This window comes from Cucumis melo, chromosome 10, assembly GCF_025177605.1.
Source record: "Cucumis melo cultivar AY chromosome 10, USDA_Cmelo_AY_1.0, whole genome shotgun sequence".
Lineage (NCBI taxonomy): Eukaryota > Viridiplantae > Streptophyta > Magnoliopsida > Cucurbitales > Cucurbitaceae > Cucumis > Cucumis melo.
This window is the reverse complement of record NC_066866.1, coordinates 1,947,611-2,060,207: the sequence shown is the minus strand read 5'-3', so window position 1 is coordinate 2,060,207 and position 112,597 is coordinate 1,947,611. Positions and strand designations below refer to the sequence as shown.

General features: G+C 32.4%; 15 protein-coding genes across 18 annotated transcripts; 10 read left to right on the top strand and 5 right to left on the bottom strand.

Annotated features, from left to right (window-relative positions):
- Positions 1-9,823: 9,823 nt before the first annotated feature.
- On the top strand, positions 9,824-14,016 carry LOC103489235 (isoprenylcysteine alpha-carbonyl methylesterase ICME). Of its 2 annotated transcripts, XM_008448311.3 has the most exons (11): positions 9,834-10,429; positions 10,704-10,780; positions 10,894-10,963; positions 11,072-11,152; positions 11,242-11,316; positions 11,426-11,527; positions 12,442-12,582; positions 12,727-12,792; positions 12,886-13,032; positions 13,454-13,544; positions 13,677-14,016. In XM_008448311.3, exons 1-11 carry the CDS (start codon positions 10,002-10,004, stop codon positions 13,836-13,838), a joined length of 1,440 nt encoding a protein of 479 aa, XP_008446533.3. In that variant the 5' UTR covers positions 9,834-10,001; the 3' UTR covers positions 13,839-14,016. The 2 variants fall into 2 exon arrangements, with proteins under 2 accessions (XP_016900314.2, XP_008446533.3); XM_017044825.2 differs by lacking the exon at positions 12,886-13,032 and having other exon boundaries at positions 9,824-10,429.
- Positions 14,017-17,209: 3,193 nt separating this feature from the next.
- LOC103489236 (geranyl diphosphate phosphohydrolase-like) lies at positions 17,210-18,341 on the top strand. The gene is made up of 2 exons (XM_008448312.3): positions 17,210-17,589; positions 17,682-18,341. Exons 1-2 carry the CDS (start codon positions 17,253-17,255, stop codon positions 17,975-17,977), a joined length of 633 nt encoding a protein of 210 aa, XP_008446534.2. The 5' UTR covers positions 17,210-17,252; the 3' UTR covers positions 17,978-18,341.
- A 2,898-nt stretch (positions 18,342-21,239) lies between these two features.
- LOC103489237 (protein MIZU-KUSSEI 1) lies at positions 21,240-22,308 on the top strand. The gene has a single exon (XM_008448313.3). The coding sequence runs from the start codon at positions 21,400-21,402 to the stop codon at positions 22,180-22,182; it is 783 nt and encodes a 260-aa protein (XP_008446535.2). The 5' UTR covers positions 21,240-21,399; the 3' UTR covers positions 22,183-22,308.
- Positions 22,309-31,818: 9,510 nt separating this feature from the next.
- Positions 31,819-34,282, bottom strand: LOC103489239 (piriformospora indica-insensitive protein 2). The gene is made up of 2 exons (XM_008448316.3): positions 33,400-34,282; positions 31,819-33,219 (listed from the first exon to the last, which is right to left on the bottom strand). The coding sequence occupies exons 1-2, from the start codon at positions 33,589-33,591 to the stop codon at positions 31,990-31,992; spliced, it is 1,422 nt and encodes a 473-aa protein (XP_008446538.2). The 5' UTR covers positions 33,592-34,282; the 3' UTR covers positions 31,819-31,989.
- Positions 34,283-39,511: 5,229 nt separating this feature from the next.
- LOC103489240 (protein decapping 5) lies at positions 39,512-45,395 on the top strand. The gene is made up of 8 exons (XM_008448317.3): positions 39,512-39,930; positions 42,200-42,300; positions 42,669-42,740; positions 42,844-43,806; positions 44,025-44,090; positions 44,400-44,600; positions 44,687-44,800; positions 44,875-45,395. Exons 1-8 carry the CDS (start codon positions 39,783-39,785, stop codon positions 45,016-45,018), a joined length of 1,809 nt encoding a protein of 602 aa, XP_008446539.2. The 5' UTR covers positions 39,512-39,782; the 3' UTR covers positions 45,019-45,395.
- Positions 45,396-46,281: 886 nt separating this feature from the next.
- On the top strand, positions 46,282-48,338 carry LOC103489241 (probable transmembrane ascorbate ferrireductase 4). Its single transcript, XM_008448318.3, has 4 exons — positions 46,282-46,743; positions 46,851-46,902; positions 46,986-47,182; positions 47,888-48,338. The coding sequence occupies exons 1-4, from the start codon at positions 46,597-46,599 to the stop codon at positions 48,227-48,229; spliced, it is 738 nt and encodes a 245-aa protein (XP_008446540.3). The 5' UTR covers positions 46,282-46,596; the 3' UTR covers positions 48,230-48,338.
- Positions 48,339-49,138: 800 nt separating this feature from the next.
- LOC103489242 (uncharacterized) lies at positions 49,139-54,362 on the top strand. Its single transcript, XM_008448319.3, has 11 exons — positions 49,139-49,555; positions 49,634-49,720; positions 49,853-50,029; positions 51,161-51,249; positions 51,664-51,752; positions 51,827-51,930; positions 52,020-52,116; positions 52,185-52,260; positions 52,381-52,495; positions 52,687-53,218; positions 53,994-54,362. Exons 1-11 carry the CDS (start codon positions 49,279-49,281, stop codon positions 54,085-54,087), a joined length of 1,737 nt encoding a protein of 578 aa, XP_008446541.2. The 5' UTR covers positions 49,139-49,278; the 3' UTR covers positions 54,088-54,362.
- Positions 54,363-54,894: 532 nt separating this feature from the next.
- On the top strand, positions 54,895-61,504 carry LOC103489243 (protein CHUP1, chloroplastic). The gene is made up of 10 exons (XM_008448325.3): positions 54,895-55,034; positions 55,797-56,183; positions 56,390-56,448; positions 56,546-57,289; positions 58,127-59,506; positions 59,623-59,754; positions 59,962-60,143; positions 60,300-60,411; positions 60,808-60,951; positions 61,130-61,504. Exons 2-10 carry the CDS (start codon positions 56,075-56,077, stop codon positions 61,229-61,231), a joined length of 2,964 nt encoding a protein of 987 aa, XP_008446547.2. The 5' UTR covers positions 54,895-55,034; positions 55,797-56,074; the 3' UTR covers positions 61,232-61,504.
- A 139-nt stretch (positions 61,505-61,643) lies between these two features.
- LOC103489245 (uncharacterized protein At1g26090, chloroplastic) lies at positions 61,644-64,442 on the bottom strand. Of its 3 annotated transcripts, XM_008448328.3 has the most exons (7): positions 63,884-64,438; positions 63,506-63,649; positions 63,352-63,426; positions 63,061-63,251; positions 62,775-62,946; positions 62,279-62,698; positions 61,644-61,957 (listed from the first exon to the last, which is right to left on the bottom strand). In XM_008448328.3, exons 1-7 carry the CDS (start codon positions 64,094-64,096, stop codon positions 61,826-61,828), a joined length of 1,347 nt encoding a protein of 448 aa, XP_008446550.2. In that variant the 5' UTR covers positions 64,097-64,438; the 3' UTR covers positions 61,644-61,825. The 3 variants fall into 3 exon arrangements, with proteins under 3 accessions (XP_008446550.2, XP_050947046.1, XP_050947047.1); XM_051091089.1 differs by having other exon boundaries at positions 62,775-63,251; positions 63,884-64,442; XM_051091090.1 differs by lacking the exon at positions 63,884-64,438 and having other exon boundaries at positions 62,775-63,251; positions 63,522-63,649.
- An 880-nt stretch (positions 64,443-65,322) lies between these two features.
- Positions 65,323-68,904, top strand: LOC103489246 (uncharacterized). Its single transcript, XM_008448329.3, has 7 exons — positions 65,323-65,482; positions 66,411-66,473; positions 66,588-66,667; positions 66,843-66,951; positions 67,701-67,860; positions 68,070-68,233; positions 68,335-68,904. Exons 1-7 carry the CDS (start codon positions 65,480-65,482, stop codon positions 68,695-68,697), a joined length of 942 nt encoding a protein of 313 aa, XP_008446551.2. The 5' UTR covers positions 65,323-65,479; the 3' UTR covers positions 68,698-68,904.
- Positions 68,905-72,166: 3,262 nt separating this feature from the next.
- On the bottom strand, positions 72,167-75,006 carry LOC103489247 (uncharacterized). Its single transcript, XM_008448330.3, has 2 exons — positions 73,541-75,006; positions 72,167-72,567 (listed from the first exon to the last, which is right to left on the bottom strand). Exons 1-2 carry the CDS (start codon positions 74,919-74,921, stop codon positions 72,509-72,511), a joined length of 1,440 nt encoding a protein of 479 aa, XP_008446552.2. The 5' UTR covers positions 74,922-75,006; the 3' UTR covers positions 72,167-72,508.
- A 9,733-nt stretch (positions 75,007-84,739) lies between these two features.
- On the top strand, positions 84,740-87,551 carry LOC103489248 (transcription factor bHLH30). Its single transcript, XM_008448331.3, has 2 exons — positions 84,740-85,708; positions 87,047-87,551. Exons 1-2 carry the CDS (start codon positions 85,088-85,090, stop codon positions 87,545-87,547), a joined length of 1,122 nt encoding a protein of 373 aa, XP_008446553.3. The 5' UTR covers positions 84,740-85,087; the 3' UTR covers positions 87,548-87,551.
- A 2,500-nt stretch (positions 87,552-90,051) lies between these two features.
- Positions 90,052-95,515, bottom strand: LOC103489249 (transcriptional repressor ILP1). Its single transcript, XM_008448332.3, has 6 exons — positions 94,069-95,515; positions 93,613-93,780; positions 91,926-92,602; positions 91,497-91,779; positions 90,998-91,287; positions 90,052-90,797 (listed from the first exon to the last, which is right to left on the bottom strand). Exons 1-6 carry the CDS (start codon positions 95,299-95,301, stop codon positions 90,605-90,607), a joined length of 2,844 nt encoding a protein of 947 aa, XP_008446554.2. The 5' UTR covers positions 95,302-95,515; the 3' UTR covers positions 90,052-90,604.
- Positions 95,516-96,108: 593 nt separating this feature from the next.
- On the top strand, positions 96,109-100,707 carry LOC103489250 (SUPPRESSOR OF GAMMA RESPONSE 1). The gene is made up of 6 exons (XM_008448333.3): positions 96,109-96,600; positions 97,886-98,027; positions 98,857-99,043; positions 99,132-99,625; positions 99,886-100,260; positions 100,383-100,707. Exons 1-6 carry the CDS (start codon positions 96,593-96,595, stop codon positions 100,434-100,436), a joined length of 1,260 nt encoding a protein of 419 aa, XP_008446555.2. The 5' UTR covers positions 96,109-96,592; the 3' UTR covers positions 100,437-100,707.
- A 5,988-nt stretch (positions 100,708-106,695) lies between these two features.
- Positions 106,696-107,081, bottom strand: LOC103489253 (small polypeptide DEVIL 4). The gene has a single exon (XM_008448335.3). It carries the CDS (start codon positions 106,960-106,962, stop codon positions 106,813-106,815), a length of 150 nt encoding a protein of 49 aa, XP_008446557.1. The 5' UTR covers positions 106,963-107,081; the 3' UTR covers positions 106,696-106,812.
- Between the last annotated feature and the right edge of the window lie 5,516 nt (positions 107,082-112,597).

Below are 112,597 nucleotides of genomic sequence, written 5' to 3'. Positions count from 1 at the left end.
GTGAATTAATGATGAGAAGGTGTTTGGAGACGAGAATAGGGTAAAAATTATTCGAGAATATAAGAATTTCACATTATATCCCAATGTTTGTTTGTATTATAATGTTTGGTTTGACTCAGGTTTGACCAGCCTTCAATTTGGAAGATTCAAAAATTCAATTCATACATTAAGGATAAATATTAGGGTACGTGGGGGAGAATGATGGATAAACTAAATTCTTCCTTGGCATATCCTCATAAATGCTCTTGTACTGCCACACACAAGTTAAGAAATAATTATACTAATAATAATTATAATAATGTTAAAAGGAGATTCCTAGGGAATTGGATTCCTATGATGGATTGGAATTATGTATAATTTTGAACCAAGGAAATCCAATTCCAATAAGTGGGGTTCAATTAGGCAACCCACTTCATTATGTAATATAATTTGAAAAATTCCCTTTTGGATTTTTCATCATCTCTTCAAATCTTACATTTTAAGCTTTTTTTCTTTTTCTTTTTTTTTTATGAGACTTCAAATGCTTTCTCTCTTAATTGCGAAAATATTAGAATATCCTATGAGATAAACAAAGGATGGTGTATTTCTTTCTTATTATCCTCCGAATTGAATCTAAAATCATATATGTTTCATTGAATACTAAAAATTGGTGTGTTTCATAAACAATTAAAAGACTCACGAATAGTATATAAAAGTTATTCGAGATACGTTTCTTTATCATAGAACTCTCTCGACCAAAGATTTTTAATCCATGACTTCATTTCATGCTTTAAATACAAAGGATCAACAAAGTTTTAAGATTCTTGAAGGGAAAATTACTTTAGGATTTATTAAAAAAGTATACATATTTTTATTGTAACGACCCAACTCTTTATACTAAGCTGAGGTCGTTACTAAAAAGAAACAATGACAAGAGACACTTTTTGAAACGAGGGAAGAATAAATTTTCATTAAAAACGGAATATTAAAACACTGAAACATAAACGCGGAAGCAAAACTGAGTATAAACTGATGAGGCGCTCGCCAGCTTTCCTCTACCTTTACCTTCGCCTGAAATGTTAAACATAGAAAGAGTGAGTATATGTTTATACTCAGTAAGGGACCTACTACTAGTCCCGCTAGGTGTCTGTTAACTTCCCCTAAAAATGGTACCCAATCTCTAGCACGTTCCCGAACACGTGCAACATGCGCTCCCGTAGGAACGAAAATCTGGTCTTCGATGTCCCGGAGGAGCACCTAGGACATGCTGGTCTGTAGTGAATCTGGGGGTAACACTAAGACAATCGGGATGCGAGGACCCCGTCGAATCACTCGAATCATATCAATATCCATGCTAGACTGGCGGTCCCGTCGGACTACGCAATCCTAAATAGGTGGTGATCCCAAAGGACACCCATGCAGGTACGACTCTAATAGACAAAGTTAACAGAACACCCTATTCATAGCATGTAGCACAACATAACATCATAACATGGCATGAATATTAATCTTAACGTCTTTGATCATGTGATTAATATATCATACATTAACAATCATCAACATCAATCTACCAGTCATTAACATAACATCAGTCATCAACAATCATCAACATAAAATGACAATCATTATCAATAGCATCAAATTATGCATTTTAGCTACCATCAATGCATAATCATAATTACATGCGGTCTCTTGAATTCAGTTCGAAGGTCTAGTAGAAGAATCTCTTACCTGGAGATTTTAGCCAAACAAGGTACTCCCTAGTTGACAGTAAAAATTCTCCAATTAACTTGATCCTAATCATAAAAGGAAAACTTAGTATCTTAATTAATGAAATTAGCAATTGGCTAACATCAAAAAATTCTCCCAAATTAATTAACTTTCTAAAAAAAGGGTTGAAACCAATTCAACCTTGATTGGGAAAAATCCAAGATTTAAATCTTAAAAAGTTTAGCCAATTGAACCTTTACAGAAACCCCAAATAGATCCAAAATTAAATTAATAAAATATTAATTTAATTTTATTGACTTACCAAGGTTACTCAGATGGAGGTTGAAAAATCCTCTTATCCTTGATGAAAAATTCATCACTTTAAATCTTCAAGCTTCCAAAGAGACCAATTCATCACTTTAAATCCTCAAGCTTCCAAAGAGACCAATCTTAACTTCAACTGATGAGGCGGCGACAACATAGGGTTATCTTAGATAAGAAGATAAAAAACCTTTTTTTTTTCTTTTACTTTCTAATTTAAGCATTCCAATGCTATTTATAGACCCAAATAATAACAATAATATTTATTATTATTATTTCCTTTTCCTTTTTCTTTTAGGATATATATATATATATATATATATAATACCAAAAAAAATATACATATATCTTTATTCCCATTATCTTTCCTAAATAAATGCCTTAATCTTAGGCATTTATAACCATTAGTAATAATAATAATACTTCTTTATTATTATTATTATTCTCTCACCAAAAGCTACAATAAATATATATTTATTTAAACCATTATTCTCTCTTATAAATAAATATATATCTTTTCCGTCCAATCAAATCAACCATCTCTCTCTTATGAATTATCTTCTTTTCCAAACAAATATAATTATATTCCATCATATAATTAACTTCACTTTTCCATATCATTAATTAAATATATATATCTATATATATATACTCAATTAATTACAATTCCACCAAAACCAACTTTTCCCTCCAAAATCTCAAATTAACTTAAATCCTCAATTATTTTAATCAATCAAATCTTTTCCAATAAATCACTTATAACTTAACATGAATTATGATTATCTTTCTACAGAATAATTAATTATTTCCCACAATAATTAATTATTATTTATCTTTCTCCAAAATAATTAATTATCTTCTACAATAATTAATTATTATTTATCTTTCTCTAAAATAATTAATTATCTTCCACAATAATTAATTATTATTTATCTTCTCCAAAGTAATTAATTATCCTTTTACAAATAATTATATTTTCCCAAAATATAATTATTTTACTTTTTCTCCTTTAATAAATATCCTTTCTCCAAAATACAACTATCTTTTCCTTAAATAATTATATTTCAACAAATATAAATATCTTTTCCTTTAACATAATAATTATATATATATTTCCACGTATACATATAATTATCAAATCTCCAACAAACTTTTCACCCTACGGTTTAATTAAATAACGTCCATAATTATTTAATTAAATTCAACTTCAACAACACTAAAAATCCACAACTTTACTTAATCCTCTTAACCTACCATTTAATAAAAACTCAACAAACACCACGTGTCAAAACCTCTAATTAATTAAATATTCATCCAAGAAATATTTAATTAATTTTAATTCCCACATAAATCAAATAATTCTCATTAAATGGATTCAAAATAACGCCCAAAAATTAAATCTAATTAAACAAAATTAAGATAATTAACTCCAAAATTATCTAAATTTTTGGTGCGTTACATTTATTGAAGAATTCTTTTAGATAGAAAAAAAAACTTAAAACTATTTATAAAATATAGAAAAAACATAATTCGAAATATAATATTATTGGATATTTAAATTTTCACCTAACATATTTGTTGTTGATTTTCTTAACAAAACAAAAAAAAAATTGTTTTAATAGAAGAAAAAGAATAATACTTACATAGTAGAAATTTTCTATTAGTCTCAATGAAACTTACAAAATATAGTTTATTTAAAAGAAATATAAGATCAATGATGCTCAATAAATATAGCAACTATATTCAAATTATTACTAAACGAAATTTATCGTCGATGGTCTTTAATATATTTTTATTTTTCTAAATGTTGTTATATACATCCTTATTATTATCTTTTTTAACATTGTTATGTATTATAATTTCTAGTAAAGTTAAGTCCAAATAAACATAGTTCTAACTTATATTCTACTGCTTGTATTTAAAAGCTAACGATTCAATATTTCCACTAATATATTATTCTAATATCTTTAATATATATATATATATATATATATATATATATATATATATAATTAATGTAAGGGTAGTTGGGGACTTCATTAGGCAGCGACAAAAAGAGGTCATTATCAAGGATTATTTATGCGATTTGAAAAGTTTGATGTAATGAAAAGTAGAAAAAGAATTAGTGAAGGAGATGAGAGAAAAATGGGTTATTTGAGAATGAGATAATATGCTTTGGTACGAAAACAGATTATTCAAAGGACTAAGCATATGCTTTTCCTCTTTATATATTACTCCCTCCTAATATATTTGGTTCTAACACATGGTTTTTTAACTCATTTTTTATATATTTTTTTAGAAAAAATTATATCCCAAAATTTTTAAAAAATATTTATAAACATATAACAAAATATCATCATATACTTGTAATATACAACGATACACTATTATCTATATCTATAGATATAATAGTATATCTTGGTCCGTCAATATTTTGTTTTATTTTAATATATTTGAAAATTAACCTTTTTATTAATATTATATGGTTTCTTTTCCAAGGGATTTTCTGAGAGTATATGCTTTCACCTTTGTATCTTCCATGAAATCAATCCTTCACATATATTGTTTTTAATTTTTTTATTTTAAAAAAAAAAATATAGGTTCTAAATTCTCTTTATTTTACTTTCTTTTTCTTTAATGTGAGAGTAGTACTCTAGGGAATTCTTGCAATGAGCACTAAATTTGGAATAGATTGATCACACATTTATTTTTCTTTTTCTAATATGTCTTGTTCTATACTCTCGAATTACGTATTGATTCAATAAATTCAATATCTAATTTATCTTTGAAGTATGGTTATGGGTCGTCAACGAATTATACTCAATGGGTTTCTTTTTTCTTTTTAAATAAGATGAATGAATTATTTTATTAATTATTGATTGATTTTAAGATGAAAAATCTACTTGGAAATGGAAGAATAATAATGAGAAAGGAATTTTTTTGGTACGTACATTTTGAAAATTGGTATTGGGAATTAGACAAGGATGAACATGCATGCATTTTTTATACACGTTCTACTTTGGTTGGACGTACAATTGCTAAGTATACATCATGCAATTTAAGATATATTCTTGATTTTTGTGTCCACTTTTTTATTCAAGGAATTTCTCTTTTAACCTAACTATAATTCTCCATATGGTTAGATTTTTCACGCACTAAAATTAAAATATAAATATAACACTTGAAACTTTAAGTGTGTAAAAGTAATTAATTATATTACTTAACTTGAACTCCATCATAGGTTTTGAATAACATTCATACCATATTACATCCTTTTCTTTATTGTATTAAAATTAGGAGAGGAAAAGAAGAAAAAGGTTTGCAATGTTTTTGTTTATTATAAACTAATGAATGGATAAATATATGAAGGGATTTGGATTCTTGAAATTGGCATACACGTGTAAAGAAGGTTTTATAGGAATCACAATCTTTCTTCCATAGTTGATTGAAGAAGAAGATATCAAAAGCTAACACAATTCCATAATTCTACCCTTCCTAACCACAAGATTTAGTACCCCATTTGGTCCCCCAGTTTTATATGTAAATTTCATTTTCCATTTTTCAGATTTTCATTATTTCTTCTCTTCTTTTTTTTTTCTTTCAATTTGTATACAAATTAATTATTCACCACTTTTTTTTATAATTTTTTCTGGCTTGTATATTTAGGTCAATATATAATTCTACAAAGGTTTATATTGTATAATAATTATTGTATAATCAATTTCATATTAAGTTTAATCCCCAAATTTTAAAAAATTTAACTAAAAAATTAATTTTGACTCTAGTATAAAATAGTCTATTTTTTTCGTATCCAAAGATCTAACTTACCTTACGTTAAAAACAATTTAGGCTTTTGAAGTTTTGAAGAGCCATTTTTATATCTCAATTAATTCCTTCAATTTGAGTAAAAATGCAAAGGAAATTAAATCGATTGAAATCACCATATTTGTTCTGTGTGAAGTAATTAATGACATTAATTAGTCAAACATTCAAGTTTCTAATGAAACACAAAACATAAGTCAAACTTATTGTCCTAGGAAGTCAACTCATGTAAGCTTATGGAATATATTTGCACAACTTACCTATTTTAAACTTTACAATAATAACATTAATAATTAGAAGAAAGATTATTATTTATATTTATTCAATTCCATTGTGTTTTATTGTTGATTGATATTTTAGTATATTTTGTTAAAGAAATATATATATATATATATATATATATTTACTATATTTGAAAATTGTAGTGATAATGATAATAATATAATATAAAGGAAGGAGGGGTGGGTTTGACGTTTTAGTTTCGTGTACGATTCCACGGAGTCAATCATGATCATGACTCCTCTCATACGATGCTTTTCACCCTCCACCAAAATCTATCGTCAAAATTATTATGTTTTATAATACCTCCAATATCATTTTCATATATTTATTTTTAAGAAAACAAATTATAGCATGAAAATATATTTCATTAATTTATAGTAAAAAAGTTATTCAGTAATATAAAGTTTTTGAAAAAAAAAATAAATTAAAGTCTAAGCGTACAAAATTAATAGCCTTTATAAAAAGCGTTATATATTATTAATTTAAAAATCAAATTTCTTCGAATTATTATTAACTCATACATAGTTTATAATTCCTTTCGTTGAAATACGTACTTTTACAAATGCATAATTATTTGTACAATAAATTATTTGATTGATTATTTCAAATTTAGAAAACCAGAATAATTTAAGAAAATGGAATTAATTCTTTAATTATGTCAAATAAAAATTTATGTAAATTATGAGAATAATGTCCATTTCTAGAGATCATAATAGATGACTTCAAAATGGTAGTCTTTCAATTACTTATGTCTACTTTTCTATATATATATATATATATATATATATATATATATATATATATATATATATATATATATATATATATATATATTAAAATTTAATTAGGTATTAAAGCATATATATATATATGTTTCGTATTTATAATATAATTAAAATGTTTAACTTTATTGGGATGTGGATATTTTTATATAAAACTTGTTTGTAATTTAAAATGGGGACGTGATATGATTTGAATTTGTGAAATTAAAGTGAAAACTATTGAGAAAAATAATTAACCCAACCAAAGAAAGACATAAACACAAAGGCCTTTATAATTAACAAACCCTCCTTTTTTTTATTAATAAAGGAATTATTATTTCATATCTGTTTTCTTTTTCCTTACTCCAAAATTTTCATTTTCATACACTAACACACAAACTTTCAAAACTTCCCACAAACTTTTCCACTTAGTCAATAGAAAAATACCCCTAATTAATTACAAACATTAATGTGTGTATATATATATATATATAGCCTATACATTCTAAAGACTTAGTTACAATTTTAACTTTTTCTTTTTGTCCTTGGATATTAAAATGTTATCACTTAGCTTGATGAGTTATGAATTTTGTTACTATGAAATTGGAAGATTATGAGTCAAAAAATGAGTAGAGATACTAAAGCTCTCATACGTGTTATAAAAAACCTAATTTCATAAACTTTCTTATCAAGATTAGAGACTTTTTCACCATATGGGTGTATCAAAGTCATTGAATGTAAGTTAAAACTTGCATTCAACTTCTCACAACCTAATTTCATAACTAATGTTTATGTTTGGATATGCAAAATAATCAACGTCTGAAAGTTAAGAGAATGTATTTGATTTACCAATTTGTATATAGAATTCAAAACTAGAAAACTAAAATACAAAACTTAGCATGAAAGTTAAAAAGAGGGGGTTTTTTTTAAAAAAAAATAAAAAGAAAAAGAAAATGAGGAAAGGACATATTTGTATGAGTAAAAATAAACAGAAAGAAAAAGAGAAAAAAGGGAAAGGAGTCAAAAGGGGGAAGCAATTTTATAATAATAAAACCAAACACATTTGTGTAATGCAATTGAAGAAAAGTGGAAGATACCAATAATTGAGTTTGAGGCTATTTTGGTTTTATTTACCCATTTTTGTGTTCATTGGATTGGACGGTGAATCAAACACCCCTTTACTTTCTCTTTCCTTCTTCTACCAATCAAACACATACTTTTCCTTTACTTTCTTTTCTTTTCTTTTCTTTTCTTTTCTTTTCTTTTCTTTTCTTTTCTTTTCTTTTCTTTTCTTATATATACATATATATATATATATAAATCATAATCAAAAAAAAAAAAAAAAAAGAGGAAAATAATAATAATAATAATAAGTAAAGAAAGGGGGGAAAAAAGAGGGGTTAAAAAGAAGAAGATCAAAAAAGGAGAGAAGTAAAGAGGAGTTGTATTCCATATGATTTGTGTTTCCCATGCATCATGGCTTTGCATTTGAGTAATGTGTTTTACAACTAATCTTTTTTGTATTCGCCCATTCACTTTCCTTCTTTTCTTAATGTGAAACTGCTCTTTCCATTGAGTTGCCCGATCAAAAAGGTGTCGATAACCAAAGTTTGAGTTTATAATGTCGGTTTTTTGTTTCTCATTACTTGCTCTTTAAAATATATCTATGGTTTGCTTTTAGAGTGATTTGAAATTGAACGAGAAATCTCTTTGTTCTTAATAAATACTAATTTGTGACCTTTAGATCCTTCACATTGATCAAGGTGAATTTTTGAGGCCATTAGATTGACCACGTAAAAACCCAAATTATCAAAAAAAAAAAAAAAAAATCTTAAATCAAGTGAGTTGTGAGATAAAATAGAAAGAGCTTTTTCTTACGGGAGAGTTTGCTATTCTTAAGAAAAAAAAAAGTTTATAGCTTTTTCTATCTTTGTTTGTAGTATTTACCCTAATTTATTTAAGGGGTTTTCACGTAAAACTGTTATGTGTTATTCTCTCTCGTCTTCTTCTTCATCTATTTTAGTTGCAATATTTGTCTATTTAGTTATAATTCTTTCGTGATAATGATCAACAATAGTAAGATTCATACGAGTATGATGTTAAATTATTCTTATTTATTTATTAAGAGAGAGGAGAATGTTAAATTGGACCATTAGGGGCTTTGTATGTGTTATTTGGGCCTAAAGCCCCAATAAGGTTTGATTAAAAAGCAGGATTATATTTCAAATTTGGAACGAATTGCTATATCCCATCTTCTAACTTCTTCTCTATGAAATCACCACATAGAAGAAGTTAGGTATTCATGTGATTGTTTCATGCAAATAATTTAAATACTATAAAGTTTATTTTTATTTCAATCATTTAGATATTCATGCATGTTATTTTATTTATATTCACTTGATTATCATTATTATTTGTTGTATTAGTTTATAGATCTTAATTCTTTCTTTTGCTTCTTGATTTATTTAATAAGATAGATAATAAAGTTATTATGTATTAATTTCAAAAAATGAAATCACGTAAAGAACAATTATGATATACAAAAGTTTAATTTATTGTACTTTTAAAACTATTCACTTATAAATTATTTTTATTGAATTATAAAATCCCCTATCAACAAAATTTTTGGATCCATCACTCAATTAAATTAACCGTTTAAGAAAACAATTGTTAAAGGTCGAAAGGTTTTACTATTATATAATCATACCTTGTTTGTAAGTGATTTTAAAATGATTAAAATGTTTTTAAAAATAAAAAAGAAATTAAAATAATTTAGTCACTCAAGATATCATCAAAAATGATTTTGAAATTAGAATGAGTAATAAAAACAAAAACAACCAAAGAAAAGATGAGAAATGCCAACTGTTCCAAAGTCAAAGCCGTCAACGAAATGTAAGATGAAACGTGGCAAAATCCTGATGGTTCCTTCACAAGCCACGATACCAACCCCCTTCCGATCTTCTCTGTTACTCTCTCTCATTCCCCGATCTTAAAACTTTTCGGGCGGCCTCTACCAATTTGACCGCCCGGATCTCCGCTCCGACGGCCAACAAACAACGGAAAGAGATTTTTTTTTTCCCGCAGCCCTTCCTTGTCTCCGGCGTTTCACTTTCCTCGCCTGCAAGGATGCCGTCGCCTCCGATCCTACCTATCACCCAGCCTCCTTCTCCGTCTCCATTTTCCTCTGGAGGCTCCGTCGCCAATTCGATTATGGCAACTACATCTACTGCCGTAGACATTATGGTGCTTAAAGAAGACGATGAACATAGGACTGGAGTTCTTGTTTCTCCATTGTTCGATGACGATAGGTCAATAGCTCATAAGCCCCTTCTTCCTAGGACTTCAAGCTATGCCTCCTCCACATCAACTTCCTCCTCCGGCAGCACTATGTACAAGCAGAAGCGGAGGCGAGTCAAGAGTGAAGAATTTTTATCCTTTCTCTCAGGTGACGGCCGCCACCAGACTGTTGATCATGATGTGGAGAATGCCGATGTTGAGAGAGCTGAAAGATTTCTACTGACCCGTTTCGGTTTGAAACTCTCGAAATACATTCGGTAAAATTCCTAATTTATTGTCCTTTGTCTCCTTGGTTTGTTCTCTACTATTGTTTTAGTTGGTGGGATGGCGTTAAGAGATCAGTTTCTTGATCCAATCCTCTTCTTGATTCTGATTCGCGTAGAAAAATCAAGATTCATGGATATAAATTGATAGACCAAAATCTACAATCTCAGCTTTGGTAGATATTTAAGTTATATATCATCATCATCAGATTCTCTTATTGATTGGCTTATGAAGTTCGAGATTATACAACTTATTTTGATTATTCAGGGTAGCATTTAGATGGATTGCAAGATTTCTGGCACTTGGTTGCTATTCATTTTTTCTTCTTCCAGGTTTTCTTCAAGGTGAATTAAGATTCTTGTAGATTGTTATATTTATTTATGCAATGTCAGTTAAAGTTAACTGATATTTTCCACCCATTTGCTGGTTTGATCATGGTGAACTTTGTTACTTGCAGTTGGTTATTATTATTTCTCTTCCAGTCAGATACGCAGAAGTATACCCTATGGTGATAAACCAAGGAATAAGTGAGGAACCAATAAAGGATATATATATTTCTCTTATGTGAATTTAAGATGAAAGTGCTGGTTGGAACTTCATTTTTATATGTTGAGGCATTAAATTTTCTGGTACAGGTTGGATCTTTATCTTCCAAGACATATTGACGGCCCAAAGCCAGTTGTTGCATTTATCACTGGTGGGGCTTGGATTATTGGGTAAGCAGTGGAAATTATTATGAATATGACGATAGAGTGGAGAAAGGGTTGTAGTAAAACAACTTATACTATTGTGTTTGTTCTTGCAGCTACAAAGCTTGGGGTTGTCTTTTAGGACAACAATTATCAGAAAGAGATGTCATTGTAGCATGCATCGATTACAGGTAATTTGGTATTAATATTGATATAACCATCATTGTCAAATGTTCATCTCACCAAATGAAATTGTTTTTCAGTGTAGTTAATGATAAATTATACATACTTTTGATGTAGAAATTTTCCTCAGGGAACTATGAGTGATATGATTGATGATGCTTCCCAAGGTATCTCGTTCTTGTGTAATAACATTAGAGAATTTGGAGGCGATCCAAACAGGTAATGTCTTAACTTTTTAACTTAAAAGTTTTGATTAAGTTGAGTCGTAGGTGCATTTAATCATTTTGTTGCAAAGGTGGTTAATCATGAGAGTGTGGAGAGTTCGTGTCCTTGAGAGTTAGTCGGTATCTTGTTTTAAAATCATAGAAGAGTGGAGAGAGATGTCTTTATGTCTTTGTATAGACTGCTGCTCCACCAGAAAGAAGAAATGGGGAAATTCCTGAAGAAAGCGAGATAACAGTGAACGGGAACGATCAATCAAATTAAGGCTCTCTTTTCCCAACCCCCATCAAATATTTAGGGTATTTCGGCATCGATGAATTTGATGAGGGGAGAAAGCTTTGGAGACGAGTTCAAACAATTTGGAAGAAGGCGTTTCCTGTTATCACATAAACTTGAAGAATAGGAAAAAGTAACAAATCAAAAACAGGATTTCGAGCTGGGAAAATGAGGTGTTTGTCTTCGTTTCAGATGTTCATGGGTTGGGTCGAACAATAAAAAAACAATTGTCAAAATTTAACATGCAGTTACCGAAAATGGAGCAGGAAGGCAGATCGATGATGAAAACGATGAACATGAGAAAGTGTAAGGTCATAGAGCGAGTTTATTTGATAGTCGATTAAGGAGAAATAAACATGTAGTTGGTAAAATATTTTAATGTAGCATTGGGACGAGGAAAATGGTCAAGAAGATTATAATAATCTCCATTGATCGAAGCATTGGTGGGGCTAGCCCTGTTGTCGATAGTGTGTGAGAAAGCTGGATGAAAGTCCAAACTTTTTAGAAGAGATTAAAGAGAAAACTAAGCCCCTTAACGTATATTGCTGTAATTTTCTACTTCAAATTCTTAGCCTTATCTATCACCATTCAGTTGTACTGATTGTGAAACCCTGTTCTTGTTTCTTTTCTTCAAGAATTTATCTAATGGGTCAGTCAGCTGGAGCACATATAGCTGCCTGCACGCTTTTGGAGCATGCAATGAAAGAGGTTCGCAAAGTAGAAAGTATCTCTTGGAGTGTGTCCCAGATCAAAGCTTATTTTGGTTTGTCAGGAGGGTGAGTATTTCTACCACTATGGATTCAAGAGTTTGGAGTAAAAAGGGTATGCTTTGGCATTCTCTTCTATAATAATGTTCTATCTGTTCTCATCATTTGACGTGCTGTGATTTTGTAATCATTTTCTTCTTTGCATGTAAGCAGGTATAATTTGCTCAATCTGGTAGATTACTTTCACTCTCGAGGTCTATCTCGTTCTCTGTTTCTAAGGTATTACTATTAGAGGTTCATCCACAAAATTATATTACCATCCATGCATAATTTTGAATTTTTTTACAACGTAAATCACATACTTCATTGCAGCATAATGGAAGGAGAACAATCCTTGAAACGATTTTCACCTGAGTTAATGATCTTGGAAGAACCCAACATAGGAGCAGCAGTCTCGATTCTTCCTCCCATCATTTTATTCCATGGAACAGCAGACTATTCTATACCATCAGATGCTAGGTACATAATGTTAGAATACCACCAGACAAGAACACTCAAAAACAACAAAGAACATATGAAAACACTAAAGAGAGTATTAGCAATAAGAATAATGAAACTACAGTTATACCTTAGCCTTTCTAGAAGGTTACTCTTGCAAAATTTTCACGATGGAAAGAACTACCAAATTTTTCACACCTTAGTCCCAACCCAATCCCTTTGTTCATAACTAAAAGGCCTAACAAACTGACTATGTAATAACTAATATGTCCTTCTAATAACCATACTAATAATCCTGATATTTCTCTAATTAAGGGTGGAGTTTTTTAGCTAAGCCAAACCATATACCTAACACTGATATAAATAATTGCTTAAACTCCAAAAAGTTCTCTCCTAAATTTAAAGCATTTCTTGTATTTCAAGTAGTTTTGTTGCAATGCAGTAAAACTTTTGCTGAGACGCTTCAAAGCGTTGGAGTGAAAGCCGAAACATTTTTCTACGAAGGAAAGACACATACAGATGTATTTGTTCAGGTAAAAGAACATCTTAGATTCATTGACAGCCTTGTTTACAACAATCGCATGAAGTAGTAATATAATGTTTGCCTGTTCGAACAGTTCCTTTTCTTGGTTTTTCCAATAACCTTAATCTTTGTGTTTATCCAGGATCCATTGAGGGGTGGGAGAGATCAAATGTTTGAAGATCTTGTTGCTATCATCCATGCCAATGACGCGGAAGCGCTGGCAAAAGATGCGGTAGCACCTCCAAGAAGACGATTTGTACCCGAGATTATGTTGACGTTGGCTCGTACTGTTAGCCCCTTCTAACAACATCATTATCATCGATAAAACTACATCCCCATGTGAAATTTAGTCTCCCTCTCGTCTTATTTGCGGTTCATTTCTCGTAGCTGACCAATGGAGGAAAGACAAATTTAGCATTCAAATATTTTTTTATAAACTTATTTACATAAATATTCTGGAAATCATGGAAAGTATTTACAAATATAGCAAAATTTCATAATTCTATGATACACATCACTAACAAACCACAAACTACAAACCACAGTAGAAGTTTTATAAGACCAATAGAATTTGAAATTTTATTATAATTATAAATATTTCCATATATTATACTATATTTAAAAACAACACTAAATATTTATCGAATGAACACTCCAAAACTAAAATCAAACGTAGAAAAAAAGCTAAATTCATTTCATTCTTCTCATAAACATATCATTATATCTGAATTTTTTGAACTTGAACTTCTTCAACCCTTCTTTTCCATTCTAAAATTCTTTCATCCTTAATTTTTGATATCATATAAAAAAGGTGTTTTGATATTTTTCTAAGATTAGAGGCTACAAAATCGTGAAATTTTTATTTGCCCACAAATTAAATTATGACTTCTCCGTCAACTTGAATAGTTGGGGCACCACCATGCTAAGACCATTAAACAAAATATGTTCTAAAGATAGATTTAGATTGAGTGATACTTTCACAAAACCTTTTAAATTTGATATTGTACTTTGTAGAATATATTTTTGTTTAATTAGTCAAATTTGATCACACCACAATTAATTAAACATAGTTTTTGTTTAGAATAATCTCGTACTAAGATATGTCTTATTATAAAAGTTCAGATTTCATTTATCCATCAACATGGTTTGACCCTTCCCAATAAATTTTAGTTAATTAATTAACTTTATTTGATTTCAAATCAATACTAATTTGTTGTTTTAGTTCCTACGACTCTTTTTAAGATTACAAGTATGATTGAGGACAATGAATGAGATCAACAAAAGTGAGAATAAATATATATATATATATATATATATATATATATATATTTCTGTTGAAAGAGATGTGGCCAAAGGAGAAATAGAGCACTCAACTCAAACGTTAACCAGAAGCCGTCGTTATTGACAAGAGATTAAAAGATAAAATTATGGTTATTTGCGTTACCGTTATTAAGTTCGTGCAAATATAACAATTAAATTCAAAACATTATCAAACATAACAACATGGTAAAGTAATTACAAATATAGTAAAATCTGTCAAAATCTATTATTGATAAATCGTGTTACAATTATTGGAATACCATCATCCATTGATGCACTGTTACGATAGCCAGTGATTTAGGCTTACAATTTTGAAAAATGCTTTTTGAACATGCAGTTGTGGAATGTTTGATTCTGTCATTAGATTGAGTGTCAAATTGGACCAAAGAGAAAATATGGAGATGTAATTTACGTGTATATATATATATGAAAATTGATTGAAAGAGTCAAATATTATACACTTTTGTTGAGTATAATCCAAATGGTTAGTCATTTCATTTCATTTGTGATTCCTAACTTTGATTTTTCTGACGTCTCATTGCTGTCAGCATTAGGTCTATAAAGTCCAAACCCCATTGTGATTTTGATTTATGCTTCAAATTTGACCCAAAAATTATATATAATAACATGACCAAATTTTATATTAATGTCGAAAGCTATTTTTAAAAATTTATGAAATGCAACCTATACAAATTAAGTATTCAATATTTATAATATATTAAGGTTAGTATGTTAGTATGACATTCTTTTTGTTGTTGAAATCTTGAAAAATATCGAATAAATTTGTAGAACGTCAATTACAAAAAAAAAAAAGTAGAATAATCGATGACAAAATTGAAATTAGCAATGTCATCATTAGTAATAGCACAATGCAATGGTTTAAATTGTATAATTTTTAAGAAGTGTTTAGGGAGTTGGAATGTTATTGGAATTACTGAAAGTTACAAGGACGTTGAATATATGTCTATAAAACAAAAAAGATCGTAAAAAGTAAAAACAATAATAAATAAAATTTAATTAAAAATTATCGAGGCAAACTAAATTTAATATTACAAATTCTTAAAAGTCAAATATTGAATCACAACTAAATTAGAAAAGAGTCAACTACCATTTAATTCTTTTTCTATTTTTTATATATTTCAAAAAGAATTTATTTTTCCACCTTGCCATTATCATAAATTCATTTATTTCATCTTTTAAAAAAATATTTTTATTTTTTATTTAAGAAGTATGTAAATTTTCTAAAGGAATTAAGAAAAATAAAATTAGTTTTTCAAACTATTTATCTCATTTGAAATAATCAAACCTATGTACTAAGATAAGAGATAGAATTTCACTACTTTAGAAGAATAAATGTGATGACTTTGCACTTGTGTGGGTCAATATTGGAACAATAGGGTTGTCGCATGTTTAATGTGTCAAGTTGTCTCGTAACTAAAATATTTGGTCCGTAAACATTAAATTACTTTTGGACTTAGGTGGAGGGTTTGAGGGTCGCACCCCATTTATTCAAAAGTATAATCATTTAATTTTCGTACCTTTTAAATTAAGTTTATAAACATGATCTTGAACTATCTCATTATTTGATTAATTTGTTTTTTACTTTTTATGAATGATTTCAAATTTATACGAAATCTTTTAAATTCAAAAAAGAAAAAGGTTTTTAACGTATTTTGTTTTTAGAATTTGGTTGAGAGGATTCGAATATTTCTTTTTGCATAAACAAAAAAAGTTGTTGCAATGAAAATCGAAGAAAATAAAAAACTAAAGCTTTGATTAGTAGCATTTTAGCTTTTTGTCTTTTTTTTCATATTTACGTTTGTGTTTCTAATAATTTCTTACTCGTCATGTTTATATTAGCAAATTTTCGACACATCACAAAGCTTTTGGAGATAAGTTTTTTCATTTTCTTAAAATTAAGTTTATCTTTCATAATCATTCTCACTTTTTTTAGTACATCAGTTAAGTTCTTAGTAAAGTTTCAAAAACAAAAATAACTAGTTTGAAAAACTACTTATTTAAAATTTAAAAACTTGACTTTCATTTCTAAAATATTTAGAGAAAGTAAATAACAAAACAAGAACTTTGATTTCTAGTCCATTCCTCAGCCGACACACAAAGACCACGCGCTCACGCCGTGACAGTTCGAGCAATCCACCACTTTAATTTTCAAAAGACTACGAGTAAAAAATCAAATGATTTATCAAACACAACTTTTTTTTTCCTAGAGTTAAATTTCAATAAATAAATAAATAAATAAAAGTAATAAGTGAATATGTTATTTTTTTTAAAAAAAAATAATATATGAAATTGGTGTCCTATCCAAATGAGTATCTTAAAAATTAAACTTATCCCATTTCGGGAAAAGAAAGAATTTTCCTTAGCACCTTCGTCGGCAATGGCTGCCATTGTGTGGCCTATAAATAACACCACCATCATCCACAAACTTTTACCTTCAAAACTCCATACCATATCATACCCCTCTTCTCTTATCTCTTACACTCTAAGTTTCTTCTCCCATCTTCTAACATCTTCAAACATGGTGTCTGCCGCCGAACAGATTAACTCTCCAACATTAGCCAAAGCAAATGAAGATGATCATGTGGCCGCCCCGCCGTCTCCACAAGTTGCCGTTGCGATCTGCTTGTTGCGTGATAAAAGGATTCTCATGGGACGTCGACTTGTGTCCATTGGAAACTCCAAATATTCTCTCCCAAGCGGACATCTCGAATTTGGTCAGTAGTACTCCATATTCACCTTAAGATCAAGATCATGAGCATATCAAGTATTTATGATTATTAACTTTAAATTTTTAAATGTATAACAGGAGAGAATTTTGAAGAATGTGCCATAAGAGAAATAAAAGAAGAGACAGGTTTAGACATCGGGAAGATCGAGTTTTTAAAAGTGACGAATAATTTGTTCATGGATCAACCAAAACCGGCTGATTACGTGGTAGTGTTCGTACGAGCAGTACTGACGGATCCCACACAAACACCACTCAATCTCGAGCCTGAAAAATGTGATGGATGGGATTGGTATGAATGGGACAATCTTCCTCAGCCCTTGTTTGGTCCTATCAAGAAAATGGTCATGGATGGCTTTAATCCTTTCCCACAATAAGCTAAGCTGCCCATGATTAGGTTCGGTCTAGCTCGCTGAGTTCCGGTCAGGTTAAAATCATAAATATATCTTCGTACTTTATTTCAGGAAATGTATTATAGGGTAATCTTGTTGCTCTTTAAATCACTAATGTTAGTATTAAAATGGATGGAAGAAGGAAAAGGTATCATACTTACTATGACAGTTTTTTCTTCCTTCCTTTCAATTTGAAATGTATACACAACGGTCAAAATATGTCATTTTTCTTGTAATATGTTCCCACTTTTAGATTTTATGTAATATCGAAGTGTTGCAAATTTGAAGAAATTGGTTCTCTTGTGTGATTTTTGTTAGTATAAAAGTTGGGGACAGCTATTTTTTTTATCAAATAAGATTTCTTTTTGTGAAACAGAAAACGGATAAACTTTTTTAGAATCATTTTTAAAGTAGACAATAATATCATATCATTGTAAAGATATTTTAAAAAAATTTCTTATTAACTATATTTATTTATGAATCGTTTAATAATCATTTAGTTTTTTAAATTTAACCCTCGTTTCATCTCTAGAATTTGTGTTTTGTAATATAATTTTTACCTTTTTAAATAAAAAAAAAAAAAAAAACAAATCAAAACTTTAAAACCAAAGAAAAAAAAAAGGGATTTGTAACCACTTTTTAGTTTTTACCAAAATACTTAAAAGAAGAGGTAATTCTGTTGGGTCGGCCCATTGTGCTTATGTGGGCTGGGCTCGGCCCATGAATTAGAGTTCAAAACGAACGGAAGATGAGCTTGAGATGGGCCTGTGAAATTGAACAAATTGAAATTAGTTGGGTTCCATTAGACCAAGTTCTAGTCAGTATTAGAAAATTGGAGTTGACTAATCTGTGTTATTTATTGACTATTTATACATTAAATTTTAAAAAAATTATTAACTGATTAACTATATGTTTGTTGGTGAAGTTTAATTTAATTAGTTCATCTAAATTCTGTTTCAACCTAAAAACTACAAAACTGTGTGACAGTTGTTTGTCAATGGATTTGGTTAGTTCATCTGTGACATCTTTGGTTGCCTCCCATATCAAAAATAAGTGGCCCCATATATGTATATATGTATATGTATATGTATATGTATGTATATATCTTTTTTTCTTTCCTAACACCGTTGACATGAAATTTCATTACTTTTCTCAATGCAATAACGGTTAAAGTTAAAGATTAAAACTCTCGTCTTTAAGATAAAATGCATGGTCAACTACCATTGAGTTAATTTCACAAATCTTCATTTCTTAGATTTTGCTCAAATATCATCTAATTTAACTTTAATATTTTCATCCCAGAAATACCAAAGATACAAATTTGCTTTAAATCTTACTTTTCGGTCAAACATGTATTTTAATTTAATAATTTATTACTAAACAATTGAAGGAGGATTTGATTAATTTTCTAAGTAAACAAAAATGTTTATATACTTATCAAGTCAATTCAACTATTTAATCACACACGTACGATTGATAATTATATCTATCGTAAAAATAAATAAAATATATCATTTATTCTGGTGACTAGTGATATTGTTTATCTCATAATAGTCCATTTCAATTATACAACACAAATTTTGAAAAGATTAATTTCAACATGGTTTACATATGCATAAAGCATATTTTATCTTTTTCAAGTATGCAAATAACATTTCTTGTAACTCAACCAATAAATAATAATAATAATAATAATATAGACTTTCTTCCCCCACTTTGTTGAAACTTGGCTTTGTTTGTAAATAAAATAACATAAAGATAGTACAATGGATACAAAATTATTCAAATGATTTGATATTGAGGTATCTATGATTTGATTTTTATATATATATATATATATATATAAAGAAAATAGTTGAAAACCTAGGGATCAACAAACAAAATCCTATAAATTCCAAAGTTTATTTTATTTAAAAAAAAAAAAAAAAAGAAGAAGAAGAAAAAGAAAAAGAGAGAAAGAGAGTGGTAGGTGATAGGGTTATGCCAATTTCTCAGCCTTTTTTAAGCTTTTGTTTAATGTGTGTTTATTGGCTCAATGCTTTACCAAATTTCCATTTGTTTTCTCTCTTCTTTCTCTTGACATTCAGGACAGTGCTTCTGAGCTGTTTGTCTCATGCAGTCTCAACATTTTTCTTTCTCACCTCTTATTTCATTTTGTCCTTTCATATATATATATATATATATATATATATATATATATATATATATATACATGTTTGAAAATAACGTTGTCTAATCTTAACCTTTGACCATGTCTATGACTTTTGAGATGGGTTTAACCAACAAACTTACACTAAGGTGAAAATTTGAACCTGAAGTTATGTAAAGTAGCTGAGTTGACCATCAATATCAATAATTTAATTAATATTTTCCATGCATTGTTTAAAAAAGAGAGAAGAAAAGAAAAGAAATTGGGTTTGGATAAAGAGAGAGAGAGGGGGGGGGGGGGGGGGGGGGGCATGGCAGAAAGGGGCAGTTGTGTAAGAATTGGTGTGTCAGTGTGGCTTGTTATGAAAGATGCCTAAACCCTATTACCCTAAGCATTGTGAATATGCCAAAATGACATTTGGTTATTATTATTACTATTATAAAATATGCTTTGGTTTGGTTGGGACTTGTGGCAATGCAACCCCCCATTTGACATTTTCACATTGTGGGCCGCCGCATCATCCATACCCAAATCACCTTTTTCCATTCTCTTTCTCCATATAATTTCTTTTTCATAATGCCTTTAACTTGATTTTTTTTTCCTCAAACATTGACTAATATAACATATTCGCTAACGCTGTCTCCTTCCTGCTCTCTCATATGATCGCTGTCCAACCATTTGTCATACACTTTCACAACTCTCCTAGCTCACACTCATCGGAATCTAAGAGAGGAACCTAAAGACTTGGCTTTGTTTGAAAAGAAGAAAGACAAACAATGTTGTTAGTGACCCAAAATGTTGTCGTAATATAATCTCAAACTTTCCATTATATAGATCTTTATCACGCCATTTACTCCAATCAAAATGTACAAAGGCTCATTCTTGAAAGAGAATTTAAAAAATAACATGTATAAATTGAAAAGGATAAGAAAAAGAAAAAAACAAAAGAGTGTATTTGTAGAAGTATTTTGGAAAAGAAAAAGAAAAACAAAAGAACAAAAGTGATGGGTGTGTATTTATTTGTCAGTTTTTATGTTTTTTTGGGATATTGTAATTAGGTAGGTCTGCTCACCTTCCTTTTTCCTCAGTATTCTCCCATGGCTACCTCCATCTCCTACAATCTCTGACATTTTTTCTTCAAATTCCCACTTCCCCACTTGCCCCCATAATATATATCTCTCTTCTCTTTTGATATCACTTCCTTTATACTTTCTCTCTCACTCATTTCTCCTTCTTCAAATTTACAGAGCACACTACCATGTCCAAATCCCTCCATGACTCTTCCTTCTCTTTCTCAAGGCGTTTCTTCAACTGGAAAAACAAATTTCACGAAGAAGATGAACAACAACAACAACAACAACAACAACACGATCAACAAATCTCATCTTTCAGTTTATCCTCTCGTTTCACTCAAGAAGACAGAGAACACGACCTCAATACCAAAACGCACATCAAACCTTCTTCCTCTTCCTCATCCATTCGTCCTGTTTCCAAGCTCCGAACCGCTTTAACAGTCTTCTCCCGGATCCGACCGACCTACCACCGCTCCCGCCTCGGCGGTCGGGTCATTGGTACACTCTTCGGCTACCGACGAGGCCACGTTTATTTCGCATTACAAGAAGACCCAAAACAGAGTCCCACGTTTTTAATCGAGCTCTCGACTCCAACCAGCGTTCTGGTTCGAGAAATGGCATCTGGGTTAGTACGGATCGCGTTGGAATGTGAGAAGAAAACAGAGAGGAAGAAGAATTGCAAGTTAGTGGAAGAAGCACTTTGGAGAACGTATTGTAATGGGAAGAAATGTGGGTATGGGAGTAGAAGAGAATATGGAACAGAGGAGCAAAAGATTTTGAAGGCGGTGGAGCCGATCACGATGGGGGCTGGGGTCTTGCCGCCGGGAAATGGTTCTGATGAGGAATTAATGTATATGAGAGCTAGATTTGAAAGGGTAATAGGGTCGAAGGATTCTGAAGCTTATTACATGATGAGCCCAGATTGTAATGGAGGGCCTGAACTCAGCATTTACTTGCTTAGGGTTTGAACTTTTCATCTCCCCATCCCTTTTTTTCTTCTCTTTTTTGTGATCGATCAAATTCTGGGGATGAAATGCATTTTTCTTCCTTTCATGTAATGATGCATTGATTTTGATGTATAGCTTTTTTGTTAAGATTTGTTTGTTTCTCAGTTCATTCTCTATTTTTCATTCCTTGTTTTAAGTGGGGCATCTGAAAAGCTATATATCAAGCTTTGTTTGGTTTTTCAAAATTTGGAGTTCTTGGCAACAATGAATTAAAAGAAGTTGACATTTTTGTTAGTATGACAAAAGTGGATATCAAACCCTCAGCCAAAATGATAACAACTGTCTTGTTCATCAAGTTATATTTGTATTGACAAAGAAATTAGTGTTTGATGTTGAAATATGTGTGAGTATGAATTTCTCTTCTTGACAACCTCCACCATTGTTAATATCCAAATCAGTTGAATTCATTTTGATTTTTTTGTTATTATTATTATTAGCAATAATGAAAGAATAGATGGGTGTTATTGAGAACATTGGCACAATGATAAGGGAAAAAAAAACACAATGAATTGGGAGGTGGGGATGTGTGTCAAAAATTGATGATATTTGGTTTTGTCTTCTTTTATCCTATAATTTTGGTAACACACTCACTCGTGGCCCTTCGCCGTTAAAACTTACCTTTTTATCATTAACAATTGTTCTTTGTTTCAACCCTTTTGGGCCCCTAAACCATTATGTTTTCCCCTCAACAAAACCATTTCTTTTAATCATTTTATCTCACCATTTTTTTAACAGTAATACAGAGAGCACAGCAGTAAAAATGTCTCTTAACAAAGACTACAAATAAACTTCTCGCTAAGAATGAAATACTATCCCGAAGCTCATAAATTCAACTTAAGACAGGAATTGGCCGGACTACACTAACTAGCTTGTTCTAAGGTTTAAGCGAATCTCTTTTTATAGACTAATAATTTTGATTTTAAGTTGCCACTATTGACTAATATCAGATGCTCTCTTCTTGACTTTGTTATTCATATTTGTACTAAATGTTAGTTGTATTCTTTAGTCCAAATTCACCCACTTAAAAATGCTTAAATTACAACAACCAAAAAAAAAAAAAAAGACTAAAATTTTATTATTATTTTAAACAATATTTTTACTATCTCACTTATAATTATATAGCACGATTGTCACTTGAAATAATCAAAATTGAGATTTCAATATTCACATCGTTCCACTAGAACGAACACATGTTCTAATATTTTCATAAATTTCTATGCCAATGATCACATCGATCATGTGACGTCAAAAATAGTATCGGGAGAATTGAGGTCTTTTGTGGGGGGTAATTTAGTCTTTCTATTGATAATATCTTTAATTGGTAAAGTTGTCCGTGAAAGAGTGTGATTAGAAAGGTACGTAAGTTAGTGTTGTGGTGGTGACGAAGAAGAAGAAGAAGAAGAAGAAGAAGTAGTAGTGGAGTAGAACGTGTAAGAATAATTAAAGAAAATGAAGCATCCTAAATTGATATAATGGTAAAAATTAGTCATGAGGAAAAAAAGATTCAATCTATAGAGGTGAGTTACGTATCAGATGCAAGTTATCCCAAACATGGACAAATAGTAATAAAGAGAAAAATAAAGCCAAAGAGGAGGAGTGAGGGAGGGAAGGTTAATTATATGGTGAAAAGGAAAACAGCTTTTTGTACTTTAGAAAATGAAAAGACGGTTTAAGATGAAAGAAGAAAAGAGGGCTTAAATGAGAAGAGAGGATGTTGGGTACAGCTGGGGGCAAACACTCTTCCATCTCCTTCCCCTACTGCTTTCTTTGTCTCCCCCTTCTTTTATCTCTCTCTCTCTCTCAAACCAAACTCTCTTTTCTTTCTCTTCTTTGGATCTTAGCTATTTGCTTTGGTTCTCTCAAAATTCTTACACACATTCAATATTATTTGTCTCATTCATTACATTAAGTATTTGGTTAGGCTAAACAGGTTAAGCCCAATGGCCTCAGAAGCTCATTCAATGTGATGGCCCAATCTAATTGTTGTCTATCAGTCCTTTGTTAAACACTTGGATAATATTTCTCCTAAAACCCAAGATGATCAAACAATATTAAATGGGGAATTTATAAAGCCAGACCTCCTACAAAAGTCTGAAGGCAAGAAATTAAATAGAAATTCAAGATGTGTTAGATTTATTATTTTCTTTCCAAATCTATCACACTTCCTTACCACCCACCAAAACTTAAATTAAATGTTACACTTTTAAATAATTATAAAATATAGAATCAAATATAAAATGTTGTTATATGGTGCAAATACTTAGACACAAAAAAGAATTAAGGGTTAATGGTTGATAAGTTAATGTTAAATGGGCGTTGTTAATGGAATGGAGGAACGTGGATGTCTTTTTCCTCTCACTAAATAATCCGCCACTGCTTTTAATGAAGTTGAATTTTAGACGGTTCATTCTACTTTCTTTACTTTCTTTTTTTTTTTTTTTCCCCACTTTCTACCGAATTTTTCTTCTTTCTTTCTACATTTTTCTGAATTTCCTAACATTACCAAATCAACATCTGTTTCCTTTCTTTAACCCCACAATTCAATTCAATTCAACACAAACACACACTTAACAAACTAAGCAAGAATTAATTTCATTGGGGTATATTGGAAAATAAAATGATCAATACATTACAATACGTGTCAGAAAATTGACTGATTGTTGTTGTTGTTGTTGTTTTTGTTTTTTTCTTTCTTTCTATACAGAGTGTATAAATCAGAAGAAGAAAATAAAAATGATACCATCGTGTATACGAAAATTTAATTTAATTGGGAGGAAGAGAGTCGACTACGGAGTTGTGGCGGTCGGAAGGGCCGGAAGGAGGAATGGGAACGCCTTTGGGGAGGAAGCCGAAGGTCTGACCCGCGTATCGGAAGGCAGTAGTCTTGTAATTAGAATTCGACATGTCGGGAAATTCCATGGTTCCACCCGGTCGAGTTGCGGAGGAAAACCCGGAAAGAAGGAGGAGGAGGATGAAAATGGGTATGGAGTTTTGTTTGAATTGGAAGGAAGAGGAAGAGGAAGAGGAAGAGGAAGAGGAGGAGGAAGAGGAAGAGGAAGAGGAAGGCATTGTGTTTATGACGAAGGAATTATTTGCATGGGGGAATTATGAATTATGTAAATGGGTGTATTTATAATAAAAAGGTCAACTGGGATTGATTTTATATAATATAGTGTTAAAGAAGGACGTTAATTTCGGAGGATTTGCTTACAAAATTTCTAAATTGTTGTGTGTTTTGGTTTATATTTTAATTTGGGGAATTGGATTTTTCGTGGAAAGTTTTTCTTTTTTTTTTTAAAAAAAAAAAAGGAGGGGGGGGGGGGGGGGGGGGGTGATATGGGCAACTTGTGTGGATGGAAAAATTTGGAATGTTTTTTGTTTTTGGTTTTAGTTTTGGTTTTGTGTGGGGAACACTTACTTTTTCCCCTTTCAATTACATCTATTCTCTTCTTATTTGATTCATCTTTCCCTTTTTTTTAAACTACCTTTCAATTCTCTTTCCATTTTGTTTGAGATTTTGGTCGAAATCCGTGCTCCGGTAGCAACATTTTAAAAAAACGATTAGTAGAAAAAATTTTATTGTTGATAGACAAACTTTTACTTTGGTAACAATAGTATCTATTGCATATAAACTTCTACCATCGATGAATTCTTCACTTAAAAGAGACTATATATTTTTCTTTTTCTATTTACTCCCTCGATTTAAAAAAAAACGTTTAATATGCCTCAAATTTTAACTATGCATCTAACATATTTTTTAATATATATTTTACCCATTATTTAAAATTTACATATCGAGTAGACACAAAGTTAAAAATTTAGTTTTTTTAATATGTCAAAATTGGAAATTTAGAATCTGTGTATTCTGTGATAATCTTAGTTCATTAATCCTCGACATCTAAATAACTTTTTTTATTTTTTGGATTGAGGTAATTTAAGAAAGTCTTACGTTCAAAAATATCTGACATTTTAAAATTTCATTTCATTTCCAGTGGAAAGATGAGCGTACAAGATTTCGTAGGTTTATTAATCGAGAAAACTTTTAACGTGCAATACAACAAATTTAGGGTATGTGAATGTTTAAAATGCTGTAAAAGAATTATAAGTAATTGAAAGTAGTAAATTTTGTTTTTTTTTTTTTTTTACAAGATGATTTGATTAGAATAATTAATGTAATTTAAAGGGAAAATGATTGTATTGAGGATTGGGAAAATATAAAAACAAAATCAATATCTTTTGCGTAGGAAAGTGAAATAAGAAAAGGTTAGTACAATGCCACCCAACCACATTGCACTTCACACAATTACTTATAATGCCTTTTTAACTAATTACTAATTAACTTTTATGTCTCTAATCAACTATGAAAATGATGTTTATACTAATTTAATTATAAATTAGAACTTTGTCAATGTCATCCATACATTTTCAACAGTAACTCAACCACATGCATTTTAGAAGACAAAATTGAATATTTGAAATCCTACACGACATAAGTTGATACTTTATGTCTATTAACCGAAATAATTCTAAAGTTTTTGAATCTATCACAAATGCTATTTGATGATAAAGTTGAAAAATTTATGGATGTTCTTAGAAATTTATAAATGGAGAAAAACTATAAAAATTGGTAAATTAAATTTATAGTTTAGCCTTAGGATGAAAATTTTATAATTTTAAATGTTATTGACTAATAATTCTTTTGATTTTCTTTTTAAATTCGTTGCGAATTCATCGCCAATTAGAAAAAGTTTTAAGGTAAACACACCTTCTTTTTCAAGAATCTATTAAAATTTCACAACTTAATCTTATAAAAATCATTAAAAAAATAAATTTTAAATTTTTTAATATAAAAATAGTAAAGTTACCCGTAAACTTTACATTTATTTAATCTCTAAACTTCTTAAAAAAAATGTTATATTTAATAGATCGTTGAACTTATAAACTTTTTTTAAAAATTTAATATATGTAGAAGAATAAGTAGAAAGAGTAGAAATAGGGGGCATGCAAATGAGATAGAGAGTGGAGAATGGGTTGAATAGATCAAAAGGAATTGGACATAGAGAGGATGCCCTCTTTGGTATGCAATCACCATTAATGTATTATCAAGGGCTGCTTTTTTCTGATATCGACTTCCCTTTTATCCATAACATTAGAAATTCTAATTCTAATTACACGTTTAATCATTCACTTTTACGATGAAAGATTATGTCAACTATGTTGGTTTTGACGATTTGTTTAAAGTTGAAGAAGGGATGGAATGAAATTAATTGGTATTTGTATAACAAAATTTCTTGACCCTTTTCCGAAGCAGTGTTTGAATTATGTTTGATTTTATGGCTATGGACATTGGCGGCCTCTTGGCGGAATTTCCTTTCATTTCTATAACCAAAATTTTCTTTGACTTTTATTCTATATGTTTATTTCTTTTGGAAGTTGTTAGGAAGCATCAAGTCATGTATGATATTCAAAAATTTTGTTCTATATGTTTATTTCTCTTGGAAGTTGTTAGGAAGCATCAAGCCATGTATACACACACACACACCTCAATTTTATTTTATTTTATTTTTTTTGTTGATTTGACTATTCATTTAGGAAAGCATGAATTTTTCTTTTCCTTTTTTGCTATTAACTTTGGTGAGATTGGAGGTTTGATCTATGAGTATCCAATTTGTGATGGCTTTAAGAAAAAAAATTTTGATTTGTGATTTAAACATTCTTTGTATACAGACCAACACATTTTTTTTCTATAGGTTTTGTACTTTGTTGTATAGTAGAGTCAAAATTTTCCTTAATGTCTATTAAGAATATAGTATTTTACAATTACGAGGTGACAATTTAAATCCTCACATGCGAATTCAAAATAAAAAGAGAAAGGAAAACTACTTATTAACTATGTTTTCCTGTTAAAAAGTTGGATTCGTTTTGCATTATAAAACTCATTCCATTTCGAAAGTTTTTAATTTGACCTTTTTTTTTACTGTTTTTCGTTTCATCTTTAATTATTTACACGTTTCCAAACAAATACAAAACTCCCTAATCCATTAAAATTCACAACCTATAGATATCTAGGTAAAATTGTATTGAACGTAAATTTAAAATTTATATTTGTTAGTTCTATTAATTTTTTAGAAAAAATGAAATTATCGTCTAAACAAATTCAAAGTAGATTTAAAGTTAGAAAATCGAAATATAATGCGTTTTAAAAATTAAAATCCGAAATGACGGCTAAAAAAACCCTCAAAATATTGGAAAAAAAGAATATATAAAAGAGTTTAGAAAAGAAAAAAGAATTTGGAGTAATGAAAATAAAATTGGATTTGAAAGTTGGAAGATTTTGAAAATGATAAAGGATGAGTATGAATGACATCAGAACATAAGATTTATGGGGGTAATACAAAATAAGATATAGTGCGGGAAAGTAGATGGAGGAAATAGGTTAGGTAGGGTTCAATGGGTTGGTGTGACACCAAAGCCTATCACTATACTATATATTATATACTCTTAATAAAAACAACACTATACCTTAATTCATATATTAAATGCTATTGCACCTCTTCCTCTCTATTTTCTTTTTTTTTTTTTTCCCTTTTCAAATCTGGAAGATGTTGTAGGAAAAATAAATTAGATGAATTGTTTGAATTCCATTAACTTATTCCAAGGATGAAATTTGGAGGATTCAAATTCATACTTTATTGACATGAGTTGAAAAATATGGTTTAATTTTGAAAAAAAAAAAAAGAAAAATCTATTTTGAAAAAAATGGTAGTATTTGATAAATTTAAATAATATATATTTCTAGAAATTGATCTATAAAATAATCCATTTTAAAGAAATTCTTGAAAATCATATTTTTACAAATTTAATTTTAGAGTGATTTTTTGAGAAAATTTACTATTATTACGTTTAGTTGTTGGAGATCAATTATAGTTTTTATGATTATGAATTTAAATACTTCTAAAATAAAATTATTTAAAAAAATTTATACGAAAAAAAAATAATACTTAGCTTTAATTTTACTAATTTCAAATTTTTATAATAGTTAATTTCAAGATATCTTGTAATTAATTTTAAATTATATTTCTTTTGAAAGAATCTTTTTTATAAAATTATTTAATAATGTTTAATAGTTTTTCATGGTAAATTGAATTAAGTATAAACATTTTTTATATGACATATCAAACAAAATTTACATATAAACATTTATAACAAAAAATAATTAAACTGTTTAAATTCTAAACTCATTTTTAAGAAAACGTATAATAGGAAATAAATTTTAAAAAACATTTTTTTATCATAACCTTCCTTAAATGTTGATTTTAAAAAATCTTATTAAGATTTAACAGGTTACTTAGCTAGCTATATATAGAGATTAATCAATTGATTAAGTTTGGTTCATAGTAAAAAAAACTTAAATACTTAAATTATTATAAATTTAAAATTATAATTAACTATAAATCTACGTACTAAATTTAAAGATTAAATCATTGCTTCTGAGAAGTGTTTTCTTAAACCCTTGTTAATATCATGGTTAGAACAATTTTAACTAAATCTATCAATTTTCAATTTAATCTGTGATCTATTGCTAAAAAAACATGGAATTAGCTAATAATTAATAAACAAATAATAGGTGAAAATGAGCATTACCCAAATTTGCCATAGCAACTAAAGAAATTTGTTGTTTGAATTCTTAATACACAATATTATTGTAAATTATATTTTATAGCATTTCAAATGGTTTAGTTTTGTAAAATATAAAGTCAAGTTTTTGACGTGTATACAAATCAGTAAACTTCCAAGTCTTTGGGCTGTCGTTTTAATGATGATCTTGACTTTTTCTCGTTGAAATTTGGTAGCTCTTGGGATTTTAATCATGAAATTCCAATTTAATTTCTTATACACGTTATGCAATATCTAAAGTAATCAAATATTAACAAAATCTTAAAACTTTTGTATAATTTTAAATAAAGTATAGGTTTAATTGATATGAAGATTTGTTTAATCGAGCATTTGACCTATTCAAACCTTTTTTTTTTCTTATTTATTTCATGAATTCAATTATGCAGTAATAAGATTGAATATGTCAAGGGCCCTAATTTTCAAGGATATAACTGTTTCTTTTTCTAAAGAAAACTGGAATGATCAATTAGACTTGAAATAATTGATCAGTTTGTTTGAGGGAGAAAATTTGATTTCATAGCCCTAAATTGAAGGAAAGGTATTAAGAATAGGCGTCAATGAAATGTCGTTTTATTTCCAAAGATGTAGGAAATAAAATATTCTTAAGGTTGACTTCAAATTTTAAAATATAAATTTCTCTATTCAAATTCCAAGTCTTTCTCTATTCCCTTTGCGGCTATTTTTTTTTAATGATTATTATTATTATTATAAATATCAAGTCTTTGCTGCTTTGACTAATACACATTTTAGTACCTATTTTGTTTTACTCATCTTAACCTTTGTAACCTTTGTTAATTGTTTTTTTTTTTTAAAGATAATAACACCTTTTCATTTATCTTGGGTGCAATTGTATTTTTTTTAAAACTAATTTCATTTAGTTTTTTAGTTACAAATTGAGTGATAACAAATTTGAACCATGAACTTGAGTTAAACTCTCGTTAGAAGCTAAATAAATTGAGATAGAGAGTTAAATATATAGCATTTAAATGAGAATGATGTTATCAAAAGAAAAATTATCAAAATTTTAAAAGTTTTTCAATACTTGAAAAAACGGTTTTAAATAACCTAATCTCAACTCAAACCAAATTCTCACCTCCATTTTCCATCTCTTTCTCAACTCCCTTTACTTAACGGATCCGACAATCCAGTTCCATGTCCAAAGGATAGCGGGTTAACTCTAGTGGTTGTCCCAAGATCGTGTTTGTAAGAAAATTTCAAGGATCGGAAAACTTTGAAAATAAGTATTTTATCTAACCCTTATTTAATTTAATTAGGATAGAATTATGTTAGATGCAATTAGAATAATTTTAGATCTTATTCCGCTGTGCATGTATCGCTTGGTTGAGTTGTTTTTACTACACAAAAAAAGGTGTATGTTTTAATATATATATATATATATATATATATATATATATATATATATATATATATATATGTTAATATTATTGTTGTACAAAGGGCTCAAAAGGATTTAAAATGGGCCTCTGTAGCATAGGCCCATCTTGAAGTTCAATCCAGCCCAAACGCTTTACGACCCGGGCCTGCGTATTATATAGGGACTTTGTTGGAAAATATAAGAAAAATAGTGTATATGTATTTGTAAATATTTTAAAATTATATTATATCATATATATTTTTTTTTTATAAAAAAAATAAAATAAAATATAGCTACATAGATTTATTTAAAAAGAAAAATGGTGGGTAAGATGAAAGGCCTAAAATGACCCTAAGATAAAAGGGGATAGTGAAAGAGTTGGGGTATGCAGAAAGGGGAAAGTGGGTATAAAAGAGCGTTACCTTCCCCACCTTGGGATTGCTTCCTCCCTGACACCCCCCCGCCCTTCCCCCCTATACTTCTTTCTCACTTTTCCTCTTTCTTTTTCTTTCTGATACTATGTTAGAATATTAACGCAAATTATATAAGTATAAGATAAGTATTACTCAAATAAAAGCTAATACTAATACTTACACAACCAAATTTAGTGGTTGAAATTCAAACAAACTAAACTCCATTACAAATTACGTTTAAGAAATAAAGAAGTAAGTAACCTTTTTTTTTTAGGACGTTAGCTTCAAATTCACACCAAACACTTATAAAAACATATTCATCAATAGAACCATCGTTAATGTGTTCCCCACAAATTTCCACCAAAATTCTTCAATTCCAATTAGAGAACAGCCCTTTGAAACATCCAAATTCCAATTGTTCGTATCAAAATTCCCCTTGGAGATGGGTTTCTTCATCAATTTCACCACTTCTTCTTTTTCTTCCTCACATGGCTTCACACCAAATGGAGCATTTTTTGCCGCCAAGGTTCCAATGGGGTAACACAGATTAGGATTACCCCATGCCCCAAATCTCCTTCCCATTTTCCCGTAGAACTGTTCGGAGAATTTAAGGTCACCAGACAAATTGTTTCCAAACAAGTAAATTGCACTAACAAATGGCAGATTTGCAAGTTTTGGAGAGGGTGTTCCTGTTAGATTGTTGTGGCTAAGTCCCAAAAACCTTAGACTTTTCAATTCAGATAATGAATCTGGAATTTCCCCATACAGACCCATGTCGGAAAGATCCAAAATCGCTAAATTTTGTAGATTTTTCCAGTTTATGGTATTGAGTTCTCCCCCAATTGGATTGCTGGATAAGATAATTTCTTCTAAGGAATTCATCTTCTCAAACGACTGTCTCAATCCACCGTAGAAACTATTGTTGCTCAAGTCCAAAAGCGTCAAATTTCCCATATTGCCTAGTTCACTCGGCAAAATTCCACTCAATTTGTTCTCACTTAGATCAAGCTTCAAAAGGGCAGTCAAATTTCCCAAACTTGATGGTAAAGAACCCGACAATGAATTTCTACTCAAATCTAAGATCAGTAGTTCGCTCAACTTGCCTAGATTTTGAGTGATTGGCCCAGTGAGTGAGTTCCCAGCAAGAACCAATCGTTTCAATTTGATCAAATCGCCAAAATTTTCTGGTATTTCACCGACGAATCCGTTTTGTAATAGAACCAAAGATTGTAGCTTTGACAAACTCCCTAAAGTGGCAGGAATTTGTCCGGCAAGTGCGGCGTTTGATCTGAACTCAAGAGATTCTAAACTTCCGGCGAGTTTAAGCCATTCTCCAGTTGGGAGCGAAACAGAATTCTTCCCTTTTGTTGAGACGAAACAGCTAAAGAAGGACAGAGTTTTAAGGTGTTTGAGTTCAAACAATTGCTGTCTGAAATGAGCATTTGGGGAACAAGCAAGAGAATTGTCATGAGTTGGTCCAATGTTTAGTGAAGTGACATACCAAAGCCCATCAAATATATCACAAGAAACCCCCTGAAAAGATTAAAAAAAAACATTATCTCAAAAATCACCACACTTTCTACTTTCCATTAAGGATGTAAAAATTTCTTCAAAGAACAGAGTGTCCTATTTTCTCAAGTGTTTCCTCAATTGGGAAATTTCAAAACAATAATAGAAACTAAAAGAATAGAGTAGTTTGAAAGAAAGAGTTACCTGTATTGGCGTCCATCCACAGGGATCTGGGTATAAATCTGAGCCATTCCACCAGTTACCCACAAAGCCTTGAATAGCAGAGAATAGAGAATCCATCTCTGTTTTCTCCATTGGCGCTTCTCCACTGTCTTGTGCATAGCTTCTCCAACTTCCCAAACAGACAAAGAACATAACAATAAACAGCTTCCTCATTTCCACACCAAGGAGAGGAAGAAAATCAGAAGCAGTTAGATTGTGCTGTTGTATTCAAAAGTTGAAATAATCAATGTAACAGGAAGAGGTTGAAATAGGTAAGTACTGCATGAAGTTCACAAGAGCCAGTTGAAGAAAAGACCCAGATGAAGAAAAGACTCAAAAGAAACAAATAATTAAAGAGATTTGTGGTGTTTGTGGGTTGAGTTTATGGAAATGCAGCAGAACACGGTGGTAAAGAAAAGAGAAGAGAAGAGAAGAGAAAACTGAAAAGGGGTATATAGGCAAAGCACAATTCTCAAAAAGGGCCAAAAAGCAATAATAGTAATAACAATAATAAAGATCAGAGAGCCATAAAATGACTGAAGAGGCTAAAGGCTCAAGCTCAAGTGAAAGCGAGATGTGGGGCAATGTCCTTTGCTTTGTATGCATTGGAATGCCAAAGGAAAGCAAAAGAAGAGGAACCCCCCTTTAGATCAGAGAAATAATTTAGTTAAACAAAATTTATTGCTACAAAGGATAGGAAGGCTAAAAGAGTAAAGTAGTCGGAAGAATTATGGTTTTAGAGTTAAGAGAAAAGGTGTAGGATTAGGGTTTAGGGTTAGGGATAGGGGTGTGAGAGGGAAGAGAACTAAATGAGGGGATTCAAGGGACCATTTTTGTTTAGCTTTTTGGGAAGCAGAAGAGAGAGAAGATGAATTGAGCATGTATGGGGTGAGGGTGAAAGAAAAGGAAAAAAAAAAAAAAAGATGGGGGTTTTGGGTAATGGGTTTTGTATTTAAATTGTGTGTATTTATTTGGGGTTTGGATTTTGAAGTGTATTTATTTGTTTTTGGAATAGAGAAAAGGACAAAGGGAGGCATTTGAGGGTTTTAACAGTGTGGGAGGATGATTGCTTGGCCTTTAATGGTGGCACAGTTAGAGCTGGATATTATTATCATTATTGCAGTTGTTGATGTGTTGATGTGAGATGTGATTCTCATTGTATTGTGTTGGGATAGACCTATTTTAATTTTGGTTGTAAAATCAAAAATTGCTTCATTTTGGAATATGGTTTCTTGTTATTTGTGTTTGTATTTTATAACACTAAATATGACCATTCAACGAGTTAACATTTATGTTTGCTAAAATTTTAAATTATTTTTAAAAATCGACGTACTTTTCTATTTTTTAGTTAATCTCAAATTTAAAAAAAAAAAAAAAACAATTCACTTTTCAATAGAATTCAAGTTTTACACCAAATACTATTACGTGTATGTGTATTTGGTCTAATGAAGAATTATACGAGAAACGAGGATATTTGAAGGTTATGGTTTCTTTTTGCTACGTAAGTTTTGGTTTTGTTCCTCGTCTCATGAATAATACAATGAATTTGCTTACTTGTAGAAGTTATTCAAAGTTTTATAATTTTTCTTCATCGTTGGTCTCTAGCTATTTGACTGTCAAATACTAACCATTTGTGGTCAATTTGGTTTTGATTATTATGTCTTCCTAATGAAGTTCCTTGAAAACACTCACAAAATTTAACCTTTTAAGAAAAGTTCAAGAATCAAATTAAAATATAATATAATTTGGTCGATAACAACGGTACTACTATCTTACTATTACAAACATTGATTTGTCTTGAAATCTTATTTAATTTAATACAAGGAAAAAAGAAAATATTAAAAGAGACATTAGAGGTGTTCTAAAAACTAGTGACTATGAAACCTGCCTATATATTTGGGTGTTTAATATAATTTCAATCCAAATAGATTGTTTTAGTTTTTCATACTTTGGCTATGGCGTGGTCTCTAAATTATTGGTTTTCATTATACAATCAGTTCAGATATTAATATATCAACTTTTTAAAACTATAAGAAATTTAAAAATTAACTACAACGTTATTTGTTTTCTATAGTAATAATGATGCATTTGAAATTATAGTTACCCTATATATATATATATATATATATACTGTGTAATAAATAACGAAAAAGTCAGCCTATTTCATTTAACACATGCACAATTGAGGCTATAGTTATAATTCCACACATGAATTCAAACATTTTTATTTATTACAATTTAAATTATTATGAACTCTTTACATATAAACTTTTGCAATTATGTATTCGTGTGGTGTTTTGCATTAACTGCCGACGAGAAATAATAAAGTGACAGAAGAGGCAACATTGCTTTTTGTAATCAGTAGATTATTGAAGATGAAATATGAACATTAGATGTTAAGTCTAAGTCTCTAATTAATAATGAAGTTGCAATTCGAATAATATATCTTATATACATAATAATAATATCAATAAGTTAACTGATTATATATATACTTAAATAAAATTGTCTTGTTTTCAATACAATTCACGATTCCCAATTCGTAATTACAATAAGGAGTTTGTGATTTCAGTGTGTAATAATTGGAACTCAAACACTTGTGAAGGAGACATTTTGAAATTAACGTTGTTAATGATTGATTTAGCATAGATTTTGACATTTTAGGGATGATTTTGAAATTTTGCTCAATTAAATTCGATGATATTTGGCATGATTTGAACAAAATCATTAAAGATTTTAAAGAATAAAAGCTATATAGTGACAGAAAAGTAAGATGGGGGTAGGGGGATGGGAGGGGGTGGGGGATTGGCAAATGGGGTTGGGGAGAGCCGCGCGGCTCGAAAAGAGGACATACCTTGGCCATTGGTCTGCTTTTCTTCGTTGTAGCACTCACAGAATCGCAGAAACGAAAACGACATTCCATCTTTTTTTTTTTTCTTTTTCTCAAAGGAAAGATAAGAAATCTCTGAATTACTGATTTCCGTTTCATAAATAATTTTCCACATCCAAATTAATAAATGCAAACAAACGCAAACAAAAAGTGTAATTAGGGTTTGTGAGAGAGAGAGAGAGAGAGAGAGAGAGATGGATTATTATTATTAATCACGATTATTCAATTCAGCCTTCTGATGTCATCTGATCCACCCAATTACGTCCCACCACCACATACCCGCTGCCGTCTGCCGCCTACATCACCCCATCCCCACGGCGAATTCACCCTGCGACCGGAAAAAAAGGGAAATTTTGCATTAAAGAAATAGTACTGAAGGGGGTTGTGTTTTAGGGTTTGTGAAGAAATGGAGGCATGTGAGAGGCACGTGGTTGGTGTGAGCTATTCTCTCTATCGATACGTCGTTTTCTATCCTCTGCTTCGCTACTACGTCTACTCTATAACTCTTTTCTCTCTTAACCATAAAACCTCTTTCCCTTCACTAATTATTACTGATCTTTTCTTTAAATTACTTTCCTCTCTCTTACACTCTTTATATCATTATTGCTTTTACCTTATAACATAAATTTATAGGTCACATTTTCATCAATCCAAATCCCTTTTTTCTTTTTCTAGCTTGTTTGACTTAGATGGTGTCAAAAAAATAAATATGAAGTTTTTAAAAAGAGAAAAATGGTGTGTGATTCTTTTTTGTTAAGCTATATATATATATATATGTGTGTGTGTGTGTGTGCATGGCCTTGAATGGTTGTGATAGATATGGCAAACGATAGTAACCTTCCATTTTCATATATCTCTATGGTATATAGATCACAAACCCAATGTATGAAATATTATATTACTTTGACTCGAACGGTTAATAAATTACGAAACTATCCAATTCAAGCATTGTCCAATTTAGACTTTAGTATTTTATATCTATGGTGCAGATCACACTCACATGTAAAAGACACCCATCACTTTAACCCTGAAAAACCAAAGTCGGTTGTATTTTTGAAGTTATGGGTTTACAAATAATGTAGTATAGGTGGTTGAAATTTAGAGTGGTGTATGCATGTGACTTTATGATTTTTTGTCGTTGATTTTCTTTGGTTCTTTATTAGTTGTATTTTCATCTCCTTTACTTTTAGTCCCTCTTTCACATTTCACTTTCTGTTGTTTGTAATATATGTACTCTTTTTTTTTTTTTTTAATAAAAAAAAAAGGTTTAATTACAAGTTCACTGTTCATCCTATGGATCTCGAGCAAGTAAGGTTGTTTTGATTTATTTTGTAAGTGCTTAACTATAAATATTTATTTAAACATTTAGGAAGTTACCTTCCAAACACGCCGTAAAATATACATGTTGTTTCTAATTATATATAAAAGAAATGACAACAATTTATAAGTTTCGTCATCTTTGGACCTTTGAAATTGTGTGTTTTGCTCGAAAACATGTATTATATTTATCCGTGTAGTTGTTGTTCGATCTTTAATATTTGATTTTTTTTAAAAAGGGATAGTTGCAAATATAACAATTATAACGAAGTATATAGTAACATTTTTAAAAAATTACAAATATAGCAAAATCTGTCAAAATCTATCAATGATAGGAATTGATATACTATGTAGCAAATGTTGGTCTATCACTGATAAACCATAAGAGTCTATCAATGATAAAAATCTATCACCGATAGACTTTGCTATATTTGATTTTTTAAAAAAATATTGTTACATAGTTGATAATTATTCTAAAAATTGCTACCAATTATAATTATCTATTCTGGGTTTAGGAAAGTTCTGATTTGGTGGAGTCATAGAACCCGTTTAGTTCGTTATTAAAAAATTTAATGAAAAACAATAACGTATTCTTCTTTTTCCCTGTATTCGAAAACAGAAATTGAATTTAAAATTTAAATTTTAAACTATATATTTGATTATTGTAAATAAAATCTAAAAACAAAGAAAAATGGACGATTTCGAATGTTGTTTTTGAAAATCGTTTTAATTTTATTTGTACTCAAAACATGAAAATGGAAACAAATCACGAACCATACAGTGCCCTAAATTTGTAAATAAATTATGAGAGCTTCTTTATTTATTTATAAGGTTCTCTCATGGACTGTGGGCTAAATTCGATTTTTGGGGTCCAATAAATTTCATTTTGGGCTGCCCAATTAAATCTAGTTTTGGACTCACATCAACCTACACCCAAAACAATTTCCTTTATTTGTATTAACATATCAATAGCATAGCCAAAAGAATAAAAAAGTAAAAAAACTTAGGACATAATTCGTCAAAAATGAAGATGAGAAAATGGATTAGCGTTCGTATTTAATGAAAACTACTCTTCTATCCTTTGATTAATATATTTCTTTTGTCATACATATAATGAAATCTAAAAACCTAATGGATTATTTCAAAAGTCAAATATCATAGAACAATATAACATAACAATAATAAATAAGTGTTTTCAAAAAGATATATCCGAATAAAGTCTGCACTTTCGGCTAATCATGTACAATAATCGATGATGCAAATATTTTGATTTTAAAAAGTATAGGAATTTGTGTATGAATGAGTGTTTTGTTTGTCGCTGATGAATAATAATGCTTATATAGGCATATAAATATATATTTTCTTTGTAAGAAATCACACTATTTGCGACTATATAACATAATTTTAATAGAGTAAATTAATACATAATTACTCGTTGTTTTATCGTTAAATTTATTTATTGTTAACCAAATCATAACTCAACCAAATGGTATATGAGTTCTCACTCTCCAAGTAAAGAAAGGTAAGTTTCGAAATGATCGCGTGCCTTAATTTCATGTGAATCGATGATATATGATATGAGTACTTGTCAAAGAAAATTAATTAGGTAATAAATATTTTTAATTCTTAGTGTATCCAAATGGAGAGTTAGTTTTTTTACCTATCAAACTCAATTACATGTAGGTTGCGAAAAATACAATTTTAGATAATTTAATAAAAAATTTAAAAGTTACTAACAAAATGTTTAGTTAAACATTAATGTGTATTGGGTACCTAAATCTTGAAATTTTGAAGTTTAATATAATCTAATACTGTAATTAATGGATGAATTAATTTGGAAGAACATAAGAATTGATTCAAAATTTGAAGAATGGATGTGACTAAATTTACAAATTAACGAAAAAAGAATGAGATAAGTGGAGGTGATGGCGATGGCGATGGAATTTGGGTTATCCACAGACACATTCCACGGCGATTGGAGCAGTTTCTTAATCAGATTTCTGTAGTAACGAATGGTTTTTTGTTTAATAAATAACGCAAACCCTTCGCACGAAGCGCTTTTTCTTCAATTTCCTGCTACTTTCGCCTCCCAACTTAACCCCATCTTCCAAAACCCTACTCTCTTTTTTCCTTCAGATTTGTTTCCCGGTCGGAGTTTATGGCTTCCGAGAGTGCTTCCAGATCCAGTTCAGCCGCCGATTCATATATTGGAAGCTTGATTAGCTTAACTTCCAAGAGTGAGATTAGATATGAAGGTGTTCTTTACAATATCAACACCGAAGAGTCCAGTATCGGACTGAGAAATGGTAACTTCCTCTTCCTTTTACTCTTTAATTTTCGCTTTTTCTCTTTACGGGTAAACAAGGGTTTCTTTTGTTTCCCATTGGATCCATTCCGTCTTTATTAGATCGGTGAAGTTTCTTCTGACGAATCCTAGGTTTTGACTTTTGGGTTCTGATTGTGAATTTGGTCTCTTTTTTCACTCTGTTAGTTGGGAGAAACAATTGGATTGTTTGGTTAAGTCTTTAATCTGTCTCGTTTGGTTGCTGCTATCTTGGATCCTTTACTAGCTATGCGATTTAAATTTTACTAAATTCACGATTTTAACTCCTGAGACCACATCCCGGCTGGTAATCGCTCTCCCTGTTACTGCAGTTGAATTTCCTGGAGAGTTTGCCGAGGGCAGTGTCATATTTGTTTTCCCTTCTCCATTCTGCGTCTCCTGGTTATTGTATTGTGTCATTTTTAACTCTTTGGTTGCTGAAACATGGTTTGTGAACTCTTATGGACCCCTGCTTACTATTTGGCTCCCAACCCGTTTGCTCAAGTCTTTCGAAGTTGCAGAATTTTTACGCCTTCGTTTTCACCAAATATTCTTGTCTGCCTCTCAGTGTCAACTATACAAATACTTGGCGGTCTTTAATATGTAGGGTTCATTAGAACTTAATGATGGAATTAGTAGCTAATAGACCAGTTAATAGAAGATTTTAGATTGATGTTTCTTATATGTGATTTAGTTTGAAGGATTTCCATCCTATCGGTTTGGTGAATAATGTTTATAAGCTTCTGTCATAGTCATAGACTCATAATTCTGGTGGATAGAATTAACAAGATCCTTCTGCGCAATGAAATGCATTGCGACTTGCAAACACTTATAGGTGTTTGAGGTCTCCCCTTATTTAATTTATTCAATGAAATGTTTCTGCCCTAAAAAATCTATTATGATTTAAAAATTTGAAACCTAAAGGTAGAATCAAAGTTGTAAGATATATTAGTCATGGAGACCTGCTACAAACTGACTCTATCTGAAGTTCTGGTTTAGGGAGCCTAAGTGATGAAGTATGTCATTCAGATGAACCATCTTCAACATGTTGATGATACCATTTTCTCCCGGGGGATTGGGGAATATTGTAAAGGAGGTGTTCATGTTGTTGATATGGCTAGAATTACTAGGTGGCTAGAGGAAGTGATGTGACAAAAGGAAACATAGTCTCATAACTAACTAAGAGGTCCTGGGTTCAATTCATGGTGGTCACCTACCGGGAATTAATTTCCTACGAGTTACCTTGATACTCAAATGTTGTAGGGTTAGACGGGCTGTTATGTGAGATTAGTCGAGGTGCGTGTAAGCTGGTCCAGATACTCATGGACATAAAAAAACTAGGTGGTAAGAGGAAGTGATGTGGTACTTGAAATAAGGAACTTGTAATTGAAGAACATTTTGTTGACTGCCAAAGAGGTGTTGTAGTATAATGTAAATAAGAATGGATTCTTAATTTTCTCATGAGGTTTGTAGTGGTAAAAATGTTAGCTTTTGGGAAGATAGTTGGCCTAATCATCTCCAAAGTTATAATTTCTCTATTATGGCTCTCTTGTTCTAAAAACAATCAATATAAATTATTCAACACTGGTTTGAAGTTGAGAACACGCACTACTTTGGCTCTCTGTATCTGTCCTAATAGCGGTGAAATGTGTAAAAGTATGCAGGAGAGCCAATACCATCTGTGGGCAGATGCCATTTTTGCATATACTTGTTGGCAGAAGCATTTGGATCTTTTGGTATTTTCTATTATGGCTTTTTCAATAATATTTTTGCATAGAGCAATTTTTTACATGGACATCCCAGTAGTATTAGGAATGCAGGCCAAGATGATCTGGTAAAATGCTGTTTTGGTTATCTTTCGAGAAATTTCTCTTCCAAGGAATTGTTGAATTATATCAGGGGCTCCTAGTGCTCAACTATCCTGGGGTGTTGTTTCATGTTGTTAGTTAGCTTTGCCTTTGTGATAATGTAATACCTGGTGGGTTAAGGTTGGCATTGTATTGACTTGAAACCTAGGCCCATAACTGTGAAGTTATAGATTGGCTGGGTTTGAGGTAGGTTTTGTACTGAAATCTTTTCAAATATTGAATCCATTTCCTCATGTTAGAAGAAGTCAACTCTATCCACGGGGTGACAAACAGTTGTTAAAATTCTCATTATATTTTCTGTGAAATCATTTGGATGTGTATTGAGCCATTCTCAAGGTGCCAGGGAAACATATGCTAATGTGATTCTTATATTTCTCTTTCCAGTACGGTCATTTGGAACCGAAGGGAGAAAGAAGGATGGACCACAAGTCCCACCAAGCGACAAAGTGTTTGAATACATCTTGTTCCGTGGAAGTGATATCAAGGTAAATTTGATAGAGATATTAACTAATAATGTGTTAGTGGCTGTATATGTAATTACATGATTAATATGTGGCCACAAGGTATTCTTCGTGCTGCCAGTGAAACTTTGTAAAATTATACCATAGCTTCTTATTTTATTTTTGCAGTTATTTTTATTATTTTATAATAGTACAGAATCAGCTTTTGTATCTTTAGTAATCCTGTTGTACATATAAGTCATGTTGTCATGATGTTGTAGTCTAAGGAAGGACAGCTCCATTTGCCAATCTGTTATTTTCTTGATGTGGTGTTTTATTTAAACCATCATTATCAGTAGATGGTGTGCACTGAGGATATATATAATTTGTTGACTTGTTGGTGCTTGCTGCAGGATCTACAGGTAAAATCTTCTCCACCTGTTCAGACTACATCCTTGATAAACAACGATCCAGCTATTATTCAGGTAAAATGAAATCTTCCCCTCCTTCCCTTCCCTCCCTTTACCAGTTTTTTATGCATAAAATTAAGGTGAACTTACAATGTACTTGGTGAAATTTCTCCGACAGTCTCACTATCCTCGTCCAGCATCTACTTCTTCAAGCTTGCCTCCTCCTGTTAGTGGGCCTTTGCCTGATATTAATTCTCAGGCCATGCCAATGGGAATGCCTGGATCTAATTTCCAGGGTGGGTTGCCTTTATATCAACCTGGAGGAAATGTAGGGTCTTGGGGAGCTTCTCCTACGCCACCTCCACCAAATCCAAGTGGTGGTGGGCTTGCTTTGCCAATGTACTGGCAAGGGTATTATGGCCCCGGTAATGGACTTCCTCACATGCATCAGCAATCGTTACTTCGTCCTCCACCTGGCCTGTCATTGCCTTCTTCCTTGCAGCAGCCACTGCAATATCCTAATCTTAATGCTTCTTTACCAACTGGTGCACCAAATTTATTGGAAGTTCCATCTTCTTTATTCTCTGCCAATCCTACCACTCCTAGTTTATCTTCTTTATTCTCTGCCAATCCTACCACTCCTAGTTTATCTTCCACAGCATTGCCACAAGTAACTGTATCTTCGACACTTCCATCCGTGCTCTCGGCTCCACAGACCTCTGAGATTTCATCAAGCTCAGTGGCTAACAAGACAGTACTTCCTGAAGTTCCTCTAAGTACCAACTTGCCTTCACTCTCTCCTTTGACGGCAAGTTCAGATGTCAGTCCTGTTGTGCCTCCAATTACGAACAAAACTACTACAGTTTCTGGTCCAGCATTGTCTTATCAAACTATAGCTCAATCTACTTCCTCTGTTGCTGGAACATCAAACTCTGTTCTCACAGGTGTACCTGCGCCTACCCTTGTGACTCCAGGCCAGCTGTTGCAAACTACTGTAGCCTCTTCATCTTTGCAAACTGTTCAAAAGGACGTTGAAGTGGTTCAAACATCTTCCTCTTTAGCAGCTGAACATACTGTTCCTGCAGCAGATACTCAGCCACCATTATTACCATTACCAGTGTCTTCACGAGCTATTCATAAGGTGATCTCTCTGTGGCCACATGTACTATGTACTTCTGCAAAAAGATTAAATGTCCTTGTGGGAATAAATATTCAGGCCTTTTTTGGCAACATTTAGGCTGTCCCGAGGCAGTGATGATCTTGTCATATCTCATGTACAAGGGATGGACTATTTCTTTCCTAATTTACTTTTTGTGCTGTCAAGGGTTCTGATATTTTAACATTTTGTATTTTCTACAGCCAAATGGTTCAACTTCACAAACTCGGTACATCTACAGGGGACGTGGTAGAGGAAGACGATCTGGGGTAATGTGTACTTAACTTAGATTGTTTAGTAAATAGGAACGTCTTCTGTATGTATTATATGGTAATAGGAGGATTGGGATCAAACGGCAACGGCTTTTGATAACCTATGTAGTATATTCCACATTTTCCGTTCCTTTTTTCCATTTAGCCTCAATTTTAGCTTGATGGGATTCTAAAATAAGCATGTTTGCTAGTTTATTGTCAATTAAATATTTGTATGTGGTGCGTTAGACAGCTCTGTACGCATGGTTGCCCATTCCAAAAGAACAACAACATCCTCGGTACTCATTTATGATTTTCTGTTTGCAGAACTCACATCAAACAGAAAGATTTACGGAAGATTTTGACTTCATGGCAATGAATGAGAAATTTAACAAGGATGAAGTCTGGGGTCATCTTGGTAAGAATACCAAATCTCATCCAAAGTACACTGATGGGGATGAAAAGTTTAGTGATGAAGAGGATGTCTATGAAGAAGATGATGGTGAATCGTCAAACTTAGAGATCAAGGTATCAGATACTTCCATTGCACTAATATTTCTAAAAGTGTTTGTTTACCTCCCCAAATATAAAACTGATTCACTTTATGTCCGCAGCCTGTGTACAATAAGGACGACTTTTTTGATACCCTCTCGTGCAACAATGCTGACAATGAAGCTCAAAATGGAAGGAGGACCAGATACTTCGAACAAGTCAAGTTGGACACTGAGGTATGTTATTTGAGTTGGTTAATTTGTTTGTCTTTGTAACTTTTTCTCATTCTATTGGATGTTTATCGCTGCAGACATTTGGTGAATTTGCAAGATTCCGAGGTGGTCGTGGTGGTTATGCTTCTGGACGTGGTGGCCGTCGTGGTGGTTATTATGGGAGAGGATATGGCCACTCTGGAAGGAGTCGAGGGCGGGGAATGCATAACTATAATCCGTAGGTTTTCTTGATTATGCTCGAATGCTTACAGACAAACGAGAGCAACTAAATTTCCCGAGGATCAACGATAACTTTTACCTTTTCAAGTTTTATACTGTTGTGCAGAAATAAAGAGTAGAATATGTGGTTCACATTTTACGTCAGAGGCTTTGTTTTGGGCTTTTCTTTGTTGTAAAAGTGAAGACGTAGTTCTAAGAAGAATTGGTGTTGTAGGCTCTCTGTCGACCCATAAGATGTACCGAAGGAGTTCTAGTCCTTCAAGTCATCCTTGGTACCTTTTCTCATTTGTAATTAACTGTCAACTTGCGTCTTATTCCATACTTGGCTTTTGAGGCCTGACTCGAAATATCATTATTTATCATTTTATATTTTGTTAAATATGGTGGCTTGTTATATTTTTACTTTTCTTTTTTGGGAAATAAGCTTTCCGATCAATTTAAACAATCAAATTGGTGCAACTCTTTCGCCCATCTATGGTTCAAAGGACAGTGAGATGAGAATCATTTGAGGAAATAATTTTGTACTTATAAAAAGTAAAGGTAATCTTAATCAAATTTTGGAATATTCCATTAATGTCAAACTTGTAAATGACTTGTAGAGCTTCGTGCTTCTAGATTAAGATGGTTTTCAATGATATGTTCACTTCACATAACTTATAGTTTGTTAAGGAACCGCCACTGCCTTAATTTCTTTACTTCTTTTGCTTCCTTAATGATTGTTAGTAAAAGAGCAAAATGGACAAGGGGAGAAGGGTTATCTAGAACAAGGCTCAATCAGATGGGTTGAAGTCAAAAGAGACACCAGAGGGAGGTATAGGAGAACTCATGTCTCAAAAGGAAAAAATTGGTGCCTAATCGTTTATTTGATTAATAAATAAATAATTAAGCGTTTGATATGACACCTTGAAATTTTGAGAGTCAAAACGGGTGTCAAACCAACTTACATTGTTACACAATCTTAAAGGGAGAGAGTAACTAATTTTCAAAAAAGAACCACGACTTACTTGTCTTTAGCTACACTATACAAAATTCATGGGGATTTATCATGACAACAAGATTTTATCCGCAACTAAATATTTGTAATTAGTTTAGTGGTTATTCTATTTGTCAGCTTCCGTCAACAAATTTCTATATCGGTCAGTGTCCACATCCCTTAGACTTTCCATTCCAGTCAAAGTTTAAATTTCCCTTTGAAATTTAGGTTATGGATATTTATTCTTTCGTTGACTATATGCAAAGCCCATTAGCTCCTCCAACCTCATGTGTATCAGTGCAACTTTCAGACATAATTCCTGAAAATTAATAGTGGAAATTGTAAAACGATTGAATTTTGTGAAGTCCTAGATGAAAAGGATCAATTATTTTCTTCTCTAAAATTGGCTCCAACTACAGTTCCCCATATAAATTTCCAGGTTTGGTTTTCATTTACAAATGCAATTCCGTGTACTCGACAGCAGAGGCACAGCCATTAATTGAAGTTCGCCCATAGATTCATTGTCGGCAGTTTTCATAGCCTGCCTACCACTGCACTCTTGGCTGAGCCAAAATCATTGAGCTGCAGGCCGCCTTTCTCTGTCCCCATGGCTGCAGCATTGCCCTCACTGACCCCACTACTCATCTTTGCCAGAATCTTTGGTCTGCTTGTTGCTGTTCTGGTCTTCGTTTGGGCTTTTGTATTCAGTTCCAGCTTCGGTCATCCCCCTCCCCGTGATGACCGTCTCTTCGATGTACTGCACTTTCCCTTTTGCATTTTCTATTTTGTTTGGACCCATTTACTTATCGATGCAAGATCCATTTTCTGAGGGTTTAGGGTAATTTGGGTTTTCCTTTGTAGGTTCTGCATCCTTTGTTCATGGTAATTGGTCTCATTCTCCTCAGTGGAGAAGGTGGGTTGGAACCATAACGTTGATGAATTATGTTGATTTGTGTAATGGGTATCATGTGTTTGTTCTTTTGTTACGATTTTCAGCAATTTTGGTTCATAGTTGGTTGCCTGGTTCGAGAAATTTGAGGAAATCTGTTCATCTGAGTCTTCAAGGGCTAGCTTTGGCTTCTGGGATTTCCGGAATTTGGACCAAGTTTCATTGGGATCGTGGCTTTTTGGCTAATTTCCACAGTTTACATTCTTGGATGGGTTTGGTTGTCATCACTTTGTTTGGGGCTCAGGTTTTCTTTTCCCTTCACCCCTTTTCTCCTCTTTCATACCATATCAAAACTTCAATCACCTTCAAAACTGAATTTGATGAATGGAATTGAGAATTAGAAAGTCCCTTATAGAATGTTATGTTGCAGAACCAGAATCTTTACTCATTTACACTTTTCAGACGCCTCATTCTAGTGAAATGCTTGGAATTAATGCCAAGTGAATTCTTGTTGTGATCTGCTACTGATATTGACCAATTTTCTCAATAAATAGAGCATATTGAGCTAGTCCACACAATGACACAATCACTGTCAAACCAAATACTAGTATTGAAGAATCACAACCCACCCTTTAATTCTTCTTCATTGTATTAGGTATGCCAGTCAAGGAGTCATCTATTGCTGGTTTGACAGTGATTGTGTGGACTAGCTCAATACGCTCTATTTATTGAGAAAATTTGTATTAGGTATCCCAGTCAAGGAGTCATCTATTGCTGGTTTCTCATATTCCAACTTGACTGTGGTCCTCTACCCTTCATTTATTATTGTACGACTTTATAGTCATACAAGATATTCAAGCTCAAGTTAAAAAACGATTATATTGTAAAAACGTTGAAACCAAAACCAGATCCACTTCTCATAACATGAAAACAACTGAATCAATCAAAGGAGCGAATGAACGAAGGGATGATTTAGATGGTATTGTACTAAACATGTGTTTAAATGCAGTGGATGATGGGGTTCCTGAGCTTCTGGCATTGGAGGGAGGTGAGGGCAACAAGAGAAAGAGTGCTGCCATGGCATGTGTTTCTTGGTTTATACAGTTATGCATTGGCAGTGGTAACAGCAGAAACAGGGCTTCTTGAGAAGTTGACATTGTTGCAAACAAAGAGAAATGTACCTAGGAAGGGTCCTGAAGCCATGGTAGTGAACAGTCTAGGCTTGTCACTGGTTTTGCTTACTGGAATGGTGATGCTTATTGCTATATCTCCTAAATATCCTCCTTCCCTCCCCACCATCAAACAACAACAACAACCATTTTTCTCTAATTCAAAGCCCTTATCTTCTTAATTTTGTTGCCTCTTCTGCCATTTTCTTCTTGTGCATTAGCCATAAATAAGAACTCTTTCCTTTTCTACCTTCATGGTGTGTGGTACATAAGAAAAGATTTCTCGTAGTATTGAAGGTTTGTTTAAGACTGAACATTATGGTTAGCATTTCATCAAATATGTATCGTGAGATAAGGCTAAATTATGTATTAAAGGGTAGAAGGAGATAATTTTATCACAACTGTCAATGGAAACATTAATGTCCTAAAAACAAATATTTAAATTGATAAATAAACATTTTACCCTCTTTAAATATATTAAAAATGTTAATGATGTTTTGTTAGCTTATATTCTATTTATTCATGGATTTTTCTATAATATTACATAAATATCGATTCACGTAAAAATATCGATGAAAATGTCAATATGTCAATTTTTTTTAGAATTGTTACAAAGTATAGAAAAAAACTTAATGGAGCTTGATGTATTTTGCTATATTTTGTCAAAAGTTTTCTTTATGCTATTTTAAAAATTGTTCTACAAAAGCTTAATACTTCAATTATAATTGAAAATAAAAATGATACTAAAATTCATTACTTTCATCTTTTACGTGGAACATTAAATTCGCAAATATTTAGCATAATCGAAATTAAATGTCAATTTTTAGTTTATTAATTTTACGATACACAGTAATTCTAATTCTATGTCTAAACTAAATTATTATGAACTTAAATTTTACAATTTTTAGTTATAAACTAAAATTTAGGGAACTAGCTTACTACTCTTGCAAAAAAAATTATGTTTTTAACAATTTTTTAGGTAATAATGAAGTAGAGTTTTGTATGAAGAAGATTAAGTACGGACTTATTTTTATGGTTAAGACTTGAAAATGTAAACTTCCTCAATAGAAATATATAAAGCAAAAGGAAAATTGGCGGTAGAAAAAGTTAGGAGCCTTGCGACAACATCCAGTTCCACTGTTGAGTTGGCCTCATCTTTGTATCAACGCGGTGAGCTCGCTCTGCCACTGGGGTTCTACACTCTTCAATCAAAACCCTAATTTTCTTACCAATGTGCTCTTCTTCTTCCTTCCCCTCTACCTTCTCTTCATTCCTTACCAAGTCCCCATCCATTTCCCGACGACGGACTGTTCTTTTCCCCAACTCCCATCTATTCCTCGCCCATCTCAGGCCCACTAACTCTACATTTCGTATTGCTGCTTCTATTACTGAACCAGACCTCGAGCTTTCGTCTTGGTTTAATTCCGACCAACCCAACACCGGCGACGCCTATGGTGGCTGGGTATTTCTCAACTCTCCAACCAGTGATGTAAAAACCGAGAAACGAGGTTTATTTTACTCCATTTTCATAATTTGCCTTTGATTATCTACAATTGGGTTTGTATTTACGGTATTGTCTTTTGCAGGGTTGTCTCGTTCCGTAATTGGGGTGGTTGGGACCTCACTTGTTGTTTTGTTCGCTGTTATTGCTCAAATTTCACTATCTAGAAGAGGTTGGTTTGATTTCTTGATTCTATTTTCATGGAATTGGGTATCTTCTATTTAACTAGTGTTATGTTTATTGTATTTGCGTGTGGAAAATTGAAAATTTTGTTTATTTTGGTAACGCGTGTTTCATTTTAAAGGGTTTAAGTTTCAGTGGCGTATTCCCTTGAGATCATTAGAAGGGATATTTAGTCATACGGAAAATGTAGGCGATCGAGGCAAAACTGTGGAGGATAGTTTACCCAATGACGATCTACCGACTGAATCTCGTGCTGAGTCAATAGCTGATTCTAAGATTGATGACACTATTACTTCAGGTATGCAGTTCAGATGTTGTTTTATTTATTTTTATGAAATGCTTGATCAGGACGTATATTTACATTAATCTGCTTCTTACCACTGGATTTGAGTTGGAACCTTCTCTTTTAAGATCGGAGATGGGAAGATGTTCATCGCATAGGTTTAATTATTCTATAGGTGTGATTTCACGTAGCTGGAGTCCCTTCTAGCGACGGGAGTCTCCCTTTTTTTTTGGTGGACTTGTTTTTATGTCCTTGTATTCTTTCACTTTTTCTCAATAAAAGTTGTTCGTAAAATAAAAAACAATAGTTTACCATGGGTGTGATCATAAGAACACTAATGCATCGTATCCCATCGAAACTTTGCTACTAAGCGTGCTTGGACAAGAGTAGTACTAAGTTGGGTGACCACTTGGTTGCACCATTTTTCCTTTTCTTATAAAAAAAGTAAACATTTCATCTATTTTGAACTTTGTTATACTGCTTCACCTTATGCAAGATAGTGTGTCTTGGTTCATAGTAATGTTTGGTTGCACGGTGTAATTTAAAATGAAAGAAGTTGTCCGTGTGGGGTTCTATGATTGGATTGTGAGATCATTCCCTTGCTTGTAAAGGAGATTTTTTTGAGGGAAGAATGAAACTGAACATACTTCATGTGCTCTTTATTTCCCTAGACTCGTCTGTTTCTCTGTAATAATTGTTGTTGGATCACAAGATATAGTATAACATTATGTCAGTAAGTTAGTCCCGTATATTAATGGAATTGAGCATGGTGCACTCAATACCTTCAACTTCTCATTTTACCCCTTTCTAACAGTATTAAGATCACGGGAAGCCAAAAAGATTGGAATGGCTAAGAATTTATGTTTTCTTCTCCACAATAAGATAGAATATTACAAGCAACTCCCCCGCATAATACTTCTCCTTCTCTTGAATTTTTCATTGATAAAGCTTATGATTTGTTTGGTATCTCTATTAAATGATTGTTCTTGATAACTGTTGATATTTTGAGTGTTAAGTGTATTGTCAAGATATATCTGTTTTTGTTGACTGTCATTGATACATATCTTGTCCTTGCGTGGTTTAGATGTCTCAATTTCATACCACCAAGATAATGTACATTTCCCTCTTATTTTTTTTGTATTTCAGATTCTGGGAATAAGCTTGAACGAGTTATAATCACCATTCCTGTTGATTCTACTCAAGATGAAGCGTTGTCGATTTTGAAGAAACTTAAGGTTCGCTCAGGAAAAAAAAAAAAAATTTTGTAGGTTTGTAAGAAACACAAGACATGAATCTTTTGGGACTTAGATTTTAACTCCAACTATGTGCTGTAGATGCCTACTAAAGATTTATACCACTTTTTTGGAATTTAATTCTAGAACGATTCCTCTTGAGAATTTCTTAAAATTTTGTGTTTTCATAATACCCATGATTCTCATCAAGCACACGTGTTTCAAAACCCATTCTTTTAATCTTTCTTATTGAAGCCAACGTCAGAAGACAGATTCCCTAAAATTGTGATTTTCATGTTCTGGTGTTTCTTTTTGCAATGTTTCCAGATTATTTATCCTCTTTGAAGTTCATTGAGAATTTATATTTTGGGTCCAAGTGTGAGCATGGACATCTCAAAGATTAGGATATGTGTGCAGGTTATTGAAGAAGATATTAACGGTGGAGAGTTGTGTAGTAGAAGGGAATATGCAAGGTGGCTAGTTCGTATGTATTCGTCATTGGAAAGGTAGAAATTAGTAAAGTTCTTTTATGAGTTAACACATTCACTTTTTGAATCCTTTCCTCCATTCTCAAATATAGGAATCCAAAACACCATATTATTCCATCTGTTTCGCTTTCTGGGTCAACAGTTGCTGCTTTTGATGATATAAGTTTTGAAGATCCTGATTTTGAGTCCATTCAAGGTGAGGTTTTCTTGTGTTATTTTCTTGTTTTAGAGAAGGTGTGTAGTTAGTTGTAGCAGTAAATGAATTAGTCCTGGATTTCTTTTCAGCTCTAGCAGAAGCTGGTGTCGTACCCAGCAAATTATCACCAAACTATGGATATGATGGCTTGGGAGATCGAGAGCGAACTTATTTTTTTCCTGAGAGGTACGACGTGTGCATAAAATTTTGGATATATTTGAATTCCATTTACGATTGCATCTGTAATGCTGCAGGTTTGTATCTCGCCAGGCTTTGATAGACTGGAAAGTCCAGTTAGATTATGAGTTTGTCCCTGGAATGCTAGAACGGGTACAGAATTTTTTATTTAATCCTTTATTGTTCAATTGATCTGGAATTGCTTCCTCTTTAAACTACATATAACCAATGATTATCAGTGTGTCATTGCTTTTGACTTTTTCTACAGTCCAGATATCAAGTACAAAGGTGGATTTTATGGACTTGAAGGAAATCAGTTCAGAAGCATCACCACAACTGTTCATGGATATTTTAGCTGGGGAGAGAAGCATTCTCAGAAAAGTTTTTGGTATTCCTTCTATCCTATGTGTCTACTCAAGAAGTTATTAGTTGACAAGCCAAAACTTCTTTATGCTTTTGTTTTTCTTTTAGTTTTATTTTATAACAATCTCTCGTATGGAAAATGTACAAAGATGGAAAGTGGGAGGGGGTTAGAGTTATGTACATTTAAGTCAAAAAAATATTATCTGCTGTTCACAGGTCGAATGAAACGGTTTCAACCAAACAAACCTGCAACAAAAGCACAAGTAGCAGTCACACTGGCAAGTGGCAGGATGGCAGAAGCAATTTCTGCTGAATTATCAAGACTGGAATCCGAGAGTTCTGCTAGAAAGGCTGAGATAGAAGATATCAAGTTGGAATTGGTAGAAAGAGGAGACATACAAAGGTATTGGGATAAGAAGCTAACTGAGGAGAAAAAACGCCTTTTAGATATGGAGGAACTTTATCTTGCTGCTGTCAGTAATTTGGGAGAGGAGAAAATGGTTCGAGAGAAGATTTTTTCCGAGTATTTAAAGGAGAAGGCATCTATAGACTGTCAGAGGCAATTGCTTCTCAGCCTCAAGGAAGAAGTTGATGGGATGACAGAAAAGCTTCTTTCTGAGAGATCTGTCTGTGAGACAGAGCAGAATGAGCTACACAATATGCGCGCTGATTTACAGAACCAGCTAGAGGGGATGCTTGATACAAAATCTGTGCTTGAAGCTGAGAAAGAAGCTCTCCGTATTCTTAGGTAAGTAACTTTAAGTTCATCAGGTCCCAGCTTCTTCCTTTTTCACTTACGAAATACTTCTATTTCCCTTAGTATAATTAAAATTATTTTTCCTTTAGTTATTATGAGATACGTGTGGCATAATGTTGTCAGAGATCCTCTATGGCTTTATAATTTTGTTACCAAAAATAAAAGAGAGAGAGAGAGAGAGAGATCCTGTGCATCTATTTATTGTATTTTTATACTACTGGTAGTTATCATTATTGAACTACTTTTAAAATTATTTACTCAAACTATAACTTTTGGTCTAAGTCGTCAGTTAGACGGAAAATATTATTCAATGCATAAATTAATCCTGTAAAAAGTAATCAGTTGTGAGTGGACTCGTGACATCAAATTCGAAAGTGGTCTTGAAATAAAAATTTCATGTTGTTCAAATTGAATAGGTTCCCGTGATGAGGTATGTCGTGAGCAATGGTGTATTTGTAATGCATCCAACCTAGAAATAGGGAAAAAAGATGTTAGAATGGATAACATGAGATGTGCAAGTGTCAAGTCTGCTGGCTCTTTCGAAACCTGAACCTGCAAGTACCTTGATTATTATTATCCTCCAGTAAACGGTCAATAAATTAAATTAGAATTGCTTATATGTTCCAGTAGCTGTTGTGGCCTTCCGGTTTTCAATATTAAATTAAATTGTTTATTTAGTGTGATATTGAAATTATCCTATGTCTGTGTGGTAAAGCTGTGATTTGTAAACTCAGCAATCTTTTATTTTTGTATGCGTTTAATGCAGAACTTGGGTAGAAGACGAAGCAAGGAAAAGCCAAGCTCGTGCTAAGGTTCTTGAGGAGGTCGGACGTAGGTGGAAATGGGACGATCAACCTTGAAATTTTCCCACATACTGTGTTGTAAAGTTGTCCCCAATTTCATTCACAAATTACCTACTTGAGGAATCGGCAGTAAGAAGAGATCATAATGTATTTTTGCTACTACACTCGCAAGTCTAATCAGAGGATTTGATTACAATATCTTGCTGCTGTAATAGATTCGTTCATAAATTAATCCAGATTGAAAAGTCAAGCTTTACTTCATTTTCATCGACAATGTAGAAATTTTGTTTATAACTTTGTACTATTGAATCTATTGCTCCTCGATTTGCCCCCTTGGTACGATATCAAGCCATTATTTTTCCAACTCTTACTCGCAACTTCAATGCATGAACTTGACCAGCCTCAACCTATAATCTTATGCATGTTTTTAATGATTAAAGCTGAAATAGATTGTGAAACGTACCTTATTCTCACTACCGCTGCCAAAGCCAACCAAGCTTCCACGGGTACCCATAAGGTCCACAATCATGGCACTCTTGGATGACATGTATTGGTTCCTACTGTCTCTTCCGGGTTCTCTTATTAATGGCCCCGAAAGCAACCTCTCCCGGCATTCTCGAAATTCGGCTCACTAATATTCTTTAGCTACTAAAACACATGTCCTCAAATTTCTCATTTAAATGTGATCTGAGAAAGTCATTCGACCCATTTTAGTTTAAATAAGCATCAAGTCAAAAACCATTTAACGTGGGCTTAAAAATTTACAGCAGCGCAGCGTACACTAAAGTTTATGAACGATGAAAGTGGGTGGCAGAAGAAAGCAAGAATTCCGAGAGACATGCCAAAAAGAGTAAAAGTCATTTGTTGGGGCCTTGACAGCAAGGTTCCATATGCATCGGTCCATTGCAGCATGGCGGCTCAAAATTAAATTTTCACCCTTGCTTTTGCTTCTCTAACCTACCCTTCTACGCATCGTGTCTATCTTCCTTCACACTCGTTTTGTGGTAAGCTTTAACGCAACATTTTCTTAATGTAATTTAAGCTTGGCCCACCGATCCCTTTGAAAAGTTTCCTCTAGATGGTGCGTGCAATTTCAAATTAACAATTTGAACTTATAGTTCTAACCCCCATATTGTCTGCCCTTTTTCTCTTCTTCTTCTTCTTCTTCTAGTTTTGTTCTGGTTTAATCTTTTTCGGTTTTCTCTGTGCAGGGTAGTAGCTTTTAAGCTTAGTGATTTTCTCTTGTTAACAACTCTAAGCAGTGAATTGTTAGAGACCTATTATTTCATATAAATACTAGATGACTTCGACTCATTGATTAGGCTGGAAGCTGTCAAAATTAAAGAGTTTGACAAATACCCACTAATTTGGTAACCAAGAGCCAGCAGGAACATTTGTATTTATTGAGACAAGTGAAAGTTTGTTATTTTCTTTACTCAAAATCTCTCTTTAATTTTATAGATATAGACATTACTTGGATAAGAAAGGGAGTTCACCGGCCGGAGGTTTTCCTTCAAATTTAACAGTGACTGAGGTCTCTTTCAGCTTTGTTTTTTTGGTGTTATTACTGTTTGCTCAATCCTTTGAACGAGTGGTGTAACTTGTTAAATGCCCACAAATTCATGGGACGCAATCCTTTAGGAGAAAGGTTGGCCACTAGTTATTGGTGGTTACCGTGGCTCTTAGCAACTTAGCATCAGAATTTGTCTTGAACTTCTAGTCGTTGAAAATTCTCTTCATACAAAGCTAAGTCTGCTTTTTTGTAGGATCCATAAACATGAGATGATAAGGGTGATGGGCCTAAGAATGCTTGATGGAAACATGGTCATTGGACTTGCTTATTAATTGAAAAAACCAGCCCCGTCTCTGGTTAGAACCCTCATTAGGATTGTATTGTTTCAATTCTTTCAGCTTGTTCTGGATTTTAAAGGCTCCAATGGTTTGAGATGATAGTCATGGAGGTGGGAAGGAATGGACAATACAGTTTTGAAGAACTGGGTTATCTCAAATGGGAAGGTGAAATGTTTATGTCAGTATTTGCTTGATGGTACTCAGGCTAGGGCTTGTTGTTGCTGCTTCAATTGCAGCCTATGCAGTAAGGCAGCTCAATGTTAAAAATTCAAAATCCGTCGCCTCCGTCGACAAGTGCACCGGTATTCATATATTTGAACTACAATTGTTCACATATAATTCTTCTTTGATAATTTTATCATAGACCTTTTTCCACCTTCTATCATTCTCAGTTTGACGCAGAAATTTTTCTCGTTGATTTTTCCTTCAGCTTTTATCTCAATTATATTGCTAGATAAGTTTTATCATGTTGTCTGATATCTTGAAACTATATATTTTTTTTGCTTAGAAAATGGTGAAGAGAAGGAGGAGGTTAAACATTCAAACAATGACTTCAAAGATGGTTATGTAAGTAGATTTTCAGAACATTCCAGAATTTTAACGATTTCTAATCTTGAAAGTTGAAATCATGTTCTTTAATTGAAAGAGCTTTCTTTTATTATAGGGGGAAGAAGAGGAGGAAGAAGAAGTCAAGTTAATTAGTAGCGTATTTGATCAAGTTCCTGTTTATATAACTGAAGATGAAGACATTTTACCTGAATTTGAAAACCTTCTATCCGGAGAGATTGAATTTCCATTACCTGAAATTGATGATAGTAAAGCTGAGAAGGATAGAGTATATGAAACTGAGATGGCAAATAATGAAAGTGAACTGGAGCGATTGCGCAGCTTAGTAAAGGAATTGGAGGAGAGGGAAGTAAAGCTTGAAGGTGAATTGCTTGAATACTATGGATTGAAAGAACAGGAATCTGACATTACAGAGTTACAGAGGCAGCTCAAGATTAAGGCAGTAGAGATTGATATGCTTAATATTACCATTAGCTCTTTGCAGGCTGAAAGGAAGAAGCTTCAAGAAGAGACTGCACAGCATGCTGCAGTGAAGAAGGATTTGGAATTTGCAAGAAATAAGATCAAAGAGCTGCAGCGGCAGATTCAGCTTGATGCTAACCAAACAAAAGGCCACCTATTACTACTCAAGCAACAAGTTTCTGGTTTACAGGCAAAGGAGCAAGAAACTGTAAAGAAAGATGCTGAACTAGAAAAGAAGTTAAAAGCTGTGAAGGAATTGGAGGTTGAAGTTATGGAACTCAAGCGGAAGAACAAAGAGCTTCAAATTGAAAAGCGGGAGTTGACTATTAAACTGGATGCTGCTGAAAATAAAATCTCGACTCTGTCCAACATGACAGAAGTAAGAATTGGATATAGCTCTTGCAAACCCTTCTTTATCCATTTTATTTCTTCTTCTTTATTATTATTTTTTTTAATCAAAAGGATGGGATACAGATAATAACTTAAGAACTGTTTGAGAGTTTCTGAAAAATAGTTTTCTGATTTTGTTTTCAAAACTCATTTTCAAGCATTGTGGTTGGGGGTTGGTTAAAGCTAAGGTTGCTATAAAACTAAATTCTACTTGCAGGCCCTTGATTTTGGAGAAAGAATAACTTAAGTTATTCAAATAAATTTACATGTTGAAGACAATTTTTGTTTAGAAAATAGTAACTCAAATTTGTTGTCACTGATTTTTTCCCCCCTAAAAATCAAATAGTTCTTGCCATCTGGTTTAACTAGCGGAGTAAGATACCACTAGAGTACTCAATGCCATCTGTTTAAATAAGCCAGTTGTCTGAGATGGTAGTTAGTGCAAACTGGGAACATCAAGCAGCATAATCTGATGGTCTTGTCTGATGGGTCAGAGTATGATGGAAGCAAGATACTAATTCAAAGATATAATGTATGTTTTTGTATTCATGTTCTTTAGATATTAGCTCATTCAGATTGGAGTTGCATGTTAAAAAACTAGGGAACAGGATAACCTCAAGGAAGTATAGTGTATATTAAAAAAACAAGAGGTATAGGGTACAATGCTTTTAATTTCATCTCAGGAAGATTGTGTATTGGTAAAAGTTTTTCCTCAAACATGCGTAAATAGTTTCTAGCATGATCAAACAGGCAAGTAATTATTGTTTGAGAAAAGTCTCGTGTACCTGAATACTCATTTTTCTTACTACATCTTACTCTGTGGCAGAGTGAGTTGGTAGCCGAGACCAGAGAGCAAGTCAATAATTTAAGACATGCAAATGAGGACTTAATAAAGCAAGTTGAAGGACTTCAGATGAATAGGTTCAGTGAAGTTGAAGAATTAGTATACCTTCGATGGGTCAATGCATGCTTAAGATATGAACTTCGCAATTACCAGGCTCCTACAGGAAAAATATCAGCTCGTGATCTCAGCAAGAACTTGAGCCCAAAATCGCAGGAGAAAGCTAAGAAACTCATGTTGGAGTACGCAGGATCGGAACGTGGACAAGGGGACACAGATCTTGAAAGCAACTACTCTCAACCGTCTTCTCCTGGAAGTGAGGATTTTGACAATGCTTCAATTGATAGTTCCTTTAGTAGATATAGTAGTCTCAGTAAGAAACCTAGCTTGATCCAGAAGTTGAAGAAATGGGGTGGTAGAAGCAAAGATGATTCTAGTGCTCTTTCATCACCTGCCAGATCCTTCTCTGGGGGTTCTCCTAGGATGAGCATGAGTCAAAAGCCGAGGGGTCCATTAGAATCGTTGATGCTTAGAAATGCAAGTGATAGTGTTGCGATCACCACCTTTGGTACGATGGAACAGGAACCTCTTGACTCTCCAGGCACTCCAAATCTCCCAAGTATCAGAACTCAAACTCCTAATGACTCCTTGAATTCAGTAGCATCATCATTCGGACTAATGTCTAAATCCGTTGAAGGAGTATTAGATGAGAAATATCCAGCGTACAAAGATCGACATAAGTTGGCATTGGCAAGAGAGAAGCAACTTAAGGAAAGGGCGGACCAGGCGAGAGCAGAGAAGTTTGGCAATATTTCAAGTTCAAACTTGAACTCTGAATTTAAAGGTAAAACTGAGAGAGATAGACCTGTAATGTTGCCTCCAAAACTTACTCAAATAAAGGAAAAACCAGTTGTACCTAATGTTACTGCTGATGCATCTGGTGAAAATAAAACGACGGAGTCTCCAGCGATCAGCAGGATGAAGCTAGCAGAGATTGAGAAGCGACCTCCAAGGACACCTAAGCCACCGCCAAGACCATCAGGAGGTGCTTCTGTAAGCACAAATCCCAATCCTCAGGGCGGTGTACCAGCTGCTCCACCTCTACCACCTCCACCTCCTGGTGCTCCACCACCTCCTCCAACTGGTGGACCACCTCGTCCGCCTCCTCCTCCAGGAAGCTTGTCTAAAGGTGCAGGTGGTGATAAGGTTCATAGAGCTCCTGAGTTAGTTGAGTTCTATCAGACATTGATGAAACGAGAAGCAAAGAAGGATACTCCTTTACTTTCTTCTACGTCATCTAATGTATCTGATGCTAGAAGTAACATGATTGGGGAGATTGAGAATAGGTCATCATTCCTCATAGCGGTGAGCACATCATCTTTTTGCTTCTGTATTCTCTTCTCACCTTTGCCATTAGTATTCTATTCGGTATTATAATTGTAGTAATTTGACAGTAGGCAACTTTGTTTTATTAAATCCAGGTAAAAGCAGATGTGGAAACCCAAGGTGATTTTGTCATGTCATTGGCAGCTGAAGTTCGAGCGGCTACGTTCTCTAATATAGAGGATGTTGTGGCCTTTGTAAATTGGTTAGATGAAGAGCTATCATTCTTGGTACGACATCCATTTTAACTTCGAATTTTGATCAAGAAGATAAGGACTGTCTATATTCTGAAGAGGATAAAAATAAATTGAAAGAAGTGGCATTTAATTCTGTAATCTTGTTGTCCACCTAGTTCTTAAGTCTGGACTCTCCATGTTAATATTACTTTATCTCATCTATCTTCTTTAATATTTTACTTTCTTTCACCTTTGATCAAGGTTGATGAAAGGGCAGTCCTGAAGCATTTTGATTGGCCAGAAGGAAAAGCAGATGCATTGAGAGAGGCATCTTTTGAATACCAAGACCTTATGAAGTTGGAGAAGCGGGTCACGACGTTTGTTGATGACCCTAAACTCTCATGTGAAGCAGCTTTAAAGAAAATGTACTCCTTGCTGGAGAAGTAAGTATTCCTTACAACGACATTGTTCTTACTAGAGAACTTGTGACTAAACAAGTCAACTGTTGAACAAGCCATTTGGAAATCCACATCTTTGGCTCTCAAAGTATTTAATGTGATAACTGCTAAAAAAATTACTGTTTTTGTTGTCTTTGGCAGGGTTGAGCAGAGTGTCTATGCACTCCTGCGCACAAGAGACATGGCTATCTCACGATATAGAGAGTTCGGAATTCCAGTTGATTGGTTGTCTGATACAGGAGTTGTTGGAAAGGTATAACTTTAAGAAGTTCAATCTTTTCTTCATCGATAAATTTGGATCTTAAGTTTAGTTAGCATTTTAGCTGAAGTATTGCAACTTGCAAAAATCTTGAAATGCTGATCAGTATTTAACTATCTCTTTAGTTACTCCTAACTACGGTTTTAACAGTACACTTGAAATAACTTAGAGATTCCATTTCCAAATTTCACCTTGCCTCATCAATAGGAACCATCACAATTTTGTCCTTGGAATCCGTAAGCGTCATAAAGCATCGGAATCAACATCTTAGACTATGTTTACATTTACTTTGGTTGTGTGAAGGAATACGTTACACTCTCTGTTAGGCAGAAGAGTATGTTTATATTAGACCATTAAATGTTTAATGTAATCATGCTTTGTCAAACGCAGATTAAGCTTTCATCTGTACAATTAGCAAGGAAATACATGAAGCGAGTAGCATCAGAACTTGATGCAATGAGTGAACCAGAGAAGGAGCCAAACAGAGAATTTTTGGTCTTGCAAGGGGTCCGATTTGCTTTCCGTGTTCATCAGGTAGATTTTACTTCCATTCTTCGAAACGAAAAAAGTAGGAAAAAAATTTACGTGCCATCCATCACCTTTCAACAGTTGATCAACTGCATTTCAAATTTGAATCATGATGTTTTCATTCTCTTTAGTATTTAAAAACGTTGCAAGTGTATCTGATATTTTGAATTCGATATGTTTCCAGTTCGCGGGAGGCTTCGATGCAGAGAGCATGAAAGCTTTCGAAGAGTTGAGGAGCCGAGTTCATACAACGCAGATAGGAGATGATAATAAGCAAGAAGCCTGAATTTTTCATTCAAGTACGTCATTAGCCCAATTCAATTTCAGCAATCATAATAATACTTGTAACTCAATGCTACAACAGAGATCATTTACATGGACAGTGTATACCAATCCACTAGAAAGATGTGAGAGTTTATGATCTCAGTTAGCTTTTGTGCGCTGTACAGAATGGGATCAGAAATGTAAGAAAATACTGAATTCAGTTCGAAAATGGACGAGCAAATAGATAGTAATTGGAAATAAAAAGTTCTCTCTTGATGCGTCGACTTAAACCAAATCAAGTCAAATTGCAAATTCTCAACCCCAATCGAGCCCCTGCTCATTTTACTCTTATACACACACACACGCAACCCTTTTTTATCCTTTCACAGCCATTGATGGAGTCCATATGCAAAAGAAGCGTTTCTTCCAGAAACTGAGATAAATCAGAAAATTTTATATCTTGTGCCTTTTGGCAGATTATAATTATAATCATTTTGTATAATTTGCCTTCATGATCCTTGAACAGATCATTAGTAAATTGACAATTACTATGATTTGAATAACATCAAAATGACATCTGAAATGGAAGCCAAATGAACTTTTGTGATTGATTACATCAGCGCATTGTGATCACAAGACTTCTGTCCATGAACTTGGCACCACCAACCTTCCCTTGAATTTCTTTAGGCAATGAAATCACACGTCTCTGATCCCCAGCTTCCACCAACAGCTCAGATCCTCCCCTATACTGCATTTTCAAATGACATAACTAATGATTGCATGATCATAAAAGTGGTTCTGCTAAAATTGCAATGAGTTGAAAACCAAAATGTGTATTAAATAATTTATTAAGTCTAATGCATTCAATAGCATTATTTGATACTTAATAGATCAGCAATTCCAAATTTCCTACCATGTGATATCCTCTCTTCTAATTTAAGGAATATAAAAACCATATATATCAATCGTTTGAGAAAATTTTCCATGGAAATCCTCGAAGGGAAGGAAGAACATTCAAAAGCATTCATAAGTAAGGGAAAGAACCCATTAATAGAGAGAACGAACGTGCCTGGTAAAGCTTGATTTCTGACTTCCCGAAGCCTGGCATGAGAAGTGTAACTGATTTGTTTCCAGGATCGAATTTTACAGGTGGTATCAGACTGCTGGTGAGGCTTTTTGACGAAAAAAGAAGGTCCCTTGGGCCTTTACTTGATGCATCACCCAGAACTGTGTTCCAATCTACTGAGGAACCAATTGAGAATTGTGGTATGAAGGCCAAAGATAAGGGCGAAAATTTCTCCTTCAAACTAGCACTGGCTTCTGCATTAAAGTGTGAAGAAGTGAAAGCAAGTGCACCACATATTTGTGCACCAGCTTGAATGGTACAACCCCAGTACCGTAATGCAGACTGAACAGAGGCAGGACTAGTTGGATCCATCACTATATAGCAGCTAAATTTTCTTGGCTCTGCAAATGCAGAAGACCCTTTCTGCACCATGAATGACCATTACACAATTTCACAAGATTTCATTCATATTGTTCGACAAGAGTGCAATCCAAATTACCTCTAACACGTGTTCCAGTGTCTCCCATATATCAGTACTGGTTCTACCACCCAGATGGGAGCCTGGCCTGCTTATACTCATGGCTTCATCAACAAGCCTCAGAATCGAAGGAGTAGCCAACCTCCCTAGATCGGTTTTTTCAGCAATGCTCCTTAGATATTTTAAGTACAACCTATCCAATGTTCTTTTAGTAATACAGATTATCTTTTTCCTTTTGCAAATTTGTGCAGGGGTAGGGGGGACTATAGACAGAAAGAGAGAGAGAGAGAGAGAGAGAGTCTCAAACCTTATTTTACTGGTTGCTCCAATCATTCTTATTGTTTCTTCGGTGCAGACACCATCGTATATTACTATGTCATATTTATCTTTCTGGTCCTTTCGGCCCATAATACCTGAGAACCCAACGAATCTCTCTAGTTGAAGTATCGAAAAGATAGAATCCATTCCTGGAAGTACCGCAAGCTCTTCTCCAACAACCTATTAAAACATTAAGAACATATACATTGCATAGCAAATCCTCCAAAAGTAGTAATACTGAAATGATAGATACACCATATTCTAAAGACCACATACCTACCCCTTCAAGAACTCCTTGTGTCATATTAAGACGAGAATCAGCTTGCTTTAGCCGTTTGAGAGGTTCAAGTAGCATCTGTTATCATTGACAAGATAAGTCTGAAATCCAAAGCAGAACCTTGATGACAAAAAGAGAAGTGAACGGAAAAACACACTTGAGTTGTTTCCAACCTAACAGCTGAGAGGTTGTGACTGCATTCAACAGGAGAATTTCCAATTTTGCAATCGAGAAGATACTCAGGAGTAGGGTCTTGATTCTGAATCACCAAGCATGTGCGCAGTCCAGACAAAGCAAAGTGCTGATAACCCATCAAATAATTTAAGAAATACATAAATGGGAAGTAATAAAAAACACCCATCAACTTAAGAAATTATCATTACGGGCTCATACAGTCCTTTCCCACACTCAATGGTTCATATTCAGATCAGAAATACGAGCAAACAATCACAGAGATATCTAATTTCCAAGCACAAACAATTGATAATTGACCAAACAGTATTTAAGAAAAATCAAAGGCGTACAGTGAAAGTACCTGAGCGGCGAATACAGCGGACGTGGTCTTTCCCGAGCCGCCTTTGCCAAGAAAAGTGAGCAGACGGGTTGGGTTTTGAGAAGAAACATCCGCAGTCTGTTTTGAAGCGTGAAGGATAATAATTCTTGTGCTACATGGAGGGGTTCTTGTACGTATTGAAATGGGAATTGGGTTTCCGAAGAAAGAGGGAGAGAAGAGCAGAGAAGAAGCCATAGATCTCTGCAACAGCAACAATGGAGTAGTTAGGTGGAATCTGTGGATGAGTTTATATTGGCATTACCAAAAATACGTAGCATGTGCTCTTCCTGAATCCTGATTAGGCTGGCAAGAATATGGTTCCACTCCACTTCACCACTTCCCGCTCTGCCGCACGCTGCCGTCTAAACAAAAAGGGAATCTTCTTTTTTCTTCAACCATTGACTTCTTTCATTTTTGGTTCATTGTTAGTTTCTATACTACAACAATACAATTGGAGTTAATCCAACCTCCCACCATAAACATTTAAAAAGTTGTTCCGAACAGCTCCTAAGATGTGTTTACTTATCGATATCTGTAATCACTTAGAAAATAAATACAAACAAACCTTCTAACTCTTGCCATATTTACAATCAAAATCATGTGCGGTGAGAAGGCTTAACTACCATTCTAACTCTTGTAATGTGCCAAACGCTCCTCCAATCCCGACCCTTGATCTTCAAAGAATTTTATCTCAAAAGAGAACTTGTGGTTGGCCATGTGGATAGATAGTTGCAAAATTCTAAACTTTAAACTTTAATAATGTTAATCCTCAAACTTCATCTTCCTCCTACTTACTCATTTAAGTTTTAATATCTCCACAGTAAAAAGATCAGTGTTTAAAAAAATTATAAAAAATATTTTAAAGAACTTTTATTCAAATGCCACATTTAAATCCAAAGATAAGTATGACAAATTTGAATTCGATTCGATTATAATTGAATTTAAACTTTATACAAAATTTTATACCAAATCAAATCGCATAATTTTATTTTAAAATCCTACCATAAACTTAACCCTAAATTTTTGCACTAGATTTAACCTTTACCATTGGCATATTTCAAACTTTATTCCAAATACTTTTGTTTATAAAAAAGGAAAATTTGTTACATTTATCTTCATCTCACGTAAAATTTATTTTTAGAACTCTACGTTATATAACTACATTATTTTATTTAACAGATTAATTAACTCCAAACTTAGCAATTCAATCCAACATCTAAACAATCTCTAAAGTTTAGGGTATAAATTAGTTATTTAAAAAAAAATTACAAAAAATCACAATTGGGTACATGGGCCGATTTCGGAGGGGGAAAAATGAATTCCAGCCCATTCGAAAACTTCGTGGGCCTACTATAAAAAAGCCCACACGCTATGGCCCATTGGGCAAGTGATTAATTTACGTAAGCAAGCGCGCCATCCTTAATCCAGAGCGCAACTCGAAAAGGTTGTATATAAACAAATAACGAACGAAGGTGCCAATTTTAATTGAATCAATCTACAAATTAAGAAGGATTGCTTGCTTCATTCAGTTAGCACCTGGAGATTTATTGAAGTTGAAGGGGACGACTACGATCCATAATGGTATGTGATTCTGTTTCTCAATTTCTAGGGTTTTTTTTCTTTCGCTTTACGATGTGATGATTCAACTTGTTCGTAGAAATCAGGGTTTGGAATCTATTTTGTCGGTTCAGTCGTTTGCCCTTTGTTGGAGGATTATCATTGGGGTCTTTCTTATTTTGAAAGAGTTTAGCGGGTGCATTAGGGAATCGGGTCTCTTACTGGTCATCGTTTTTCCGTAGGTGAATTATATGATTCTGGTAGTTGAAGTTACAATCTTTCACAATTGTTTTAGGTCGGGAATCTTAGAATATTTAGTTGAATTTAACCTGAAAATTGATTGTCTAGGAACGTTTCTTGCATGATTTATACCAAGTAATTTAGGGTCTTGAGCAACTAACTTCAAATCCGTGTTCTATATATGTTTTTTCAATCAATTTAATTGAATCCTGAAGAATAGATGATTATTTTTTTCCGGGAAAAACTGTTAATTAGAATGGTTTATATAGATGTATTGGGTACGGATCAAATGATTTATACGATTTAGTGATTTTGGTCTAAAATTATGGGATCTATTATTGGATACGACATCAAAAATGATTTTCTGGAGAAGGATCATGAAGGATTGTGCAAAGTAATTTAGAAAAAAATCCTTCGCTATTCAATAGAGTTGATTCTGTGACTAGCTTGGCAACTTCCTCTTTTCTTCAAGTTATGAAGTTAACGTATTTCATGTAAAACTGCTGTTGCATGGGAAGTCAAACAACTTGTACTGGATCACGTGTATATATATATATATATATATATATATTTTGTGTTTTAACTTTTCAACTCATCAAATTGCTGATGTTCTTTTTCTGGAAATATTAACGGAATGGATTGCAAATATATGATTGGCTACATATGTCGAAGTGTTGAGGCTTATTAACCTTTGTTGGTTTGCATTTTTCAGTCTTCGCTTGCAGCTGCGAGAGCAGACAACTTTTACTATCCCCCAGAATGGACCCCAAAACAGGTGCGTTTCTTATTCAATCATATTAGTGCAGGAACTATTTTCCAAGATAAATATCCATATATTAACATATATGCACAGGTTTTCAGATTCTCACGCCTGTTTTTCATGTTTCAGGGGTCTCTGAACAAATTTCATGGTCAACATGCTTTGAGAGAGAGAGCAAGGAAATTAGATCAGGGCATCCTTATTATAAGGTAGGTAGCTACCAAGGCATTCACCGTTGGTGCTGTAACATTGTTGCTTAGGTGCCTTTTTAAAACGGGGTGTTTTTCTTAATTTTTTTTTTAAAAATAGAGAGAAGATTTTTATGTCAATGATTTTATTTGAATATTTTGTTCTCTGATCAGTTGGAATGTATTGCTTTCTTAGGTTCGAGATGCCTTACAATATATGGTGTGGTGGCTGCAACTCAATGATAGCGAAGGGTGTTAGGTTCAATGCGGAGAAAAAACAAGTTGGAAACTACTATTCTACGAAGGTATTTGTTCATGGCTGATTGTATCATATTTGACTTTTGGTTTGATCATTGATTTTTAGCAATCTATATAGTGCACATACATCCATGCCTAGTGTTTACATGCGATATTTTTTGACTAATTGTTCACATTTTTCTTGATATCATTGATTTCTGCTCCATATGTGTGAAACTCGTTTAAGCATTCCTTTATTTCTGCTGCTAACCTAATAATTGATAACTATGAACTTCTTTAATTGGTCTTAGGCTCATCCCTTGTCTTCGTCTTCACTATGTTCTTTATTTTATAATATACATGCACATTTTTCTCTTATTAAGTATTTGTACGAAAATTCTCATCAGCAAACTTATGTTGTCATCGTTGGTATTAACTTTTTTAGCCATTAACCTTGCTATCCTAACTGTGGCCACTGGATTGAACTAGTTTCTTCTTATCTTGGAATGCATGATGATGTGCACTTTGGAAATTGTGTTCATCAACCGTTTTTTCATTTCCTCCCTCTAATCAACAGAGCTTTTTTTTTTTTTTTTTGGCAACTTTGTTTTGATAGATAGATTATTTTCTAGGAAAGCATCAGTATACAAATTATACTCCAAAAGATGAGAAATAAAAACTTGAAAAAAGCGCAATATGCATGCTGTTAAAAAAACGTCATCACCTTCTATACAGTTCTAAAGTTTTTTAAGTGGGGGATAGAAATCATACCCAAACAGCCCTTGAATGACTAACATTCTATTCGTGCTTCTTTCAGATATGGAGCTTTACTATGAAAGCAGCATGCTGTCGACAAGAGATTGTTATACAGACCGATCCCAAAAATTGTGAGTATGTGATTATTAGTGGTGCACAACGGAAAACTGAGGAATATGACATAGAGGATGCAGAAACCTTTGAACTCCCTGCGGATGAAGGTGATTGATAACACTAATAACGTTCATTTACCAGCGCCATTAAACTTAACTGTCATTTATCGGGTTTCATTGTTAAATCTACCGGTCATGTAATTTACAAGGTGACATCATCATGCATATCTGTGAAGATAGTCCCATAATGTATGTTGAAAGCTAATGGTTTAATCCTTCATAATGTTATTTAACCCATTTAAATATATTTTCTACAGAAAAGGGTAAGCTGGCAGATCCATTTTATCGACTTGAACACCAGGAAAAGGATATGCAGAAAAAGAAAGAAGCGGAGCCGGTATTGGTTCGCCTTCAGCGACTCTCAGATTCTAGGCACGCTGATGACTATAGTCAGAACAAAACACTTCGAGCTCAGCTCAGAGTATGTCATCTCATTCCTACCATATTCTGACCTTTTTCTGTTCTGCTTTTAATTTTGAATGATTGTAGGCTAATCTAATACACGTTTATATATCTTCTCAGAGTCAAAAAAAGAGAGTTGCTGAAGAAGAAAATGTTTCTCGGAAGATGGGCCTCGGTATACGATTGCTTCCAGCAGCTCAAGAAGACTCTAGAGCTGCAGCATGCATGAAGTTCCCTTCAAAGTTTGAGAAGAACCGTAGGGATAAACGAGCATTGATTCATGCTTCCTCAATATTTAATGGATCATCCACTTCTTCCATTCCTGATAAGAAACGATTGGACCTGGAATCCAAGAGAAGGAAGATCTGTGCATCTGCGGCTTCAAACATACTGACAGGCAACTTCAAGCCATCATCTTGGTCTCGAAGTGCAGCTAATTCAATCAGAATTGAAGGAACATCTGTCACTGCCAGACGATTGTAACGTGAATGCTTTTTTCAAATCTACGTCTTCCTCGTTTCTTTCATGTACGTACATAGATTTTATGTTGGCGGGTCTATCTGAAGTTTTTTTTCTCTTTCTAGAATCCCATTGTAATATATTGTGTTTTATTTCTAGCGAATGTGCAAGAATTTTTTTAAGAATGATGAAATCGAAATTTGAATATATATCTTCTTTTGCTGAGTACAACATCTTTGTCTCTTTTGTACAAATTTTCCACTTGTTGAATTAATGTTTGCTGTGCATATTGCCAGTGAGGAGATATCGAGATGGATAGTACCAAATCCTAGTTAATATACCTCGGTTAAACCGCATTTTTATCTTAAAAAACTGGTGCTACATCGTTGTCTATGAAGGCAAAAGTTGCCTACCATGGATACATATCTTAGCAATGGCTTTACTTTACGCTCTTAACAGTGACGGGAGTAATGAGAAACAGGCAGAGTCTTTAAATATCTGGCAGTTCTGCTCTGATTCTCCTTCACTTTTCTACTAAACGAAGATTTTTGCATTTAAAAATAGGATATGTTGTTCTTAGTCAGACAATACTGCCAGACCCTGAATCACCCTATCACTGACTGTAATAGGATCACGCAACTTTTGTAAGCATATCTTAATCCAAAATAACTAACCTGATTATGATAAAAGGCAGGACAGTCAAGAGCTGCCATCTGTCAGTTTAGACCATCCCTCCTTCACATCCTCAAGAGAGAGAGGAAAAAGAAACCCTACTATAACATCTCGCAGCATTAGCTTGATGTTGCAGCACTTTTCATGTTCACTTTCTATTGAACAGTCTCTTTCATTGTATTGTCCTGTTTTATTGGTGGGCATTGATCATGTGCTTTTTCTCTTGACATTCTTGTGGGTGGTAACCAAGAATATCTGGATCATATGAATTCTTCCAAGCTACAGGTCAGTACATGTTAAACAATCTGTTCTCTTACTGTTTTTAATCCCCTCTCGCTCTCACTCATACAGTGAATTGTAGTTCTGATAAGAAAAAAATTGATATCATTTCTACCCTTCTGAGTTTCATTAATGTACACAAAGATGGAAAAGGAAGCTAACAAGCTTAAGATCCATGTTTTGTACATGACAGATATTATTCACATGTCTGATATTTGAAAAAAAGCTTCTCAAGATTCCGTAAGTCTCACTTTAAATCAAATTTCCCCTCTGATTTTAAACTTTCAAATACAAAACTTGCAACCAAAAGGAGTGTGCAAAAAGAAATATGTCACATCAACTTCAAATGCCATGCCTCTAGCTTGTGCTTGACTTTTTAGGCCACTTATCAGTCACTTTGGTATATCTGTTTCTGCTCTCACGTATTGTGTAATATTTTCAGTCCTTCCCTTCATGTTAGCTTCTCAGTGCATATACTTTCCCTTTCCCTTTCCCTTTCCCTTTCCTTTTCCTAATTAAATTTTCTTTATGGATCTTCCATTTTCTTCAAATGGTAAATTAAATGAATCCACATTGATATCAATCGAGTCTTGCATAGAGTGGGTGTTTCCTCTGAAGTTGCTGTTTAATTTTCATATGAATGGCAACCTAAACAAAGGTACTTCTGCTTTTATACTTTACTTCTATATTACTTCTCTTGCATCAGCAACGAGATGACTCATGTTTTTATATATTTTCTTGAATTGGGCAGTTTTCTTTGATATGTTTGTTATTGAGATTTTGTTGCTGAATCTGAAATATTAAGAGATAGTAGCTAAAATAATATACCAACAATAATTGATACAAAATGAGAAACAACTCGTGTTTGAGATGAAACTAAGACTACTGTTTCTGTATACTTGGATTGTCATGGTGTTTAAGAATCCAAAGTCTCTTGCTAACCAACCAAACATTTGTTCACTCTATACTGTATGAAAAGTTTGTTCTTATCATGCTCAACATTTTAGTTTTTATAAAAATGAGCTTAGCACGTCCTTCGTCTTGAGAGATCGAAGGTTCAACCCTTGACTCCATAGTTATATCAAAAGAAAGAAAAAAACTCTTTAGTTCTTTCACTACACATCATGCATGTAGTATTGATTTGGTAGAATTGAAGTAGATATACTTACGACGGCTTGCCATTTCTTTTATACAACAATTAAGGTGGAGGATTCGAACCACAGGTCTCATAGTATACTTGGATGTTACTTGAGCTAAGCTCTTGTCTCAATGTAACTTACCATTTTAATTACGCTTATATCTATCATTTTTCTGATAACAAGGTAAGCTATTAAGTTTCCTATCCTTTATTTTCTGTGCTCCAGGGAGTTTATGAACTGCTCTTTTAAAGCAGAAGATCACAAACAAAAATACCCTATTTTTGCACACCATTTCAAAATTTTATTGTAGGGATCACTCTTTGCTTAGGCATATGAAGATTTTATTTCATCACCTAGGGAATAAAAAATATACGAAGTAGTTTGGTTAACTTAGTTACTATTAATTATTTAACTAATATGATGGTGAATTAATGCTAAAATTGGCTCATAACAAATATAATTACAAGACATAATACTTTATTAATTCGATGAAATTAGTTAGGAAATAGGACAGTACACTATAATTAAGAAACTTGAAGTTTGGAGGAATTAAAGACACTTCTGTTCTCTTAGACTACTAAAATTTTCTCATCTTTACATCTTTCAATTCACTAACAACAAGAATTACGTACATAACATTCACCATGAAAGGGGCCCAAATTGGAAAAATGTTATAATATATAAGAGGCAATATTAGAAATCTTTAAATAATAGAAACTAATTTGGCAAGCTAATAATAATAAACTCTCAAAAAACATTAGAGACTAAACTAAAACATATATTTAACTTTTATTAGAATTAAAAAGAAAAAACTTCAAAATATTGATCATTACCAAACATAAGAATATAATATATGTGAAGAACTTAAATAAAAGAAAATTCTTCCTTCTCTTTGTAGGCTACAAATTTGTATTGCTTCCCTCTTCCAAACCCAAACATAATGGATAAGGGATGGACGATTTTAATCTTCATCTCCATGGTTATTATAATAAAACACAATACACATATATATTGAAGTATATATAAAATTGTGTTGTAACAAAAGTAACACCGCTTAAGTGTATTAATAACCATGAAGTTTGTAGTCTCAATATCTTTAATGCTTAATTGTTATGTTAAAAAAGTAAAGGTTAAAATCATGTGAATCCACGAAAATCGGTATAGGACTATATTGTATATTGTTTCCTAGTTAGTTATTAATTAATTTTCGATCATCGTAGCAAAATAGCTAGTACATAAACTTTCACAAGGTTTCAAAAGCCATGGCTAAATAAAGTTTTTTTTATTGATGTCCTAACACTCGTTTTATTTCTATTTCGATTTTGATCTTTTGTTATTCTCCATGTAAAAATTTGAAAAATCACGATGGAATTATTATCAAACGAGTCATTTCAAAAGAAAAATTGTCACCCAAAGGACAAAGATGAAAACGATATAGAGTACTGGAGATAAAACCTGAAAATATAATGTACAAATAACAAGCTAAGGCAACCCATGGATTCCCCACACCATTATTAATAGATACAAGTACCACCAAAGAAAAAGAAAAGAGAAAAAATAGAAGGGCTTGAGACGACAGTAGATTGATGAATATATAGTTTAAATTTCCCTAATTAAAAAAGAACATTTATTCATTGCAATGAGATCACAATACCTTAATTAAATACTTCTGTCTGTCTGAAGTTACAAATTAATTATACAACTTCTCCAATCTTATACCATTGGATTTCAATTTCTTGCATTCTTCATTCTCCATAGAAGATCAGCACACCATCAACCTCATCTAGTTCCAACAATTTCAATCCTGCAAATAAGAGGTTCATTTGATTAATGTTCTTGATTTTAATATTTGTATATTGTCCATGCTATTAATTATTTTGTTCAAGCATATACTTAGCTATTGATTTGTAACCTTAGATTCAAATAGAAAATTATACATTAGCATAGTTCAAATGACATAAACTATATATAATCGATCAAGAGGGTCAAAACTTTAAATTCACTGTTCTCAAGTTATTGAATAAAAGAAAAAAAAAAGGTTGTGGAAAAGACAATAAGCCCTAATTTTTATTTATTTTGGCAGAAATTCAACAAAAGTGTAGGGTTCAAAATTTGATCTCAATATGAGAATAGTTCACTAATTGATATTTTAAAATTTAGTAAATTCATCTCTCTCATACAATTGTTGAACTGAAGAAAGAATCTAAATATGATTAAGGTGTACTAACCCTAAGCTTATAATTACAAATACCCTTTTTAATCTTTTCTTAAAAAAAGTTACAAATACCACCCTGTATGCTGTATTTATAAAGTTTAAATTCTGAATGAAAAAGAGAATCCCTAATAAATGAACTAGGGTTTTGTGCTTTGGCAAAATTGGAAATTTTATCCCAAATGGGTAACTGGGATTTTGAGTGTGGCTGATAAATATATTGTAAAGTACCTTTTTTGTTTTTTTGAAAAATTGTAGAACACTTCCCCTTCAGTTAGAAATAGATTATTTTTTAATTCTAACTTCTGCTGCAACAGCTGAATGCCCAATTTCATAGGAAAGATTCTAATGCTATTTTTAACAGGTACCTAGGTTAAAAATAAGTTTAATTATCAATTTTAATATTAGCATTTCAAAATTAACTAAATTATAAGAAACATGTCCCTGAACTAAGCTGACAACTTTACTAAATTCAAACCAACAAGATATCCATAACTATCTCAAAGATGGCATTTGAATTTGAAAAAAGAAACTTTATACTAAACCCTAATTCTGGAAAAATTACCTGCAGATGAAGCTTTCATGGTGTCCAAGGACAGGGAGGGCATATCCATGGAAGAATCAGGCAGAAGATGAATATCTTCAGAGCATATTTCCTTTGAAACCCTTTTATCCATAATCAAAGAATCTGAGTTTTTCTCTTCTGACCCCAAAACTTTCTCATTTTCACAAAGTGAAACATGTGTACTAATCTTGCTTTTGTTGCTACTATTTTCTTCACTAACATCCCCCAATTTACGAACCCCATTTGGGTTTCCTTCAAGATCTGATTTTGATACCTCCAAACCGCGTCGAATCGACTTTGCCCTCGTTCTCTCTCTCGCTCTGACTCTTGCTTTATATCTTGATTCTTTATCAACAATTCTAAATCTCCTTCTCCTCTTTTTTCCACTAGGTAATACTTCCTTACATAAATTTGTTACAAGATCAGTTGAAGAATAACAAGAGCTTTTGGACTTGGCTTCTGATAAATATTTCTCCTTGACCTCTTTAATTGCACTTCTTGATTTTGTAAAAAGCCACTCCACTGTCTTGCTTGCTTTATCAAACCCAAGCATATCTTGTAAATCAAAGAAATTTCTTGCAATTTCAAGTGAAAGCCTCATTCTTCTATCTCTTGGTCCTTTTGAAGTGCAGATCTTGCTATGTCTATCCTTCTTCTTCATCTCACTTGATGATCTCTTTCTGGGATTTTTTGGTGAACTATTATCGGTTTTGGCTTTGTATTGGGAGGAATTATGGGTTGTTGTTGCTGCTGCTGCTTCATTGTTTGTGTTATTGCTACTTTCAATAACTCCAATTTGATCAGAATTGTTTGCAAGTAATTGGAGTTTTTGAGAATACAAAATGTGGCCCAAAATGAACTCTTGATGATCATCAAGAAAAGGGTTGAAGTAGTTGTTGTAGTTGTAATTGTAGCAATCTATGAGTTGTAAGGATGATGGGTGGATTTGTTGTTCAAATAATCTAGACATAGGGTTTTGACCATCATCATGGTTTTCATCATGGATTTGGATGATGGATTTCTCAATTGAAGTAGTACTTTGATTCAGAAATGGAAATGAAGAGATCTGATTGGTGTTAGAAGAAGCAAGCATTTTCCAAAGTTGGGAACCTCTAATGCAAAAGATCAGTCCAATTCTAGGTGGGGAACAAAAAAAAGAAGTGAAATGATGAAGAAGAAGATGAGAGAAACTACCATATTCAACGGAGGATATACCTTTATTACTATTTGAACTATGATCAAGTTGACGATAAAATTTATCTATGGAAAGTAGTAAATTCTTAATTTGGTTAAGAACTGAAAAATGAAACCTTTGTAATGAAATTATGAGATTATTTGAAATTGTGATTGAGAGGAGAAGGAGTAGTAGAAATGGAGACATCTCACGTGATTCAGGATAGAATTGAAAGCAACTAATCGAATTAATTTTAGAAAAAGGAAGTGACAGAGACGAGTGAGAAAGAAAGGACTCTTCCAAACAAAAACATTCAAATAATATTGGAGAGTAGAGTGGACATAACTCATATACCTAGAGAGAGAGAGTGAGAGAGAGAGAGTTGTGTGTGTGAGAGAATAAATGAAAAGAGGCCATTTATAATTTGAATGGTGAGTGTGGTAGACTGCCAAAATTACGTACATTTTGAGCCTACTTTAACCTCTCTAGGTAAAAAGATGAGTCCTTTTTTTTTTTTTAGGTTAAATTACTATACGAACTATCCTCGAACATGTTGTCATGAAAATATCCATATATTCTCAAAGTTGCAATATTACTTCAATAAGGTTTTGTTCAAAGGTGATCTTAGCAGTGTACTAGAGAATTGACTTATACTAAATTTAGCATTAATAGTGCAATTAATCATTCATTGACTTATACTAAATGAAGATATCTCTTGCACACACGAAGGACAACTTAAACAAAATTGAGGTTGGCTAGAGGTCAAGGGTATTGGACGTACACCTACAATGGATGAGGTTCAAGTGCGAACATTGCTATTAAACTTTTTCATAAGCGTTGCAGAACCACTAGTAGAAGAAAAATATGAAAATGATGAGTAAATAGTGTTTCAAGTCTCTGTTTAATTGATGATTTCCCTTTGATGGTTTTGAAACATTTACATAGTATCACAATTTGAAAGAATATTGGGTAAAAATGGAGTTCTATTATCACTATTATATAATATGTCTGAGCAGGAGACTGAAGGTCACATCAAAATTCTTTGACTGCTCCATTTTTAAAATTGAAGCTATGAAGATCATCATGTTAGCTGTCAAATAAAAACAAGTTAAAAGCCAAAAGAAAAAATGTTTGTAGATTACACACACACACACACACACATTAGCCAGCTTAGCTATGAGATATATATCACTTGCTTTTCATACTGCATCACTGCATTGCATTACTATAAACCTACTTCTCTAACAAGACATTTTAACGTGTGAAATACATATAACATTATGAAATCAACTATTAAAAAATCACAAGAAAACTTAAACAATAGATAATTCAAGCAAAAAATTATATAGTTTTCTATATAACAATGTGATAATATGTTATATAGACAGAAGAAAGAGCGGTTAATCATTAACACCAAAAGCGACAACAACCTACATAGCCGATTATCTATTATTGAAATTATCTCGAAAATTTTATTCCGTTTTTATTTAGTGCAATTAAAAGTAGAATGATTCAAACCACACAAATACGACTCACATGGTTATTATTATCATACTTGTATGTTAGTTAAGTTATACTCGATTTGACTAATATCATCTTATACTAATGGATGTCATTATAAACCTTAATTTAATTTTAAATATTTTGACTATTCTATTCATTATTTAGGTCAAAACTATTCTTTTTACAAGTTTTGGTTTTGAATATACCCTTTAGTATAACAAAAGGTGAGAGTGGAGATTAATTGTGAATAACCTTCTTATACCTGAGGAAAAAATAAAGTAGATATCCATATTTTTACTGCCTAAGCTATATTATTATTCAAAAGTGAATTTTCAGGCACCCAAATTTATTATTATAAAGTAGATAATATAATGTTTTACACACAAACTTACAATTTTGGGTCTAATATGAATTCCTTAAAATTTTAAAACATCTAATAAAGTTATTGAAACTTCAAGTTTGTCTCTAATCTGTGTCCTTAAACTCTTTACAAACTTACTGATCTACTAAATTTAAAATCAAATTTTCATACCTCCAATTTGGATCATGTAACATAAACAAATCATACCCATAGTCTTCATTGTGAATGACTGATGTTAACTTAATGAAAATTTAATGCATGACATAACCTAATTAATTACATGTCCTATTCACATTTTAGCTACATTAATTATGTTGTCTTTATTGTTTTAAACAGATCAACAATTGAGGTGACTTTTAACTTTTAAGCAAAATTTTATGTACATGAAACTGGAGGCAGAAAAATAGAAATTGATATAGGGGTATTAGACTTTAGTCAAAGATCTGCCAAAAGTCCTAAATTAAACAGATAGAGTGTGAGAGGTGGAAACTGTAGCCATCATTTTTCCTTTTGTTGCTCCCTAAAAGCCAAACATTACTAAATCAAATCTTTCTAACATCTACATCTTACTGCTGTTCAATTATATATATAGTTCCAAGGAGGGTTTCAACTTTTTCATATTATCACCATTTAATTTAATTTACTTAATGTCTTATATACTTCAAATGGACTTATATATATCCATGGCCCAAAACTCACAAATAATAATAGGTTTTGAATTTGGGCCATTTGCTTTTATTTAAGTTCTCACTTTCTCTTTTTTCTCTTTTCCTTAAAAGCTTTAGCCAACTTATGTGTGTGTGTGTGTGTGTGTGTGTGTATAGGTGCTTAATTTGTTTAATCTTCTTTAGTGGCTAATAATTCAAGTTTATAAAAATGATCAACAATATCAGAGAGATATAAATAGAAATTAATTTGGTAGTTATAAGTGGGAAAATTATGATAATGGGATGAGAGGTTGTAAAGTTTGAATTTTCTTTTTAATAATTAAATTTAAGTATTGTGAAAATGTGTTTTTTTTTTTGGAAAGTGGGTAATTGACAAAGAACTGAGGTGTAATGCACTCAAATCTCAAGTGGGTAAGTGTTGATCATCATGTTTAGTTCTGATCTGTGTGTTTGTAGTTAAGCAAAAATTAATAATTAATTTGATTGAGAACCATAGTTTTCAAATATTGGTGTGCCAAATGTTGGGATCAAAATCTAAAATTTTCTTCAATATAAACAATTCAAAACTTTATAAAAGCTAAAAGATAAAAAAGGGGAGTTTTTTTTGTTTTTAATTATTGCATCCTATTTGAGTTCGATTCTTATCATTTAAAGGACAAAATAAAGCATATTGTTGTTTGGGTTGGATTTACATGTACTCAGTGAATAGGGTTTTCTTTTAGTGGAGGGTGTTTTAATTATTCTATGCACAAGTTTGGTAGCCCCCAATGCCCACCATTTTGGAGATATATATCTTCCTATTATAATCGAAGATACAAACGTTAAAAAAGATGGATCGTCAAATTTATACTAATCCTAAAAACCGTATCAATTACATAAGTTTGAAGATTTATTTTTATCACTTTGGATTCAATTTTTGCAACAATGTAAATAGAAATTATTCTTAAATAGTATGGTAAATTACAATCCTATCTCGTAGGTTTTTTTCTTTTTTGGTGGTAATTTTAACTTCTTTTTTTTTTTCCTCTCCTTTTTTGGATGGGGTTTTATGAAACGTCACTATAGATATCATTGTTTAATTTTGATTTCCTTTTCTCTAGTTGTTTAAATTCGAATGGTGGAAAATAATGAGAAACTAAAACTATGTATTATTTGTAATTGGAATGTACGTATTGTATGTATATACTATATATGTCGGTTCTCTTGAATAGAAGAGGGACACGTCACAAGTAGAGGAATGACACGTAGTAATCCACCGGGACTTGGATGGAGTTGATTCGACGTGTCATTATATTTTGTTGTTTGGTGAAGTACGACATGTCGTTTGGGGATTGGATTATAAAAGGGGTGTTTTTCTTTTTAACTCTTGTTTTAGGAAAAACTTGTGACAACTAGGGGAATAGTTGAAATAATTTTCCAACACAAAATTATGGATGCATATGCTTTGTCTAATTTTGATTAATCAATCTTTTTTCAATATTTCCATTATTTTTTTGTTTTTTTGTATAAGTAGTGTCCTCTGCCCGCACAAACTTGAGTTGTTCTATCTCTCTATTTGTCTTTCAAAAGAAATTAGTTTAATCTTTGTTTTAGGGAAAAACTTGTGATAAAAATGATGTATTTATGAGACAAGATGACATATGTATGATCTTCATAATAAAATTAAATTTCAAACAAAAAAAAAAAAAAACATGTTAGGTGACAAAGTATTAAGCATTTAAGTTAATAGTTCATGAAATATATAGTCATAGATTGACTTAATAGTAAATTAAATGTGGGACATAATCAATTTATCTTACCTAATTACGTAAGATTTAATACCCTACAGTTTCTTTTTTTTAACGTTTAAGACATTTAATTTATTTCACTGTTAAATTATGCAAATTAATTAAATTTCAGTCTTCCTCTGAAAATAAATATTTTCCTATAAGAGAAAGCTGAGAAAGAGAAGTGATGATGAGTTGTGGGTTTAATTTAGAACCTATCTATGATAACATTTTCTTTTCATAATTATTGTCTGTTTTCCAAAAAGTAACAAAAATGAGCTAATTAATTAAGAAGCAACAGAAAGGCATGAAACATAAAAGGGGTCTCCTTTATAATAATTTAATTTATAGATTTGATTGTCTCTTAACATATCAAACCTTCTTGAGAACTTACATTTTTGGTTTGTTGCCCAACAAGCTAATTCATGACCAAACCAAACCATTAATTTTATGGATTAAAGTAATTAATTTTAAGCCCTTAGAAAAGAAGAGTTGCTCACTTCATGATTTCCTTTTTTTTCTCTGAAGTGTGAACAAGAAAGCCAAGCCAGCTAGCTAAATCAAACCCTAGACATACAAATATATTAATAGGAAAAGAAAAAGAGAGAAAAGATAAAGGAATATAATCATGAAAATATCATAAAATTTTGGTTACATTGATACAATACATTATTACAATGTCTGATTTTGATTGATCATACAAGAAAAAGAGTCATGAAGATTAATAATAAAAGTTGAGAAAATTAGATTATTTTCTCACCTAAATGGAAAGGAAAATTAAAGGTTGGGGGCTTGATGAGGTTTTGCATAGACAAAAATGAAATGAAAGGCTAAGGCTTAATATGCAAAGGAAATTCAAAACAACCGTCATGATAAGTATTGAAAAGGCCAAAAACAAAAAGAAAAGGTATTATAAATTTTGTAAGTAAAGAATTTTGGTTGAAAGGGAAGCAACGTCACGATAGAGTAGGATTGATGTCATTATAAAACCCACCAAAATGGCCCTTAATTTTTCTCTCGTGGGTTGTGGAGGGTTTGGCTAGTGGGAAGTGAAGTTATCATCAATCCATTGAATGTGACTTTCATATAAAAATTTGTACACAAAAAGACACACTACAAACACAACCCTAAATCATTAGCATGGGTTGTTAATTCATGTGCTCTCAAGATTTTCTCAGGATAGAATCTCATTTTTTTGCAGATTGCGTTTCGTGGTAAAGATGATAGACTAAACCTAATTTTTATTTGTCTTTATAATGATATGATATTATTCATTTTAGACATAAATTCTCACGGTTTTGTTTTTATAAAACTATTTCAAAAGACTTCATATCAATGGAGATAATTGTCTTCATTTATATATATGCTTATGGTTTATTCTTTTTCTTAATCAATCCACGTGGAACTTTTTTTATACCTAACCATTCTCAAAGTATCACCTTTAGTTTCTCTAGGGAAAATCTAATGTTCATCCCAACGCACACATCCAGATCATCTTGTGTCACCACAAGCACAACCACTATTAATCAACCCTCTCACAAATAAAGACGTTATTATTACTTACTTGTTGCTCCAATAATGTCCATTATGAGGCTTCTCTTTCTTTAAAACTAATTTGAGGATTAATTTCAACCAACGCAACTAAATTATGTAATTTATTTTAAATCACTCAAAATGTTTCCTATACGGATGGGAATAATTATCTTCATTTATATCATGATTATTCTCTTCCATCCTTAACTCGTGCATGTGCGATTTTGGATACACCTAACATCACATGAAATGTTACGCACCAATACCAAAATTTGAATTGACTGGTGTACTATCTTTTTCCATCTAATCAGTTGTCACATGTGAAAATTTTCTTTTTCTAATTTATGTTGTGGGGTTGAAGCGAGTTGAAAAAGAGTAGAGGTAACACAAAATACACTCTATGTATAGTTTCATTAAATATTAAGTTTGATTTGATGGGTTTTCAAGTGGACTTCATTTAGTAAAGTTCTTACCCTTCATATTTTTATGAACGTACGATCACTACAAATCCAAGTGACCCACATGATTTTACTTCGGCAATGGAAATATAATGTTGTCCGATCCTTTCTAAAATATTCACAAGTTTCCAACTTTTTAATAATAGATCTCAAACAAATCAAAGTACCTATATATTATGCCATTTTTTGCTTCAATTAATACTCATTTTTAATTATCACAGTTTATTTTAATATTACATGATATCAAAAGAAATTTTCTAATTTAATAATGGCATGCAAGTAAACTTCTTTGGAGCAAATTGCCTATCCATAAATCTCAATTACATGATGAAAATTACTTACAATATTATTATAGGGTAATCGATAATGCTAATTAACTACTGCTAATTATGAATAAAGATTTCCCACAAGAACATGTTATTGTTTATGTGGATAGAATATACATGTGACAGCTTTACCACTTCTTATTATAATCCTTTCTCCACATCCTTATAATAAATAAATATTATGATTTAGTTATTTTGGATATATATATATATATATATATATATATATATATATATATATAAACTTAATCAACCTAGTTTTAACTTTTCCCAGGAGTGTTTTCATTAAAAAAAAAAAAGTGTCTATCTCTAGTAGTAAACAATGTTTCACATGCATTATCTTTAAGATACCGTAACGATATGCTCTCCAAACAATGTTTTTACGATCTCATTATATGCTCTCCAAACAACGTCACAACGTTATTTCTTTAGACAATTATGTTCCAACAATTCACCATTGTTTAATGCATTTAACATTAAACACTATCTTTGTCCAAGCTGAGGTTTATTACATATATTTTTGAGTTATGCATCACGTAACTGGTAATAATTAATATATGTCCCAAATTTCCCCTGCCACACCTGAACACGAAACCAAGTCTTCCATTTCCACCGAATTAATAATGTATACTTTCTGAGTAGAATAGAAAGTACTCAACTTTGAACATATATATATTTTAAGATAAAAAGACACAATTGATAAACACTCACAACACAAACCGATTACATGTATATATATGTATGTATATATATATAAGAGTAAAAAAGAGATTTTCACAGATAACCATGCAATGCAACGACACCCGTGCTGAAGACTCTTTCAAACTCAAAAGAGAAACAAAAGTTAAACCCAAAAACAAGACAAATAGACAATGGTTGCTGACCATAAATCAAAGTGTTTGTACTTTCATACATACATACACCTTCTTATTCTATCTAATTAATTAAAAACAAAAAAAGATCAAAACTTTTTAATTTCTTTTCAATGTAATCTCATATTCAAGAAGGCGACTTTTGATTGGATGTGACAATATGCTTAATTAAGACAAAAACTGAGTTTTTCTCTTTCCATGAATATAAATACACATCAACCTGAAAAATTAATTAATAATGTTATTGAAAAGTGGAAAAGAAAAAAGGAAAATGGTGAAATTCGTTTTAATGATTTATGGTATGCTTTTTGTAACCCATGCTCTGCAAACGTAACTGTTTGATTACCAGAAGTTGCCGGCCAACACCCTTCACGCCTTTCTAATTCCTTTTATATATGTGTGTGTGTGTATGTGTCTTCTTTTTGCCGCAAGCCAATATATATATGTATATATTATGAGTTCTTATTTCATTTTAAACAAAAAAAAAAAGGGTGTGTATATATATATATATATATATATATATATTAAGTTATATATATATTTGTAGAGGAAGAGTAGGGCGCAGTTGAGGTTAGGGTGTAGGCTAGAGGGTTTTGATTGTGTTGGTGTGTAGAGTTCGGCTAACAGTGGAATTTGTGTTCTAAATTGAAAAGCTAAGGACCCTTAGAGAACCGTGCATTGCTTCAATAAAGTTACTCCAAACATCTATTATTCCCCTACTGCCTCCCATTTCATTAACCTTTTTTTTTTGTTTACCTCACAATTATGTTATCAATTGGTACGGTGCAACCATGTCTTGTGTTGACTAGATAAAGAAAACGTTTCATGAGTATTTATGGTAACAAACAATCAATTTTTATTATATATGATGTTTAATGTGATGATGATATGTGAATTGTGTTTGTTGTTATATAACATATGAATTTAATAGATTGATAATGCTTTAATTAATACTATTATGAAATCTATAAAATTAAAATAAGCAGTAAAGTGTAGACAATAGATAATCAACGTAAAGATTTAAATGCATCATCGACTAAACTATATTTGATATTTAAATTTGTTATCTTTTGTATAAAAAGAGGGTTTATAACCTACAATAAAAAGGATGATATATATTAAATTGGGTAAAAACAACAGGAATGTCCTTAACAATAATGAATAGCACTCATAACTACACTCGAAAACTAGCTTGGATTTTTCGCTAAGAAAATAGGTTTTCTTGACGTTGATTCAAAGGCACTCTCTTGGTCTAAAAGAAAATTAATAAAGAGAGTAAACTAAGGATTATTTTCTTATATTTACCATAAGGCTTTAAAGAAGAAAGGTTGGTACTTTCTATTAATTTTGATAAACACATTTCAAAATGAGCACCCCACTAAGAATCAAGATAAACCCAAACATGATTAATGCACACAAAGATGGCTGAATCCAAGAAATTTTACTTTTGTGTTTGTATGAATTTATGAGAGATAATAAGAAGAATTTTAGAAAGGAAAAAAGAACGAAAAGAAAAGAAAAAGAGAGAAGGAAATGGAGTGTGTTCCAAGACACAATGATTACATGGTCTTAAGGAAGCAAAAAGGGTTGGCGTGGACTTGGCTAAGAGTATGGAACAACAATCTGTGGGTCCTCAACCATTTCTTTGATACAAACTAAACTTGTTATAATATATCTAATCTTTTTTTAAAAGGTTATTTATTGTAGGACAAATTATGATTAGACAATTTAATAGTTGTATTACTAAGATATAGTTGAAGGAGGAATTTGAAAAAGCATTTAGTTTTAGTCTTTATTAAGTGGAATATTGTCTCATTACAAAGGGCATTCATATATACATTTAAAACTCTTACTACAAAGTTATGATAATATTTGAAGAAAAAGAGAAAAGTAAATGGATTAAAATGGACTTTTCATAAAAGTGATATTATTAAAAAATAGTCAAAAAGCTTTATATAAGACTATATAAAGTATAGATGATGTTTTGGAGGTACAAAAAATAAAATAAAATGAGCTAAAAATATAGAGCAATAAAAGAAAAGTTAAACTTGTGAGAAATGTAAAAACAAAATAAAATAAATGAGAAGGGAAAGGAAAATTTGAAAGAAAAAGGTTTATAGCCAAAGGGAAGCTTTTTACTACAATGATCTTCTCGGCCCTTTTTTGTCATTGTTTGGTCGACAAAGCAATGTTTTTGTATGTTCACTTTCTTTTTATGTGTTCGTGTTTTTCCTCTCTCTCTCTCTCTCTCTCTCTCTCTCTCACACACACACACACTTCACATTTATAAAACATTAAAAAAAAACAATTGTATTATAAGATAACACACATTAAACTAGGCATATCGACAAATATATATATAATTAGCATTATTACATTATATTAAAATGGGGTTTATTCTTTTTGTCATATGCATATAATAATTATGTGAGTTATTTTTAATAATTATAATATAAAAAAGATCTCATCTTTTTTCTCATATCACTCCCTAGAAAAGGTATAGGGGATGGACAAAGAATAATGGCGTAAGAAGAAAGTAAAGCAAATAGAGGGGGAGAGAGAGAGAGAGAGAGAGAGAGAGAGAGAGAGAGAGAGGAGGAGGAGGAGGAAAAAAAAGAGAGCTCTCTATATATTGGAATGGTGGTGGGAGAGATTTTGCAAAGGGATATAGCTAGAGAGATTACACAAAAAAAAAAAAAATTAATATCCAAAAGAGAAGAGATCACAAGAAATTCACAAGGAGGGATCATAGGGATATAGATGAGGATTTAACACTCAATTTCCAAACCTTTTTTTGCTATTTGCTTATTAATTATCAGCACAATTACATACAGGAAAAGAAAAAAAAAGGGGGAAAAAGGGAGAAAAAAAAACTTTTGGAGTGATATGTGTGGAGAGGATCAAGAAGAGGATCATCAACAACAACATCAAGGAGAGTGTTCACAAACAATTGAGAATATGTTTCAAGAACAACTTCTTCTCCACCAACAACAACTACAAAACAACGACGGCGACCAAAGCAACAACGATCATCATATGATGTATGGAGTAGAACATCATCATCATGGAATTGGAAGATCAGGGTCGTTAATTTTTCCACCCGAAGTCATGCCTCCGATGCTGCAACCGTGGTCATCGCTTAATCCGTTTATGATCCCTCCACCACCACCGCCGCCGCTACCAACATCATTTTCATGTTCATCGTCGTCTTATGGTAGTTTGTTTAACCGAAGGCCACCTAATTGTCTTCAATTTGCTTATGATGGTCCATCTTCGGCTGACCATCTAGGTCGAATCATATCGACGACGCTAGGACCGGTGGTTCATCCAGGTTCCACGGCTCCCTTTGGGCTACAAGCTGAGCTTGGGAAAATGAGTGCTCAAGAAATAATGGATGCTAAAGCTCTTGCAGCTTCTAAAAGCCATAGTGAAGCTGAGAGGAGAAGAAGAGAAAGAATCAACAACCATCTTGCTAAGCTAAGGAGCATACTCCCTAGTACCACTAAAGTAAGCATTTTTATTGCCTTTAATTTCTCACATATTATTATAGCATTTTTATTGCCTTTATTTTCTCACATATTATTATATTGATTTTTTCACATATACCCTTTGGTTTGATTTGTTTTCTATACCGATCTTAAGCTTCTTGCATTGTTATTTTTGGATAAAGTTGCAATCTTTGAACATATACAATGCAAAAAATTATATATTCCTTAAAATTTTGTCATCACATGTTGTGTTGTTTTTGCTTGATATGATAAAGAGGAACCAAAGTTGCAGTTGGAAAAAGCTTTCGGTTGGGAAATTTTGTTGGTAAATGTCAGTCAAAAATTCAAAAAAAAAAAAAAAAACAACAAACTATGTTAAAAGAAATAAAAAGGAAATAAAAGACGGAGACAAAATTCAGCCATTCTCTGTCAGTTGCCTCCTTATTAGAGTTTGCCCTTATCTATCTATTCTATGTGAACTCAGCCCCACTAACTAACTCAATTCCATCTCACAAAATTTAGTTATTTGCCTTTTCAAATATCAACTAATTCTTTTGCTTCTTTTTCTTTTGTTTTTGTTGTTTCTTTTTCTTTTTTTGTGGGGGTTAATTCCCTACATCCAATGTGGGTGTAATGGAATTTGTGGAACAAAAAATATCATTTGTAACCATTGATGCTATACTATTCATGTGGTGTCGGCAGATCCTAACTCGATCCGCCAACGGTACATGTTGCTACCGACAAAAATAAGATTATCTACTAATCAACATTGTATACTAAACTAAAGATATGTGACAAGACCTGTTGAAGAACATTTCCATGTTGGCACAACTCTTAGGTAGTAGTATATGCTATATATAATTAATAATATGTTCTAGTTTAAGTTAGGTTGTGTAGAGTTGCATCTCTCCTTGATATGGATTTTTTTTTTTTTTTTTTTTTTTTGGGGTGGGGGGGGGGGGAGTGGGAAAAATCACGTTGTAGCCATTAATGCCATTCATGTTAGCAATGGCATATATCCTACTCCTACCAACTCTACATGTTTCTATCAATAAAAGTAGAATTATTTGTTGATTGACGTGTACTATCATCGGTAAGAACATCTCTCCATATGCCACAAGATCGACTAATATTTTCATGTCGACAAAGGTTATTATCCCTATAGAAAAAGGGATGATGGACTTTTAGGCAGTAGTAACAATAGGTACTGTATTATTAATAACGACATTTTCTAGTTTTCCGATTAATATAAAGCATATGATAAATGTTTTTGAGATAAAACTTCATATTAATTATCTAATATAATAAGAACGTCAGAGAATTAATAACTGATATATATGTATGTATGTATGTACAGACAGACAAAGCATCATTGTTAGCGGAAGTAATAGAACACGTGAAAGAGCTAAAACGACAAACATCAATAATAGCGGAAACAAGTCCAATACCAACAGAAGTTGATGAAGTAAGTGTAGATGATGCTTCAGAACAAGAGATGATGATGATAAGTAATAATGGATCAATATCATCATCAGCCAAATTTGTAATAAAGGCTTCTCTTTGCTGTGAAGACCGTTCAGATCTTCTTCCTGATCTCATCAAAACCCTCAAATCTTTACGTTTAACAACACTCAAAGCTGAAATTACAACACTTGGTGGTCGTTTAAGAAACGTTTTGTTCGTAACGGCTGACGAAGAACAACAACAACAGCATAATATTACATCTATTATTCAAGATGCCCTTAAAGCTGTCATTGAAAAAACTGCAGGGGATCATGATTCTTCTTCAGCAAATATCAAAAGACAAAGGACCACCACTACAAATAACATTAATAATAATAATAATAATATCCTTTAAATTATTTTTCTTTATCATTATTTGAGAAATTTTGGTAATGATCATATTCATACCATATATATATAATATATATATATATATATAGTACTGAAAATTTTGATCTTTTTCGTATGGAGATAAAAGGGTGATCTTTTTCTATGATGGTTTTCGCAGAAGAATTTATTTATGATGACTTAAAAAATGGTGTGAGATTTTCTTTTTCTTAAATTTTTCTGAGTTGCAGTGAAGTTTTAAAAGAAAAACCCTAATGAGAGGGTTTGCATGTGCTGCAGTTGTACCCCCATTTATACTGCAAAGTGATGCAAGAAAAAAAAAGTTTGATTTTTTAAAATTATTTTCTTTTGGATACTTTGCTGATTTTATGCATAATATTGTCTTTGACCTTTGTTGGGGTTTTTGGATCCCTTTTAAGGTTGGAATTATTTTGGTCGTCTCTTTTGTTTTCAGATTTTGTTGCAATATTTTTGGGATTGATTTCTCTTTCTTTCTTTTTTTCTTTTCTTTTCATTTTAGTTTTGTTTGTAATATGAGGTATGTTTTAATTGTAATAAATTGATAACAACTACAATATAATATAGAAATGAAATTACAAGTTTTTGTGGATATGGGGGATTATTTATTGTTCTTTTTCTAATTCTATTATTCTTTAGCTCTTGAACTTTAATGATTATGATCAAAGTTTATGTATTTAGTATATCGTTATATTAGTTCAAAGTTGTAAGAAAAGACACATACAGTAAAATATTTTTAAAGTAAATGGACACAATAATCATCAAATAGCCAAAGAAAATTTATAGCTAACATACCCAACTTTAATTTCCAAGTTCATGGCCTCTTGGGATTAATATTAATAGATTGTAAATATTTAGCATAATTGATGTAAATTACATTTATTTGTTTATTTAATTTTATGGAAACGATATCTTTTGAATTTTGTATTCGATGTGTAAAGATGATTCTATCTAATTAAATAAAAGGTTGGTTAAATTACAAGATCCTTTCTAACTAAATTTTTTACAAATGACATGTCCAAGCCTTAATTTTCGATTTTAGATTGATTGGTCCTCCATACTCCATATAGTTCAAAATTGTTTTCAAATATAACAAACTTATAATCTTTTTCTATGATAATCATTAATAAAATTCTATTGGTGTTTATCAATATCTATCGTGGATAGATTTTAAAATTTATTATATTTGTAAATATTTTCAACAATTTTGTTATTTCAAATAATTTTTTATTTTTAAATTTTTTAAAATTAACAAAAAATATATTCGACATAAAATAAAATTTTGTATATGTTTTAGGGTATTACAAAATTTTAATTTAATATCCAAAATAAATTTAGAAAGAGCCATACAATACAAATTTTTTTAGAATTTTAGACTTATTTAACGCGTAATATACAAAATTGATGAGATATCAAACAAATTTTAAAGTTCGGGGATTGAAATAGAAATTGTACGTTGAAAAATAATTCTTACATTTTTAAAAAATAGATGAGCTACTCTAGTTTATAGATAGAACCTATACAGAAACACGTTAAAAGAAAGAACTATTTAATTTAGTATGAACTTGAGACCTCATAAGCGTATCCAAAAAATATAATTAAGCAAGGTTCTTTGTGTTGGTTGCCAACATTAACATTGTTTGAAACGTGTTGACCTTTTAATAGAAAACTGTACTAATTGTTAATGTTAAATGTTCATCATTTGAAGGGTCGTTGTTTCCTTTTATACATGAATTCTCTTTACTATATTAAATATCTCATGATTTCTTTCAAATAATAATGATGACTTATACAATAGCAAAGAGTAGAGAATTTTAGGTTTATCAACATTCAATAAGCAAATTTAAAGAGATTATTAGTATATTTTTAGGTTTAGTTTATGATTGTTATAACTTTTAAAATAATGGTTTGAAAATAAAAAAGATGTTCGGAACTCGTTAAAAGTAATGTCGAAATTTTAGTTTTACATTTTATAGACGAGAATACATATTTAGTAAATTAATACTAAACTATCATACAAAAAAGACCAATTAGTATTAAGGATTTAAGAAAAACTTTTTCATATAAAAAATGCATGACAAACCAATGAAACTTCTTTTTTCTTTTTTTTTTTTTTTTTGAAGTCCGAAGTTAAAGCCTATGCGTACGGCTAACATACTAAAATAAGGATTTACTAAATAATATCATTTCAACTAAGAATATGATCCTTTTTTCTTTTAAGGGTCCATATTAAAGTTTAGGATTTACTTTGTCAAATGACATTTTTAAATTAAATTGACTTGCTAAATTTTGTTTTAACCCTACATGGCCATGACATAAATATTTCCACTTAGCATGGAAAAGAGAGATCTTAACAACTTAGATAGTGACACAGGATATGTCTTTACTTGGGAGTTCACACGTGACTAAAAAGTGGAAAAACTTAGATAAGCTATCTTAATCACTATTAAATCCTAAATGTAATTAAAATTTTAAATTACGTATAGCCCACACTTGAAGAATTGATTCTTGATTAATCGTAAATACCATTTGGGTCATTTTTGTCGACTTGAAACAAATATACAAACCATCAATCGTCAAAGACGAAGAACCTAATAATTCGTTTCCCTTTTGAAATTTATTTTGAAAAGCTCAATTTCAAAACTACAGTACAATTCACTCACTAAAACTTCCCATGATGAAGAATAAATGAAAGGGGGTTTCTCAAAAACTACCACAACTATTGTATGTTTTCTAAGAACAGTTCTTGTCATTTGCTCGACTTCTGTTCCTTCCTTCAGTGCAACAACCCGTGCCGTGGCCGTGAAATGCCAAATCTAATAGATTGATCTAATGCTCATTGGTCAGGACTGTCGGGACTCTGCGGTTAGCTGAGCTCTATTGAAAATCTAAGGCTGCATTTGCTTAAAGGGTTGATGTGGATTCTATAAGAATGAAGCTCACCTTTGAAACAGCAAACCACGTCAATGTTGTATACGACGAATATACAAGCCTGCATCGTCCGATCTTGTTGGAGAACAGGCCAGATGTGCTTGTTGGATGGAGCTCATAATGCCTCCTTAAGATGGAAGGTCTTAGCAATGTCTCTTGCATTGTCATATTCATTCAGCTCAACTAGCATCTTCTTTAATCGCCGAGCTAGTCCACTTGTCTCGCTCTCAGCTATGCCTGAAATATGTTTTTTCTCCAATGTTCTTCCCAGCAACAGAACATAGTCTACCAAAGGTTGCAACTTATGACTGCAAAACAATATTTGGCATCATAATTTTAAGTTAAAGTTAGTATAATTCACCGTTGCTCAACAAAAGAGCTACTTCCTTTGAGTGGTAAACTAATTAGCAAGCCAAATTTCAAGTCCAACCAAAATCAAAGTATGTTCCAAAGAAAAAAAAAATACTGAATATACTGTCAAAAAATTGAATAAAGTATTTGTCCAAACCTTCGATCCCCGATGATGCCTGAGCCTGTCCACACTCCTGCAAGAGAAGCAATGATTCTCTCAGTTCTTGTCACTGCATCATGGATGTTTGCCGTGATACTTCTAACGTGAGGTAGAACTTTCCCATACAAGAGCTCTTCAAGAGCAAGCTTTTCTAAAATGGGCAATGCAATGATTTCTTTCCACAAACATATGTTCCTCAACAAACGAACGGACATGCCAAACCGATATGCTGCAATTCGAGCAGCATTTGGAACAGCTTTCGTTACAAGTGAATTCCAAGTAGGAACCTAGTATTTTGTGAACATAATGCAACGTTAGCAGATTTTTATGAAATAATCCATTGAAGATTAAACATGAATGCATCATCGACTGTTTTTATGAAATCAGTCCAAATGAGAATATATATGCATTCAATATACGAAGAAATGTCAGATTCTCTAATAAGATGATAGTTAAGAAGACCATAATATTGAGCAGTGAAAAACCAATTTCATACCGTAAGATCTTCAATGGCACCCGACAAACGGGTTCGAATAACAACCAATAGTTCTGTAAGAGCTTCACTTGATGGTGGAACATAGTTAGTAATCAAGCTTGTAGCGAAAGCTGCATTTCTGGTTTCACGTGTGCTAAGCATGTCCCAACAGTGAGCAATTTCATGGTGCAATATTGGAAGTGCAACCTTTTCAACTAGTTCAGGGACAAGGTTAGCATCCGCATCGTTTGGAGCAAAATCACTTCCATCTTCTGGCATACCATAATTGAATAGCAAAGAATGCCTGAAAAATCAAAATCAAGACAGTTAGACCAGCAAATATGATCATTGGAGAATACTGCATCTACAATTGACGCTCATAAAGCCAACTGAAAAAAGTTGAAAAGGCTATTTACATAATTAGCTCTATAATACTTAATAATATCTCACCAGTTCATGTCAAAGAAATCTGCACTTTCATGAAGGGGGTCCCACTTCAAGAGTTCCAATCTCACATAAGGAGAGAAGATAGCAGGAATGCTCAATGACATATAAGCATCTCGGTATGTTGCTGAATAATCTCTCTTCCATTCTTCAAACCTCTGTTTTACAACAGAAAGTTGGGAAAACTCCTCAGCTGCATCACTAAAAATCTGCTCAGCAGTCTGAAGCAATAAATCACGGTTTGACTGATATGCTGCACTATCGCTATCACTCTCATCAGTGCTAGACTCTCCTTCTACTTTTTGATGGCCATCAACCTCCATGGATGCCAGTCTCTTGGAATCGTATTGAGATCTCCGGCGTTTTCGAGCCTCAGCTCTCCGCTTCATATCCATACGTTTCTGCAGATTTAAATCTCTACCAAATTCATCTAACTTAGTTGGTAGATTTGCTTGTTCCCTTGACGAGGCAATTGCCGCCTGTGCTGCACTTGTGGCTGCAGCAAGCATTTCATTGCTACTCCCTTTCTTATTCAAGATTGAAGTTGCTGCTTTTACAGCTGTTTCTATCTCCACCATTTCATCATCATTATCAGCTACTCTTCTTTCCACGACGGTAGAAGCACGTTCTTCATGCACTTTTTGCATCTGCTCCTCAAGCTCCTCTATGAAAGGAGCTTTATGCTGAAGACAAGGAAGTATATAAAATTGGTTAATAAAGAAGGGAGACCACACTTGACACTACTTGTATTAAAAAGTGAACCTAATGTAGGACCTTAGGTCTCAGACTCTCAATAATGCAGGTACCTCCCACTTGCAAATAATGTACACTACAGACGTCCCATATGCTCTTGAGCAGCTGGGAGCCCCTTAAACGCTATAATAATTAAACTGTACTACAGACGCAAAGAATATCTTTTTCTTCATAATAAAATTCTCTATGCCCTTCTAACCAGGCTTCTCCCAAGCAACTGATGATTGAGGATTCTAATAGCCTAATAGGTTCTTTCACTTTTGTAAGATTCCACTTCTTAGAAGCCTATTCATAAATGCATCCCAGCCTAAGTGGAAGTCCAAGAGACGCAAAAGATGTCTTGAGGTGTTGCTACATGTTCTTCACTACAGCAAGCTTCTCAATTCTTCAAGAAACTACCAAACGACAAACTGTTTGACTTTTGAGGTGTCGCTACGTTCTTGATCTGGTTTGTTTCATGCACTAGTTTCAAGATTGTTAACTTAGATGCCTTAAATTTAGTCATGGATTAAGTCTTGCCAGCTAACTACCAAAGTTACTAATATGCAGGGCGAGGCAACTGGCTACAAGAGATTGTAAGCTATCCATTTAGTGCGTCCATAACATACAACAATTGTCCTAACTTCACCATCATACACAGAAAAGAGAGAGTTACGTTTTAAGTGGGGTCATACTACTTTAGAAGGGCTTGATAGCATATCCATCAGAAGCATCAAGTTCTACAAAACTTGAAAACTAAAAAACAATCAACATTTATCTAGCTTGGCATAAATAAAGTTTGAAATAAACCAACCATAAGTTGCTACACGTTTCTAACATTTTTTATCAGACATGTAACAGAACCTGATGTTATCTCCCTCTCTAAAGTCTAGTCAAACAAGCATGACATACAATTTCAATTAACATAAAACGTATAGGGCATACAATAGGATATCCATACCTGTAAAAAGTCACAGATAACCGAAACAAAGTCACGAAGCTTTTGCATAAATATAAACTTCTCCCCAGCAGCAGAAAGAGCCTTTTCAAGGTCTGTGATTTTTAATAAAGATGCAGACAAATTCTCGTCGGTCTTCAACACCGACGATGCAGTTCTCCGATAGGATTCCTGAGTATAAAAGAGAATGAAGTTCATGTATACACAGAAATACATAGCCACATGCACTTTACAATAACATGTCATTTTGGAGTTGAGCCATTCATGGTAAACTACAGGCCAAACAACCACACTACCGCATGTATACTAATATAAACTAAGATAGTCAAAGCCCTAGTTACTCAAATATCATTAAACATATTCCTAGAAACGCCTGTAAGTTTCACGGTTATACATCCACAGCACTAAACTGAAATGACGGACAATATGTATTAAATGTTGATTAGAAGCTATCCATACCTTTAGCCTCCCCATACTCTCTTCCATAGCTTTTTTAGCTATCTCAGCTTGCTGAGATATCGACAACCCATCCAACCCCTGTGAAACACTAACAGAACCTCCTATACTTGTAGCCGTAGACTTGCTGGGAACCGAACTATACCCAATTGTGGTGGGGTAAATTAAGTTCTGTTGCTGGACACTCTGAACAACAGGGACACTAGTGCTCTCCACCCTAGTAGAACCATCGTCCATTCTCTTTCCCAGTCCCTTCCTAAATTGCTCCTCCTCCCAAATTTTCTCCTCTTCATCCTCGTCGCTGTGCTCAATAATATTCGTTCTTACCCCATCAATTCCTTGCTCATCAACTTCCTCAAACACACCCTTCTTTGAGCTCTCTAGCTTCCCTCCAATCATGGCGATTCTCCCTGGAAACTCTGCTTCTTCATCGCTCAACTCCCCCGGCGCCGTGCGGTTGCTTCCTGCATCTAATGATATATAATCCGGCGCTGCAACCCCAGCCTGTCGCATACGTTCCCTTTTCGCGCGAATTGCATTTATGGTTGCTTGATCGGGAATTGACGACCCAGATGAATCCTTTCCTCTACCAATCCCCATTGAAGCCATTCGAGCTAAGGTGTCTTCCTTACTCCTCCGAAGCGAAGCAGCGCTCTTCGCATTACTACCCGCTTCTTCATCCTCGGAGCTCGACTCTTTATCTTCTCTAGCACTCTCCGGAACTTGTTCAGCGGGCTTAAGAAGACCCTTTAGAACAATGACAGGTTCGGCAGAAGGCTTAGATTCGGATGAAGGTCTCGAGCTCGCAAGCGTGCGGGTATTCTTCTGCAACTCACGGAGGGCTTCCTTGGTATAAACTCCAGCTTGAGGCTGCACATTGGAGGGAACAGAAGCCGAAATAGAAGAGGAGTGAGCGATGCGATCCTTCAATGCAGTGATCTTGTGGGTGGATGAAGGCTTTGCAAGTCGAGCAGAAGAAGGCTTCTTGGAACTGGATGATTTGGACGACGAAGGGCGAAGTGGGGCATCGTTCTCTTCGTCACTGGCGAAGCTGAGAAGCTTGGGCCCCTGTGGGTTGGCCTTCTTGGGTTTAGTGGCAACGACGGAGGAGGTGGAAGAGGGTTTTGATGAGGCGTTGGAAGCACTGATTGAAGGGGCCGGGGAGCCATTGGGTTCGTCATCGTCGTCATTGTCATCGGCCCGGCGGCGGAAGTTTCTGGCTCTACTGCCGGACATGGCGATTGATGAACAGAATTACGATTGGAATTGTGTTAAGTGGAAATGAAAGAGGAAGAGGAGTAGCCAATTGGGAAGCTCGAACTCGAAGAGAGTCGCGATTGAGAGAGGGATGGATCCTTGTTCATGCTAGGGTTTTTGGTCCTCCATAGTACATTCAAGACGGTTTCTTGCTTCGTCCATATATCAAGCGCCTTTTTCATTTTGTTATTATTTTCCCTTCCGCGGTTATGTATTTATATATTTTTTAAAATTATTTACTTCATATTTTGTATTAAAAATATATATATTTCTCTCAACCTTTGCCAAATTTCAAAACTATAATCAAAGCTTCAAACTTTTACTTTAATAACTTTATCTACCACTAACAAATATCATTCAAAATTCTCAAATTAGCAATTTTAAAAACCTTAATTTGTTACCCTTTTTACTATCTCTGCATTCATAATATTATAATTCAAACTATAATATTTTACCTTTCAGACACAAATTATTATAACTTAACTATAATAACCTAAAACTAACTCATTCCTTATCGAAAAAAAACTCCAAATAATTTGTTTATACATTAATTTTATGCATCCTTATTGAAAAATATGGAACTTTTTAACTATTTTGACTTTCCCTTCCCTTAAGATATATAAATTATGACATAAAATAACCAGCCATTCACTGCAAATTAAAACTATCTCAAAATTTATCTACAAAAATAAATATACTTTTCAACAGTTTTTATCTTTTCTTTTTTTTTGTAAGAATCTATATTTTCAAAAGAGATAGAAAAACATATACATAGATTGGTGTTTGTTCATGTGTGTTCATCCGTAAAATCGGTCGTACACAATCAAGTGGAAAACCCAATCATCGACCACACAACAAGCGGAATAACCGACGATAATCCAAGTCAACGCCAAGTCATCGGAGCAAAACATACGACGGAGTTGCACGTAATCCTAACCCTTCTCACTGCAAAAGCGAGACACTGTCAGCCATTTTTAGTTCAAACTTTCTCCACTAACCCAAATTCCGAACTTCCTCCTCATTTCTTATACAAATTTCAATTTATTGTGTTGGGAAAAGTAGAAAGACAGACCCTTTTCAGTTTTCATCATTACTGTTTTGTTGTTACGAGACGCGTCCAACAGTAACTGGGTCTCAAAATTTTCCCAAAATCGAACACCGTTTCTTCAAAATCTCTCACGCGGTATAGAATCAAAGTAGATGACGCAGCTGCGATTGTAGACATAACATTTGTAATTGTGGATCTCGATCTCCCCATTCGCTGTTTTCCATGGCTAGGTACCCCTTTCATTTTTCACAATTTTTTTGCCATTCTGTTGGAGTTTGGTATCTGGGTCTGCTTAACTTTGCCCATCTGGATAGAGTTAATTTTTCTATATGGGGTTTCCTTAAAACCAAGCTTATGCTAAACTTGGTTAGGTTTTGGATTTTCCTTTTCCTGCTAACATGATCAGAAAGGGTTTTTATGGAAGCTCGGTTCATATGGTTTGTACTATAGAACCTTAGATATACCCTTTACAGCCTTACATCAGCATCTCTCTCAGTTTCATATAATGACCACTTGACCATAACATTCTCTATTTGGAGGCATCTTATTCTTAAACATCCCTTTTCTTGCTACTTGTTCTCATGTTTTTTGTCTGGTACCAAATTCCCATGGTATGTTTTTCAGCAGGTGACTCTAGTAGAGTTTCTAGAACGGTCTTTATATATGTTGAAGATATCCCTCCAAAGTGCTGGTGTATAGTATAAACACTTCAAAAGCTTTTTCATTGTTTGCTTCTACAATCTTGTACTACTGTCACATCCTCGCAAATTGCTAAAAGAGATAGGCTAGTTCCAGTCCAGTTATTCAGTAAGGAAACACAATTTCGTTGTTTCTAATATATCCATCTGTTTCTTAAGGGAGTATGGGATTGATTTTTTATAGCTAGTTTTTCTTGGCTTCGGCTTTCTTTACACTCATTTAGTGAAGTCCTTCCTTCCTCTCAGGTGTCTGTATGTAGACAAAAGGGGAAACAATTGGGTTGATGAGGAGTTCAAAATGGTATCCAATCTGGTTTAAAAAAAAATCAATTCAATCAAAAGTTCAAAACCCACTAAACTTTAGTTGGAAACTAGCTTAAAAATGTACTGGGTAGTAGATTGTAAGATTTAAAAATTCAAGATCAGTCTCTCTAAATTTGACATTATTGTATATAATTATCATTAAAGTTTTCCAAGTTGACATTTTAAAAATCGTTCCTTTTCATCATTGCATTTTACAATTTTAGCATAAGTAGTACGACATTGAAATTATAAAGCTGTTACTGTTAGACTATAAACTGTTTTATGGAATTGTTTCCGTCGAGTAGCGCAACTGAATGGATGAATTTGAGTTAATAGATTGAAATTAAGCATTGCAATGGCTTTATTTTTGTAAAATCTAGCAGTTTTTAAGTAACATGTAAATGATTATAATTTGCCCAACATTCATGGCTATTTTAATTACGGGGCATTTATGCATTAGAGCTCCAAACATCCCATGGTTTTGACTTCTTGGTGTTTTGTTTGATTTATGCAGACCTTCATGGCTGGTAGACAGCAATAGAATTGCAACAAAAATTAAGAGTGCATCTGGAACAAGCAATCCTCGAAGCGTGGAATGGAAAAGCAACCCGAGCAAAAGTTGTCCGAATTGCCAACATACAATCGATAACAGTGATGTACAATGTCAACTGTTTATTTAATAGAAAGTTGTGTTCAAGTCTACCAGTAATAATTTTGTTAAGATTTTAATCACGCTCTGAAATTCAACATATACTCAAATTGAGATGACAGCCATAGATTGAATCCAGACACACTCCCAAGTGTTCAAGTCTAGTGTCATGTATAATTCATTCTGTACATGGTTTTCTATGTGAGGGCAACATTTTCATTATTTCATACCTTATTGTTGAGATACGTTCATCTGGTCACGTAAACAGTAAATAGCATTTTTGCATGATGACCTGATTTCTCATTCTCCACTCCCTTGCAACCTCCTGTTGTTGTGTCATCTCATTGACTTAGCTGATGGAAGATATAATTGCAGAAGATGGTCGGCCTAATTGTGCTGTAGTACGTTAGCTCATAGTTGGAATGTTTTTAAAAAAATCTAAGTGCTAAGTGGAAAGGTAGAATGATGATGGTGCTGCTATAGAAATTTTTGGACTTGTTTTGTAAAAGAAACCTGCTATACTGTCTTCCATAGATCCATGTTCACTTACTCCAATGGCTTTTTGATCAGGAACTGTTGACTTTCTTAGTTTAGACATTCATGGTTTTCCATTTTAGAGCCGATGTTCAATGCTATCGATCAAGCAAGAGGGATGTCATTAAAAGATCAGCAATAATTCTTACTTAACCTCAATGACTACTTAATGTACTTTACATAGTGTAGACTTTATGTTTCTCTAAAGTTCATGTCTAAAGCCTATAAAGTTGTTGTCTATTCTGGGATTGGATCGTGTTCATATTTGATGCTTAGAGCAGTAGATATTTCTTTATTTCCAGGTTGTTCAAGAGTGGCCAGGATTACCTAGAGGTGTAAAATTTGATCCTTCCGACCAAGAAATTATATGGCATCTGCTAGCCAAAGTTGGTATTGGTGGTTCAAGGCCACATCCTTTCATTGATGAGTTTATACCAACTGTCTTTGAAGATGACGGCATATGTTATACCCATCCTCAAAAATTACCAGGTTGGTCACGACTGGACCAATATCAACCGAATTTAATTGTTTGGTATAATACTACATAGTTACAAACTTTATGCTAAATATATTGTAGGTGTTAAACAAGATGGCAGTGTATCCCACTTCTTTCATAGAGCAATCAAGGCATACAATACTGGGACTCGAAAGCGTAGGAAGATAACAGACGATGATTTTGGTGATGTTCGCTGGCATAAGACTGGAAGGACAAAACCAGTGGTCATCGATGGCGTTCAGAAAGGGTGCAAGAAGATTATGGTTCTATACATGAGCTTTGCCAAAGGGGGTAGAGCTGAGAAAACCAATTGGGTTATGCACCAATATCACTTAGGGACAGAGGAAGATGAGAGGGATGGCGAATATGTCATTTCCAAAATATTTCATCAGCAACAAAATGTTAAGCAGGGTGAAGTCACTGAACAGGAAGCTCCTGAAATCATTGATACCATAAAAGTCGATCCCCATACTCCAAATTCTGCGACTCCTGAGCCTCCTCGTATTGAAAGTAGATGTGTGGATGTTGATCCGGAACAAGATTCTATAATCACTTCCACAAGTGTGCTTGTTGAGGTATATGAAAACGGCATCTCATTCTCATGTTCCACAAATCCAGACTCTCAAACCATGCTTGTGATATTCATATGAATCGAACTAATTTGGATTTGTATGGCCTCTGTTTTCATTGTGTGCAAGTTTTGGATCTGAAATGCTGGGAATAGTTAATTTTACTAAAGCCTGGCATCCATTGAAAAAGAATGTCACCTCTTGTTCCACTCTTTATGCAATATGCATCATTTGTTCTTTTAACGAGCCTGCTTATTATCAATTAGGTTCCACCAGAATTTGAGAAGTCAGAAAAACACAATATTATCAAGCCAGATGGTTACTCCAATGAAGTGATTGACGATAATGACAATCACATCGAAGAAGAACCAAAATGGTGGGAAGGAGAATCACAGAACATATTGGATTCCCAACAACTTGTGGAAGCATTGTCTCTGTGTGATGATCTTCTTCAGAGCCAGTCGCCCCCTAGAGACAGCAATTTTAACCACGGCGCATCGGGTAGCAAGTCTTGCTTTTCTGAATATGCAAAATTAGGACCAGAGGATCTAAAGAAGGATCTAGAAGATTGTCAAAATCTCGTCCTTGATCCCGCAAACATTGAACTCGACACACCTCCAGAGTTCCGACTTAGCCAGCTTGTATGTCTAAATTTTCACTCTACAGCCAGTTAGTTCATTAATTTACTGAAAACACACACCATTTACCACAACCCACTCCCCCCTCCAAAACTAGAATGACATTGTCTTGGTTCTTCTCACAGGATTTCGGTTCGCAAGAAAGCTTCTTGGCTTGGGGTGGCAAGGCAGCAGAGTAAATACTAAGGTGCCCTGCCTGCAACCTTTTTGTTTCTGTGCTGTAAGTCACGTCTCTTTTCCAAAACTCTAAAGGAATGATTTCAATCTTTATTTTGTTGACGACGAGCTTCAAGCAATTACAAACCAAACTTTCTTTGCCTGTAAACTTGTGTTTTTAAATTTCAAAGACTTTATTAAACGCTTGTAAAAAACAGAGCAAGTAAGTTTGTTATGAGGCATTGAAAGGAACAAGACATAAGTAAAGAAGAGGGAAGTCATTTTCAAAGCCAACGAAGATGAATTGTAAGAAAAACATAAGTAGAGATGTTTGATTAGGAAGATTGTTTGTCCAGGGAAAGAAAAACACAAAGAATGGTTGATCCTTAGTTAACAAGTTGAAGAGTGTGTGTGTGTATGTGTGTTTTGTCTAAAAAATGGTGTATCGCATGAGCTGGCTAAGAAGAAAGTGGGTTTAAGGAAGTGATGTTTGAAAGAAATGGGTGTCCCCCTTTTGGCCCCGAGTGCTTGTTACCGTGTCGACAGGCGTATTGGATGGGTGCCTTTGCGTCCACCACCATTTGTTTCCAATTCAAAACTTCATGGTCCCCATCTTCATCTTTCTCTTTTATTCTATTCCCAATCTTCCTTGTGCGATTTGATAATGGTGGTCTTCAATTATTAGATTTCTTAGGTTGAATATCGGTCTACAAGTATGGATTTAAATCCATAGTGTTATCCTTTTCCGTGGCTAAATCATAAAAAGATGTAAATTCATGAGATCTAGTGATTTGAATAGGATGTCGAATAATACATTTTATATTAGAAAATCCATGTTCTATAATACACACAAATTGACCTATGTTCCAAATTTTTATCATATTTTTTGGATAGTACACAAGGTTTTAAAACGTAAGGTTCAAGGGAACAATTATACATAAAACCAAAGGTCTTTGGCATCTCATAGGCTTATAATTAAGGATGTCAAGATTTAAATAATGTTAAATCAAGACTATACAAGGTTATCTATCTCGAATAATTTCAAAGAAAAAATAGTATATAGAACGGAAAGGAAATGGAGTGGTAGGGCATAGTTGCGACACGATGTATAACTTACAATTTTGAATGGTTTGATTTATGGAAGAGAAATTGCAAAAGTATATTTGATTTCTATCTCATAATTCCTGAGTTGTGTTTGGCTCTCAACTTGTCGTAGGTGGAGTGAAATATTATAACCAATTCAATTTAATGTTTGAACATTTCATTCTAAGAGTTGGAGTTTTCAATTATTATTACTCACACTTGGTAATAGTAAAAGATTATTTGAAAATCCATATTGCCTACAATGTTTGCTATTTTGTATCATTATTCTCTCTCATTCATAATCTAACTAAAATAGTTTACACTTCAAACACATACTATTATAGCTATTGTTATCGAGATTTGGACCAAAAGATATAATCAGTTTTATGGTAAAACTAGCGCAAAAAACCACACTCTAGGCCTAATTAAGCATGTGAATAGGGAAGATCGGGATAGGGTGGTCCAAATTGACCTTCTCGACCTTAGCTAAGGATGAGGTTGAGGCGCCTACCATCTCTATTTAATCAATGAAGCATGTTGTGTGATCTATTTTGTACCTTGAGAAGAAGAAAGTTTGGGTCCAAATCCCATGTGACCTTCTCGCCCTTGGCAAAGGATGTGTATGAGGTCGTATGTGTACAAGGTTGTCTCTCTTCCTCTGGGGACGAGTCACGTTAAATACATGTCCAAGCTCCATTAGAATTAATCTAATATGACCTAAAACCCTAATATGGATTCCCTAGACCCGAATTTCACTACAATACATTATTAGACTATGAGAATGAGTTAGTTCATTTCACCCATACAACTCTTGCTACAATCTAAAATCATAATTCTTACTATAACGTTACGAAAAAAACACCACATTAGTGCTTGAGTCCTTCTTGTTTTCTCAGAGTCACATCTCACCTTACTTATAAATTCATCGTGATATCACGCAAAGGTCAAATAACGAACCCTAACGTTACAATCTCCAATAGATAAACAAAATTATGAAATTTACATCAAACAGTTACTAATTACAACGATCACAATGAACAATCTTTTCCATAAAAAAGAAAAAGATGGGGGAGAATGGATGAGGGATGGCGGGCCCAGCGTTTTGATAGAAGAATCAGACGGCTGTGGTGGGCCTATAGATTGGGAAGGCGCACGTGGACTTGATAAGCCTGCCGTTTTGACCAACCACGTTCTAACGTTCTGTCGTTTTCTTTGTCAGCCCTCTTCCTCTCCTCTCTGCCCGACACCACATTAACCTTTCCCTTTCAACTTTCTCTCTAACACCTCTTCATTTCTCCACGTGTCACTACACTCTTTCTATATTATTATTATTATTACCCTATAAATCTATATATATATATATATATATATATATTACTATTTCTAATTACTATATATATTTATTAACAATCTATTTATGTATGTATGTATTTCATTACCAATTATTTAATACACACCTCCTCCTATCTCTCAACAATTCTCAATTTCCTCGACATCATGTTTTGTTTCTTCTAACTATTCAAATTTCATGTTTCTCTCAATGTCCAAGCTTTTTTTATTTTTTTTAAAAATACAAATACAATTATTGGTTGAGCATTAATTCTCATTCATTCTCTATTAAAAGAAATCATTTTTGTACAATACTGAAACAAGAATTGAATAGAAGAAAAGGGATAAGGTTTTAAACTTATAATTAATTCCATGATTAAGAGATTGGTGGTGTACGTGTTTTTTGCAAACTTTTGGATAAAGTACGTTTTTTTTTTCTTTTCTTTTTTTCTTTTTTTCATTAAGGGATTATATTATGTGATGGGTTGAGTGAATATTGGTAGTTGGGAATAATAGTATGAGTGTTCTTAGAGCTATATCAACAGAGATGCTTTGACTAGAATTTGCATGTTTATACTTTGTGCAAATGTGAGAGCTCAACAACCCTCTAATAATAATAATAATAATCAAATCAAAGTGACATCATGTGGTTTATGTATGTAATTATTGTATAAAATTCTTGTTAAAGGATAAACCTTCAAAATAAAGTAAAAATAACTCAATTAATTAATTAAGCTATTGTTGGAAAAAGTGGATAAGTTACTGAAAGATTTACTTTTCTTTTTAAGTTTATTTTCAATTTTGGTCTTTAATTATCATAAAGCTTTGCATGGTCTGAAATGGCATTGGAGTTGCTATGTTTAGATTTTTTTTTTTTAAAATTTATATTAATTTAAAATTTTAAATATCTAACTTTTCATACTAATTTAACGATGCATTTGAGACGGTAATAATATATATCAAATCAACTAACAATGATACTATTCATGCACATTTATTTAACTTTCGAACATGGATTATTTTACAAATATATATATATATATAAAGCAATATATTAAATTTTCTATCAAACACTCGATAACTATTATAAGAAAACAAAAACAATTAATTGATAAAAAACGAACCTAACTCATCCAATATACAAATGTATTATAGACTTTTTTGAGTTGTGATTTGAAAGTCTCGAGATATATGTACGTATGTATTTACATGTATGAAAAGCAAAAGCAAAATTAGTTGAATTTAGAGCAAAAAAGTGAAGGGGGGGAATAGTACTATTGTTATTTAATCCCAAGGGAATGGGAAAATTGAAAGGCAAATAATACAGGAGAAAATATTAGTGAAAGGTTGATGGGCGGTTGCACACAAGAGACAACTGGCTTAATTATACAAAGAAAAGAAAGAAAAAAAAAAGTGAAATAATTGAAGATTGTCCCACAACACACAATCCTTTTTGACCACCAACGACCCTAAAATTGAAAGGTCGGGTACCCTAAAAAGAAAAAAAAAAAAGAAAAAGAAAAAAACTTGGAACCAAAAGAAAAACGTATTGATCGATTATATAAAAATATATGCAGAATTTAAAAACCATCCAATGCTGTTTGTTTGGGGACAAAATAAATCATCAACGGTTCTGATTTAATTTTTTACTCCACATTTCACCCACCCAAACCAAAACCATAATACAACGCCAACAAAAACAAAATTGTAATCTAATTATATATTAAGACATGTGGAGTAGCTAATGTTATTATATTATAATTATTTGTGTATTGTTATTATTATTATTTTGTTTATTAAAGCTTATATAAAGGAAGATGACAAATTGAATAAATATTATTAAGTTTAAATTATTTTTGTATGTTGAAAGGGAAAAGCAAAGTCCAAAAGGGCACAAAGAAAAGGGAAGAAGGTGGGGGTTTTAATTTGGACTAAAGTAGTCTATTTCCTATGATTATCTTATCTCAAACTTCACTTCTTATATCATTAATGGCCCTACCCTTAAATTCTCCTCTAAATTAAATTATTATTAGAGGGATTGTTATTCATTTTGTTTACTAATCATCCCATCTCTTTTCTTTTTACATCTTTAAATTTCTTACTTTTTTGTTTATCTCTAAGATGGTCTTCAAAATCTGTATGTCAATGATTTTAAAGAATCGATTTTATTTGATAGGTTGATCTTAATTATTATTATTATTGTAGCATATATATATAGTTTGAAGGATACATATTATATATAACTTTAGTTGGTTCTGTGTTAATCAAAGGCAAGCATTTTCTAAATTAATTCGATTTCACTTTTTTTATATAATAAAGTTAAAATATACATGCATATATTTTTTCTTTTCTTTTTTTTTTTAATCTCTATTTTTAGTTAAGTACTTGCTATTGTGGCTAGAAATTTGAATGCTTTAATGTATGTTGTATTGCTGTTTTCACCGGTAGAGTGTCACTTCTTTTAAGAACCTTATTTATATCAATAACCATTGAAAATTGTTTCAGCTAATTTAAGTTAATTATCTTCTATTTACCCTCTATTTCATAATGTTTATTTTTTTGTATTTCATTTTAAAAAGTATATTTATATATAGAATGATAAACTTTCTTTTATTGTGTAATTATATAGTTACTCAACATTATCAGAATATTGAACCCCCTCCTTTACAATAATTGAGCTAAAAAAGAAAATTACCCTTAAAATCAAGATTGATAAATGATATAAGAGAAATCATTTTGATGTGTCTTAATGTGTTTAGAGATCTCAATGTTTTTTCGTGTATGAAGTGGAGTGAATGATTTCAAACCATTAATGTTTCGGATGATAATTTTGGAGTTTTTATTTCCACTTAACTAAGATTGAATTGATGATCAATAAAGTCTCAAAATGATTTAGTTATAAATTGTATAATTAAGTTAAAGTGAGCTAAGACCCAAAATATCTTAATCCTTAGTAAACTTTTAGTTCGATTTTTTCTCGTATTATATTAAATAAATTGGATTAAAAAAACTTTGAATATTAAATTAACAGCGGATTCCATGATCGAATTAAAAAACCTTGATTTTTATAGAGGAGGGAGAAAAGATATAGGATATGAATTAACTAATTTGGTTTTCATAACCCTCAAGTCCCAAAACGTAAACAATTTTCATAATTTAGGGAAAAAGAAAACAACAAATCCCCTAAGTCCCTAAACATGAACTTAAAATTCTTAATCTCAAATTACACCAACATAATCTTGAAAAAGAAAATCCCAAATAAATAAATAAATAAATACCCATATATCAAAAGACAATTGACCAACCTTTATCTAGCTAGCATCCAATAAACTTGATGTCTAGATAGGAAGTAGAAATACAAAAATAAATAAATAAATAAAAAGGCAGAGGAGAACGTACAGGCAACGAAGAAAAAAGAGAAAAAGAAAAATGAAATCCAAGTGGTTTGAAAAGAGTAGAAAGCAAAATTTCCAAAAAGAAACAACTCCAAGCAAAACCCACACACATAATAAACAAAAAAAAAAAAAAAAAAAAAAAAAAAAAAAAAAGTACTGGAGAAAAAAACTCATCACATGGGATGTTTCTCGATAATCCAATCCAAACACACACCAATCTCACTTTCATTCAAACTTAAAAGAAAAAAGAAACCCAAATCATAAAAACTCAAGACAATTGAATTAGTTAATAATAATAATAATCTATCATTGATATGCAAAGATTTACACTTTTGCCTTCTTCTTCCTTCCTTCAGTCCATACTCAAAATCTCTAACCCTAATAATAATAATAATAACAACAATACAAAATTTTTGGTGTTAACTTAAAAGATAAAAAGAATATAATGTAAGAGCCTAATCCCCTCCAATATATACAAAAATGATCTATAACAAAAAAAGAAAAAAAAAAAAAAAAAAAAAAAAGAAGTGGAAGGGCACCGTTTAAAGGACTTCCCTTCTTCTTCTTCTTCTTCTTCTTCTTCATGTTGTGTTCAATCATGCCAACAAAGAAGCATTACAACACAACGCCTAATAATGTAAAGCCTTGCTCTTTGTTGCCTCACAACTCCACCAAGCCCTCTGCTTGAGCCTCTTCTTTTGCTGCCACCATTGTTCATCATCATCGTCATCTTCATATTCATCTTCTTTTTCAATTAATTAACTTTTGATGGATAATCTTCAAGGATTTTGTGTTTTGGGGTTTGAGATGAGAAAAATGAAATGAAATGAAAGTGTCTTATATAGAAACACCAAGTGGGTGTGACTCGTCAATGAGTTGGCTTTTATTATTATTATTATTATTATTGAAAAAAAATGTATAGAGGAGTGGAGCGTGATATATTATTATAGAGTCTCCTCATGTGTCCCCCATACCCACGAGACCAATCCTCTCTCACTTTGGACCCACATTTTTTCTTTATTATTTTATATTATATAGTTTTCTCACACAATATGGAATCATATATTATATATACAATTTATTGCATGTATATATATCAATGTGGTCCAACCCTCTTTAGATATATATGTACACTCTTCTCTCATCTCATCCCAAAACCCTTTTCTCTCTTTCTCAATTTATATTCATTTTTTCAAATGGGATGGCTACAATTATAACCTTCAAACTTATAAGTATTTACCCATTATTGCAAATGTAATAAATACACCTTGTCACTAGTAAAAAATCTATCTTCTCTAGATTTTATTGTATTTTCAAATTTTTTTTCAATGAAAGTAGATATAATTATAAATTGGGATAAAAATGATAAATATAACAAAAACTTGTTTTTTTATTAAGTTGTTGATATAATCTTGCCTATTATTCTGAAATTTGCTAGTAATTATAATTATTTTCAAATTGAAAAAAAAAATATGAATTTTTGTTAATAATTACCTCTCTTCTATTTATTACAATCTTTAGTGTTGTGTTTTTTGATGTGGGGAGGTGTTGTGCTTTTGATATTTTCTTCTTCTCCCATCTTCACTGTCTATGAGAATTATTTTTGAGATAATTTGGTTACGTAGGTTCAATTATTCAATCATTTTTCTTATAGATTCCCATTCTTTTTCCTATTAACTATAAATTTGTGGTAATTCTTAATTCATAAAAGACATTATTAAAGAATTGAACTGATTATTAGTGGACATGTCTACGAGTTTGATGTGTTGACAACAAAGAGTGGCCAAAAAGTTTCTATTATAATACAATATAATATAAATAAATAAAGAATATTTACGATTATAGGAATTAAAAAAATATACGTAGATATAGCACAATATAAAAAATCATGATGCATATATGAAAAAAATTCAATTCAATTCTTAAAATCTATTAGAAGTAGATTATATTAATTATAGTGTATTTTTAATAGGATCTAACTTAAATAAATTTTTATATATTTACCCTTCTTAATTGAGGTTACTCTTTACAATTTTTTTTAAGTTTAATTTATTCTTACTTTTCTATTTTTTTTCTAAATCAATGGCATTTTATCCTTTATCGATATAAATACATTTATATATGTATATATTTAAATTAGAACTACAACATTAAAATCAATGAAATCTATTTTAAAGATTGGAATTTAATTAAAAATAAAAAGTAACAACACTCGAGATCTTTCAAATATACGTAAATTCAGTGTAGTTATTTTCATTAAGGAGTTGCATTTATAACTTAACCTTTATAAAGCACTTTAAACCACAACAATTTCAAAAAACAACAATTTCATTAAAAAAAAAAAACAAATATAAGATTGAATATAATTCAAACACATGTGAGTTATGAAATGAGTTCATTAGCGAAAAACAAAACCAATACGATCCACAATGATAAAAGAAAAAGATAGATGACGAAACTTATAATTGGATATAAATTATAAGAGAGAGAGACTTATGAACATAAATAAATGCTTACATACGTTGTATCTAAAAGAGAAAGAAAAGTAAGGTTTGATGGTAGGAAATTAGAGGACAAAGAATATTTAAGAGCATGGGGGGAGGTCGGGACCCCCAAAAGTATAGGGTGTATGTGCCTAAAGATATTAGTGTGTGTGTATGTGTGTGTGTGTAGGACTCGACCACCCACCACCACCCACCAGCACAGTGGGTCGGCCATTGAACCAACAAGGGCACCAAGTTTTCATTCTTTTATCTATTTGCTACAATCTTATTTCTTCACTTCACGACATACATCATTAAAAAAACCTAGCTACCACATTTTCCCTTTCTAACCCCTTTTCTTTTTCTCTTTTAATTTTTCTCTTCTATTTTGTCGGATCCCTACAACTCCCCATTTAAATTCTTAGCATTGTATTATGTAATGCACCCCCTTATTCTATAGATATTTGATTTTGGTGTTTGATTACTTTATGTAGTACAAAATGTTACGATGCAATCATTTATTATCACATGAGAGTTGTCTTAAACAAAATTTAATACCCATGGTTAGGCCTAAATTCAAAAATGAATTGAAAGACAACGTAAAAAAACGTTTGTTTGATCAAGAGGAAAAAATTAAGACTTTGATCTAGTGCTATGCAACTTGAGAGTCATAATCTCTTTGACATTGTTGTCATGATATGTAAACACAAATGACTATTAGAGTAAGAGGAGAGACATTATAAATAGTCCCATTCAATAACTCCAAGTGATCTGGAGAAGGAAACTCAAAATAGAATTCTAACTTGAATTTGTATGCTTTGCTTAACTATACACTTACGATGAGCAGCAACATATTCTCATGTGTATGTCAACTAAGAGAACTTGGCCAGATCACTTGAGAGATCAAAGTCAATAGGCAAGTCCACGAAGGATCCACCTGCAATGACGACGAGTGTGTGAGTGCAATTTTTTTCACAACAAAGACAACCAAACTTGTATTTTCAATAAACTATAGAAAATTGAATTTGTTCTTTAATCTCATGTAACAAATGGAGTGAAGATTTGAAATTATTGCATTTTAAGAAAATTAAATTAATCTTAACAACATTGAGATATACTCATAATCAACCTGAAAGTATAGGTTTAGAAGACATGTACTAGATAAACTATATATACACACTACAAACCCTAATTTTATTTTATTGTGCATGTATATACATAAAATATTTTTTTTACTGTGATTTATAAGCTTAAATATATCTACGACCACTACAATGATATTGTAGCGAGATCAAAATTCTCGTAACACTTTACTTTTCTTTTTATTTGGTATGCATTTTTACGAGAGATTAAGAGAGAAAATGAGAGTGACATGACAGGTCACCCTCTCTATTTCCTACCATCATATTTAGACAAACTCTACCTTATTTTATAAAAGAGAAGGTGAGCTTTTGATAGCTTAAACTTAATTGACCCTATAAAATTGATTAGTTTTTATAGAGTAATATAAACATAAAATTTCTTTTTCCTAATACTAAAATAAACAAACTTGAGTCGTTTTTATAACCCTAATCAAATAGGATGCATGAGGGCCTCGAACATCTTTTTCAATTAATTAAGTAATTAGGCATCTCTAGCTATATACATACATACATACATACATATATATAGTTAATTAGGTTTTGAGATAACCCATTTTCTCTAATTTTAACGAGATAAGTTAATTTAATCAAATGATAATCCATATTTGTTTACAGAAAAAGATAACGATTGGAAGTAAATTATTGAGAGAGAGTTGTTTTATTCCGGAATTTATTGCACGTATTAGGGTTTATAATATGATGATGAGAAATTGAGAGCTCAACCTAATAATAATAATGACAAACTAAAAGCTGGTTTAAATTATATATGGGTTCTAAAGTGCAACTTTTGGCTTCATTCCCATTTCAGATTCTCTTTTCGTTAGCTGGGAAATATTTTGAATTATTTCAACATGTCTTATCAAATTAATGTCACCTAATTAAACTATATACATACATTTTTGCATTTATTAAGATTCACCAATAACATTGCCTTACTTTCATTTCCCAACCTAACAAATTTTCCTATTTTTCCTCTCTCCATCCCAATAATTTCATTAAGATGCTCATAAAATAGAGAGAAAAAAATGCAATAATTTGAAGTTAGTTTCTCAACTCTTTACTTTTATACCTATTCAACAAATGTTTGAAAGTTAAAAAACAATTGTCCTATTAAATGTTAAAATTTATCGATCTTAAACTTCTAATTCTTTTATTTGATATGTTTAAATTTTTAAAGAATAGTAGACCATATCGATAAAAGTAGTCTACATATTGCAATAGGGTCATGCAATATTTAGATTTCTTTGAAAAGGAAGCTGTATATGTAACTTCTAAATGATATTGAAAGAGAGTAATGGTGATGAAGAAGGTGAGTAGGAAGGAAGGAGGGGTTAGTAAGTAGAAAATGAATATATCAACAAAGAATTGAATAACAAATATGTGTAATGTGTAATAAATAGTGATAAATAAAAGAAGGAATTGAGAATTGGGGAAGACGCAAATGTTGAGATATTTAGGGGTTAATAAATGTAAAGCTAATTTAGGGTACCCCAATTTGCATGGCTTTGAACACACTCAAAATCAGCCTGGAATTCTGACACACTTGTCTCATTTCATTAATTAATCTCATTTGATTAGGTGTCTTTATATATTATAATCTTTTAGATATAGGACACTAGCTACCATATGATATATATATATATATATAGGTACGTAATTAATTCTATATAGGAACTCCTGAGAATGGCTCTTTGGCTTTTGGGCAGTTTGAAATGAAACTAATCCCACACTCAACACGATTTTCAAAAACCCCCCCTCCAATTTTTTCAACATATCACCAAACTCAACAGTATAAAAACTCCAAAAAACTATTACTTAAAAGAAAAACTAAGAAATTGTATAAAAATTAGCAAAGGGAAAAATAACGATATTTCGAAGGGAAAAAGGGAAGAAAGCAAAGGCACCTGGGGGTGTCTCGTGTTCCTCCCAATTGGGATTATAATAATTTCTCACTGATTTCAATATTCAAAACCACACGTTTACTACAATTCCTCTTCTTGGAGGTATTTGGATTTCTGAATTTGATTGTTACCAACTTTAGGTAATGTTATCTTACGGATCCATCGATATAAATTTAATGAATTTTCAAATGTTTAGGACAACAAAGAAAACAATGCATTGTTACCAAAAAAAATAAAGAAAAGAAAATGTTTCTGTTTGTATATTCAATACTGAAAAATAACCAATTTTTATATGTTCCAAGATGAAATTTTGTTTAAGTTCTTTGTTAAAGAAAAGTAGAAATTAAAATGAAAACAATATTAACCGTTTCTTTAATTAATCATTTTCAATTTCTCAAAAAGAAAAAAAAAAATTGATTAGAAGAGTAAATAAAATTGTTGTTCCCAATAACAATTTAAAAATCCATTCACAAAAGAAAACAACAGAAACATTCCAAAATATCCTAGAATTTGATATATAAATTTGTAGCAATTTGATTCCTAAAAATCATAAAATTAGAAAATTTTCGTCCATTTAATAGATAAAATTTCACTAGGGAACGATGTTATTTTTCATTAGATAAGAAAAAAAGATATGTTGTCTTTAAATTTTAAACGACATTTAATCATATTTTATTTTTGTATGAAATCATTGTAATTTTTTAATCAATCTTAATAAAAACTAGTGCCAATAGATTAAATTTAAGATTTAAAAGTTAAAAACAAAAATTAAATAAATTTCAAAATACATGAAAAGATAAATTGAAATGGCCTTAATTCTTTAAAACCCATTAATAGAAATTCACAACCGA

Excerpts from the sequence above, each read along its gene's own strand:
- LOC103489248 (XM_008448331.3), top strand. The coding sequence starts at position 85,088 with ATGTGTGGAGAGGATCAAGAAGAGGATCATCAACAACAACATCAAGGA. Across the intron at positions 85,709-87,046 it reads TACTCCCTAGTACCACTAAA|ACAGACAAAGCATCATTGTT; the intron begins GTAAGCATTTTT and ends ATGTATGTACAG.
- LOC103489242 (XM_008448319.3), top strand. The coding sequence starts at position 49,279 with ATGTGCTCTTCTTCTTCCTTCCCCTCTACCTTCTCTTCATTCCTTACC. Across the intron at positions 51,250-51,663 it reads CGATTTTGAAGAAACTTAAG|GTTATTGAAGAAGATATTAA; the intron begins GTTCGCTCAGGA and ends ATATGTGTGCAG. Across the intron at positions 52,117-52,184 it reads ACTTATTTTTTTCCTGAGAG|GTTTGTATCTCGCCAGGCTT; the intron begins GTACGACGTGTG and ends GTAATGCTGCAG.
- LOC103489243 (XM_008448325.3), top strand. The coding sequence starts at position 56,075 with ATGGTACTCAGGCTAGGGCTTGTTGTTGCTGCTTCAATTGCAGCCTAT. Across the intron at positions 56,449-56,545 it reads ATGACTTCAAAGATGGTTAT|GGGGAAGAAGAGGAGGAAGA; the intron begins GTAAGTAGATTT and ends CTTTTATTATAG. Across the intron at positions 60,952-61,129 it reads TTGCTTTCCGTGTTCATCAG|TTCGCGGGAGGCTTCGATGC; the intron begins GTAGATTTTACT and ends ATATGTTTCCAG.
- LOC103489249 (XM_008448332.3), bottom strand. The coding sequence starts at position 95,301 with ATGTCCGGCAGTAGAGCCAGAAACTTCCGCCGCCGGGCCGATGACAAT. Across the intron at positions 93,781-94,068 it reads AGAGTATGGGGAGGCTAAAG|GAATCCTATCGGAGAACTGC; the intron begins GTATGGATAGCT and ends TTTTATACTCAG. Across the intron at positions 90,798-90,997 it reads GGCATCATCGGGGATCGAAG|TCATAAGTTGCAACCTTTGG; the intron begins GTTTGGACAAAT and ends ATTGTTTTGCAG.
- LOC103489237 (XM_008448313.3), top strand. The coding sequence starts at position 21,400 with ATGTCCAAATCCCTCCATGACTCTTCCTTCTCTTTCTCAAGGCGTTTC.
- LOC103489245 (XM_051091089.1), bottom strand. The coding sequence starts at position 64,096 with ATGGCTTCTTCTCTGCTCTTCTCTCCCTCTTTCTTCGGAAACCCAATT. Across the intron at positions 63,252-63,351 it reads CACAAGGAGTTCTTGAAGGG|GTTGTTGGAGAAGAGCTTGC; the intron begins GTAGGTATGTGG and ends ATGTTTTAATAG. Across the intron at positions 62,699-62,774 it reads CACTGGAACACGTGTTAGAG|AAAGGGTCTTCTGCATTTGC; the intron begins GTAATTTGGATT and ends TTCATGGTGCAG.
- LOC103489250 (XM_008448333.3), top strand. Across the intron at positions 98,028-98,856 it reads ATACAATCGATAACAGTGAT|GTTGTTCAAGAGTGGCCAGG; the intron begins GTACAATGTCAA and ends CTTTATTTCCAG. Across the intron at positions 100,261-100,382 it reads AGTTCCGACTTAGCCAGCTT|GATTTCGGTTCGCAAGAAAG; the intron begins GTATGTCTAAAT and ends TTCTTCTCACAG.
- LOC103489253 (XM_008448335.3), bottom strand. The coding sequence starts at position 106,962 with ATGAATATGAAGATGACGATGATGATGAACAATGGTGGCAGCAAAAGA.
- LOC103489236 (XM_008448312.3), top strand. The coding sequence starts at position 17,253 with ATGGCTGCCATTGTGTGGCCTATAAATAACACCACCATCATCCACAAA. Across the intron at positions 17,590-17,681 it reads AAGCGGACATCTCGAATTTG|GAGAGAATTTTGAAGAATGT; the intron begins GTCAGTAGTACT and ends AATGTATAACAG.
- LOC103489235 (XM_008448311.3), top strand. The coding sequence starts at position 10,002 with ATGCCGTCGCCTCCGATCCTACCTATCACCCAGCCTCCTTCTCCGTCT. Across the intron at positions 10,781-10,893 it reads TCTTCCAGGTTTTCTTCAAG|TTGGTTATTATTATTTCTCT; the intron begins GTGAATTAAGAT and ends TGTTACTTGCAG. Across the intron at positions 13,033-13,453 it reads TCTATACCATCAGATGCTAG|TAAAACTTTTGCTGAGACGC; the intron begins GTACATAATGTT and ends GTTGCAATGCAG.
- LOC103489246 (XM_008448329.3), top strand. Across the intron at positions 66,474-66,587 it reads CAGAATGGACCCCAAAACAG|GGGTCTCTGAACAAATTTCA; the intron begins GTGCGTTTCTTA and ends TTCATGTTTCAG. Across the intron at positions 66,952-67,700 it reads GAAACTACTATTCTACGAAG|ATATGGAGCTTTACTATGAA; the intron begins GTATTTGTTCAT and ends TGCTTCTTTCAG.
- LOC103489247 (XM_008448330.3), bottom strand. The coding sequence starts at position 74,921 with ATGTCTCCATTTCTACTACTCCTTCTCCTCTCAATCACAATTTCAAAT. Across the intron at positions 72,568-73,540 it reads CATGAAAGCTTCATCTGCAG|GATTGAAATTGTTGGAACTA; the intron begins GTAATTTTTCCA and ends TCTTATTTGCAG.
- LOC103489241 (XM_008448318.3), top strand. The coding sequence starts at position 46,597 with ATGGCTGCAGCATTGCCCTCACTGACCCCACTACTCATCTTTGCCAGA. Across the intron at positions 46,744-46,850 it reads GTGATGACCGTCTCTTCGAT|GTTCTGCATCCTTTGTTCAT; the intron begins GTACTGCACTTT and ends TTTCCTTTGTAG. Across the intron at positions 46,903-46,985 it reads CATTCTCCTCAGTGGAGAAG|CAATTTTGGTTCATAGTTGG; the intron begins GTGGGTTGGAAC and ends TACGATTTTCAG.
- LOC103489240 (XM_008448317.3), top strand. The coding sequence starts at position 39,783 with ATGGCTTCCGAGAGTGCTTCCAGATCCAGTTCAGCCGCCGATTCATAT. Across the intron at positions 42,741-42,843 it reads ACGATCCAGCTATTATTCAG|TCTCACTATCCTCGTCCAGC; the intron begins GTAAAATGAAAT and ends TTTCTCCGACAG. Across the intron at positions 43,807-44,024 it reads CTTCACGAGCTATTCATAAG|CCAAATGGTTCAACTTCACA; the intron begins GTGATCTCTCTG and ends TATTTTCTACAG.
- LOC103489239 (XM_008448316.3), bottom strand. The coding sequence starts at position 33,591 with ATGAGGAAGCTGTTTATTGTTATGTTCTTTGTCTGTTTGGGAAGTTGG. Across the intron at positions 33,220-33,399 it reads GTGGATGGACGCCAATACAG|GGGGTTTCTTGTGATATATT; the intron begins GTAACTCTTTCT and ends TAATCTTTTCAG.